Below are 104,401 nucleotides of genomic sequence, written 5' to 3'. Positions count from 1 at the left end.
TTTAAAAAAAAAAAAAAAAAAAAAAAACAATGCTTATTGTGGGGAGTTTAAAAAGATAAAACCAAAACATTCCACTATGATCGTATGAAAAAATGGGCAAAAAGTCTTTGGAGTTAAAATAATCATGGACCCTAATATTTGGGGGGAAAGGGTAAAGACATCGAATAATTTCAGATTTTATGTTTGTTAGAATTTTTTTTTTTTTTTTTAAAGATGACCGGTAAGGGGATCTTAACCCTTGACTTGGTGTTGTCAGCACCATGCTCACCCAGTGAACTAACCGGCCATCCCTATATGGGATCCGAACCCGTGGCCTTGGTGTTATCAGCACCACACTCTCCCGAGTGAGCCACGGGCCGGCCCTTGACTTGGTGTAATAACAAGAAGTGTCTTGACCTTGCTGTCTCTAACCAACTAAGCTAACCTGCCAGCCCCATTCAATGGAATATTATTCAGCCATAAAAGGAATGAAGGCCTGATAAATGCTAAAACATGGATGAACCTTGGAAACATTATGCTAAATGAAAGAAGCCAGACACAAAAGGCCACATATTATATGACTTCGTTTATATAAAATGTCTACAACAGGCAAATCCATAGAGACAGAAAGGAGACTCATGGTTGTCAGGGGTTGATGGGGGAGGCGAGGGGGAGGAGGCTGGTAAATGGGAATGACTGTTAGTATGGAGTTTCTTTTTGGGTGATGAAAATATTACGGAATTAAGTGTGTGGTAGTAGTTTTGTGAACATATTAAAAATCATGGAATTGTACATTTTAAAAGGTGAATTTTGGGCCAACCCCGTGGCGCACTCGGGAGAGTGCGGCGCTGGGAGCGCAGCGACACTCGCTGCTGGTTCTGATCCTGTATAGGAATGGCCCGTGCGCTCACTGGCTGAGCGCCATGCCGGCAACACTGCACCAAGGGTTGCGATCCCCTTACCGGTCACGAAAAAAGACAAAATAAATAAATAAATAAATAAAAAGGTGAATTTTATGGTATGTGAACTATATCTCAATTTAAAAAATACAGCTGGAACAATGAAGGTATCTTTTACTAAGATGGAGAAGATTAGGGAAGGGGCACGTGTAGGAGAGAAAGGAGGAATTGTTTTGGACATGGTAAGTTTGAAATACCTATTAGACATCTAAGTGGATTTGTTAGGTAAGCAGTTGGAGATATTAGTCTGGCCTGAACTAGAGGAGAGGTATCGGTTGGGAATATAAAGTTGGGAAAAAATGAATTCATATATGTAAAACACTTAGTGCTTGGAACATAGTAAGATCTACAAATGTTAGCTATTATATGTATAGAGCAATAGCCAATTGTTCCAGAACAATTTGTAGAAACCCTTCCCCTCTTATTTTTAATGCCACCTCTGTTATATACAAAATTTCCTTATATATTTAAGGTCCCCTTTTTTTTCATCAAAAAAGAAAAAAAAAGATTATATATTTAAGGTCTGTTTCTATCACTGCATTCTTTTAAGTAGGAATTAAGGGGAGAGTAGATTGGAAGCCAAGACTCCTCTCAGCTTTTCTCAATTCTTTTCACAAGAACCTAAGTGATTTTATGCCTCTGTTTCACCTTTGCTATCTACTGAGAAATCACCTGGATTCTTCCTGCCTTTCAGAAGGTGCTGTGAGGATAGATGAGATGCTAGGAAGGAAGTGCAGAAAGCCAAGTAACAGAGCTGTAAAAGGAAAGAACAGAGATTCCATAGGTAATATAAACTTCTCCACACAACTTAACTTTATAAAAGTTTTTAATTGTGGTAAAAAAAAAAAATGACATAACATTCACCATCTTAACCATATGATAAATTTTTGAATACAGCTATTGCATTTGATGTTTCCCCCCAAATCTTCCCAAGGCTTTCTCATAATTTAACTCCTGGTTTAAATGTTACTTCCTCAAAGAGGCCTCTCACCACTAGGAGTAAAGTTTCTTCCCCACTCCTACTCACTTTGTCTCATTACCCTGAAGCACTCTTCACTATTTGAAACATTTGTGATTATTGGCTTATTAACTGTCTCCCCTCCCCACTAAAATATATATTCTAGCAGAGCAGGGACCTGGTCTGTCTGTTCTCCCCATGATTAGAACGTGCTTTGCACATAGTATGTTCTGTTAAGTTTTGTTAAAACACTTGCTGAATAATAAATATAGTGCTTTTTTTAAAAAAGTTTCATGAGCCGTTTAGCTCAGCTGGTTAGAGCGTAGTGTTGTACACCAAGGTCAAGGGTTCAGATCCCCACACCGGCCAGCCGCCAAAAAAAAAAAAAAATCAGTTTCATAACGTGATCATAACATCATAACAACTTTTTGAGTAAAATGGGATTGGTAGCTACATTGTACAGAGCTTCAGAGAAGCTTCTCACCCAAGACCATAAAGCTGGTAAAATGGCAGCATTAGGATTGCTGTGCCGGTGGATTGCTTTTTCCCAACACATTTATTCCAGTTCTAGGGCTAAGGGTATTTGTAATTACTTTGCCATTAAGGAAGCGATGACTCTGGAGGATAGCAAAAACAACCTGCACATTTTTTAAGTAGCCATTTCCTTACCATACTCCCCCCCATCCCCCAGTCACACTCACACACACACACATTTTGGCCACAGTGATAGTATTGTAAGTGTAAAGAAAGTATAACTATTCACATGTCTGGAATCCTGAACTCCCTTGTGTTAACCCCTCTTTTTTTAAACAGCTTTATTGAAATATAATCTCTCACTTTTAAAGTGTGCTCCTTTGAGATAATCTTGTTCCCTAGAATATTTGCTCTACCTTTTTTTGGCAGCTGGCCGGTATGGGGATCTGAACCCATGACTTTGGTGATATAATGCTACCCTCTAACCAACTGAGCTACCCAATCAGCCTAGCGCTTCACCTTCTGGACATCCACCACTACAGGCACCAGTAAATATTCCCTTTCCTCCTTTTCCCCTGCTTTATCCACCCCCACCCTGCCACCCCCCGACTCTGCAGCCGAACACGTGTGAGTTGTGTGTACAGTACTCGCTCACCGTCCGTCCCCAGGCCTGCCCACAGTAAACCAGGCCCCTTCTTTTCCTGGAGCCCCGCCCCTCGGCCCCTTTCCAACTCAGCCCCCACAAATCTCGCCCTTCCCCCCCTACTTCTCGCGAGAAATGAACGTGCCTGCCTGGACGGCAGGAAAGTATCTGCTCCGCTAAGGGGGGTGAGAAGGACTTGGAGACAGATTGTGGGAAGGAGCACGGGCGGGCGGGAGGCGACGGAGCTACCAGCGGGTGAGTCCTGTTAACATTAGTTAGTCCTCGATCTGACGGGAGTTTCTCCTTCAACTCTGGCCAGTACCAGCGTCCCGGGCCGGGGTCTCCCCTCCCAGTCTGTGTTAGACGGGGGCGCTGAGGCGGTGGCCGGGCCCTGTCTGAGGAAGTGGGTGGGGTATAGGTTAAAACTGGCCAATAAGAGAGAGGGAGGCTACGATTGGCGGCGATGAACGCTAATGGGAAATCGTCTTTACCTTGCGGAGTGCCGCCCCTCTCCCTCCTCCCGCCTCCTTCCTTTGGGGGGAAGGCGGGGCCACAGGCCTGAAGTGTGGGGAGAACTTGGGGTAAGTAGCCCCGGGGGGCACAGGGCGTGGCAAAGAGAGGGGAATTGGATACTGAGGGACTGGTGGTCTAGAGGCGCCTAATGGAAGGATCATGGAATGCGGTGGAATGGGAGAAAGAGCAAGGGTACTAAACTAGGTTGAAGATCCAGGGCTTCCCAAAGAGTGGGGTTAGGGTCTTAGCATTAAAAAAGGCAGGGATAATAGGAAGGAGGTAGGAAATGAGTGGGTGAGAACAAGAATCTTGATCAGGTAAAAACGTGCATTGGGTTTAGCTAGAAAGATAGCTAGGGGTAGATCACTGGAAATGAGGGTCGTGGCATTTCGATTGAATTAATAAAATGAGTATCAGGGACGTGATATCAGAGAGAAAGTAAGGGTTTAGAGAAAATTGAGTGAATGAGTTTAGGAAGACAATATGCGTGGGCTGAGTCGCCAGAAGGCGTGGCTTTGGGAACGGTATGGGAGTCGATAGGAGTAAGGGAGGTATTTGGAAAGGAGACGGCTGATATACAGGTCTTAGCCTACATATCAGAAGGAGGCTGAGATATTGATTTAGAGCTTCTGGTGGATATGGCACCCAGACTGGTGACCAGCCTACAAGAATGCTGGCATGGAGGTAGAGAGGAGAAAAATAGAACACTTTCATCATTTCTCTGATTTTCTTTCTCTCTCTCTCTTCCCCTTCCCAAATTTCATCTCTTCCAAAACACTGGGGGATGTGGGCTTGGGACTTAACCGGTCCAAGTTAGAGCCCCATAGGGACTTATATGTTGCTCTGAATTGCTTGTTATGTTCTCTGACCGGGGTGTTTACTGCTCAGGGCACCTCCTACCCAGATTCCCGCGTTGCAGCTTTCCTAACTTTAAGAGTTTGTTTTCTACTTAACAGAGGATGTTTTAGTATCTCTGAGGATCGTGTCATAGTAAGTGTAGGTTTGTAGGGGTGTGCAGAGTTTTCTCAGCAAACTCACTTGATTCTTATGTTTAAAAATTTTGCGGTAGTGTAAGTGATTCTTGTAGAGACTTCAGTCTTTATAGGCATTCTAAGCACATATATACTAAAACGAAGTTTGTTTTGTTTAAATGTGCCTTTTCTACTCATTCTTGAAGAGTTGTTAAATGGATGGTTGCAGTTAGTTTTAGTTAGCTTATATATTTTTTTAAATGGTGTAAATAAAATAGACACATATTTCAGGAAAGTGAAAAATGTTCAGTTTCTTTCTTTGCAACCATTCTCAGAAACCAAAGAAATGTCATCATATCTTAGGACAGGGGTTGGGGAAAGCAAACACAATTTGTACTTAAACGTGGAGGATGTAAGGTAAGTGGAGAGTATTGCGAAATGTAACATGTCTGTAAGAAAAGAAGCTGAAGAAAAGTTTGGCAGCTGTACTAAGTAGTCTTACCAGTTCTTAATTCTGTGCAGAAAAGGACAGGCCTTTGGCTTTTGTTTAGTAATGAATTAGACTAATACAGCCAATTAATTATTATTATTTTTGCTATTGCATAGAATTTTCTTTTACATTACTTCTTTCACTTTTGAAAAGCGAAGTAATATCTGAAATACTAGTAAAGCTATTATATGAAGAGAAATCAGAGTATGTAGTTTTGCATTAACTATAAAACTGGTTTTCAGCAACCAGTTGTAGCTTTTCTCCTCTGCCAGGAAGTTACTTCTATAGCACATTGAGACCAGTTAATGACTGACTCTTTAGCGTTAACTACTGATCTGGGTTCCAGTATTTCACATGAAGAGCATTGCCACTGGAAATTCAGAACATTTTCACAGTTTGCCTGGCAGCAGCACAAAAAAATATCCAATGAGAGAGCAAAGTTCCTTGTTTTGGTCTTTCATCCTAGAATTTGTGATGGCTTTGACTCAAACACTATTAAATGCAAGATTATTTTTTTCTCTCTAGTGTTACCACCCAGGAGAAAGCTGAAGCATGATAACATTGCTATTCTTTCAACTTGTGGATCAAAGTTTATACTTTTTACATTGAAACAGTAGTTTCAGTGTCGTGATTTTTAAACACCTTTGTTTACCATGGCTTTAAAAAGTAATAGCTACTGTTACTGTATTTGTTCTCTTTCTTCTCCTCATTTGAACCCCAAATGAAAATTGTTTTTTCAACCAACTCTTAAGCTACTACTTTGCCTTGAGTAAAGCCCCTGGCTCTGCCTGAACACAGCTGCTCTGAAGTTCTCAGAAGTTGTTGTTTTATGCATGTCAAGACTGAGTTTTTCCTAGGCTGCAGTGGGAGGGAGTCAGTGTTACTGCAGCCTCCTATCCACGTCTTATAAGGAGGAGCCTTCTCCTTGCAAGGAAGTTTTAGGTGGAGCAAATAGCGCTGCCATGTAAATGTCTAATAAAGACAGCTCTCTTCTTGAGACTAGTTGGCAGGCTGGCATATAATTGTCCCTTATCCCTTGATAAAGGTACTAAAGTTAAAGTACAGATGTTTCTTTGAGAAAAACAAATGCAGCATTCATTAAAAAAAAAAAAAAAGTTAATTTCTTTTGTTGTTGGTTTCTCTGAAAATGGTTCTGTGATTTTGGTGTTCATGAAAAAGGCTTCTTTCTCTTTAAAAACGTCGAAGAAGGGCTGGTCCTGTGGCTCACTCAGGAGAGTGCGGCGCTGGGAGCACCCAGGCCACAGGTTTGGATCCTATATGGGGATGGCCAGTACGCTGAGCGTGGTGCAGATCACACCATGCCGACAGTTGCGATCCCCTTACCGGTCAAAAAATAAAATAAAAACGTCGAAAAAAAGAATTTTTAAGCTTCTTTGACATATGCTCATTTTTAATTGTTGCCTTCCCCTAAGAGATTTCTTTTGGGATCGAGTATACTCATGATATTGTGAAAACACATCATATTTGGAATCTCTAATGGGTCGTCTTTTAACTTCTGAACACTGTAAGGAAGAGGTTCCCACTTCACAGATATCCTGTTCTATTATCGGAGCTCTACTTTTAGAACATTCTTTACATTGTGTTGAAGGTCTTTAGCTCTGTCATCTGAAGCCACAATAAATAAACTTAATTCCCTGTCAACATGGAAGGCTTCAAATATTTGACACTTACATCCCATTAAGGTATCTCTTTCTGCGGTAAATATCCCAATTTCTTTCAGCTGTTCCTCAAATAACTTTTTTAAATAAAGCTCAGGCTCGTCATTAACTTAGTTGCCTGAGTTTTTAGGGTTCCTTATCTACATCTGAATATAACGTCTCAAATAAAATCTGATCAATATAGATCAGTACAGGGGGAGCATGGCTTCTTTCTTGCTGTACTCTATACCTCTATTCTTAAAGATCACATTAATTTGTGTAGTTGATCTTTTTTTTTTTTTTTTAAGATGACCGGTAAGGGGATCTTAACCCTTGACTTGGTGTTGTCAGCACCACGCTCTCCCAAGTGAGCCAACCGGCCATCCCTATATAGGATCCAAACCCACGGCCTTGGTGTTATCAGCACCACACTCTCCCAAGTGAGCCACAGGCCAGCCCTATGTAGTTGACTTTTTTAACATAATTGAGAACTTTACATTTATCTCTGTAGTTGTCATCTTGTTAATTTTGGTTTATTATTTTAGCTTGATAATGTTATTTAGCCTCATGACCATTCCTCTTATCTTTGTGTTATTGATAAATATGATGCCTGTGTTTTTGTTTTAGTTCACTGATAAAAATATGTATAAGGGTGGAGCAATGCTGTACAACATTAGCAGACTGTCATTATGTTAACATTAATCCATTAATCAAACTTTTGGGTAAAATTAAGTTATGAATCCCACCTGCTGTTTTATATTATCTAACTTTTATTTTTTCTATGAAATATCTAGAGGTGTCCTGTTGAGATCGAAATATATTCAGTCTCTTAACATCACTGAGTTCGTAGACTAGTGACCTTGTCAGAAAGTGAAGTTAGATATTAGTTGCTATCTAGCTATCTTATGCCAGTGTTTATAGGTCACTGCATAACTTGCCAGTTGTTTAAATTGTCTATTTAATAATTCATTTTAGCATCTTTCTGGGAAACAATATCTATTTCACTACTCTACAGTTTTCTGTTTTTTGTTTTTTGGTGGCTGGCCTGTGTGAGGTTCTGCACCTTGGTGTTACAAGGCTATGCTCTAACCAACTGAGCTAACCAGCCAGCCCCACTCTACAGTTTCTGTACTCTACCTTCCCTGCCCCATATTTTTTCAAATTATAACTTTTTCCCCCATTTTCAAGACTTCTGGTCCTGCTTTCTTTTCTTTCTTCTTTCTTTCTTTTTTAATAATTATAGAATGTTTAACGTGTCCAGTGTTTCTTCTTAGTTGCATGTTTTTGTCATTAGATGAAATTCTGTTTTGGAAACTCTTTTAGGAAGAAAGTTTATTCCCTGAATATTTTAAGTTAGAAATTAAAGAATTAAACTCCATTATAGAACAGTTGTATTGTAGCTTCCTCATGATAATAAAACTCCAGTTTAGTCCTAACTTTTCATTTTCTGTTTGGAATAAGAAACCTACACCGACTGTAAATACACACACACATAATTGCCATTTATAATTATAGTTTATTGGTGTGGTGGTATAAGTTTGCCAGGCTATGTGCAGTAAGTGAAATGGTGCTACAGAAGACATCTCTAGGGACTAAAGACTTTATGTTGGCAGCCAACAACTTTCCTGTGTGTTAATTTTAGACCTGACAGTTGAATTTACGTTTGAGCAATTTTAGCTGATAAATGCATTTTTAAAGCACCTTCCTCTTTTGGGGTTTTAATTTTTACTTTCATTTTTTAAAAATTGCAAATTGTGAATGGAAATGTTTGTGCAGATTGAAGTTGCATGCTACCAGGCATGACAGGATTCATTTTTTTTCTTATACCATCTCATATTAGTTATGAGTTCTCCTGGAAAGCAGAAGGATGGACTTGATGACCCCTCAAGGTCCTTTCTATTCTAAACATTCATAAATAGAAACTCAGATCTAGGAATTTACAATTGAAGAATCAGGAAGAAAAATAGACTGTAAAGAAAATGAAATTGAAATGGTTCTGTTGACCTACTGGGAATGGATAAACAAAAAGTAAGAAACAAATGAGGAGATACAATAACTCTTTTGAGTTAAAAACAAAACAAAAATCAACAACAGATATTTTGCATTGGTGTCATTTCATGTCTTAAAAATATTTTCTCATAACATTTTCTCCTCAGCATTTCCCCGGTGGACACTTTGTGTTGAAAGAATGTTGGGGTTTTTTTTCCTGTTAAATCATAGTATTTTGTTTCCCTTCTTTTGTTTGTCCTTTTGTTTAGGAACTTGTGTGTGTGTGTGTGTGTGTGTACTATCATAGTATTTTGTTTCCCTTCTTTTGTTTGTCCTTTTGTTTAGGAACTTGTGTGTGTGTGTGTGTGTGTGTACTATCATAGTATTTTGTTTCCCTTCTTTTGTTTGTCCTTTTGTTTAGGAACTTGTGTGTGTGTGTGTGTGTGTGTACTCGTGTGTGTGTGTGTGTGTGTGTTTTCTGAATAATGTACTGACTGACTATATACAATGAAGCAAAATTCAGTTCAGTTTTGAAAGTAAACATTTGATGAATAGCCACCACGGAGAGGAAGGATGAGTGTTACGATTCAGGAAAGGTTGTATTGAAAAGATAAATTTACTTGCTTTTAAAACTTTGTAGGCAGAAATTTAGGAAAGTTTCCCAATTAAACTACAGGTGAGTTAGTATAGTAGTCTTATGAAGGATATAAGAATACTTAAGCATTTAGAGCAAAACTCATTACAAACTCATGACTTCACTTTGTTAGACTTTTCTCATCTTTTGATGAATTTGAATTTGAATTCTAAATGTTCTCATACATTTGAAACCAGACTGTATAAAAACTTTCTCTTTTCTGTTCAATACTGCATTTCTCCTTAATAAATATCAGTTTAGGACAGTCTAATGGGAGCCAAGATTTAGCCTAAAAAGTCACTTTGTTAACTTGTGGCTTAGGCTTCTGTGGTAGTAGTGTTGTTCTGCCATAGCCCCACCTTCTCACAAAACCCAACATTTTCTTTAAGTGGAATTACATACTGTTATCTCCTTATCTGGTAGCCTGCTGCTTTTTTTTTTTTTTTTTTTTTTTTTAAAGATGACCGGTAAGGGGATCTTAACCCTGGACTTGGTGTTGTTAGCACCACGCTGAGCCAGTGAGCGGACCGGCCATCCCTATATGGGATCCGAACCGGGGCCTTGGTGTTATCAGCACCACACTCTCCCGAGTGAGCCATGGGCCGGCCCGTGCTGCTTTCTGATATAGCAGACAGGGAAGGTTTATAAGCTAAGCTGGTCAAAATTCATTTGGGGCTTAAAATTTACCATGCAGTAGAAAAAAATTACATTTTTTCAGATTAAAAAACAAGGTACAACCATGTTTTTGAAATAGGAATATGCCTGATGGTTTATAAAATCTGGATGACATTGAATATAATATGATCACTGTAAGTGATTTGTGTTGGCACCAAGTTTCTTGCCAGTAATATTCATTTAAGCTCTATCAGACTTGTGTAGCACCATGTTGGTTTTATTTAACATGGTATTTCTGGTAACAGCATGACTCCTGTAGCACTATTTTATTTAACTTATTTTTTTTTAAGTTTTGATCAAGCAGTAGATTGCTAATATTTTACACATCTATATTTGGGACTGGTGAGAGTTGATTAGTGAGCATTGGAATACCCTCAAATAGATCACTGTGTTGCAAATATGTGGACAGATTTAGAAAATAGATCTTTTTTCTCAAGAACTTTTAAGCATCTCCATGATTGTCATTGCGCAGTATTGCAGCGGTTTCCTACCCAGAACCAAACTCATACTGGGGTTTTAATATTAAAGTCTGTCAGGTTTGCTGTTATTGTTTGCAGTCCATGAAGATTTAAAATGGATCATTAAAGATGAGTATTTTGGGTTTGATTGCTATTGGTTTATTGTTTTAGGGATCATACTTTATCTGAAAATGAGCAGAAAAAAATCAAAAGACAATTTTTTGTTTGACATCGAACCAGTTTCCAGAATTTTTTCCAATTCTGAAATGGACATTGAGGCCAAACATAGATAGGTATAATGTTCTTTAGTTATTTCTAACTTTGCTTCTTGCTGCCACGTTAGCAAGTTGTTGCTTCTTTGTTTTTGCTTTATTAACCTTTCTGGGGCTAGCTCAGAATAGTTCCTTGAATCCTCTGAAAACCTAGACAGCCTTTAAAAAAACTTCTAGTCAAGTAGTTGCCTATATAAAGCTGCTTCCAGACAGGTTATAAGCTTTGGCCATGTGTTGCCTAACTTATGATTCAGCCTAATTTTCACTCCCATCTGTTTTCAGTCATTTGCTTCAAAACTATTTGGTCTATTTAAGCTGGCTCCTTTCTTTGAAACCTGTCTCTGTATGTCTGAGCCTGAAATTCAGAAATTAATTTCAACCTTCTGTTTGATTGATCAACCTGGTTTTTCCTACTGTTTAAGAAATAAAACAGTGGTCTCAGTACCAACCCCTTTACACTTGTAAAATTATTGAGTACTTTGTTTATGTAGGTTATAGTTGTCAACATTTAGCATATTAGAAATTGAAAGAGAAATTTAAGAAATATTTATTAATTTATTTATAAAATAATAAACCCATTACATGTTAACATAAATCACTATACATAGTTTCAAAAAAATTAGAGGGAAGAGCTTCAGATCTCTTTAATTTCTGGCTTAACAGAAAACAGCTGGATTCTTGTATCTCCTCCTGCATTCAATCTAAGATATGTTGTTTTGGTTTAAGTATATGAAGAAAACAGAGGTCATATAGATATGTAATAGGAAAAGGAAAGATTATTTTCAAATAATTATAGATAGTCTTCTGTGATATTACAACAAAATCTGAAAAGTGATAGTTTCTTTAAAATTAACTGTAGTGTAGAATCTGAAATCATGTCTGTGAACTTTTAATACTATAACATTAAAATGTGTTCACCTATCTTGCTTTTTAAATAGATCTTTTACTCATGAATGATTTTAACCCCGATGAATCCTCTGAAAAGGTCTTGGAGGTCTGTAGGGATTCCTGAAGCCCACTTTGAGAAAAATATGACTGTTTTCCATATGGAAGGAATTAGGCTCTTCAGTGTTCACCTATCTTGCTTTTTAAATAGATCTTTTACTCATGAATGATTTTAACCCCGATGAACCCTCTGAAAAGGTCTTGGAGGTCTGTAGGGATTCCTGAAGCCCACTTTGAGAAAAATATGACTGTTTTCCATATGGAAGGAATTAGGCTCTTCAATCTTCTTTGTGCTTCTCAAAGAGTGAGCCACAGACAATTTGCATCAGAATTACCCAGGGTGTTTTTTTGTTTGTTTGTTTTGTTTAAAAATTTTTTGTTGTTTTTGGCAGCTGGCTGGTATGGGGATCTAAATCTTTTGACCTTGGTGTTATAACACTGCAATTAGTACTTGGATAGTCACATTATGAAAGAACTTGTTAAGGATTAACATATAAATTCTGACATTTATCATAATTGGAATATCTTTTTTTTTCTGCCCCGGAACATCTTAATTAACTATTTTTTCATTTTTTTAGTAGCTGGCTGGTGAGGGGATCCAAACCCTTGACCTTGGTGTTATCAACACTTCACTCCAACCAACTGAGCTAACCAGCCAGCCCAAACCATGTATTTTGTTTAATGATAGTTAACATATATACCAGGAGTTGGGAAACTAAGGCTAGATAGTAAATATGTTAATCTGTGCAGCCATGAGGTGTCTGTTGTATCTATTCCTCTCTGCCATTCTAGCATAAAAGCAGTCATAGACAATATGTAAATGATAAATATGGCTGTGATCTAATAAAACTTTATTTGTGGGCCAGCTGGTTAGCTTACTTGGTTAGAGTGCAGTGTCAAGGGTTCAAATAGCTGTTTAGGGACACTAAAATTTGAATTTCATATAATTTTCACTTGTCATGAAATATTTTTTCTACCTTTTATTTTTTTTTTCCTACTGTATACAAGTGTAAAAATGATTCTTAGCTTGTGGGCCATATAGAAATAGGTTGTGGGCTGGGTTTGGCATATGAGCTGAAGTTTGCCAACTCTTGATATATGCTATAACTGGGTTATGAATTTTAAAATAATTATGATAAAATATGCTTAACGTTAAAACTATGAACAATACCTAATTTTCTTAGGCAAAATGATACTCCAAGAACTTGTAGTCCTTCAAATTCATGTTTCTGGACATTCATTTATATAGTCATATAAGAAACACCTGTTGTGTGCTAAATTATTGGAAATACATTATTCAGTTATAAGTAGTTATATAATATGCAAGTTGTCATACCAATTTTAGGAGTTATAAAAAGATATGGTATCCATTCTTGTGTCTTGTTTGGAGTGAATGAGAACAGGTAAGTAGAATTTAGACCAACCTCAATCTCTTGACTCCTTTTTTGTCTATTTTTTTGTAACTGTCTACCTTCGTTTTCCAGTCAGTTAGCAAAGTACTTTATAAAACCCTGATATAAAATAAGCTAATTAGTTTAAGATTATAGTAATATATACTTGCTACATAATCCTTTTGGTGAAATTTATTTACCTACTAATGGGATAACATATGCTAAATTATTGTTATGCTAAATAATACATACAGTGGTAAATTAATCCAGAACTTATGAAATTTCAATTCCTAAATAATCTACTGCCCAATAAAACTTGAGCCTATTTTGTTTTCTGTGTTTCACGTAACCTGCATTATAGTCTCACAGTTTATGTGTTTACTAGAGTCTTTTCAGTTTTCTAGATATAATGCAAATGAGAGCAGCACTGAGTATCCTATGGAGAATAAAATGTTGAGACTGCTATGGTGAAGATCTTCAGTGTTTATACTCTTTGCTTAGCACCAGTCAAATTATCTTAGAGTCTGAAATTTGGTATCTAAAGTGGTGTTTTTAGAAGGTGGCTGGCCAGTATGGGGATCTGAACCCTTGACCTTGGTGTTGTAACTCCACACTCCAACCAGCTGAGCTAACCTGCCAGCCTGATTTTTTTCTTTTTGATATCATAAAGGAATTGAGCCCATAGAGCTCTTTTTGGGTGCCTATCTAAATTTTTTAGCTTGTTTATAACTGAGCCAGAAGGCATTCAGTACCTGCTAAGCTTGGTGTCAGCCCTCTATTCCCTTTGTGATCCATGGTTGGGGCGATTTCTGATTGTTTAATATAAGTAATACTTGTTAGGGAGTATTCATGAGATTCTGAAAATAGGTATTTGCAGATAACAAAGGAGGAACTATCTTGAACTGCTTGGTTTACCCTGTGTATCAATATAAGTTTAACTTTCCACCATTTCTATTTTCTATATGAAACTTAGTTTATAATCTTAGAAAATTTTTTGTGATAGTCCTTTTTGAACTTAATTTGTCAATTGATTCTGTTGCTTTGTAGTAGAGAATGAGCAACTTTGTAAGATTTTTAAATATACTGTTTAGTGCTCTAGAATAGTCTGGCAGAAATGGGCCTTTTTTTTTTTTTAACTCAAAGATGTTTTTTTCAGTCATGCAGATCAGCTTTCTTTTTTATTATTAGACTACATTATAATTTTTTTTGCTTTATTAAAAGCAATCTATGATCATTGTAGAGACTTTGAAAAATACTAAAGGTACAAAGAAAATGAAATCACCTAGGATTCCGTTATCCAGAGATGATAATCCATTATTAATATTTTGATATTAATTCTGTTACTTACTTATTTCTTTTCTTTTCTTTCTTTTTTTTTTTGCTGGCTAGTGCAGGGATTGAACCCCAGACTTTGGTGGTAGCAGCACCACACTTTAACCAAGGGAGCTAACTGGCCAACTCCCTCATCTTTATCTATGCTTATTATTTTGTTTGTTTTTTTATAGATTTGGAATTATGTTGCAGATGCAATTTTATATCCTGCTTTTTTTCATTTAATAAATAGTATTTTCTCATATCATTGAATAGTTTTCAAAATGCAATTTTTAACAACTTAAATATAGTCTATTATAAGGCAGTACCTTAATGTATGTTTATCTATTCTTCTTAAATATTTAATTTATGTTCTTTTTTTTATCATAAATATGACTATGATGAACATTTTAATATATAAATCATCTTTGTTTCTGGTTTTATCCTTAGAATAGAGTCTTGAAACAAGAATGATTTGTTCAAAGAATACAAAATATTTTAAGACATTTAATATAAATATTGGCAATTGCTTTCCAGAAATTTTGTCTAAATAGGTACTCCTGAAAGTATTACATAAAGGTATCCTTTCTGCTACATACTTGACTGGCATTCTCTTGTACTTGTACATATATCTTAAAAGCTCTGGCCAAGGATTTGTTTTCAAGGTTCAATTAAGGGATAACTTGAGAAATACTTCCCTCCTCCCTATTTTTAGCACTCTAACCAAAAAGTAGCTCCTTTTATGTTATTGGGTGCTAAGAACTGCATAGAATTGGTTGGGTGTAGGCATATAAAGTGCCTTAGGCACAAAGTAGTTGTAAATATGTATTTAAATTGTCTTAAATATGCATAGTCTTATATATATAAATACCTGCACTGCAAATGTTTTGCCGACCCATCAACTTTCTGTAAAAACTTCAAGTTAAGTGTAAACTTGTAAATTGACTTTAAATATTTATTAAATGTTAAATCAGTAAATATTTATTAAACATCTACTATGTTATGAGAGGAAAAGCTTCCTGAAGTTTTAACCTAGATCTCTATATTCTACCCCATTTCCTTTTTAGTCACATATAATGCAATCATGAAACTAAAGTAGCCCTGTTCCAGTCACTAACATATCACCGTTTCATTTCTTTAATAGCAATTATCTGCTGTTAATCTAAAATTATTTTGTTTGTTTACTTGCTCATTATTTGTCTCTTCCCTTTAGAATGTAAGTAAGTTCTGTGAGGGCAGAAACCTTGTGTGTCTCATTTACTGTTGAATTCCTGGGGCCTAGAGCATACGGTAGGCACTGAATAAAATATTTGGTGAATTAATGAATTTTAAAACTGACTAAATGTGTATAACTGAAAAAGTAAGTTGTGGTTATTAATTTTAAACTTCTTAAAAATCATTATTTCTTTTCTTTTCTGTTTTTTTTTTTTTTGACTGCTGGCCAGTACCAGGATCCAAACCCTTGCTGGTGTTATCAGCACTACACTCTGACCAAGTGAGCTAACAGACCAGCCTTTTGTTAAGTCTTTTACCAAGAATGTTAAGCTCTCTTTTTTGTGCTCTTGTCTATACTCTGGAGTTGCTAGCAAAGGAACTTGAAAATAGCCATAGATGGTAGGAGGAATATCAAGGGATCTAAATAATATGTGTACTGATCAACCCCTGATAACTGAACTTATAAATTAAGTCATCCTTCTTATCACTTACCTGGCTTCCTTCATGCCAGAGGACTGAAAGATTCTTTCTTCTAAAGGCCTATTGTCCTTTTCTTCTTATGTCTACTTTGCCTGACACATAATAATTCCTTAGCAGTGTTTTTCAAATGAATGAGAGCTAATCTAAACCCCTTCCAGATTTTTGTGAATCTTTGATATTTATGGTGCATGTGCCTTTCCCATTTTTATTCCTAGCGGTGTCTGCATTTTGTCATTGGGAACCTAACAACAGGCCCCTGGGTGTGTTTGTACATGGCTTCCATTCCTTACTTAGAGTTGGGCCATCTTTATTAACATCAGTTAATTAATAGAGAAATGATCACATCACAACCAGGTTCAGAGAATTGACTTTGTAGCCCCCAATGATACATTCCATCCTCATTCTTTTTTTTTTTTTTTCCTTTTTGTCTTTTTTCGTGACCGGCCACGGATTGCAACCCTCGGTGTTGCTCCCGCACCTCGCTCAGCCAGTGAGCGGCCGGTCTGTATGCGGGATCCGAACCCTCGGCGGGAGCGCTGCCGCGCACAGTGCACCACTGGGCTGGCCCAATTCCATCCTCATTCTATTAAAAAAAGATGGATAGGGGCCGGCCCGTGGCTCACTCGGTAGAGTGCGGTGCTGATAACACCAAGGCCATGGGTTCGGATCCCATATAGGGATGGACGGTTCGCTCACTGGGTGAACGTGGTACTGACAACACCAAGTCAAGGGTTAAGATCCCCTTACCAGTCATCTTTAAAAAAAAAAAAGATGGATAGATAAATCTGCATTTACGTAGAAAATCTATTTCCTTTGTTCTTTTTTTTGGCTAGCTGGTATGGGGATCCAAACCTGTGATCTTGGCGTTACAATGCTGCGCTCTAACCAATTGAGCTAACCTAGCCCCTAGAATCTATTTTCTTATCTTGTACATTGACCATTTTAAGATCTACCTTTCATTCTGATAAAACTATTTAACATAGATTTTTTGAAATTATCTCAGTTATTAAAAATTATATTCTAAATCTTGGGTTTTCTTCACTTCCCTCCCAGCATTCAGATTACTTTCTCTTTTGAGTAAATATTACTTTTTATCATTTATGCATTCTGCTGACTCTGAGTATATGAGCCTTTTCCTCTGCAGCCTCTAGGACCCCCTTTTTATGCATCTTTGTTTTCTGTTCTACAGTACTTGCTGAAAGCATCTCATTTTCGCTTAGCAGTACCTCTTAATGTGTGTATCCCTCTCCTGTCATTTATTGCTTAGTTCTATAAAATGCTTACATTTCATCTTGAAGAATAGATCAAGGAGACAGACACACTTTGAGTGCCATGCCCCGACACATGGTCTACTTGTCAAGCAGTACAGTTACAAATGAGCTGGGAGTTAAATTCTAGTGAGTGGCAGCATCAGTATTCAAGATTTCACTTTTTGTCACACTGTTTATACTCAGAAATGTGTTGCTTTTTGGTTTTGAGATGGCATCAGTTTGACCTCGTTGGTAATCTAGAAGTTTGTTTTAATTGTCAGGTAGAAAACTAACAATTGATTCAGCAGACTAGAAATGAGGGAGAAATTTAAAAGAAACAAAAACATTAGCTGGATTTTTTTTTTTTAATGGGATATCGGGTCATTCTCATTGTTGTTAAATATTTAAATGTTTTTAAAAAGACAAGTCACTTTAAAGTGAAAAAATTTTAAGGCAGGAGTGATGGAAATTGCAAGGAGCAACAGAGTAAGGGAATGATTTAAGAATAACTGTGGACATTTAAGAAAGAGAGCCTTCTTCCTCCCATTGTGATGTCCCTTTGGTGAAATGGTAAAACAAAGCCCAGCAAATTGGGAAGGAAGCAGGAAATCAGTTAGTGACTGTCAGTTGAATATTTAAGAGCAGTGAGAATTCTTACTTCTCTATAGATTTTAATGATGTTTCTGCCCAAGGTTTTTTTGTTGTTTTTGTTGCTTTAAGGAAAGCCATGATTTTTCATCTCTATCTCATAGTAAGGATGCCGTTAAATAAAAATTTGAAGCCATATATTGTGATGAGATTTTGCAAAGCCAACTTAAGTTTTGAATTTTATGGTTTGAGGGAAACCATTCAGAATTTATTTAATCACTTCCTATGCCGGTGCAGCCACACTTCTCAGCCAGGATCCTTTCCATCCTCCAAACAGAAAATGAGAATATTTAGCCCCAAATAACAGAACCAAGATAAAAGTATGGAATCTTACCTGGTCCCTGTGTTATGTTTACTCTAGCACTTGTAGTTTACTTCCTGGTTGAAATAAAACTCATTTCATGATTATATTAGGAAAGCAGGTTATGGAACTAGGAAGTGAAATTATCTTTAGGACAACAGTTATGAATTTTTCCAGAAGGAATTGCTTTCCAGACATGCTCTGAATTTTCAGTCATAATGGCCTTGGTCTTTGCATTTATTTACTTTTATTTATTTTTTGCAGTATTGTAGTTCCAGAAAGTGCTAAAAAAAAATCATCATGTATTTAAAACAAACAAACCAGAAAACCCCCTTGTCCTGGGGCTGTATGAAGAAGAATGAAGCTCTCATTTCCCAGTACCCAGTCATCAGCTCAAGCTGGCCTCTCCTAGGAACAGAATTTATTGAAGCAATTTATCCTGGCTAAATGTGATATAAATCTGTGTACACGTATGTACATACAGGCTGTCTTCTATTACAACAGTGCTGCAGCATCAGTTTCCTTCATAGTTTAGAGCATGTTCCTATCACACTGAAAGATGACCAAGAAGCCCCTTCTATTTTATGAGGCACCCCACAATTTTAAACACCGATTAGTTGTGGAATTACTGATTAGACAAGCAGAAATACTGGTTTCTAACCCCAGAGTGAGTCCTAAGGGAGTAGGAGAGATGTTACTTAGTGCCTTCTGAGTTTTAAGCATGGTTTTCTGATTACCAGATTCAGTCTAGCATGTTCACATTTTATTTTATTTTATTTTTTTCTACTGACTGAGCTAGCCAGAACATTTTATTTTAATGCAGGCCTGAATGAGATTGATCTGACATTTTGGTTTATCTCCAAGATAAAAATATGAAATTTGGTTATATTTCTGAAGTCATTTCCAGGCATGTTCAAATCGAAGTTCCTCTCTCATCTTCCCTTGTTCATATTCTTTTGTAAAGATGTTTGAAAATGTCCTTTAGGAGTTTATTCTGTAAGACTCTTTTTATCTCTCCACCCCATCCCCATTTTTCTCTTTCATCCTTCCAAAATACGGTTTATCTTTTAGGAATATTTTTACTATGATTTGCATTTCTAATTCTTATCCATCTCCACCTCTGTTTTTATTTCTAGTTGAAACATGAGAAATTTCCCCAACACATTTACATTGGAATTATTGTTCTTGACAAAGAATTTTGATCAACTTTCATCCTTCCAAAATACGGTTTATCTTTTAGGAATATTTTTACTATGATTTGCATTTCTAATTCTTATCCATCTCCACCTCTGTTTTTATTTCTAGTTGAAACATGAGAAATTTCCCCAACACATTTACATTGGAATTATTGTTCTTGACAAAGAATTTTGATCAACATTTCAAGAGTTTAGCTTCAATAATTAAAAAAAAAAAAAAAAACCAGCATAAACCCTTCAGAGAAATAGAGGGGATGAATGGTGGTGCCTTTTAGTGCCATTTCTTTTATCCCCTGCAGCAGCACACATCTGTTGGCTGCAATAGAGCAGCCCAAGAACTCTGGCCGAAAGCAGCACAAACAGCCGGAACATATTCACCCAGTAAACCCCCAAAGAGTCGACATTTGTTTTATTGCTGCTTTTAAAAACCTAGCCATAAATAGAACCAGAGGGGGGAAGGGCATCAATATTTCTCCATTTGCCACAGACGATTGGTGGGGGGAGAAGGAGCCTCCCAGTGGGGAGAGAAGGTTTTTATTTTTATTTTTTTATTAATGAAAATCATTTCCCGTGTAGCCCAATAGGATGGGTGCTTTGTTTTCTTTGGCAATAATCTGGGATAAACGGCCCTTGCCAACAGTCTCAGAGTTTATACACCAGGGAGCCAGATTATGGCCCTGTAAAATGGAGCACCCCTCCTATAATCCCTTAATTAATTAAATGACAAATTTTGGTCTTCTCTAGTTCAGAAATATGGCTTCCGCATCAAGTGTTCAGTGAATTTATTGACATAGGGAACTGCACTGGTTGTAATTTAGCAGACTGGAGTGTGCTATATACTGTAGCAGAAAGGGAAAATCTAGAAAAGGATTGAGATTCCTTGACTACTTTGGTCTAAATTTTTCTAATTAAAAGTTTCATTTGAGGCACAGTAGATCATATTCCACCTGTCTAATAGGTCTCCCCAAAGTAGCCTGGGTTTACAGCTTTGATAGATGGCATTCTTGGAACACCTGTTTCTAGGCTTGATATTTTTGAAGCCCCTCCCCCCCTTTTTTTTGCTCCAGCGTATTTAACATAACTTTTTTTCTCAACTTCCCCCTCCTCAGCTCTGCTCTGCTATATGAAATATGGGAGACGACAGACCGTTTGTGTGCAATGCCCCGGGCTGTGGACAGGTACGTTTACAATATACTTTATTGTGAATGTCTCGTTGTGAATCAAAGTGGCTGTTTTATCACTAAGGCAAAGAGTTTAAAGCTGGTATTTTACGTGATCACTGGAGGTAATCAGATCAGAGGATTTGCAGTGTGTAAATCCAAGTTATGAGGAAGTGTAGGCACTCCACCATAATGAAATCTGCCTTGCTCTCTTCCATATTGTTATTCTACTGGTGTTTGTTTTCCAGCACACAGTGTTGAAGAATATGTGTTGCTCTCTCCTTCTTTCTAAAGCTATTCATCTAAATACAAAGCAAGTTCAGAAATATCTTCTCCTCAACCTCCATGGATATAAAAGTCTGCCTAACATCTTTAGAGAGGCAGATGAGAATGTACCCATTCATTGTGAACTCCAGTTTGCCAGAGTCTATTAGGATTTTTTAAATAAGAAAAAAAAATGTTTCTTTTGACCATTCATCCAGAAAATTATTGTTAGTAGCTAAGGCACGTATTTATCTGGGATAGACAAATACAACAGAACTTGAAGGGCTAGCTGGTTAGTTTAGTTGGTTAGAGTACAGCCTTATAATACCAAGGTCATGGGTTTTGATCCCCACACTGGCCAGCCACAAAAGAAAAAAACATAAAAAACATAGACCTTGAGACCTCACAACATTATGTAAACATTTTCCCTGTCTGATGCTATGAAATGCATTGTTTTGTGTGTCAGCTGCCACATAATTATTTGTATATGTGTACATTATGTGTCAAATATTTTCTCCGCATGCTTTTTAAAATAAATTTTGTTGAAATTGCCTTTTTTTTTGTTTCCCATTTTGCACCTTCTTTATTCTTCCTAGACCCTCACCTATTGCCATGTTTCACAAGGGTGAAGAAAGGAATACAAAGAAAGTTTTACCTGCCTTCATTAATTCATTTTATAGAACCTGAAGGGTTGAGTTTCTATTTAGTTAAGAATATGTCATGTGACTGTCCAGTGACACTTACTGGTGGTATATGAGATTGCAAGCTAGTTCTATTAAACATTGTAAATACTTAGACAAAAAGAAGAGCTAAATTCCAGAGATTCCTAAGAATTGGAATTTGAGAGGTAGATGAGATGGGGGAGGTAACAAGAAATGAACAGAAGAAAGATTCCAAATTCCAGTAAATGTTGAAAATTTCCAACAAAACCATTCCATTCTGCAATATTCAGCATCCTGGAGTGTATTTCCTTCCTTATCAAAGTCTTCAGCTGTGTTGTTGGACTGTGTGTTTCCCCATGTGTTTTATATATATATATATATATATATATATACACACACACACATATTTTTTTTTAAACAATAAAAGCCAGTTGTGAAAATAGGGTAAATTTGTTTCACGTTTCAGACAGCTTTATTAAAATATATATCTAAAAATGATCCTTCCAAATTTTTGTGTATAAATTTAATAGCACTATGTACTATGACTCCCACAACTGATACCTGGTACCCTTCTCACCTTTTCAGTTCTGTCCTTTACTCAAAAAATCTGCATTTTTGGTGAAAAGGTTTATTTTTCTCATACCATTATTTTTTTTCACTTATTGTCTGAGCTCCTGTACCCCTCTTATAAGTTGTATGCTTAAAACCACCCAGACACATACTTCTTAAAGAAATAAAAATGGATGATGAAAAATAAAGAATACATAAGAAAAGCATCTCTTAAGCTCTCTGAGGAAGAAAAATATAAATAACATCTTTTCAGGCTCTTTCATGAGAAAAGAATAGTCACTGAAATTTGTGAGATTTTTCAAATTTGTGAAATTAATGTTTGATTTTTTTGTTTGTTTTGCTTTTTTTTTTTGATTGGAGGTAGGGAAATAGTAGAGACTTTTTACTTTGGTTCCTTCCTGTATTGTTGGGTTCTGTTTACCATAACCCATTTTCTTCCCCTACTTCTCCCTCTTATTTCTGAATAGTGTGTTGGTATTCTGGCTTAGGTTCTGAAAGCTTTTTTCCCTCAGTGGGAAGGTGAATGTGAAATTCAGGGAAATTGCTACTTTCTTCTTTGGGATTCAAGGTATTTGTTTCATAGAAAAAGGATAGAAAGCTACAACCTAAGACTTTGAAGGTAGCATGATTCATCCCTTTACCTCCTTTGCATGTCAAAACTTTATAGTCAAGTGAGATTATAGTTCTTGTTATAATTAGTTTCCTTCCAATTTTCTCCCAATATCTGATAACAAATAACTCTAGAGTAGGATTTCTACAAGATTTACTATGATTGCTTTATGTTATATGAAATAGTGAAAATCTGGCAGAGAAGATAAGTTTGCTAAACTACCCTTGGCCTGTCATCCAACTTCCTTATATCCTTATATCCCTTGAGAATGGTTTCATTCTGGATCCACCTTGAGGCCTTCAAGCTATTTACAGTCCACTTGTCCTTTATTCCAGAAATGGCAGAATAGTAAATAGGCTACATAAGCCCCAAGAGGGGTAATAAGGACCATGATAATTTTTGCAAGGCATGGTGTGGAACCTACTAACATAGACATTTCTTTTTTTTTTTTTTTCTTTTTTGTGACCGGTAAGGGGATCACAACCCTTGGCTTGGTGTCGCCCAGCACCGCGCTCAGCCAGTGAGCGCAGCGGCCATTCCTATATAGGATCCGAACCCGCAGTGCGAGCGCTGCCGCGCTGCACTCTCCCGAGTGAGCCATGGGGCCGGCCCAAGCATAGACATTTCAAAAAGCAGTGGCTTCTACCAGATAGAGGAAGAAGGAATGAAAGCAAATTGTCATTCAGGAGACTGATTCTTAAAAAAACAACCAACAAACAAAAAACTGTAGGAATCTTGCCTTTTTTCAATATCTGTTCCCTGCCCAGACTTTATCCTTTGTACCCCTAAACTCAAAAATCATCCTATGCCTTAATATTGAGGGAAGGCGAAGGAAAATTCAACTAAAATAGACTAAGGGAATATACTCTCCACTATATAATCAAAACCACCAGGCTTTCAATGGATACATAAACATGTTTTGGTTGCTAGGTCTTTAATGGCTGTTATTTTTGGATTCTGTGCATGATCCACTTCCCAACAGTAAGTTGATGTGACACAGCTGAGTTCTAAATATGCCACAAGTACTTTAAGAAAAAAATGGCTGCTGAAGGTTGTGCTGTCTGCATTCTTATCTAAAAAGACAGGTGATAGGGGTTTTTTACCCCTCTTATTCCGATTCTCCTGCTGAGACTCTTTGTTTCTCTCGAGGCCTCAGTGCCCTCCTGAAGAGGAACTCAGGGAAAGCAATATTCCTGCTAATACCTCTCTGTGGAATGTGATTGCAGTAGTAGTTAGTAGAGCTGTCTCCTGAGAATGGGGTTAGTGTTGTTAAGGCAACAGTGCCCCAAATAACCTGTTGGCAGAGGACTGGTTAAATATGTGTTATATGGGTTTTTGAAATGTTTATAAAATAGCATCTATTTAAAAATATTGTAACTATAAAATGGCTCTGCTCTGTGTTACTGTAAAATAATAGAAATATAGTTTGGCGCTGAATCTAGGAAGTCATGTTGGGTGGACACTTTTATTTAAAAGTGGATTCTAAAGTTTTTTGTATGTGGAAGTAGGAATAAATGTTATGTCTCTGTCAGTACACTTGAATTTGAGATGTTATTTCATGTGGATGCAGTTAGATAACTTTTGGATGCTTTTTGCCCAGTTTTACCACCAGGAGTCAACAAATTCCATGTTCCTATACTTACATGTAAGGCCATGACACTGGTTTGCAGTACAAATGAGGTAGATTTAAGTAGTCCTTCTGGTTACCATTATCAAGTCTTTGAGCAGAAGCTGGTCATATCAGTTTATTAGTTAGATTGCCTATTTCCTTAAGAACAGGAACACATTTCCTCTGAGACGATACTACTCATGAACAGTTAGTGTCATCCCATTATTAGGCATTCAGAAAGGTTTCTGTCACAACCACTCTATCAACTCTGTCCTTTTAAGGAAAAATCCTTTGATTATTTCTCTGTCCATTATGACCCTGGGGGGCTGTTATTCTTTTTTTCCCTGAAGACTATCAGATCTTCTCTTCTGCCAGAGGACAGTTAGGTACAGGTTGAGATTCTCTTGATATCTTTCTAACTGAGACATGAAATAAATAACTAACTCAGACCCCTGAGGCCTACTTTTCCTTTCTAAAGCCAAGAATAGCGATGGAGCCCTAGTTGTGGTGGGACTGAGAGCAGCTTCTTATACCTCCTTATCTTGTCATATAATAGGAATAATGTTTATGGTGCTGTAGTCCTGGCTTCACTTGGCATTTAACCAACCTCCAAAGCCATTTATTGCTTCGTATCCTCTGTCTCCATGAACATTATCCCTTAAATCTCTATTGCACTGTAATATATGAGGCAACAAATAGCTCCTATGATTGGTTAAATGCTGGCATGCTGCAAAGGTGTATGTTTTATTGCCTATATAACACAAATCTATAGAGATTATTTCTGTTATCCCAGCCCTACCATTAAATGGGCCATACTGGTACTATGGGACTCTGGATCTTTAATCCTATCCCTTTGGCAAGCTTCCCTATTACCTGGCATGAGCACAAAAGAAAAGCAAGGAAGAATAAGTTGATGCTATTACTAATTCTTTATGTTACTAATTCTTCATCTTGAGTTGAAGAATAACAAGAGAAGAAATGGCTCTGATAGGTAAATGCCATTCGTGGTAGTAGTTGCTATGTTTACAGCTTCGACAGGTGAGGGCAATTTCAAGCAAACAAATAAGATTTTTTTCCTCACCCCCTGCCAAGAGTTTAAAAAAATTCAAATTTTTATTTAATAATTCATATTTCATTCAATAATTCATCCAGTTCCCATCTGGTAAAAGTGCCTGCATGCTGTCAGGCAGCTGAAAATACACTGCATTATACACAATTAGGCCAAACGTTAATGTTATTTTTTGTAATATGTTGATTTTGCAATAACTTTCAGTCTAATCTGGGTATTGCTGCAGTTTTATGTAACCCTATGATGGAAGTAGACCACTGTTATGCATCATATAGACAAAATAGGAACTGGGATTTTAAAAATGCAGAGATATTAAGAGCAAGGAATTAAACCGAAGTTTCTTTTTGGGTGGGGCAGGGGTCGGCTGGCTGGTACAGGGATCAAACGCTGGACCTTGCCATTATCAGTACCACACTCTAACCAACAGAGCTAACCAGCCAGCCCTCAACCAAAGTCTCTTAATGTCAGATCTGTCACTCTTGACACTTGCCCTTAGAAACATGTGGTTAGTTATTTTAGTTTTTTATTTTATATTTATTATGATGTTACTAAGAGCATAGTTTAAATGCATCCTTGCTCCGGTCTGCACACCTCCCCCAAAGCTATATGAACCTAATTGGAGCTATAACCAGGAAATTAAGGTGAAATTTTTTGGTTTTTCAATCTTGTTTCCCTTGGATTCAACTTAATATCTGGAATGGGAGCCCAGAAACCATTCTCAGAGCATTCCTGGTGGGAAAAAAATAAAACCCTGTATCTTTGTATCTCAGTTCTTCCTAAATCAGGAGAGAGGCTCTTTCTTAGTCTCTTCTTTTACAAACTGCTGAGTTTATAAAGTCTCTTCTTGATCTGAGAGCCTGTCCTTCATTTATCTCTCTTTTGCCACCCTTGCAAAACCACATATAGCTAGGTTGTTGACTTAGAACATACTGTCATTATATAGAATTCTTCATTCTTTTATCAAATAATCTCCAAGGTAATGCAGCAGATTAAAATGTACTCCCTCTCTCTGTTTAGTGTATTTCCTTAATGCAGATCGACTTGCTCAGCAGTCGCATTCTGTCTGAAGCCCTTGTTAGGGCTTCTCTGTATGTGGATTCATAACACATCTGTGTGTACATCTACAGTGCTGTATAAATAATAATAAGTAATCACCAGATGGCCTATAACTGCTCCTCTGGACCCGCTGGGTCTCTTGAAGCTGTTAGTAAAGTATTCTGGCATTTTGCTGGGGAAAACTTGTCATAGATTTATTTCTAAAAAAATACAAACTCACAACTGGGTGTTTAGGACTAGATATTGCTGTCTGTGTTGTAAATATTTAACAGGCTTTGTACAATGACAAGTAAAAATGCCATTACTAACCACACGCAGTGGCTGTGAAGCTCTTCCCTCCCGGCCATTTAGAAAGGAAAAGAAATGCCGATGAATAGTGCTTTATGAACAAGGTGCAAGAGCTGCTCTCTGGAAGATCTTTCTTTCTTTTTCTTTTTTTTTTTTTGGAAGATCTTTCTGAAGAGAAGAAAGAGAACTTTGATATTCTGCTCAAAGGATTGTAACTGGGCAAACTTAAGCTTTTTAACCATATGCCAGTGACTTAAATAAAACACAATGCTTCTTTAAAATTGGACTTTCTAATACTTTAAGAAAAAAAAAATACTTTAAGAAAAGTCCCTGCAGCAGAGTTTGGTCAGATCCAGGTTTTGATCTTAATTAAGTCTTTATAACCAAATGATAAACTCCTTTGAAAGGGTTACAGTTGCAAGTGTTAGACATTCGGCTAAATTTCAGGTCTTTGGTTATGTCTAAAAATTTAAGATGTATATTGTTTGCCAGTATTATTTATAAAGTAAAACATCTTTATTTTTGTCCTTTTTTCATTAATTTTTGTGAAAAAGTTTGTGTATTTTGTTTGAGGAAAAAATCTTATTCTGGTTTTCTGCTTATAATTTTCTGTGCTGTTTTGCTTGTACTAATCCCTTTGCCTCGGCACCTGTTCCAGGGTACTTGCTCAATATAACAATGCATATTTTAAAAAATAAATAGAGAGCTCATTACCCCTAAATTTTAGTGGCTTTTTTCCCCTTTCTTTGTTTATCATAAGATAACCAAAAATGTTTTAAACAGAAATTGGGTATTTTGACTCTCAATCCTAGTTTTCTTTTTTCTGTTGAGGGTTGAATCTATTTAACCACAGAGGTACTATCCTTTAAATAACAGAACATGGCTGTTACTTTTTAGTTAGGATGTGTAGAAAGCTTTTCACTTTCAAAATCTTATCTTGAAGAAATGACAGTTGCAAGGGAGAAAGCCTATGAATTGTTTATTGTAAGGAAATTTGCTTTTTAAATTTATTTCTCACAAAATTATCTTGTTAAGGATAGAATTTCAAGAAGGACAATATCATGGAGAAAAAAAGAAGCTTTGGAGTTTATGTCTTTATAACAGTGCCTTTGTGTTTTCACTTTGAAATTTCTTTGTGCGGTGAAATATGCTATCTAAGATTGTGCTTTGGTAAGAATCTGGACTATTTGCAATTGTCATGTGAATGTACAGAGAGAATGGGAATGAATTTTGTGAAATTAGCTCATTCCCAGTCTGGCATACCATGTGCCGTTTGTGGCTGCTGATTCTGCCGGCAGATTGAAGTGCTGAACCAACTTCTGCTCTAATGACTAAAATTGCCAACAATCATTCCAGCTTTTAAATCTTGTTGTTCACATCGATGATGTCAGATTTTGTGCAAACATAGCTATGTTTTTAGATTCCAGGTGGAATTTGCAATTCCCTGGGTTAGAAGGAAAGAGTTCTTCCTTTTTGCCTTTGAAAAACTTGAGTGGCTCTGCAGGGAAAGTCAGCAGAATAAATCTGTAGCCTTGCTGTGTCCTTTGAGTCATTGTAGAAAGCTGAGTGCTTTGTTCGGCATTCAGCAGATTGGCTGTCAGAGCTGCAGCTCTGCTTATCAAAAACATGGTCTCTCGAAAAGCCATTTATGTTATTCCAGAGAGAATCATCCTATGGCAAAAGGAACGCCTCCTTTCTCCTCCCAAGAGTCAGATCTTCTTTTGATACTGGGCAATTATCTCTTGATTTTCCTGAAAAATAGCTCAGTCCACCATAAAGATTGGCACCAGCACAGGTTGCAGACTTGGTTACAATGACAAGCTCTGATTCCTTAGCCACAGAGAGAAGCATCAGGGTGATACTTGTAAGTATGCCAGAGGCTTAATGGTGTGATTTTTCTGCTGAGAATCTCAGTGTCCCTTATAAGCATCTTGGCTTCTCTTCTCTTTTTCAGAGAGAAATTTTGTTTTAGTTGTTTGCATACCAGTCACTATAAAATGCCACTGAGAGAGTTGTCTTTCTCACCTTCCTTCACTTCCTCATACTTCTTTCCTTGTCTTTAGTTACTATCCTCTCCAGGTTGAGATCAAGCCCTACAGTTTAATTTTGTACTTTTTGCCTTTCTCTTTTACAGCTTATCTTGGCTTTTATTAGCGCTTGTACCTGGTAGGGATTATTAACCAGTGTTTCCTCTATTTTTTAAAAATTAATATTCTTCAGAGCATCTATCTGTACATTTACAGAAAAATTGAGTAAAGTACAGAATTTTCCCATGTAGCCCTCACTCCCTACCCCCCTAGTTTCCCCTGTTAACATCTGTGCTACATTTGTTACAATTGGTGAGCCAATGTTGGTACTTTAATTAAAGTCCGTTGTTTTCATTAGGGTTTACTCTTTTTGTGAACATTCTATGGGTTTTGACAAATGTATAGTGACATGTTTCTACCATTGCAATATCATACAGAGTAGTTTGACTGCCATAAAAATCCCTTGTGCTCCACCTATTTATCTGTCCTTCCCTCCCTCCCTCCTCCTGAACCTCTAGTAACCACTGATTTTTTTACTGTCTCCGTGGTTTTGCCTTTTCTAGAATGTCATGTAGTTGGAATCATATAGTCCTATACTTTTTTTTAATTTGTGAGCAGATAACCATGTGACCGGAAATAGTTGGAAAACGGTAGAGAAAATTAGCTTTGGGAGGTTCCACAGCTCCAAGCTCCTTCTAAAACTCCAATAATTTATCCAGGAAGATTTAGGTGGCCAGCCTTTGTTCTGCTCTGCTTGAAGTCTCTCTGATGTTATGAGAATTAGCTTGCCTCGAGACATTTTTACTGGTTGTAGGTGTTAGGATCGAGGACAGGATGAACACTGAATGGGCTGTATGTGGGGAATCAAGGTATTAGGGCTGGGCAAAGCATGTGATCTCTCTTCCTTTGATGGGGTTGGGGACAATAAAATCTCCTTCTCTCCCTCCTTCCCATGGGCCTTATATATGATTTTTAAAAAGTGCAATTGAAAGGTCAACAAGAAATGTTCCCCATTTAGAAATAAACTCCTGTTCTTCTACATTAATTAAAGATTCGTGTAAATTTAATAAGTTCTTGGAAAACTACGGAAACTTGGAAAAGTCTGTGGAGGCTATCATTCCCACTTTAGTATGAATTAGTTTAGTGATAGCTGTGATATTGGCTCCATAAAGAAACAGAAATTTTTATTTGTGGTTAGGGGATAGTAGATGAAGATTGACTTAGGTGGAATGGTCCCCGAACAAAGGAGATATTGCAACTTACGAGGGTGTCAAAGAAACAGATCTACTTCTTTGTTTTGTTTTTTTGCAGGTGACTGGTATAGGGATCCGAACCCTTAACCTTGGTGCTATCAACACCATCTCTAACCAACTGAGCTAACTGGCCAGCCCTACTTCTTGGTTTTGTTTTAGGCTTTCTCAGTTTCCTCTACTAGAAGCTAGTTGAAAAGTGTAAATCTTAACAAGGGCCCCAGGAAACACTGGTACCAACTTAATTCTCTGTGGAAAGAAAGCCAGTTTCTCCTTTTCCTACTGTGGAAAATTTAGACTGGTAAAATATGGGGAAGGTGAAATATTGATTTCTTTAGTTCAAGCTTCCTCTCTACTTAGAATCCTAGCTCGTTGGTATTGGGTAAGATCTCTTTTCATAGAGATACTGTCTTTTTACCCTCTAGATTTGACTGCATATGAGAATCTTCCAGTCTTGGCCTCAGTACTAATTTCCTCACCTGTTGAACTGAACTGAATCTATGGTAAAAATGAACAGTAGCCTAGGGAAGGCTCTAAGCATGATGTGCAGGATAACATCAATTAGTGCACACTCACAGGTCATGTGTGCATATATACATATACAGTTTGGAGGAAATGTTATGTTTATATAATATACAGGAAAATTATTTTCGTACCCAGAAAGCGTATGGGGAGAATGGGAGAGAACAGCAGCAATAGCAGTAACCATAGCTAACTGAGCTCTTATTGTGTACTGTGCAAAAGTGCTTTACCAGTATTATTTTATTTAATTTGAGCAACGCTATGAAGGAGATTTTAGTATTACCCCCATCTTACAGATGAGAAAACTGAGGCTTAAAGAGGTTAAGTAAGTTGTACAAAGTCATAATATTTTGTGATGGAGCTACAACACAAACCCAGATAGTCAGGATTCAGACCAGCACTCTTAACTACTAGGCTAAATTACTTCCTTTTATTCTCCATACACATGTTAATATGCCATCTAGCCTAGGAAAAAGTAAATATGTACTGGGTTTTTGTTGTTGTTGTTAAACAGTCCAAATGCAATCAGTCAAGTAAGTCCACCATATAGTTTGTTAATGATTCAGGAATCTGATTGCCATACCAGAGAGAGTTGAATCTACAGCTGAGCTCTGCCTGTGCAAAAAAAAAAAGATACAGATTTCGTACTAAAATAAAGAGACTTCTCTGCAACTGCCTCAGTCTTAAATCTACAGTGTTTTTTTTTTTTTTTTTTTTTTTTTTTTTTTTTTAATCTGCCTGGGAGTGCTGCTGAGGTGTAGCTAACTCTCTCTAACGTAAACCACCACTATTTTGCAGGAAGTTCATGATTAAGAGGGGGAAGAAAACTAATTCTTGACCAACCAGAAATGTAGATGGAACTAGAAAACTGTGACCTAAAAATATGGCTTCACCATCCTGTACAAATAGGCCCAAAGAAGCCTTGTGGTGTCATCTTTATGAATTGTAGATTGGGTTTCTTCCTGATTCATATTCCCTTCTTTCTCATTTTAGTATTATGCCTGTAAGCTCCCAAATGCAAAGGATGATGTCGGCATTTCTTGCTTTTGTAGTGCCATGTAGTCGTGGGGCTTTTATTCTAGTGGCTTCCATAGTGATTAGTAAAAGGAAATAAGACTGAGGTGGAATTAGAGTATGATTAGAAGTATGTTAACAGTATAGTGAAATGTATGATCTGCCCAGTAATTGCTGACTTACTTATTCTGACATTTTCAGCATGGGAACCTGACCTGTTGAATAATAAAATTTTTCTCTACGCAGGTCTCACATCCTCTTCTTCTTTGACTTCACTACACCTCTGTTTACCTGTTTTTTCCTTTCCCCTTACAAACTGTTGGTGTAGGGCCGAGCCCGTGGTGCACTCGGGAGAGTGCGGCCGTGGGTTCGGATCCTATATAGGGATGGCCAGTGCGCTCACTGGCTGAGCATGTTGCGGCCGGTCTCAAAAAAAAAAGGACAAAAAAAAAAAAAAAAACTGTGGTGTATTAATGCAATGGATATTTCCTTTATTATTTATTATTGGAAGTGAAGAAATATGGCTAAGGAGATACATGGAAATATTTATGTGAAATAATTTAAACGATAAAAATATGTAGATGTATACATAATGGATCAAAAGAGATCAGAGAGTCTCATTATTTGTAGTAAAGAGATCCTTTGTGTGTTTTGTCTGAATGTCTTTCTCTCCCACTGGAAAGTTGCTTAAAATATATATTTTCCTTCTTGATTCTGATAGTGATTCATAGTATAATTGTGAACTATGTGAAATTAACTCTGCATTCAACTGCGGGAAATATCTGACTGGAGTCTTGTCTTTTCCACCTCTGGCCATGAAGTCAAGTTCTTGACTTCAGAACTGAGAATTCCTCTTTGGACAAGGTCGCAACCTACCAAAATGATTACTCTAGGTATCCAAAGATCTCGTTTGTTTACTTTGCTGGGTGCCTCTGATAGACCAGTTAGTTATGTGTATGTGTGCACTTCTGTGTGTGTGTGTGTGTGATGCTAGGAGTTCCTATAAAACTAAATGCAAAGAAAAGGTGATTAAGGACAGCAACCTGTAGAACAAAGCTAAAAGCTTGGCTCCTGAGAGGTTATCAGACAATGACAGTTTAATAGGATGGATGAAAACTACATTTTAATGCTAAGCCTCAATTACCTCCTTTTTGTGTTTCTGTTCTCTAGCTTACTGGGGAAAATAAATGAGCATCATTTTTTTACACAGTTGCATACTGTGCACATTAATTTTTTCGCTGTATTATGTTCATTACTTTAAACATTTGTCATTTTACTTCAGCTTCAGGTATTTCTTTTTTTATTTTTTTCTTTTTTGTCTTTTTTCGTGTCCGGCAACGGACCGCAACCCTCAGTGTCGCGCCTGTACCGGACCGGGACCGGCAACGGGATCGCAACCCTCGGTGCTGCGCCCGCCCCTCGCTCAGCCAGTGAGCGGGAACCGGTCTGTATGTGGGATCCGAACCCTCGGCGGGAGCACCGCTGCACTCCCAAGCGGCGCACTGTAGCAGTGCGCCACCGGGCCAGCCCAGCTTCAGGTATTTCTTGGGACTAAGGGAGAGACTGTATTCCCATTAGGCTGTATTGGGAGGGGACAGTAAAAGTAGTTGCTCTTAAAAATGTCAGGGGTCTAGGTGTTTAAAGATGTTTTATAAAACACCTTATTAGATTCAACACTTTAACTATTCCATCTTCAGTCTTTCCTTTTCTTCTCTTTTAGGTTTTACCTAGAAAATCACAACAGTGGAAAGGAGAGACTTTATTTCAGCATTCTTTCACTCCATATGCATTTGAAACTACAGTTAGACAGGGCCTAACAGAGGTTTCTACTTTCAGTTATGTACATTTGACTGCCAGAAGGGAGAGAGAGTTGTGTACACATACATACCAGTTCTTGGCAGAGCAGCAGTTAAAGGTTTGAACATATTGTACCTTGTTGGCTATTCCCTTAGTCCTAAGGGAGGCATTTTGCTCCTCCATAGACAGGAATCAGCTTGTCAGTGTGGAATGGCTTTTTGTTTTTTCTTATCTAGTAAAATGCAGAGGGCTAAGCCTTTCTGGGAAGCAATTTCTTCCTCCGCTGCATGAACAGAAGATTGTGGATGCTGTCTCTGAAACAAAGGGGAGGTTGTGATAGAAAAATCAGTGGCCAGGGCATAATTGGATTGGAGCTCTGTCGAGGAGACAACAGTTCTTGCTAGGAAGCTGGACTTTTCTGCTATGCTGTGCTTTTCTGTCTTAACATTAGAATAATAAGCATTGGGTACTCTACCTCAGGCTTAATTTTTCAGGCTCTTTTCTGAGTATTTTATGAGAACAGTATGCAATAAGTATTTGCTTTTACTCAGTGGTTTTCAATTTTTTTTTTGTTCATTTCTGCTCTTCCTTTGCTTTTCTTTTCTTAATTAGTAAACTTTGTTTTAGAGCAGTTTTATATTCACAGCAAAATTGAGTGGAAAGTACAGAGAGTTCTCATATACCCCTTGTCCCCACACATGCACAACCTCCTCCATCACCAACATCTCAAACCATAGTGGTACATTTGTTACACTCAAAGAACCTGCATTAATGCATTATCACCCAAAATCCATTTTACTTTGGGGTTCATTCTTGGTGTTTTACATTCTATAGGTTTTAACAAATATATGGTGACATGTATCCACCATTTCTATCATTGTATATCATAAAGAATAGTTTCACTGCCCTAAAAATCCTCTGTGCTCTGCCTATTCATCCATCCCTTCCCTACTGACCCCTGGAAACCATTGATCTTTTTACTGTCTCCTTTTTTAGAATATCATATAGTTGGAATCATACAATATGTAGCCTTTTCAGATTACCTTTCATCTAGTAGTATGCATTTGTTTCCTCCATGTCTTTTCTCATGTCTTTTCATGGCCTGATAGCTTTTTTTTTAATTGCTGAATAATATTCTAATATCTGGATGTACCACAGTTTATTTATCCATCCACCTACTGAAGGACATCTTGCTTACTTCCTAGTTTTGGCAATTATGTGTAGAGCTGCTACATAAGCATCCATGTGCAGGCATTTGGGTAAATATCAAAGAGCATGATTGCTGGATCACTTGGTAAGGGTATGTTTAGTTTTGTAAGAAACTGTCAATCTGGGGCCGGCCCGGTGGCGCACTGGAGAGTGCGCCGCTTGGGAGCGCAGTGGCACTCCCACCGAGGGTTCGGATCCCATGTGGAGACCGGTTCCCTCTCACTGGCTGAGCGCGGTGCGGGCGCAACACCGAGGGTTGCGATCCCGTTACCAGTCAGTAAAAAAGACAAAAAGGAAAAAAAAAAAAAAAGAAACTGTCAATCTGTCTTCCAAAGTGGCTGTACCATTTTGCATTTCCACCAGCAATGCATGAGAGCTCCTGTTGCTTGACATCCTTGTCAGCATTTGGTAATGTCAGTGTTTTGGATTTTGGCCATTCTACTAGGTGTGTAGTGGTACCTTATTGTGGTTTCAATTTGAGTTTCTCCGATAACATATGATGTTGAGCATCTTTTCATGTGCTTGTTTGCCATCTGTGTATTTTCTTTGGTGAAGTGTCTGATCAGGTCATTTGCCAATTTTTTAGTTGGGTTGTTTGTTTTCTCATTGTTGAGTTTTAAGAGTTCTTTGTATATTTTGCATAACAATCCTTTATCAGATGTGTCTTTTGCAAATATTTTCTCCCAGTCTGTGGCTGGTCTTCACATTCTCTTGACATTGTCTTTTTCACAGCAGAAGTTTTTTTTATTTTAATGAAGTTCAGCTTATCAATTATTTTTTCATGGATCATGCCCTTAGTGTTGTATCTAAAAAGTCATCACTATACCCAAGGTCATCTAACTTTTTTTCCTATGTTATTACCAATGTTAGTTTTATAGTTTTGCATTTTATATTTAGGTCTATGATCCATTTTGAGTTAATTTTGTTTGCTTTTTCTGTGTGTGGGGGGGGGTTTCTTTCTCTTTCTTTTATTATTTTTGTCATTGTTGTTGAGTTAATTTTTGTGAAGTGTGTAAGGTCTGGGTCTAGATTCACTTTTTTGCATGTGGATATTCAGTTGTTCCAGCACCATTTGTTGAAAAGACTGTCTTTGCCCCATTGTATTGCCTTTACTTTTTGTCAAAGATCAGTTGACTGTATTTATGTGGATCTATTTCTGGGCTCTCTATTCTGTTCCATTGATCTATTTGTCTGTTCCTTCACCAGTACCACTCTGACTTGATTACTGGAGATTTACAATAAGTCTTAAAGTCAGGTAGTGTCAATCCTCTAACTTTGTTCTTCTCCTTTAATATCCAGTTGGCTATTCTGGGTCTTTTACCTCTCTGTGTAAACTTTAGAATCAGTTTGTCGATATCCACTAGATAACTTGCTTGGATTTTGCTTGGTATTGTGTTGAATCTATAGACCAAGTTGTGAAGAACTCACATCTTAACAATATTGTCTTCCTATCCATGAACATAGAATATCTATCCATTTATTTAGTTATTTGATATCTTTAATCAGAGTTTTGTAGTTCTCCTCATACAGATCTTGTGTATGTTTTGTTAGATTTATACCTAAGCATTTCATTTTAGGGGATGCTAATAAATGATAATATGTTTTAATTTCAAGTTCCATTTGTTCATTGCTGGTATTTAGGAAAGCGATTGACTTTTGTATAATAACCTTGTTCTATATTACCGATTAGTTCTAGGAATTCTTTGTTGTTGATTCTTTTGGGCTTTCTACATAGACAATTATGTCATTTGCAAGCAAAGACAGTTTTATTTCTTCTTTCCTGATATGTTATACCTTTTATTTCCTTCTCATTGTATTACAAGAATTTCCAATAATGATGTTGAAAAGCAGTGTGAGAGGGGACATCTTGCCTTGTTTGTGATTTTAGCAAGAAAGTATCGGGTTTCTCAACATTTAAGTATAAGGTTAGCTTTGGATTGTTGATATTCTTTATCAAGTTAAGGAAGTTCCTTTCTGTTCCTTGTCTACTAAGAATTTTTATCATGCATGGGTATTGGATTTTTGTCACATGATTTTTTTGCATTTATTCATATGATTATGTGAATTTACTTCTTTAGCCTGTTCATGTGATGGATTACACTAATTTATTGGTTTTTTTTTTTTTTTTTTTTTTTGTGACCGGTAAGGGGATCACAACCCCTAGCATGGTGTCGCCCACACCGCGCTCAGCCAGTGAGCGCACCGGCCAGTCCTATATAAGATCCGTACCCGTGGCGGGAGCGCCACTGCGCTCCCAGCGCTGCACCCTCCCGAGTGCGCCACGGGGCCACTAATTTATTTTCAAATATTGAATCAGCCTTGCATACCTGGGATAAATCCCACTTGGTCATGGAGTGTAATTCTTTTTATACAGTGTTGGATTAGATTTGTTAATGTTTTGTTGAGCATTTTTGCTTCTATGTTCATAAGAGATATTAATCTGTAATTTTCTTTTCTTGTAATGTCTTCATCTGTTTTTGGTATTAAGATAATTTTGGCCTCATGGAATAAGTTAGGAAGTATTCCCTCTGCTTTTGTCTTCTGGAAGAGAATGTAGAGAATTGGTCTAATTTCTTAAATATTTGGTGGAATTCACCAGTGAACACTCTGGGCCTGGTGCTTTCTGTTTTTGAAGGTTATTAATTATTTATTCAATTTCACATTGCCTATTTCTTCTTGTATGGGTTTTGACAGATTGTGTCTTTCAAAGAATTGGTCCATTTCATGTAGGTTATCAAATTTGTGAGCATAGAATTGTTCATAATATTCCTTTATTATCCTTTTAACGTCCATGGATCTGTAATGATGTCCCCTCTTTCATTTTCGATGTTAGTAATTTGTGTCTTCTTTCTTTTTTTCTTAGCCTAGCTGGAGGCCTATTGATTTTACTAATCTTTTCAAAGAATCACTTTTTGATTTTGTTGGTTTTCTATTAATTTCCCATTTTCAATTTTATTGATTTCTGCTCTAATTTTTATTATTTATTTTCTTCTGCTTACTTTGGATTTAATTTGCCCTTATCCCCTTAGTTTTCTAAGGTGGAAGCTTGGATTATTGATTTTGGACCTTTCTTTTCTAAGAGGGTACTTCAAAAAGTTCATGGAAAAATAGAATCAAAAGATAATATGAATTTTTTTCAACTTTTTAAAGTATCCTCCCATATGTGTCCAATGCTATAAATTTCCCTCTAGTCATTGCTTTTGCTACATCCCACAAATTTTGATAAGTTGTGTTTTCACTTATTTAAAAATATTTTTTAATTTCTCTGGAGATTTCTTCTTTGACCCATACGTTATATAGAAGCGGGTTTAGTCTCTGTGTATTTCAGATTTCCCAGCTATCTTTCTATTACTGATTTCTAGTTCAATTCCATTGAGGCCTGAGAGCAGACATTGTATGATTTAAATTTCTTAAAATTTGTTAAGGTATGTTATATGGCCCAGAATGTGATCTTATCTGGTTCAATGTGAGTTTGAGAAGAATGTATAATCTGCTATTGTTGGATGAAGTAGCCTATAGATGTTAATTATATCTAGTGGATTAATGGCACTGTTGAGTTCAACTGTGTCCTTACTGATTTTCTACCACTGGATATGTCCATTTCTTTTTTTCTTTTTTTTTTTTTTTTTAAAAAAGATGACCGGTAAGGGGATCTTAACCCTTGACTTGGTGTTGTCAGCACCATGCTTACCCAGTGAGCTAACCGGCCATCCCTATATGGGATCTGAACCCGTGGCCTTGGTGTTATCAGCACCACACTCTCCCGAGTGAGCCACGGGCCGGCCCTGGATATGTCCATTTCTGATAAAGGGATGGTAAAGTCTCCAACTATAATAGTTGATTCATCTGTTTCTCCTTGCAATTCTCTCAGTCTTTGCCTCACATATTTTGATGCTCTATTGTTAAGGGAAGTACACATTAAGGATTATTATGTCTTCTTGGAGTATTAACCATTTTGTCGTTATGTAATGCCCCTCTTTATCCCTGATATTTTTTCTTGCTCTGAAGTCTGCTGTGTCTGAAATTAATATAGCTACTCTTGCTTTTTTTCTTTTTTTTCCTTTTTGTGTTTTTTCGTGACCGGCAACGGATCGCAACCCTCAGTGTCACGCCTGTACTGGATCGGGACCGGCTACGGGATCGCAACCCTCGGCGTCGCTCCCGCACCTCGCTCAGCCAGTGAGCAGCCGGTCCGTATGTGGGATCCGAACCCTCGGCCGGAGTGCTGCCGCGCTTCCCAAGCGGCGCACTGTAGCAGTGCGCCACCGGGCCGGCCCTACTCTTGCTTTTTAAAAATTAATTTTCCTCATGCCATCTAGCTGCAAAATAAAAAATGAATAAAATTAGTTTTAGTATAGTGTATCTTTCTTCATCTCTTTACTTTTTTTTTTTTTGGCTGCTGGCCAGTATAGGGATTCATCCCTTTACTTTTAATCTATATGTGTTTTTATATTTAAAGTGGGTAGTTCTTGTATGTAACATAAAGTTGGGTCTTATTTTTTTATCTGCTCTGACCGTCTGTCTTTTAATTGGGGAATTTAAACCAGAGATGTTTTGAGTGATTGTTGATATATTTAGAATAGCATCTACCATGTTTGTTACTGTGGTGTTTTTCTTGCCCCTGTTCTTTGTTCCTTGTTTTGTCTTCCACACCTTTTCTGACTTTTTTAGCTTTAATTGAGCATTTAGTATGATTGCCTTTTTTCTCCTTTCTTAGCATATCAATTATATTTCTTTTTTTTTTTTACTTTTTTTAATGGTTTTCATAGAGTTCGCAATATACATTTACAAGTAATCCAAGTCCCCTTTCAAATAACATTATGCCAGTTCACGTGTAGTGCAAGTACCCTATAATAACAATATATTCCTAATTCCTCTCTCCCATCCCTTGTATTGTTGCTATCATTCATTTCACTTATACATAAGCATATATATATTCATAAGCATACATAATCAAACACATTGTTGCTTTTATTATTTTGAACAAACTTATCTGTCAGATCAATTATGAATGATTACCTTCACTTATTCCTTCTCTGATGCTCTTCTTCTTTATGTAGATGCATATTTCTGACCTGTATCATTTTCCCTCTCTCAGAAGAACTTCTTTTAACATTTTTGGCAAGGCAAATCTACAGATGCAATAAATTCCCTGAATTTTTATTTGTGTGAGAAAGTCTTTATTTTTCCTTTACTTTTGTAGGATAATTTCACAGGATACAGAATTCTAGGTTGGTGGGATTTTAAATATTTCACTACACTCTCCTCTTGCTTGCATAGTTTCTAAGGAGAAGTCAGATGTAATTCTTGTTTTTGCTCCACTGTAGATAAAGAGTTTTTCCCTCTGGCTTCTTTTGAGATTTTTTTTTTTTTCTTTATCTTTGACTTTACAAAGTTTGAGTGGATATGCTGAAGTGTTGTTTTGGGGAGCATTTATCCATTTTGGCATTCTCTGAGCTTTCTGAATCTGTGGTTTGGAGCTTTCTGGATCTGTGGTTCGGTGTCTAACATTAATTTGGGAGCAATTCTTAGTCATTGCTTGAAATATTGCTTCTGTTCCTTTTTCATTCTTCTCCTTCTGGTATTCCCATTATATGTATATTATGTCTTTGTAATTGTCTCACACTTCTTGGATATTCTGTTATGGGTTTTTGTTCTTTGGTTTTTGGGTTTTTTGTCTTTTTTCTCTTTGCTGTTCTGTTTTAGAAGTTTCTGTTGTCATATCCTCAAGCTCAGTGATTCTTTATTCAGCCATGTCCAATCTACTATTGAGTCCATCGCAGGCATTTTCAATTCTGTTACAGTATTTTTGATCTCTAGCATTTTTTTTCATTCCTTCTTAGAATTTCTCTTCTTACAGTATCCATCTGTTTTTGCATGTTCCTACTTTTTCCATTAAAGCCCTTAGCATGTTAATAACAGTTTTTAAAAATTTCAGGTCTGATAATTCCAACTTTCCTTTCATATCTGACTCTGGTTCTGATGCTTGTTTAGTCTCTTCAAAATGTGTTCTTTTGCCTCTAAGTATGCCTTGTAATTTTTTGTTGAAAGGTAGACATGATGCACAGTGGGTAAAAGGAACCACAGTAAATAAGCTTTTAGTAATGTAGTGGTGAGGTAGGGAAGTGTTCTTTTGTTCTATGATTAGGTCTCAGTCTTTTGGTGAACTTGTAACCCTGGACTATGAACTTCACCAGTGCTTCTCAGTTTTGTTTTCTTTTCCCCCCTTAGATGGGACAGGATGGCTAGAGCAGGCTGGAGTTGGGTATTACCATTCTCCCAGTTCAGTTAGTCTCTGATAAAACCCCAACAGTCAGACTCAGGTAAAGTAGTTTTTCCTGAGGGCAGGTCTTGTTAAGAAGAACATAATGTTCTGTTGTACTTCACAATGATTACAGTAGTCCCCATTTATTCCCCAGGGATACATTTCAGGACCCCCAGTGGATGCCTGAAACTGCAGATACTACTGAACCCTTTTTATACTGTGTTTTTTACCATACTACATATCTATGATACAGTTTAATTTACAAATTAGGAACAGTAAGAAGTTAATAATAACTAATAATAAAATAGAACAATTATAATAATATACCATAATAAAAGTTATGTGAATATGGGCTCTTTCTCTCTCTCTCAAAATCTCTTATTTTACAGTGTTCACCTATTTTCAAACCACAGTTGACTGCAGGTAATTGAAACCCTGGAAAGTGAAATCACAGATAAGGGGGGACTGCTGTACTTTTACCCTCCCCCCACCAGAAGCATTAGGGAATTTTTCTTTGATATTTACTATATGAACTTAGTAAAGCTCCTGGAGGTAAAACTCAGAGAAGTGTGGGGGCTCCCCTATAACTGGGTCCTCCTGGAGTTTTTAACTCTCAGACTTGTCTGCACTAAGCTTCTGAGTTCATCAATTACAGTCAGGTCTTCCTATCCTGCCAACTATATGAACTTAGTAAAGCTCCTGGAGGTAAAACTCAGAGAAGTGTGGGGGCTCCCCTATGACTGGGTCCTCCTGGAGTTTTTAACTCTCAGACTTGTCTGCACTAAGCTTCTGAGTTCATCAATTACAGTCAGGTCTTCCTATCCTGCCACTGGTTCTCACCGTGGTTTTAGCTTGTGGGTTTCTGTACCTGTAAGTTGTGATTCTCTGTATCTGGCAGTTTTGGGGGCAGCAGTTTGTCCTGTGACCTCACTTCTCTGATAGAACTAAGAAGAGTTGTTGATTTTTCAGTTGTTTGTTCAGCTTTTTATTTGTTGTTAGGATGGGGTGATGGCTTACAAGCACCGTATATGTGGGACCAGAAATCAGAATCTCAATCCTTTTTTGGTTTGTGAACCAAAGCAGGAAATACCTTTTACATTGCAACTTAAAACACATGTTTGTATAATACAAATTAGAGAGCCATATAATAGTATTTATCCTTACCTAATATGATGTGCTCTGGTTTTGTTGTTGTTGTTGTTCTGGTATTTCAGTCCGGGTTATTTTTCTCTTTTTTTCAATGCTGTTTACAAACCACTAAATTGATTTTATTACCCACTAATAGATCATGTCCCAGTTTGAAAAACACTGTCTTAACCTGTATCAGAGCATCATTAAGAAGAGTAGAATTATCCAGTGTAGGCTTTCCTGGTTCCCTTCTTCTTCATCTTAGAAAAGAAGCTCCTTTTCAGCTTTTCTGATATTGATGTTACATTGTACATGAATGAGTTGGAGTCTCTATGTTCTTACTCTCATCAAATTGTGAGGAGAGCTCCTGATGGAAAAACTGATGGTTCCTAAATTGGTTACTGTATTGTTCTTTATACAAGGTACATTTTGTTTCAGTCATTTCCACTGACTCCCCAAAAGCTTTAAAGCAGAAGGAAGCAAGTTTGTTTGCTAGCTGTCATATAAAGTTCATTGAACTTACCGTAGGAAATTGATATCCTATCTTAATCCATTTTGGGGTATGATACCTGTGGGTGTAGAATTTGTTAAGGTTCTGATTAAGGCTTTATTTTCCTTCAAAGCAAGTCCCAGTGGGACAGAAAAAAAAATCTTATTGTTCACTTAACAGGTATTTTTGAGTGTTGCTTGTATACTAGGCATTGTATTATCCTCTAGGAATACAACATTAAGTAAAATGGACATGGTCCCTGTCTTCAGGGAACTTATCACTTCCTACAATTAACTTCAACCTTTTTGTAACCAGTAGAAGCTCTCTGATCCTGCAAATAGTGAAAAAGATTAGTATGATTTATGATTCTCTTATAAATCATAAGTCTTACCTTTAACAGTTCTCTAATCCTATAAATAGTGAAAAGATGAATGGGATTTACATTTTTGTTTTTTCTTTTTTCTCTAGTCTTCTTGCTTCAATGGTCCTCTTCCTCAGTCTACTGAGCCTAAATGCAGAATGTCTTGTTTCTTTTCCTACAAAACTGTGACTCTCCCACAGTCACAAAACCTCCCACTAATTACTAATCATGGACCCTATAATTATTACCCTATTTTTCTAGGTCCTACTGTGCTAAAACATTTGAGATGTTTTACTTGAAAATCAAATATGTAGTAGTGGTAGGGAGTCAGGAGAAAAGAGTAGACTAAAGGCCTAAGAAGTGCATCTGAGTTGTGAACTGAGCTGCCTGTTTGATCACTCAAACAATTCTAATAGAGCACTCACAGTTATAATTAGTCTCCTCAGTTCCTCCTGTGCTCACTCACACCCAGTATTGTAACTTAGTTTACCTATTTCACCGAAGTAGTATTTCAGGGATGAATAAAGAGAAGGGGCATCAAATTCCTTTAAGTGAAATTTCATACAATTAGAAAAGTCAGGTAATTAAGGACTGCATATATGGATACAAGATAAGAATCACACAGGCCATTCAACAACACATCTGACCCCATGGAGTTCAAAATCCTACTAAGGGTTCCTTAAAATAGAACCAATTTGGAGATAGATATAACCTATATGACCCTCTGTTATTTCAGAATATCTGGTTTGTGGTAGGGAAAAGGAAGTTGGTGGGTGGTGGGAAGATTCCTCTCATGAACTCCTGTAGGTGAGATCATTGATAAATGATGTCAGATGCAATGCTGATTACCTGGTTCCTATTAAATGATGTTTGTTCTCAGGAGCAGACAGGTGAGGATTTTATTGTTGTAGGTATAATTGCTTGGAATTGAAGTGTCATCTGTTGTCTTTTATCTGCCTATTCCTCTGCTGCCCTTAGAATGGAGATAGTTATGTTTAGATTATGAAAAGATTATATGTATATTAGTTTCCTGTAGAAGGGCTAAAAGATTACCACAAACTAGTGGCTTAAAACAACAGAAATTTGTTCTCTCACAGTTTGGGAGGCTAGAAGTCTGAAATCAAGGTGTGGACCAGGGCCTTATCCTCCTGAAGAGGCTCTCCTGGAGAATCCTTTCCTTGCCTCTTCCTGCTTCTGATGGCTGCCAGCATTTCTTGGTTTGTAGCCACAACACTCCTATCTTTACTCCTGTCTTCATATTGCTTTTTCCTCTGTATATGTGTCTGATCTCCCTTTGCCACTCTCTTATAAGGACACTTAGAAGTGATGGCATTGAGGGCCCACATGGACAATTCAGGATAAGCCCCTCATCTCAAGATCCTTAACTTAATCAACATATAAGGTAACATTCACAGGTTCTAGAAATTAGAACATGGACATATCTTTGGGAGCTGTTATGGATTGAATTGTGTCTCTAAAAATTTTATATGGTGAAATCCTAACCCCAAATACCTTAGAATGTAACTCGATTTAGAAATAGGGTCATTGTTGGTATAATTAGTTAATATGAGGTGATACTGTAGTAGGGTGGGCCCCTAATCCTTATAAAAAGAGGAAATTGGACACAGACATGCATACGGGGAGAACACCGTGTAAAGATTGGATTTATGCTGCCACAAGCCAAGGAATGCCAAAGATTGCCAGCAGACCACCAAAAGCTAGGAGAGAGACATGAAATGGATTCTCCCTTATATCTGTCAGAAGGAACCAACCCTGCTAACACCTTGATTTCAGACTTCTGGCCTCCAGAATTGTGAGATAATAAAATTCTGTTGTGTAAGCCACCTGGTACTTTGTCAGGGCAGCTCTAGCAAAGTAATACAGGAGCCATTGTCAGCCTACCACACTGTGGTTGAAATCCGCAATTTGCTATAGCAAGGAGTAGGAGTTCCAGAGTCTTAGTTCCTCCCTGACACCCATCAGTATATTTAATGGTCTTCGTATTTATCCTTTCTCTCCTTTCTTCCCCAACAGATTAGGCTGTTGTAATGTGATGTGAAGGTTAATAGGATCCCATTAGCACCTCCTGGTTTGTCTACATTCTGACATAATAGGGTGGGAGGTTCTACATAATTGGAACAATTTGTTATTGTAGACCACAGTCAAAAATTGAATATGGGTTTTCACAAATGTCTCTGGTGAGAGACTTAGTGCATTCAAAGCAACCATTGTAAGAATAAAATCAAGGCATTGATTTTATGCTTTCTGTACTCTGCCAGGTGTATCCAACCTTGAGGAAGCCTGGGGACAGGTTTCCAGAAACTAACCCATGAATAATTTTCTCAATTTAGTCAGACCTTCATTAGCCTTTGTGGGTTCAGTTCAGTAAGAAATATTTGAACATCTGTAATGTGCTAAATACCGTGCTGGGTACTAGTGACAGAAAGATGTTTAAAACATCAAAGTATGCACTGTCTTGTAGGGGAGTCAGACATATAACAATGTAATTACATTGTAATATGATAAATGTAATAAGTATTTGCTAGTACTAAGAGGTGTGGTAGACATCAGGGAAGACTTCATGGAGGAAATGATGCTTTAACAGGTTTTGAAAGATAAATAGAAGTTTGCCAGACAGAAGGTAGAGAAGATCATTCTGCACGTAAGAGAACAGCAGATGCAAAAGATTGAAACAGCGTGACATGTACAGAAGTGCAGGCAGCTTCATATTGACAAAGCGCAAACTGTGATGGAGAGCAGCAGATGAGACTAGAGCAGGACAGTCTCCCCAGCTGCTGATGCCCTGTTGTGTTGGATCACTGTGACTGTCCAGAAATATGTGGATAAGTATTACTGTTAGGCAGCATAGATTCCATTCTTTTTCCCTGCCTGTCTGTCTTCTTTGAATGTAGACCTTAGTCAGTGGCCAGCATTCTAAAAGTATCTCTTATGGGCCGGCCCAGTGTCGCACTGCTACAGTGCGCCGCTTGAGAGCGCGGCGGCGCTCCTGCCGAGGGTTCGGATCCCACATACAGACCGGTTCCCGCTCACTGGCTGAGCGAGGTGCGGGTGCAACACTGAGGGTTGCGATCCCATTGCCGGGCCCGGTACGGGCGCAACACTGAGGGTTGCGATCCGTTGCCGGACACGAAAAAAGACAAAAAAGGGAAAAATAATAATAATAATAAAATAAAAATAAAAGTATCTCTTATAACCAAAATTGAAGGGGTTTCTCATTTGCCTGGTTTTATAAAATAAAGATAGTTCATCAAAACTTTCCAGGCTAGACACAAAGATAATCAAATAGCTGAATATGTCAGCAAATCAGAGTGAGAATTTTTTTCCTGCATTAAATTAAGGTGGCAAGGCAGAATCAGAGGACACAACCAGCTTCTGTTTCATTCGAGACCTGCCAAACTGTTTGTGCCTTTCTTTTTTTACCTGCCTGTAACCTCTTCTGTGGTTACTGAGTCTCTGAGCACTTAAGCTTTGATAGCTTATTTAAAACAAAAGCTTATTGCTGCATTTTGGAATTATTTTAATGTGCGTGTTTGTGTGTGTAATCTCCCTGTGAACTTGCGCCAACCATCTAAGCATTGTTTTAGAAACTGAAATCTCTCTCTCTCTCTCTCTCTCTCTCTGTCACACACACTTGCACACTCTCACACTCCCTCTCATCCAGCTTTATATTTTCTTTTGGCTTGACTTACAGTACTAAATTGTATAAGCCCTTAAAGCTTAAGACAGAGTTTTGGTTATTGTAGGCTCTGTACTGATTCTTTTTTTTTGTCTTTTTTTCGTGACTGGCAACGGATCGCAACCCTCAGTGTCGCGCCCGTACCGGACCGGGACCGGCAACGGGATCGCAACCCTCGGTGTTGCGCCCGCACCTCGCTCAGCCAGTGAGCGGCCGGTCTGTATGTGGGATCCGAACCCTCGGCGGGAGTGCCGCCATGCTCCCAAGCGGTGCACTGTAGCAGTGCGCCACCGGGCTGGCCTGTACTGATTCTTATATACTCCACTTAGCTCATTGTAAGCAAGAAAAAATTCCTGTATTGGGGTTGGCCAGTTAGCTCACTTGGGAGAGCATGGTGCTGATAACACCAAAGTCAAGGGCTCAGATCCCAGAACCTGGCCAGCTGCCAACACAAAACAAACGAACAGAATAACTCCTGTATCATCAAGAAGTATTTGCAGTATTGTTTTTCCATGAAGAAATTTTCAGCAGCTTAGGCCAAAACACAGTGTAATAGATTTTCCTAACCTTAATGGTTAAGGTCTACACTTTTCATCATTTGTGAGATCCAGGGATTGCAACACTTACTGTGTAGCAAATTAGAAGATAAAAGTATTTTATATGTTTTTCAAGGACACTGCACCTCATAATATCCTAATAAGAATTTGGGAAGAGAGATGAGATTGAATAATATAAATGTGTAATGTCAACAAGAAGTTAATAGGACTGTGTGATAATTATTTTGATTAAAGAAGCAACTTTCTGTGCTTTGTTAAGAACTAAAGTTATCCCTTTGGGTTTTTTTTTTTTTTTTTTTTTTTTTTTTTGACCGGTAATGGGATCATAACCTCTGGCTCGGTGTTATCTGTACCACGCTCAGCCAGTGAGCGCACCGGCCATCCCTATATAGGATCCAAACCCGCGGCCTCGGCGCTATCAGCGCCACACTCTCCCGAGTGAGCCATGGGGCCAGCCCCCCTTTGGATATTTTAATAGTACCCCAACTAAGTGGCTTTATCTGGGAAGTAGAATACTGAAAGGTCTATCAGTAGGGAAAAGCTATGGAGAAAGCAATTAGCCATGTAACTGACACAGGCCCAGGCTCTGCTGAATTGCTGCTGGGAATTTTTTGCTCCTGGGCACTGGTCCATTAAAGTTTGTTGAGCATTTAATCCATCCAAGTAAGTAGCTGCCATCTAAGAAAAGATAATGGATCTGCCCTTGTTAATTCTTAAATATCATTCCCAAGAGCACTCTGGAGTTTAATAAAGAGCCAGACATTAGGTATTGAGGAAAAGGGGCAGCTAGGCCTAAGAAAAGATGTGACTCCAACCTAAAACTCCATTCTTTAGTGAAGAGTGATCTTCAACTGCCTCATTTTCAAGGGCAGCATCATAAGTTGCCTCTCTGTAACCTTTTGTTCTTCCCAAATGCCCAGTGTATAGCTATTATTTCTAAGGAAACTTGGGGCAATAGGTGGTGGAGATAGAGTAATTTATTTGGTATACTATATGAAAGTGAAAATGGAATTCTGCATTAGGGTACAACTGATAAATGTTCATAAAGATATAGAATAAGATACTTTCTTGTGTATTCCATTTCCCCGTTCTTTATATAGAAAATGAAGAATAGAAAATCATCATGTATTGATTAGGAATGGTTTCAGCTGCAAGTACCCAACAGTAGTTTAAAATTGTATAAACACTTGTAACACAAGAAGTACATAATTAGGACTGTTTCAGCAGCTAAGCAAGTTTGTCAAAGACCTAGATTCTTTCTACCTCTCCACTGCACTATTTTTAGCTTTTACCTTTTAATTCTCATGCCTGTTGCCTCACTATCAGAGGATGAGAAAGAAAGAAAGGGTAGCACCAGGAACTCTCCTCTTCTAGCTTTCCCTTAAGGAGGCAAGAGTTTTCCAAGAAGGACTATCCTCTACAGCACCCCCAGTGGATTTCTGTGTCTCATTGGCCTAAACTGTGTGACAGGTTTAATCCTAGCAGCATGGGAGGTGGGGAAGATGAGTGGGAGGTAAGCAAGGGAGAAAGGCTGAAAATGGGGGTTATGTTAAGAAACCAGTAGTGTCTTCCTCAAACCTATTGCCTCTTCCCTTCCTTTGTCTCACTACCCCTCCTCCCCCCACAGCAATCCAATTATGCAAGGCATTATCTGATAACCATCAATTTTCAGGACCAGAGGTCTGATAACCCATACAGATTTCCAGTTTTAAAGTCATTGGACACAGAATTTAGTTTATGGCCTTACTGAAAAAAAGTCATAAGGGAATACTATTAAGAAGAAAGAGAGGGGCGGGTCTGGTGGCGCACTGCTATAGTGCGCCGCTTGGGAAGCGCGGCGGCGCTCCCGCCGAGGGTTCGGATCCCACATACAGACCGGTTCCCGCTCACTGGCTGAGCGAGGCGCGGGAGCAACACCGAGGGCTGCGATCCCATTGCCGGTCCCGGTCCGGTACGGGGGCGACACTGAGGGTTGCGATCCGTTGCCGGACACGGAAAAAGACAAAAAAAAAAAAGAAGAAAGAGATTCCAATCAAGGCACCAGCAGAAAAGAGAGAGAAGAGAAAAGAATTATGCTTACTGTTTTACTGTGGTACTTGGGAATTACGTAGCAGAAGTTGAGGTGACCAGGACTGTGGCTCAGTACATTTAAACCTCTGTAAGATTATATTTCTCAATCCCATCAAATAATAAGCATCATTTAAAAACAAAAAATCTAAGCTTTTCCAACCTAAACTGACAAGAAGTTATATTTACCATCCTCTTTCCTACACTGTCCAATCCCTGTTGGAGTTGACCTATATGACCTTTGAAGCTCAGTTTCCTTTCTGCTGTGATTTATTGGGCCCTTGCAGCTTACTTGGCACAAGACACCATCCATAAGGTTCATGACTTTTCACATTTGTTATAAACAAGAGGAGGAATCAAGAACCAAAATAGAAATGAGTAGTGAGGTATGGCTGAGTGCTTAGAACTTATACTACTTAGAGGAATAGTTATACCATTGGTCTGTATGGTATAGAATAATTGCATTCATATTAATCTCAGATCATAATGATGACCCAACAACTCAGTGTTGACTATGGCTTTAATATTCTTTTTCTGGTCTCTCACTGACTTGTTGACCTGGTTGTAACATACCTTTCCTGTTGTCAGATACCCCAGGATATCCTTTATTAAAGGAGGAATCCAGTTCTTGACACTGCTTGGATCTGTGGGATGCTAATATTCCACCTATAAAATTTGAGTAATGGAATCCTTTAAAAAAAAAATGCTGAAAAGAATGTGGTTAAAATTACCACTAGTGGTTTGGGCAGTGAAGAAGGAACTTAAAAGAGTGCTATTAATAAATTGACATTTTTTGCACAAGGCATTTTAGTTGGTAATAAAATAAAATTCAGTAATGAAGTCAGATATTCTAAGAAAGTGAATTGACCCACAAAGACATGGCACCAGTGTCCTTTCATACAACAGCAGAATAACTCTAGCATACTGAAATTGTCTTAATGCCTTTCTGTAATAGAGGGAATCTGGTGCCAAACAAAGTAGCGGAGAGGATACACTAATTCTCACTTATTTGTATAATGGAATTTATTTGGAAACAGATGGAAAGCCGTCATATTTTTCAGAAAGTGTGCCCTGTGAAGATCTTAGAATCCAGGAGTGATAAAGTTTTTCAAGTTATTCTCATACCACTATGTAAAACGTTATTACCAATCACTGAAGTGAGATGGGGCAAGTAGGGAGGATAAAGAATAAATGTAAGATACATTTTTACCCTCTGGTGGTTTACAGTCTACTTTAAAAAGATAAAACTTTGAGACCATATAGACTAAGATTCTAAAGTACATGGTGCAAACTATTTGAGTACTGTTCAAGCTTAGGAAATATAGACCACTAGAGATTGGAGTAAAAGCTTTCAAAAAACCTATTGGATTTCAGCTAGGACTTGAAAAATGGTAGGATTTGGATTAACAAGGGAGAGAGGAAGGCATGTCAAGGAATAGGGGGACATGTGTGGAGGCACAAAATTGAAAACAAGTAGACATTACAAGTCAGAGAAAGGATAGAAAGTGTTAGTGGAAGAACAGGAGAAAATAAAGTCAAAAATACAAGAGGACCAGAAAGGTAATTCATTTTACATTTCTTTAAAATCTTCTTGACAAATTTTAAAAAAGAAAAAACTCCTTTGGCGATGATTTAAAACCCTACACCACCCCCAGAGTCAAGAAATTCTTCCTAATGATTTATATCCCCCTTGCTGCTATTTTGTCCTTTTCCTGATGTCTTAATTTTTGAAATTCTGTTTGTGTCTTATTCTAATCTCCTCACATTAGGGTATTCTTGGTCCTTCCTGGGCCTGGTCTCTGGTTGCATAGGGAAGAACTGGTATTTAAGAGATTAATTATCCTTTTGGATATGGATGATGAAAATTCTCCCACCATTGTACACATGGGCAAGAGTTTTGTAGGTTGGCAATGCTTTGTAGCACTTCAGTGAGATGTGCTAGTTGTCATTTATTCAACAATATTTTTTAAGTATCTCCTATGTACAGATATTGTTCTAGGTGCTTGTGATATGTCCACAAACAAATGAAGAGATCTTTTCTCTTTGGGAGCTTACATTTTAGCAATAGCATGAAGGCTAGACCAACTATCAGATAATGTCTCTGTTCTCACAATTCCTTTTTCTATATAATGGACTAATTTGGTTAGCTGTCAGAATCTTCTCTTTAAAATATTCAGTCTTTCCAAAACAGGAAATTCTTCAACCCATACACAAATGAATTTACCCTAGGTACAATTTGGTGGTTTTCCCCCTCTCTTTAGTTTGTCCTCCTTCGTTCTCCTGACATTTTTTCTTAGAGTATTTTGGGAAGAAGTTTCCTGTTCTTATTTTTTCTCTATAAATTACCTTGCTCACACATGCAGCATATGACCTACTGCTGCTGCTGTGGTTGTATTTATTTGTTGAACAGTCCAGTACTTTGAAATGATTCATTCAAGAACCATGAAGCATTCAAAGTAGGATGTGTGACTCATTTAGTAAACAGCAACATCTTGAAGTAGAGAGCAGGAGCCTAGGATTGACTAAGGTAGAAATGAAAGTTATGTTGGCTTTGAGATATGTATATGTGTATATTTAATCCCTTCCTTTCTTTTCCCTTTCCCAATTTTCCCAAACTTAAGTGATGTCTTCCATTGGGAACAGAAGTACTGCAGTGAGGGTGAGAAGCCTTGTCAAGACTGTTGCAAATTTCTCAGTTTCTTCTTTCAGAATATGTGATCAATTGAAATGATTAAATAGTGTTCAAAAACAGATCAGTTATTGTCTCTACTACCTGCTCAATACCGATATCACTATATTCTGGAGCTTGTCCACCAAAGTTTCTCAGTTTTTCTGTGGCTTTTTCATACTATTTTCTTTCATCAAAATATGCCCAAGTAGGGCCGGCCCGTGGCTCACTCGGGAGAGTGCGGTGCTGATAACACCAAGGCCCCGGGTTCGGATCCCATATAGGGATGGCCGGTTAGCTCACTGGGTGAGCGTGGTGCTGACAACACCAAGTCAAGGGTTAAGATCCCCTTACCGGTCATCTTTAAAAAAAAAAAATATATATGCCCAAGTATAGATACTGTAATAAAAGAAAGCTGTTCTGTCCGTGAAGTGCTGCCAAACCCAGAAACTTTGGAGAAAGTGATAGTTAGGTTTCAGCATAAATGACTTTGCAGACTATCACAAATGTAAACTCAATTCCTTGTATTGTTCCTTGATAGTTGAGACATTCAGGGCTCATTTCCTAATAAGTAAAGAGTTCTGATTGTTTTCTTCTCCCAGTCTACTCTTCTAAAACAAGGAAAGGGATGTGAATTTGTCATAGGTCAGAATATGAGCATTTTAAAATGTGAGGTGAATCCCCACAGAAACAAGCTGTTGTGGCCAAAGACAACATTTCAGGAATGAATCTGGCTAGGACTTGAGTGCATATTGCACAGAAATTTCATTGGTCACAACACTTTACCAAGGATTTAGCTTGAAACTGATACATTCCTAATGCCCATATGCTTGTGCTTGGCTCAGAGTCAAAAGCCAAAAATTTAGATTCAGTTTGGTCTGAGCTCTCATTCGCACTGAGCCTTCTTTTCAGTTCTGTTCAGTGCTGCTATTTCAAAATACTTCTGAGAGACTAGGCTAAATGAGATTAAGAAAAATTTATCTCTAAACATTGACTTGTTTAGAATTATTCTGCAAAGAAAAGTTACTTTTTTAGTACAATACCTATCTACTTTGAGATTTAAAAAAGGGAGCGAGGAGGGAACTAGCTGAATACATGCTGCATGCCAAGTACTATACTGTTTATATAATTATTTCATTCAAAGGCTTAAGAAAAGAAGGGTATAAGGGAGCCTTTTGGGTGTCTGAAATGTTTCATATCTTAATGAGTGGTGATTACACAGGTATATACTTATATAAAAATTCACTGAGATGTACACTTTGAGATGCATTTTCTGTGTTATACCTCAATTTTAAAAAGTTAAAAATCTTAAGACTTCATTCATTGAGATTTATTCCTGATGTACAATTCCCGCCATCTTTGTTCTTCAGGCCATTCCAAAATCTTTACTTAGCTATGTTCATTTAGTCAATTTCCTAGGTGGTAGGAGTCCAGATTACAGAAGGATGGGTAAGAGTGAAACTTCCTAGTAACACCAAGGTCAAGGGTTCAGATCCCTGAACCGGCCAGCACCTCCCTCCCCACCACTCTAAAAAAGAGTGAAACTTCCTAGAAATAGAAAGGGTTTTTACCAACCATATCCCATGGAAGATGAGTTGTTGACAAGAAAACTGTTTTTTCCCTGTCCATTCTGCAACTAATACCAGTTTTCAGATTGACTTCCTCATAGTCAGATTGACTTTCCATTTTATGCTTCTTAACTTTTCTTAAAGTGAGAATATCTTTCTTCTTGCTATTTGTTTTTTCTTCGCAAGAGAGTGAAAATCAGAAGTAGCCAAAATTGTTTTGATTAGCTTCTTCTGTATTATGGCTTTGTTACTAACAAGGCAATGCATGAGAATCCCATTTAATCTGTTCTTCTCCCAATTACAGTGCCCTCTGTTCCATCTTCCTAATTTCCCAATCCTAAGTATTTGCAGATCTGTAGTACATCAGCCATTTTATAAAATGAAGTTGGAAGTTTTCTGCCTGTCCTTTTTTCCTTCCAAGTTTCAGGTCCAAAAACATGTGTTGGCAGTTTGGCAAGGAAAACTAAAAAACAGCCTTTTTTTCTTATTTCTTTCTCTGTGTTCTCTTTACTCTGAAGCAGGGTTTCTCAACAGAGACACAACTGATATTTGGAGTTGGATAATTCTTTCTCCGGGAGGCTGTTTTGTGTATTATATATTTATCAGTATCCCATGTTTCTATTCGCTAGAGGCCAGTAGCATCCCCCAAGTTGTCACAAGCAAAAATTTCTCCAAACATTGCCAAATGTCCCCTGGGGGGCAAATTTGCTGCAGGTTTAAAACCAATGTCATATAGTGTAAACTTTATCTAGAGAAAGTGGATTTGGGGGGAAGATTCAATATTGGCACATAATTAAAATTCCCATGGGATCTTTGAGCATATTATCTTGATTACAGCTGTCCAAAAGAAATATAATGCAAACCACAAATGTGAGCCATATATAAATTAAAAATTTTCTAGTAGCCACATTAAAAAGTAAAAGTAAACAAGTGAAATTCATTTTAATAATGTTTTATTTAACCCAGTATATCCAGATTAGTATCATTTCAACAGGTATTCAACGTAAAAATTATTGAGATTTTTTACTCTTTTTTTTGTACTGTCTTTGAAATTCAGCATGTGTTTTGAATTACAGTACATTTAAATTCAGATGAGCCACATTGCAAATGCTCAGTAGCTATGTGTGGCTAGTGGCTTCCCTATTGGATAGAGCAGCTCTAGATGATCTTGGTCTCTATGTAATGTACCAGTTAGCATGTAGTGCTTTCTCTCTCCCCATTTATGCCAAGAAAGTGTCCTGATTCATTTACTTAAACAAATAAGACTTTAAACTTTCTGTGTTACCATATAAATACTCTCCCAAGACATGCAAATTGTCTTCCTAATCCAATATGACTCAAATTCTTCCCATTTTGAATGATATCAGCTCTCTGCTGTCTTGGAGATGATTAGTATCTGCACATTTATTGAAAATTATCATTATTTACCCTAGAACCAGGGTAAGTGTTTCAAGTGAGTGGCCGTTTGCCAAAACCTTAGTCATAGGTAAAACCAAAAAACAAAAGAAGACTCATTAAGGTATTAACAAATGGGGAAGCTAGACTTATAAATGAGCAGTAATTTTGAAAGGAAATCCTTTTGGGAGCCCCTCCCACACACACATTTTAATTCAGAAGGACAATCTATATTTTTACTAAGGTTAAAATTTTTATCACTTAATAGTTTAATTGAGAAATTGCTTTCAGAGGGATGGTTTTCTAAACAAGAAATTCAAGAGTGATCTAGAGAATTCCTTAAGTATTAACTCTTAATAAATGAGAGAAAATATAAAGAATATTCAAAATAATAACCAGATTGCATTCATTTTGACAAAAAGCGTCAGTAAATTTTATTCTCACTCTCCTACCCTAGACGTGCAAAAATTGTATTAGAAATGTGGGGTGGGGGGAGATATAACAACTACAATTTTTTGAAGTTGTTACAACAAGCAAATGGAAAGGACATTCTTGAGTGGGAGGGGGGAGAGGGAGGAGGGAGGGAGGTTTCGGTGATGGGCCATAATAATCAACTACATTGTATATTGACAAAATAAAAATTGAAAAAAAAAAAAAGAAATGTAGGGAGAGTTGACTGGAGCCAAGATCAGGACAGTGCCCCACTTCTTAAAATTCTGCCCTTTTGACTCCTTTTCCTCTGAAGTGCACTATGTTATTTAGTCAGGGAGCAATAATTATTTTTGGTGTCATGGACCCCCTTTGGTAGTGTGGTGAGGCCTACAAACCTTTTCAAAAGAGTAATATTTTTTAATTCATAAAATAAAATATATGGGATTATGAAGGGGACTAATTATAATAGTAGTCAAAAATCTATGAAAAAATATTTGATAATATATGTGCTTCTTTATTAATGCATTAAATAAGTTCTAGTGATAGGTCTGATAACTAACTACCATAATTTCAAAGTAGTGATATAAAGACTACTTTGAGATATCTTGTAATAACTGTAATGTGATATGAAAATATATGTGATTTCTATTGTGAATTAGAATGCTAAATTTCGGGCTGGCCCGGTGGCGCACTGGAGAGTGTGCCGCTTGGGAGTGCGGCGGCGCTCCCGCCGAGGGTTTGGATCCCACGTGGAGACCGGTTCCTGCTCACTGGCTGAGCGTGGTGCGGGCGCAACACCGAGGGTTGCGATCCCGTTGCCGGTCCCCGGTACGGGCGCGACACCGTGGGTTGCGATCCCATTACCGGTCAGTAAAAAAGACAAAAAGGAAAAAAAAAAAAGAATGCTAAATTTCAGTTAGAGTTTAGTGAAAGTAAAGATGTAATTTTTTCCATATGTGTGCTTGCATTTATCAAACCCTCTAAGATGTTAGTGGGTGGGATCCTTCAGCCATCTTCAGTTCTTTTCAGGCCCCAGCTTTTGACTTGGGGAAAAATAAACAGCTCAAATGTAATGTGGAGGAGGATGGAGGTGGGGGGTAGGCAGCAAAGAGGAACAAGAATTAGAGGACAAATAAGACAAATCATGACTATGTAGCAAAGTTGTAGCAGAGTGGGGAGTTGCCTTTTTAAATACTGAAAATCTTAACCAGAGCAAAACCTGATGGAGATTTAAAATCTTTCTGCCAGCTCATTTTTGAGCAAACTAGCTTTCTGATAGTAGAAGAGGACTTCTTGCTGAAAAGTCATTCTTCTAGCTTCTAGAACATTGTACAAAAATTTTCAAGCTTTCTATATGAAATTTCCTTGAAGTACCTATAAATATATTTATGAAAAAGATTATTATAACATTACCAATACATTTACAACCCTGCTTGATCTACTACTACTCTTCATGTCTCCTTAAAATGATGTTTTTTCTCCATTGTAGACTAGGTTCTGCTTATTTCCTTTTACCAAATACTTGGCAATCCTAGACTTTCTACAGTGACTTGTTTAATCTACAAATATCATAACCCTGGTTAACAAGACTATTCTCTACTTTTCCTCCCACTCCCACCCTTTTTTTTCCTTAGGGAAAAATTTGTAATTGAAAAATTTAGTGCCTGGGTGTATTAATCTGTTTTGTGTTGCTGTAACAAAGTACACTGAACTGGGTGATTTTAAAGAAAATGAAATTTATTGCTTACAGTTTCTGAGGCTGGGAAGTCCAAAGTCCATCTGGTGGTGGCAACAGTGATCCAGGGGTCTCACATTGCAAAATGGTGGAAGCAGGAAGAGCAGTGAAAGCAAAAGGCAGACTCTTCTCTTCTTTTTTTTGTTTTTGTTTTTGTTTTTCTGACCGGTAAGGGGATCGCAACCCTCGGCACAGTGTTGTCTGCACCACGCTCAGCCAGTGAGCACACTGGCCATCCCTACGTAGGATCCGAACCCACGGCCTGGATACTACCAGCGCTGCACTCTCCCAAGTGAGCCACAGGGTCGGCCCTCTTCTCTTCTTTTAAAGCCCTCAGAATCATGACCCGGACCACCATTTTTAATCCATTCACTATTTCACGATCCTACAATCTGATCACCTCTTCAAAGGCCACCTTTCAATTACCGTCATAGGATCTCCCACCCTCTTAACAGTCACAGTGGGGGCTAAGTTTCTAATACATAAAACTTGGGGGACGCAATTCAAGCTTCAGGGAGTTTTGGGGGGACATAATTCAATCCACTGCACTGGGGTTTACCAACAATAGAGAAAATTACAGTTCGTGGCTAAATTTTCTCACACTTTATTCAGTTTTGCACTAGATCTATCAGAAACCACTGAGTCAGTCTTCTTTTGACTCTCTTACTTCTTGGTTCTTCATACTTTTAATTGAAAATTCCCTTTACCTTCAGACCTGAGTGCCTTGCCTGGAAGGATTTTAGATCTTAAGCTGACTTTAGTAGTGATTTTGGGGAAAAGCTACTTTTAGGTAAAATAAAGGAGCCAAAACAGTTTGGTGTTGCTTTCCTGACTGGGAAAGAGCTAGGATCGGGCCATCTCCTGTGTATTTGACTTGCAGTTAAGAAGAGCTGGGGGGGTAAAGGCTAGAGGTATAGTGTTTAAAGTAGAGTGTTTGATGGGGAGTGTGTATTTAATGAAGAAAGTAAGAAGGGGGGACTAACCAATCATCATTTTAGAAACAAAAAGACAAATAGAACTACGTTTCAGAGACTCGATGCAAAGGAACTATAGAAAAGTGCACCATCCAAGCTGTCATGTGTTGCAGTCATGTTTTAATAAAGGAACATGGCCAGCAGCCTCAAAGGAACTTTTGAGGGTATTATTCTTGTGAATTACTGTTGTTCGTCTGTTCCTTTCACCTCCCCCTTTTAAAGAAGGGGCAGAAGCATAAATTATTGTCCAGTAACACTGTCTTACTTAGTCATAAACTGGGGTAGACTTAGCCCGGTTTTCTTCATTGTCTTTTCACCCAGATCCCTAAAGAAATAAAATTTCTAATACCATCTCCTTTTCTGTTCCCTCATCCTGCCTTCAGGTTCCTCCCTACCCTTAAACAAAACTTTTTTTGCTTGCATTTTTATTGTACCATTATACAGCCAGCAGCATTGTACTGGCCCCTTTATGACTGTTGGAGCCGAGGCGGGCTGCCCGATGAGGGGAGACAGCATTTGGCCAATGGGGCTGGTATGTGTTATTATTGCTGGCCATTGGGCCTCGGTCCTCTACAGTTCCGTCCTGGCTCATTAAAACTCTGAGCCAAATAGCCGCGCAGGCGCCTGCTGCAGCACTGTGGGGGCCAGGAAGTTAAATGGTTCTCCTAATCCTGCATAATTTATCTCCCTTGTTAGCCCCTTCATAAAATAGTCCAATTCAGCCTCACCATGGAGAGATTCGTTCTAAATTTCCTATTTTTGTGATGACTAATGAGTGCCCAGCCTTTCCCTTCTTCTCTCTTTATTATTAAAAATTGTTTTCTCTTTGTTCACTACGAGTTTGCCTTAATGTTTTTTTTATTTGGAGCCTCCTGCCTGGACCCCACTTCTCCAACAATCTGTCCACTTCTCTTGTTTGGACATGGTATTACAGAGCAGTTGGTGCCAGGGTCTTCCCCCTCTCCTCTCCTTCCTGCCTTCTAGCTCCTTTTTTCATCCATCTCTTCTCCTTTTCCATCACTTCCAATTTTTTCTCCTTTCTATTTCCTCTACAGTCCCTCTTTCCAGGGACCAACCTATTGCAGGATGTTTGGTAGGACATTTAAAAAGGGCACTGAATTGGGTTTTGTTTGTTTGTTTGTTTTCACATCTCCATTTCTGTTTTGTTTCAGAGATTTACAAATGAGGACCACCTGGCAGTTCATAAACACAAGCATGAGATGACATTGAAATTTGGCCCAGCCAGAACTGACTCAGTCATCATTGCAGGTATTTGCTGCCCTAAAAGCCACGTGCCTTGATATCACCAGACAGTTAAGATTAATACCAGGGACCAGATGTACTGGGAGCAGTACTCCTCATCTCCCATTAAGAGCCCTTATGTGATCTGCATTTAATCAGGAAAAACGAACACTAAAAGGTCCCAAGTTTCTATTGTGCCCTCTACTCTGTTTTTTATAACAAGATTGTGTTCTGTGGTTTTTGATGGTTGGTGTATTGAGGTTTTGTCTTTGCTTTTTTCAGTCTATTCCCTCCTTGCCTTGTATTTATTAAGACTTTGGAAGATTTACAGACAAAAGACTTTGACATTTTTCCCTACCCACAGTGAAGGAGTGAACAAAAGAAGGCAAAAAAACCGGCTTAGTCTGGCTGCTTCTCTTCCACTGGGTATCAGTTTTCCTCCAGCAGGCAGATCGTCAGTTCATAAATTCTGCTTTCCTTGTGAACCCAGACACCATTGAGGGCACATTTCCAAAGCTTAAACAAGACAGTCAGTTGGACTTTTCTAAGCCAATTTAGGTGACCTGGAACCTCTCACCCGTCGTTTTAGATATTGTCTTGCTTACATGTGCCATTCTCAGGAAAACACTCTTAGCAACTGCTCTCAAACCACGCAGCAGTTCTATTGTGCCACTTTCAGCTAGACAGACATACAAACCAAATTGGGCTTTTTCTTTTAATACCACGACAGGTTCTAATTTAGCCCAAGCTCAGTATTTAATCAGTAGGGTATTTAGTTGATAGTTATTATGTTAGTTAATAACTCAAGTAAGATACAATTTCTCTAAGTATTACTGGCCAAAATGCTACCCTAGGGAGAAACAGAACCTCCTTTCCATATTTCTATGTGTGATGACAGGGATTTGCCCTTACAGATCTCCTATTCCTTATTAATTCAGCAAATATTTATTGAATATCTCCTGTGTGCACCAGGCACTTTGCTAGGAGGTCGTAGATTTGTAATCTCTGGGAAAAGGACATGAGTAGGGATATTGTCATCAGTGATCCTTAGGAAAACCTGGGGAGGTCTTAGGGAAGAGCAGGTAGGGTATGAGTATATGACTTTATGTAGGTAAAACATACTTAATTAAGTCAGGGTATATGTATATGAAAAAAATTTTTCAAATTTGCGGGCAAGTACAAGTGAATAATACAAACAATATGAATATTAAGAGAATAAATATATATATATATATATAAATATATATATATATATATATATTTTTTTTTTTTTTGGCTTTTTCGTGACCGGTAAGGGGATCGCAACCCTTGGTGCGGTGTCACCCGCACTGCGCTCAGCCAGTGAGCGCACTGGCCAGTCCTATATAGGATCCGAACCCGCAGCAGGAGCGCCACTGCGCTCCCAGTGCCGCACTCTCCCGAGTGTGCCACGGGGCCGGCCCTAAGAGAGTTAATATTAAGTAGAATTAATCAGAAAGTTTATGAAAGGTAAATTTGAGGCAAGGTTGGAGAAGTTATTCCAAGTGGTATCATTCAATCTTCATGTCAGTGACCAAACTAACCTGCTTATCCACTAAACCAGACAGTCAGTGGGACTGTCCAGTGATACCAGGGTTCTCAAAATCTTGAGTTGTTTTATTCTTTCTTCAAATTGTGTCTGTTCTATTCCTTCCTGTTCTTCCTGCCACCACCCTTATTATGCTTGGATTCCTCCAGTCTTCTAACTGGCTTCCTTGACTAATCTCTTATTCTAATCCATCTTGCCTACTATTGAAAAGGCAGTCTTCCTTAAATTCTACTTCTCTGGTCAAAATCTGTCATTATCTTCCTATTTTCTCTTAACGTAAGGCTATTTATACCTGGATTTTCAGGCTGTCCATAACCTAGTCCCATGGTACTCACCCAACTTGATATAAGACTTATATACCTACCTAATATGATTATCTTTTGACCTAGCTATACCTTTTTCTTCTTATCCACACAAGGTGCCCATACCCTGCTCCTCACTCTGTGCCTTTACCTGCTTTACTCCTCTTAGCCTCCAAATGTTCTCTTCTCTACCATCTAAAGCTATTCTCTAAGGCTCAACTGAAGTCCCACTTCTTGAAATCTTTCCTAACTACTCTGTCATTAATGTGTCTTTAATTTCTACAACAATTTTATTCTCCACTGCACATGGCACTTATTTTTGTACCCTATGATGCTGTTTGTGTATATTTTATTTTCTCAACTAGAAAATGTTCTCTTAATTCTCTAGGGCAAGAGCCATGTCTTATATTTGGACAATACTCTTATCCTTTCTCTCTCCTAAATATACACACAAGTGTATGCATGTAGCACCAAAATACATAGTAAGTATTCAGTAAACACTTGTTGATTTCTCAGGAATCATCATAGCAGGCTCAGGGTTTTCTTACATATTTTCAGGCTGTTTGTTCAGGAACTAGAACCACTTGAAGAGGCCACCTGGAAGATGAGGAATTAGGTTTAACACAGGAGAGCCTTTAAAATAAAAACCAGAAATGAGCATGAATAAGCAGTGTGCGGGACAAATTTGAGCCTCAGCTCAGAAGTCTAAAAGTCCCTCTTCTGCCATAGCCATGCCCTTAGCTGCTCCCTCCTGTTCCACTTGAGTTGTGATTTTGTGTGTGCCCTTACTGAAGTACACTCTAAGCATAAAGGATGATGTTACCTCTACTCACCCAAGGATGGAGGGAAAGTGGCTTTATCGTTAGCCAACCAAAGCTGCCAGAGAACCTTTTAAAACTATTTTGGGAGGTAGTGGTAACTTTCCCAAACACTCTGATTCAGAAGAGGTTTTGTTTAAATTTTTTTTAAAAATTATGTTGTTTCCATGGAAAATCCCTCTGGACTGTTTCCAATTGATCATGCTAGAGGAGCAGTTTTAACCCCAGGTCTCACTCCTTAAAATACCATTTAAACATTGTTCTATTTATTTCATTCAGTCTAGTAGTTTGGGGTATGAGATGAATCCCTGAGGCCATTAGAATATGAAGGAAAACCATCATAATAGAGTTAGGATCAGGTAACAAGATTCAACTCTAGAAAATGCAGGATGGGGAGAAAAAAGCTCAAATCTAAAGTTCAAGTTGCTTGGGCCAGCCCGTGGCTCACTCGGGAGAGTGTGGTGCTGACAACACCAAGGCCACGGGTTCGGATCCCATATAGGGATGGCCGGTTAGCTCAATGGGTGAGCATGGTGCTGACAACACCAAGTCAAGGGTTAAGATCCCCTTACCGGTCATCTTTTTTTAAAAAAAATAAAATAAAGTTCAAGTTGCTTGAAAAGTTCCCATGGGTTACCAAGAGCCTTCCTCTTTCCAAGGCAGAATTACTGTGTTTAAGAGATTCGTGCAGCCCCTGCGGGAATATTTTGGCTGGCAAATCTAAATCCAAATATCCTGGTTTCCGGAATTTGCTCTAGGCCCAGGTCTGTGAAATGAGCTCTATTGTTTGCAGTTTCCTTTTTTAATTCATAATCTTGCTGTCTTGTTCTCCAGCCCCTAGAATTGCCTGTAATCCTTTCAGAAGGTAACAGACCCTTACCTCATTGACCACTCAAAGACAAGGCCTCTTTTCTTATTTGGTAGCGTCAGTAAGCAAATTCAACTATCTGATCTTCAGTTTCTTCTCATCAGATTTTAACATCCGTCTGCTTATTATACCTGCTCACTTCAGAACTAACAGGAAGTAAGTTTAAAAAGAAAACATTGCTTAACTGTACTTTATTTTCAAATCAGGAGGTTTCACAAAGCTTCACCTGTGTAGGTAGTTTTGTTTTGTTTGGTTTGGGGGTGAAGGAATTAAGACCAGAACTACGAGAAAGGTGAGTACGGGGATAGTCACACAACAAGACATTGTTCTGTCTTCCCCCTGCTGGCTTGGAGGCAACACAGCACAGACACCCTCTGGTGGCCTAGCACCAAACCTTCACCTACTAGGGCTCCATAAAAGCAAATTTACACTAACACAGAGACTCTCTATCTCCAAATAGAAGAATAAAAATGCATTCTCTGTATACTATCAAGTTTTAATTTCAAGTCAAAACTAAAACAGAGTTTTCTTTTCTTTTCATGTTTACAGATCAAACTCCTACTCCGACTAGATTCTTGAAGAACTGTGAGGAGGTGGGGCTCTTCAATGAACTAGCTAGCTCCTTTGAACATGAATTCAAGAAAGCTGCAGATGAGGAAGAGAAAAAGGCAAGAAGTGGGACTTTTGCCAAAAAACTGGTGGTTTTCATACCTAGACTATTTTCATTGCACCTTGAGATAATTTGCTTAATTGGTTAAAACACAAAATCAGATAGTACTCACTAATCATAGTCAACCATCCAGGTCTTTAGGGAGTCCAGATGATGGATCAGCACAAATTTGTCTTCACCAGAATTCAGTCCTCCTGTCCTTCCAGTGGAACATTAGTTCAATAATATATTTTTTAAATTATTTCTTATGAATATGTTGAAGATGTTAAAAGATTATAAATTACTCAGATTTTGTTGCCAAATCCCACTCTTTTCTGAGCTGATCAGGCTTTTCACCTGGACTATTTTTATTCAATCAGCCAGTCAACAAACATTTATTGAATTTCCACTCTTCTTTGTTTCAGTATATATGATTCTTGCCTTCAAGTAGCTTTCTAGTACTATTCAAGTAACTATTAAAGTTAAAGAAGAATGTTCATTTTATTGCCTTTCAAAGGAGATCAACCAGGGTGGTAAAAGAACTAGAAATTAAGTCACTTCAGGAACCATTAAAGAAATTGAAGAAGTTTTGCTTGGAAAAGAGATTTAGTGTGAACAAAAACTGTAGTCTTCAAATACTTGAAGAGCTGTTGTGGATTAAATTATTATATCAGAGGGATTAAATTATTCTGTGTGGCCCAAAGGTAGAAAGAAGTAGGATCACTGAGTGGAAGCTCTCACAAAATGTGTTTTAATTATATGTAGGCCACTTAGTTGGGATATTGTAGAGAGGGTTAAAATGTTGGAATCCTTTCTAATCCTGAGGTGCTGTGGTTCTGATTTTAGCCTTTATATATTTCATATCCCTAGAAAATCCCTTAATTTGGAAGACTAGAGGAAATAGTTGAAGAAGCAGAGTCAAAGGAAGATTGTTCCTAATGGAATAAGGGGTTTGGGGGAAAAAGAAAAGTGGAAAGATCAAAGTTTACTTTAGAATTAGAATTCTAGGTTATTAGTCACTATTTAAAATCAGATCTGTGTTCCATAATAATTCATAAAAGATTCCAGTATCTCTATCCCAAAACATATGTATGTTAACACATGTACCTCACAATTGCATGGTATAGTGAGGCATGGAATCCCATCGGAATATAGAAAAGCCAGGACATAAGAAAAGGATTCTATGGGAGATCTTTCCTTCAAAGAGGGAGATAGCAGCTAAACCAAGATAGGTATGAGCTCAGTTGGTTAGAGCGCAGTGTTAATAATGCACCAAGGTCAAGGATTCAGATCCCTGTAGCCACGAGCAGCCAAGAAAGAAAAAAAAAAGGATAGTTATGCATGATATTTTCATCCAGCTTAAATTTAAAAATGTGAGATAAAGTGTCTTTATCGCTGGAGTTCTTTCCAAATTCCTTTGCTTTCTGTCAGCTTTTATTCATGCTATTTCCCTCAAACTAAAAGAAAGCAGGGAAACTCAGTTGCATATATTTGTAGTTTTACTTTCAAATAACAGAATTAGCCACAGTCTTCTTATCATTCTTTTTTCATTAGAGACCCATGTCTCTCATTTCTCAGTTGCCTCAACCTATACGGTATAATTTTATTTTACAGCTTACCTATGTCACCTCCCCTGTCATTCTCCCCTCCCCTAAAACAAAGAAAGTAGTCAATTTATTTCCACCAGGATGTGAGGGATTTTATGCCAAACTCATTATAGGCAAATTCAAGAAAATTAGCCTCCCTTAAAAAGCTTCAAGTCTTTTCCACTGTCATTTTAGCTCAGTTGACACGTAGAGGCCAGTTCACAGTTGTTTAGGCCTCTATTAGTCCGTTTCTGTTGCTTATAACAAAATACCTGGAACTTGGTAATTTACAAAGAAAATGAAATTTATTGCTTACAGTTTCAGAGGCTAGGAAGTCCAAAGGCCTGGGAACACCTCTGGTGAAGGCTTTCTTTGGTGGTAACTTCAGTGACCACGAGATATCATGCTGCAGAATGGCAGAGGAGAGAGAGCAGAGACTAACCTCCTCATTCACTCTCTTTAAAGCCCTCAGATCCACGCCCATGACCACCATTTTTAATCCATTCACTATGGCATGGTCCTACAATCTAACCACCTCTTCAAGGCCCCACCTTTCAATTACCATAATAGGATTTCCCATCCTCTTAACAGTCCCAGTGGGGGCCAAGTTTCTTATACATAAAACTTGGGGGACACAATTCAAACTTCAATGAGTTTGGCAGGGGCGGGGGGGGAACATTCAACCCCTAAGTTCCAGGGGGAACTTTCCACTCCTGCTCAAAAAACTCATTCCTTTCACATGCATATACATTCATTTCATCCCCAAAGTCTTGTTTTCACTCAAAAGTCCAAAGTTCAACATCCCATCTGTGAAATCAAAAACAAGTTACCTACTTCCAAGATACAATGGTGGGACAAACATAGGGTACATATTCCCATTCAAAAAGGGAGAAATAGGTCAGAAGAAAGGGGTAACAGGCCCCAAACAAGTCTGAAATCCAGCAAGGCAAGCATTAAATCTCAAAGCTGGCAAATCATGTACCTATGTTTGACATCCTCTGCATGCTGGTGCAGGGGTTGGGTCCCCAAGTCCTTGGGCAGCTCTGCTTCTATGACTTTCCTGGTCTCAGGTGATGCTTTAGCTTTTGCAGGCTGGCATTGCACACTGGTAGCTGTACAAGTTTGGGATCTTCATAGCAGTCCTGCTCCCATGGCTCCACTAGGCATGGTACTGATGGGGTTTCTCTGCTGCAACTCTGACCCCACATTTCCATTCAGCATTGCTCTACAGAAAGCTCTATGCAGTGAATCCACCCCTGCAACAGATCTCTTCCTGGGCCCCCAGGCTTTTCTATCCATCATTTGAAATCAGGATGAAGGCTTCTAATCCTACACAGCTCTGGCATTATGCAAGCCTGCAAACTTACCATGTGAACATCACCCAGGCTTCCAGCTTATATTTTCCAAAGCTGCAGGTCCACCCACACCTGGGGCCAATTTAGCCATGGCTAGAGCAGCCAAAGCAGCTGGGGTGCTGCTGCTGAAAGCAGCTTCCCAAGGTGGCCCTGGGCAGCGAGCCTGTGGAGGGCACCTCAGGCCTGTTCCGCAAGACCGTTTTGTCTCCCTAGGCCTTTGGGCCTGAGATGGAAGGGTTGGCACCAGAGGCTTCTGCAATGTCTCCAGAGGCTTTCCCCCCTTCTCTTGATGATTCCTTTCTTTTGTACTAATCTTCTTAGACCATTGCATTTTTCTGCTGAAAATGCTCTCTGCTGCTCTACCACAGAGCCAGACTACAAATTTTCCAAATCTTTACTCTCTGCTTTCCTTTTAAATTCTGACTTTATGTCATACCTTTGCCACCATAACAGCATAGGCTGTTGCAAATAGCCATGCAGCTTCCTGAATGCTTTGCTGCTTAGAAATTTCTTCCACCAAATACTCTGATTCACAACTCTTAAGTTCCAACTTCCACAAAGTCCTAAAGCATGGATCCAATGCAGCCAAGTTCTTTGCCAGTTCATAGCAAAGGTGATCTTTGCCCCAGTTTCCAATAAGTCCCTTCTCATTTACATCTGAGATCTTCTCAGAATTGCCTTTACTGGGGCCGGCCCATGGCTCACTCGGGAGAGTGTGGTGCTGATAACACCAAGACCACGGGTTCGGATCCCATATAGGAATGGCTGGTTAGCTTACTGGATGAGCGTGGTGCTAAAAACACCAAGTCAAGGGTTAAGATCCCCTTACCGGTCATCTTTAAAAAAAATAATAATTGCCCTTACTGTCCACATTTCTACCAGCATTCTGGTCATTGTCACGTAACCAGTCTCTAAGATATTCCAAACTTTCCCTGGTATTCTTGTCTTCTAAACTCCCACCAGCAGGTAGGCTTTTTCTACTCTGTTCCTTCAGATTCTTTTAGCCTGTCCTCAATACCCAGTTCCAAAGCCACTTCCACATTTTCAAGTGTTTGTTATAAGCAACACCCCACTTGTACCAATTTTCTATATTAGTCTGTTTCTGTTGCTTATAACACAATACGTGGAACTGGGTAATTTTTTTTTTTTTTAAAAGATGACCAGTAAGGGGATCTCAACCCTTGGCTTGGTGTTGTCAGCACCACGCTCAGCCAGTGAGCGAACCGGCCATCCCTATATAGGATCCGAACCCGCGGCCTTGGTGTTATCAGCACCGCACTCTACCGAGTGAGCCATGGGCCGGCCCTGGAACTGGGTGATTTAGAAAGAAAATGAAATTTATTGCTTATACTTTCAGAGGCTAGGAAGTCCAAAGGCCTGAGGATGCATCTAGTGAAGGCTTTCTCTGGTGGTGACTTCAGTGACCACAGGATATCACATTGCAAAGTGGCGGAACAGAGAGGGCAGAGACTAACCTCCTCATTCACTCTCTTTAAAGCCCTCAGATCCACGCCCATGACCACTATTTTTGGTACTACAATCTAATCATCTCTTCAAGGCCCCACTTTTCAATTACCGTAATAGGATTTCCTACCCTCTTAACAGTCCCAGTGGGGGCCAAGTTTCTAATATACATAAACTTGGGAAACACAATTCAGGCAAGGCCTTTCCTTATTGGGCATTTCTTGGTGTTTCTTCCTACCTGTACAGGAGTGGTCTTTACCTTCCCTTGATGAGAAGCACAGAGTCAATGCAATATTATCTCCAAGAGTGTTTAATGAGCCTGAAACTTTCCTGAACCACAGCTTTTCTAGGAAATGCCTCTAGGGGATTTTAAACCCATGGTTTTATTTACTTAGAGGCCTCTCCTTCCCACCAGTCTCTGACTTCAGAGATCTCAGGATTAGATAAATTGGACATGATGTTTTAGCAGTGTAGAAAAAATGAGGCAGAAATTAAACCATCTTTGCTGTTGCTCACCCTCATCAGATTGGGGAGAGAGAACTATTACCACCTTCTCTAATGCAGCAGACACCAGGTTATCTTTACTCAACTAGCTACCAAGAAGGTTTCTAGGGATGGAGGCAGCAAGGGAAGAGTTAGAAACAAGCTCCTTTCACCAAGGTACCTAGGATATGGAAAGAATAGAACAAAGGATCCACTTTGTCATGAAAGTGAACTGCAATGCCAACCCTCCTGTCATGGTGCAGTGTCAGGGACGTTATCTCAGATGATTTATTGTTCCCTGCAAGGCCATTTACAACTCCACAGTTCTGTGAGGCGATTGCACCACTGCCAGGAAAGTACTCTGGTTTTGTCCAGTCTTGCTCTTGAGACCAAGTTCTAATTTCACTGATCAGATGATAGCCTTTCCTTTCTTTGTTTCCCCAAAATCCTATCTGCCTGAAACTTACAGCCTCCAGCACCAAATTTTGGGGTGAGATCGCCATCAAGGATGGTGAGTTCTCCAGAAAAGACATTTCCTATCTTGTTTGCAGTATGTTAATAGCCAATTTGTCTTTGTTTGCTTTTGATAATTGGGTGTTCTAGTCATTCTGGTTGTCAGGGAAAGAGTTCACAGCTCTCCAGTGGCCAGCAGAGCTGGTTGGGAAAAGGCAGGTATTTGATTCGGGAATCATTTTATTTTTCTGAAAAAAAGATTATAATCATAATATTTGCATAGATTTAAATGACATTCTGGGCCGGCCCGGTGGCACACTCGGTAGAGTGTGGTACTTGGGAGCGCGGCGGCTCTCCTGCCTAGGGTTCGGATCCCATATAGAGACCGGTCCGCTCACTGGTTGAGCGCAGTGCGGGCGCGACACCGAGGGTTGCGATCCCATTACCGGTCACAAAAAAAGACAAAAAGGAAAAAAATAAATAAATAAATGACATTCTTTTTTTTTTTTCCAGGTCTTTATAAGTATTTGCTTAATAGTGGTGAAGCAGGTGTTAACTTCATTTTATAGTTAGGGAAACAGAAGCCCAAAACATAGGACCTGCATTGCTTTAACTTGCAGTTCAGTGCTTTGACCAAGGGCTGAACTTCTTAGAAGCATGTTATTTCATCTTGTAACTGTAAAGGTATAGATTCAAACCTAAAGGGAATCATGAGGTTGAAATCTGTTCATTTTTCTTTCATAACAGGCTGCTGCTGGGCCCCTTGACATGTCTTTGCCTTCCACACCAGACATCAAAATCAAAGAAGAAGAGCCAGTGGAGGTAGACTCCTCTCCAACTGATAGCCCTGCCTCTAGCCCCCGTTCCCCACCACTGAAGGAAAAGGTAAAATTCTCTACCAAGGGTCATCCCAAATGTTAATTGATAGATTTGACTAATTAGTTTGATTCATTAGTTATATAAATACTGTGTGATATAGGAGGATTGATTGTATTTAAAGGAATGCTAATTTAGAAGATTTATGTAAAATACACCTATTCTCTCATCAGCAATTCTACTTCTCAGACTACAGGGAAGAGAAATTAGTGCATATGTCTACCAAAAGAAGTATGTAGGAATGTTCATGGCAGTTGTAATCATTATAGCCAAAAAAAAAAAAAATATAGGGATGGCCGGTTTGCTCACTGGCTGAGCGTGATGCTGACAACACCAAGTCAAGGGTTAAGATCCCCTTACCGGTCATCTTTAAAAAAAAAAAAAAAAAAACTGGAAACATTCCAAATGTCCATCAAGAAAAGAATGAATAATGGGCCGGCCCGGTGGCGCACTGCTACAGTGCGCCGCTTGGGAGTGCGGTGGCGCTCCCGCCGAGGGTTCGGATCCCACATACAGACCAGCCGCTCACTGGCTGAGCGAGGTGTGGGGGCAACACCGAGGGTTGAGATACCGTTGCCGGTCCCGGTCCGGTACAGGTGCAACACTGCGGGTTGCGATCCGTTGCCGGACACGAAAAAAGACAAAAAGGAAAAAAAAAAAAGAAGAAAAGAATGAATAAATTGTTATATATTTCTGAAACAGAATGTTACATGGCATTAAAGAAGAACCAGGGGTGGCCGGGTAGCTCAGTTGGTTAGAGCACAGCCTTATAATACCAAAGTCAAGGCTTTGTATCCCACACTGGCCAGCTAAAAATAAGTAAATTAACTTAATTTAAAATAAACAATAATGAACTAACAATTACACAGTGATGTGGGTGAATCTCACAAACATTATATTGAATAACAACAAAAAAAGTTAGACACAAAAGTACATGCTATATGATTTCACTTACTAGAGGCAAAACTATTTTGATGATGCTAGAACTCAGAATAGTGTTTACCTCTTGTGACGGAAGGGTATGGATTGGGAAGGGACACGGGAGAACCTTCTGTGCTAGAAATAGTCTCTATCTTGATTTTACGTATGTAAAAAGTCATTTCATTGTAATGACTAATTTTTTATTTTTTATTTTTTTAGGAAAGCATGGATAATTTAATGACTGATTAATGCACTTTATGTATGTTATACTTCAAATAATAAATGAAAAAGAAAAATTTACATACATCATAAATTGGACATTAAACATAGAAAAACGTCTTCTAAAAAGAAGAAAAAGGAAAAAGTCTTCTAAGGGGGCAGTGACTCAAAGGGAATATCTACTAGGATTTTTCTTATTATTATTATTAAAGGAAACTTTTTATGAAGTATTATTTTTTATAAATGTATTGAGTATAGTGCACTTACAGAAAAGTACATAAGTTGTAATATACAGCTCACTGAATGTCCGCAAAGTTAATAGCCTATGTAACCAGCACCCAGATCAAAAACAGATATTATCTGGGGGCTGGCCACTTAGCTCAGTTGGTTAGAGTATGATGCTCATAACTTCAAGGTTCAATCCCTGTACCAGCCAGCCACCAAAAGAAAAAAAAACAAAAAAAACCCAGATATTATCAGAACCTCAGAAGCCCTCTTATGCCTCCTTCCATCCAGTCTCTACTGCTCTACCAGTGGTTATTAATTTTAACCACTTGAAATCTTTGGAGAAGCATTATAGTACCATATAAATTCTAGGGATTGCTATAATTTTTCACAGTCCAGATGCTGTATGGATAAGGCATCTGTACTGTATCTTACTTCCCTCCAAATTTAGCTGGATAACCTCTCAAAACTACCATCTCCAAAAACATTACAACTATCCCCCACCACTGCCCCTTTCATCAACAACCAAGTCATAGAGACTGTCTGAAGATGCTTTCAAGGCCAGTATGGCCCTGGCAGTGTAAGATCCTAAAAACTTAATAGTTAGAAGAAGTTTTTAAAAATTACAATATGATCATTATTCAAACTTCCATAGACCTTTTTTTAAGGGGTCTATAGGAGATGTTAGGTTGCCTTATCACCAGTATACCTGCTTTTTCCCACTGGAGGTCAGAGGACACCTGGGTATCAAGTTTAGAATGAGAGTATCTGGATTGTGAAAAGTTAAAACAATCTCTAGAATTTATATGTTAATACAGTGCCTCTCCAAAGATTTCAAGTGATTTTTTTCCATCTGTCATCTTATTTATATGGTCATCATCTCTGAAAGGGAGATTGCCAAGAGATCTTAACTCAGCATTCCTACTGACTGAATGGGTGAGTGAGGTATGGTCCATGATCGTGATGGAATCAGGTCATGATTTATATAAGTGGCCCTAATGCTCTTTCCAATAAATTTGTGCTAGATTTTACCATCTATGTATTTCCCTAAAAGCAGCTTTTAAAGCATTTTGTGATCTGTTTGTCTCTTTTCCCCAGGAGGTTGCCCCAAAGCCTGTTGTGATCTCTACCCCTACACCCACCATTGTACGTCCTGGCTCCCTGCCTCTCCACTTGGGCTATGATCCACTTCATCCAACCCTTCCCTCCCCAACCTCCGTCATCACACAGGCTCCACCATCCAATAGGCAAATGGGGTAAGTAAGAGCAGGAAAAAACAGTGAAGGCTGAATCTCATTCCACTTTGTGAAGTTATTTGATAAAACAGGAACTGTTTTTGAATACCCAAGGAAAACGAGTCACTGAGATTATCTCTCAAAGTAAATATTTCCCCCATAAACAGAATCTCCTTTACCTTTTTAGTAGACAAGCAAATATTTATTTGGGGATAATACTTCCTTAATTTGCAGGGTTAATACTTCTTCAGTTTAAAAAGAAGGATCCTTAAGTCTTTAAGAAGTTTATCACAGTGGTGGAGGCCACACAGTAGAAGTATATTTAGTTCTTGGCCTCACTCCTATAGGGGCTGAAAACCATTGAGTCATTTTCTTTGAGTCTCATGTTCCCCTTAGTCCCAGTTAGGGTTCTTGGTCTTTGCTGTCCCTAATTTTGTTTGTTTATTTGTCTTCACTCCTGACATGGCCCATACAGATTTCCTGATGGGATGACCTGAGATCCTGTCCCCAGGTACCCCTGGGTTAAGAGATTGTTGTAAGGATTCAGCTTCTTAGAGATTATTGTTCTCTGGATCCAGTAGGAAAAATAAAAAGAGACAGCTTCTTTTTTGGGTAGGGTAGAGCAAAACGTGAAAAGGAACAAAAGAGTTATTCAGATTTGGTCATCATATGACATAATTCATCTTTGCAAAATGACAACTTTGACCCAACTCCCCCTTGCCTAAGGCAGGATGGAATTTATACATGTCCATGCTAGGGCTGTTTATTTAATTGTTCTAAACCCTTAAAAGGATTAGCTTCCTACTGTTTCAGTTTGTTTAATTTTGCCATTTCTCTCCATTTGTAAGGTAAGTAGCTTTCCCTGCTTTTCCCACCTTCATGAGGGTATCAGGACTTTACAGTGCTGCCCTATACCTTCTCTAACAGGGAAGACTGGAAAATCTACTATAATTATATAGGAGGAAGATCCATAGGCAAAAAGTCTGTATTGTGAGCATTTCATTTCATGTTTCCTCTAGGTCTCCCACTGGTTCCCTCCCTCTTGTCATGCATCTTGCTAATGGACAGACCATGCCTGTGCTGCCAGGGCCTCCAGTACAGATGCCTTCTGTTATATCGGTGAGCTCTGTAGTTGGGGCAGACAGCCCAACTAACATGATAATCCCTCCCTCCCACCCGAATGGTCATAAACACACATGAGCTCCAGGGAAATATGGGCTCTGATCTGTATTAGTTGAAAATGGCAGCCTGCCCAAACTCTTCACTAACCTCTGCCAATCCAGCACTATGGAACAGTAGACAAAGACTCATCTGGACAATTGGCTCCCGGTCTAGGAATTGATCTTGCCAGCCCGCTGATTAGTTGATTTCACTTGGCACATAGCAGCTCCTAAATTGCCCACCACTTTCCTCAAGATACAGCCCTAGCTGTTCCCACAGAAATTATCCCAGCCCTGAAAGATTAGATTCCCTAACCTGTCCTGCTCCACAGGTGAAGGTATTTCCCAGGCTGTCCCTGCATGCCCTATGGGCAGGTTGCACAGAAACGGGCCCTGACATGCCAGTCTCAAAAGCATTTCATTGGGAAAACTGATGCCCCACCAATAGTATTATGTGCCCTTCTGGTTTTTCTTCTTTCTCTTGATCCAGCTGGCCAGACCTGTGTCCATGGTGCCCAACATTCCTGGTATTCCTGGCCCACCAGTTAACAGTAGTGGCTCCATTTCTCCCTCTGGCCACCCTATGCCATCAGAAGCCAAGATGGTGAGTACATCCTAGCCTAGGGCAATGTTGGCCCTTCTGAAAGAAGTGATATCAGCCTAGGTTTTCCAAGTGAGCCAAGCAAAGGAACCTTCTGGGACTTGCAAAGCTAAGGACACACTGCTTTGGGGTCTGGAAAAGAAAAGACCTCGATTCATTACTCCCATCTCTTCTCCACACCTTTAGAGCCTGGTACATGGACCATGGCAGTGAAAAGAGGCAGCACAGATTGTTTGGAATGGAACACTTGCCATTTTAGTTCCAGGGTGACAGATGGAGGGTGCATGAGTGGGCAGGGGAGCTGGCCAAGAGGTGAATAGCTGCGTAACAAGCGTCTGGCCAGAATCCAAGAGAGAGCTTTCATCAGGACTCTATTGCTTCAACAATCTCCTCCCCCCAACTGTGCCCAGGATGATAGCCAGGGAACAGAGTAGGCATTTTAGGGATCCAGGTGCACATTTTCTCTCCCTGTCATTTTCTTTTTGATTCATCCGTTAAGAGAAAATTGGAGTGGAAATTTTAGCTGTCTGTAAGGTCAATAATAAAATATAAGCCCACTCTTCTCATCCTTGATAGAATCTCACCCTTAACAAGCTATTGTTATCTTTCCCCACAGAGACTAAAAGCCACCCTAACCCACCAAGTCTCCTCAATCAATGGTGGTTGTGGAATGGTGGTGGGTACTGCTAGCACTATGGTGACAGCCCGTCCAGAGCAGAGCCAGATCCTCATCCAGCATCCTGATGCCCCATCCCCTGCCCAGCCACAGGTCAGTTGGGCCCTTAGATGGGGAACCATCTATGTTGCCCTTACTTTCTATGTCATATCTATTTTTCAAGGAGCAGAAAGTTAGAGAAGAATGGATTTCAGCTTTCTGTGTATCTTCCTGCTACTTTGGGTCTTGTTGACAGTTTGACTACAGCAGAACACATCATTCTTTATCCGCTATCCACCCTTGTTAGACTTACAGGCAAACATAATGAATAATGCAGAACTGTTGCAAAGGAGGTCTCAGTTTCTAGGTTTTTTCATACGTGAATGATAGTTTAGTATATCTGCAGGATCCTCTAAAATGTGACAATCTCACTTCAAGCCGCATTATGCACTAAACAAAGGAGGCTCTCCTAGTCTCTTTTGTATCTGTTAAGTCTTACCAACAAACAAATAACTTACCTGATTAGATTTTACAACAAAAATCAGATAATAACAATATATTAATAAAATGTGATATTACAGTATTGACAGCTTAGTTAAAAAGACACAAAACAAACTCTTCTCATTACCAATTCATTCCATTTTTATCACAAAGAAATTAAAATCCTCGGGCTGAGCCCGTGGCGCACTCGGGAGAGTGCGGCGCTGGGAGTGCAGCAGCGCTCCCACCGTGGGTTCGGATCCTATATAGGGATGACTGGTGCGCTCACAGCACTCACTGGCTGAGCGCGGTGCGGCCGGTCTCAAAAAGGACAAAAAAAAAAAAAAAATCCTAAAAAAACCAAAGGGGTCACACTTATTTGCCCAATTCTGAAAGAGATCTCAGTTTTAACAAGATTCTTTGGAAATTGCATAGTCCTTGGTTTTCATATTGTCTGTACTGGATAGGTGATAACAACTTGAGATTGGTTTCTAGAATTTTATTCTTTGTCCAGCCCCTTTTTTCCTGATGTCACCACCTGCTGCATCAGTTACCACCACATGTCCAAACATTTTGTAGCCATATGCTGCCTTAAAGCTTGGCCAACAACAAAAGCTTTCATTTGAGTTTTCTTGTTGGAAGTTAAGCCAGCCCCCCTTCCTGTAACCCCCACTGAAGCCAGTCCTGAAGATGGTAAAGCAGCAGGCTCCCTGCTTGAGATGTGCTGCATTCTTCTTGGAGAAATAACATGGTTTCCATTTTAGTCACCACTGGTTCCATTCTTTCTCATTCTTCCCTTCTTTGTCTTGGCCTGTTCTTTCACCTCCATTCCCTGCATAAGTTACTGCATTGCCTGTGAGAGCAAAGGAACCTGTTCTTTCCTTTCCCCCATCCTCCTCTTAAAGCACTAATCTTTACATGTGCTGCAATGAGCTCAAGACAAAGAGGAAGTTGAAATTCTCAGGAGAATTATTGTAAATTTCTTGAAGAAAGCATTTTCCCTTAGTACAGTGAGAAACAATGACCCAAGCCCTCTAGTTCATTAAGTTGGGTTTGAAGTTTCCTCTCCATTTTTTTCTTTTGGGGAAGATAATATCAGTCTGAATAAATAAAATCATCTCTTGGCTGGCCAGTTAGCTCAGTTGGCTAGAGCATGGTATAATATCACCAAGGATAAAGGTTTGGATCCCTGTACCAGCCAGTCACCGCCACCCCCCCAAAAAAAATTATCTCTTGATTATCTATATTAATGGAGAACATAATTCAGTAGGGCCTGAGGTGGGTACAAGATTCTTTTTTTTTTATAAACTCATGCTTACTTTCATGAAATTGATGTGAGCGCTGGCATTTGAGAAATACTAACATAGATATTCCTTAATAGTGATAGATCTGAGAAAAATTTACTTTTGCATTGTTTTACATTATATAGTTTCTTCTCTACAGATGGTTGACCTTTTTACATTATTTGAAATGTTGGCCACTATTATATAATTGGTCTGCCTTCTCTGAACACATACCAGCTAACGGAAAGGGAAGGTGATCCAAAAGTTTTTGGTGGAAAAAAAAAGTATTTTGGTGACAAAGGAGTTCAGCCTGAAGTTTATAAACAAAAGACAGTTGTATATCACCAATTTGTAAAGGGATTAAACTTTTTTCTCTGTTTTTTTTTTTTTTAAAGATGACCGGTAAGGGGATCTTAACCCTTGACTTGGTGTTGTCAGCACCACGCTCACCCAGTGAGCAAACCGGCCATCCCTATATGGGATCCAGACCTGTGGCCTTGGTGTTATCAGCACCACACTCTCCCAAGTGAGCCACTGGCTGGCCCCTTTTTTTCTCTGTTTACAAACAAAGAAAAAGCAGAGAGTTTACTGAGGATGATTAATATCTGATTATAAATAAAAAAGAATATATTAATCCATATTTCCAAATAATAGCTCATATCTCCCCATAGTAGTTCATATCTCACTGGTAGTGAAATAAATAAAAACATTTTTTCTCCTTTTCTGAAACCTGATACAGCATGCAATTGTTTGTACATATTGTTTGTCCAAATCAGTGATTCTCAAACTTTTTTATTTCACAGTCTCCCTAAAAGGTCCCCTGACACCCTTCCTTGATTCCGATATCCCTGCCTACGAGATTCCCTCTAGAGGAATAAAAAGTGATCTTAGATTTATTTTGTCTGTCTGTCTCAGAAATAATCAGAGTTTCCAACTGAACTGTGGTTTGTCTAAAAATGGGATGTAGGGGGCTGGCCAGGTGGCGCACTGCTACAGTGCACCGCTTGGGAGCGCAGCGGCACTCCCACCGAGGGTTCAGATCCCACATACAGACCGGCCACTCACTGGGGGGCGGTTGCAATCCCGTTGCCGGTCCCGGTCCAGTACGGGCGCGACACTGAGGGTTGCGATCCGTTGCCGGTCCCGGTCCAGTACGGGCGCGACACTGAGGGTTGCGATCCGTTGCCGGTCCCGGTCCAGTACGGGCGCGACAGTGAGGGTTGCGATCCGTTGCCGGTCACGAAAAAAGACAAAAAGGAAAAATAAAAAAAAAATGGGATGTAGAATGAGGAGCTCCTACAAAAGAGCAGCTAAAGGGACATAGTGGTGAGAACGTGCTGTGGTTACCAGAGACTGGTACATCTCTTTACCAGATCTCGCTAATCTACGCAATGTCAGGATTGATTTGGAAAGGACTGATGTTCCAATCAAGTAACTCCTCTTCCTTCCTGGGCAACAGGTCTCACCAGCCCAGCCCACCCCTAGTACTGGGGGGCGTCGGCGGCGCACAGTGGATGAAGATCCAGATGAGCGGCGTCAGCGCTTTCTGGAGCGCAACCGGGCTGCAGCCTCCCGCTGTCGCCAAAAGCGGAAACTCTGGGTGTCCTCCCTAGAGAAGAAGGCAGAGGAACTCACTTCTCAGAACATTCAGCTGAGTGTGAGTGGGTCCTGGATGATTACTGGTATTGTTGAATCTGGAAAGTAAATTGAATCAGAAAAAAGTGGAACAGATGGTAATTCTTTAATTAGGACAGATCCAGAAATTGTGCCAGGAAAAATGCAGAAAGAATTTCTTAACAGAGTTGAAATCTCTTCCCTAGGGATTGGGAAAGACACTCACCACCTACCCCCAAATCTGTTACTAGAATGACTCATCCATAGACCTATTTGGATGAAGAAAATTAGATTAAGGATCCCAGGGTGCTGTTTTAAATCATTAGTAGAATCTGACTGGGGTCATAGAAAACCCAAAGGGAAATGTTTTTGCCTCAGATAATGCAGCTTAATAAAACAAAGAAAGAGAAAACCACCCTGAGCACAAATAGAACAGTTATAATTCAGACATTCTCTTGAATATTATTTTCCCTTCATCTGATTATATATTTAAATATGGAATTAAAAAGGTAATATATGAACACATTTCTATTATAAAATATAAACACACACAGATGTATAGAATAAAAACAGTCTCTCTTTAATCTTCCTTTCCCAGTCCCATTCTCTTCCCTGTAGATAAATTTGGTAAGTACCTTCCAGACATATTCATATTTCTAAATATTTTTTCATTTATAGTTTTTGTGTTGGAGTTGGAGGGATTGTGAGTTTAACATTAATGGGTTAATAGTATCTTCTGTAGATCTAGCCAAGATTTGGTGGATCTACCTCATTTAAGTAGCTGTGTAGGGCTGGCCAGTTAGCTCAGTTGGTTAGAGCGCACTGTTAAAACACCAAAGTCAAGGATTCAGATCCCCGTACAGGCCAGCCATGCAAATAAATACATAAATAAATAAGTAAATAACTGTATAGTAGTATATTCCGTAATGCGGTTACATTATAAGGTATGAATGTTACATTATAAGGTAATTTTTTGCTAGAACGGCAATGCTGCAGTGAACATTTAACAGTTAAATAGATTCCTAGAAATAGGCTTTCTTATTAGTCAAAGAGCATATGTATTATTAATTTTGGTATAATCATATTTATCCTAAATAGGAGTAATTTTTCTATTATAAATTCCTACTTTTCACTGTAAGCAGCTCCTGTCATTGAATTCATGACTATACTGTCCCGGGCTTTCTGAATCCTTGTTGGATCAGGAGTCTTGTCCCAATTTGGTGGAGAAAATCCAGGCAGCATTGTTTCTCATTTTGGGAATAGCCACTGGGGGTTTAAGAGTGGAGGATGAATATTTTTGATGCTCTTTTCTTCCCTCCTTCCTCAGAATGAAGTCACATTACTACGCAATGAAGTGGCTCAGTTGAAACAGCTACTGTTAGCTCATAAAGACTGCCCAGTCACTGCACTACAGAAAAAGACTCAAGGCTATTTAGGTGAGTGGTTCACGACCTAAGCACAGTCAGTAAACTGCACATACTGAGAGTCTTATTAACTCTTTATGATTTTATAACCTATCCTGAATGTTCTGGAGACTCCAACTCCAGATAAGTGAGTAACCCTTGTGGAGCAAACAGTCCTAAAAAAAAAAAAAAAACTTTTGACAACAATATAAAGTTATCCTTTCTATCACAGTTGGGGATGAAGGGTAGCAATATTTATTAGGTGCCTATTATGCGTTAGGCACTCTACCATCTTCCCAATTCTCTCATGAAATAGATATTACCTCCATTTATTTATTTATTTATTTATTTATTTTTGTCCTTTTTGAAACCGGCCGCATCATGCTCAGCCAGTGAGCGCTGTGAGCGCACCGGTCACCCCTATATAGGATCTGAACCTGCGGTGGGTGCGCTGCTGCGCTCCCAGCGCCGCACTCTCCCGAGTGCGCCACGGGCTTGGCCCTACCTCCATTTATATGTGAGAAAACTGCACTTAGGTCACTTACCTAAAGTTACACAGCTGGTAAAATGGTAGAACCAAGATTTACATCCAGGTGTTTCTCAATCTAATGACACTGTCTTGGCCTAAAGAAAATAAAAACAGCAGGTTATATATTGGGATTTGTTAAACATTGGGATTTGGGGGTATATTTTACCTTTCTAATCATAGGCTGATATTGTTTTTAGTTTGGAATCAATGAGCATACATAAAATATTGCTAGAAAGAGATGGCCACAGAGTTGTGCTCACAACAAGCATAATTCTGAAGTTAAAATTACTGTGAATAATTTGCTTATAGACAGTAAAAGCTAATAAATGGTAGTTTTTCTTTACAAATAAAATAAATTTATAGAAATGTTGGCTATCAAATTTTGATGTTATTTTTCCATTAACTGTGTGTATCATTTCAGAGATGTGTTCCCATAGAAAAGATTAACCACATCACCAATTGTATTTATTCATTTTTTAAATGAGTTTTAAACTTTTTTTTTTTTAGCAGTTGCCCAGTACAGGGAACCAAACCCTTGACCTTGGTGTTACAAGGCTGTGCTCTAGCCAACTGAGCTAACCAGCCAGCCCCACGTCACCAGTTTTAAACACTTCTATTTAAATTTTAATTTTTATTAAAATTAGGTTACATTAGTAAAAATTAGGTTACATTTAGTAAAATCAGGTTACATTAATTCATTAAGCAGGTATTGATTGAGTGCCTATTCTGTGTCAGGCACTGTTTTACATTCTGGGGATATAATATGAAACCAAATAGATTAGATTAAATCCCTGCCCTTGAGGAGCTTATATTTCAGTAGGTGAGACAGACAATAAACAAGATAAATAGGTAACATATATGGTGTTTTAGATAATAGGAAATGCTAGAAGAAAAAATAAGACAAGCAGGGTAGTATGAAATATTGGCAGCAGGATTACAATTGTAGATGAGGTGCTTTTGAATAAAGGCCTGAAGGAAGTGAGGGAGCTAGCCACGCATTTATATGGAAGAAAAGTACTACAGGCATGAGGAACCACAAACGCAGCTAAGACCCAAGGTGGGAGTATGCCTGGTACATCCTGGGAACATCAAGGAGGCTAGTGTGGCTGGAGTGGAGAGAATCAAGGGCAGAGAGTAATTAAGATGAGGTAGGGGAGGTAATGGGAGCACTATATGTAGGCTGTCCTCAGTCATAGTGAAGATCTCAGCTTTTACTCTACATACTCTACGTTGGAGGCCATTAGAGGGTTTTCAGCAGAGCAGTGACATGACTGATCTGACTTATTATGAACAGTATCACTCTGCTAGAGACATCAGGGGTGTACAGACAGAAGCAGGCAGTCCATTTAGGAGGCTATTGCAATAATGCAAGAGATGATGGAGGCTTGGACCAGGATAGTGGTAGTGAAAGTGGTGAGAAGGGGTTGAATTCAGGATATATTTTATTTTATTTTTTTATTTTATTTTATTTTTTTTTAAAGATGACCGGTAAGGGGATCTTAACCCTTGACATGGTGTTGTCAGCACCACGCTCACCCAGTGAGCTAACCGGCCATCCCTATATGGGATCCGAACCTGTGGCCTTGGTATTATCAGCACCGCACTCTCCCGAGTGAGCCACGGGCCGGCCCTAGGATATATTTTAAAGATAAAGCAACAGGGCTTAGGGCCGGCCCTTGGCTCACTTGGGAGAGTGCGGTGCTGATAACACCAAGGCCATGGGTTCGGATCCCTATATAGAAATGGCCAGTTAGCTCACTTGGGAGAGTGCGGTGCTGATAACACCAAGGCCATGGGTTCGGATCCCTATATAGAAATGGCCAGTTAGCTCACTTGGGAGAGCATGGTGCTGACAACACCAAGTCAGGGTTAAGACCCCTTACCAATCATCTTTAAAAAAAAAAAAAAAGCAACAGGGCTTGATAATGGGCCAAGTAGGGTGGTATATACAAGAATAAGAAGAACCAATCATTGCAACAGAGGGCTAGTTGTTTAGGTGTGGTGTTGATAATACCAAGTTCCAGGGTTTGATCCCCGTACTGTCCAGCCACCAAAAAAAGAAAGAATTGCATCAAAGTTTTTGGCCTAAGCATCTGTTAAGAATGGAGTTGTAATTAATCAAGACAAGGGATAATGTAGGAGGAAATGGTTTGGGAGGTATATCAGGAATTCAGTTTCAGACAAGCTGAATTTAAGAAGCCTGTTAGGGGCTGGCCGGTTAGCTTAGTTGGTTAGAGTGCAACCTTATAATACCAAGGTCACGAGTTCGGATTCCGGTGCCAGCCAGCCACCAAAAAATAAAGAAAGAAACCTATTAAGATGTCAAGCTGGGGGGCCAGCCCGGTGGCGCACTCGGTAGAGTGCAGCGCTTGAGAGCGCGGTGGCGCTCCTGCCGAGGGTTCGGATCCCATATAGAGACCGGTCTGCTCACTGGTTGAGTGCGGTGCGGGCACGACACCGAGGGTTGCGATCCCGTTGCCAGTCACAAAAAAAGGCAAAAGGAAACAAAAAAAAAATGTCAAGCTGGGGCCTGCCCATGGCTCACTTGGGAGAGTGTGGTGCTGATAACACCAAGGCCGTGGGTTCGGATCCCTATATAGGGATTGCTGGTTAGCTGTCATGGGAGAGTGTGGTGCTGACAACACCAAGTCAATGGTTAAGATCCCCTTACTGGTCATCTTTAAAAATATATATATATATATATCAAGTGGGCAGTTGATTATATGGGTCTGCAATGGGTCCACAGTTAAAAGGAAAGGTATCCTAAAAATACAAATTTGGGGGCCGGCCCAGTGGCACACTGGAGAGTGCGCCGCTTGGGAGCGCGGCGGCACTCCCGCCGAGAGTTCGGATCCCATGTGGAGACCAGTTCCCGCTCGCTGGCTGAGCGCGGTGCAGGCGCAACACCGAGGGTTGCGATCCCGTTGCCGGTCCCCGGTGCAGGCGCGACACCGAGGGTTGCGAACCCGTTACCGGTCAGTAAAAAAAAAAGACAAAAAAAAAAAAGATACAAATTTGGGAGTCAGCAGTTAGTTTTTTAAGCTGATGATGTTCCCAAGGGAGAGAGCATAGATAGAAAAAGAGAAATCATCCCAGGACTGAGCCCTGGGGTACTCCAACATTTAGAGATCAAAGATGAGAAGTAACCCACAAGAACCTGAGAAGCAGCAGCCAGGAAGGTAGGGGGAAAACCACCTGAGTAGCTGGATATGGTGGTCTGTAAATCAAGGTAAGAAAGCATTTCAAAAAAATGTTTTTTTTTTTGTCTTTTTCCGTGTCCGGCAACGGATCGCAACCCTCAGTGTCGCCCCTGTACCGGACCGGGACCCGCAACGGGATCGCAACCCTTGGTGTTGCCCCCGCGCCTCGCTCAGCCAGTGAGCGGGAACCGGTCTGTATGTGGGATCCGAACCCTCGTCGGGAGCGCCTCCGCGCTTCCCAAGCGGCGCACTAGCGCAGTGAGCCACCGGGCCGGCCCCCAAAAAATGTTTTTAAATAAACATAAAAAAAATTTTAATGAAGAAAAAAGGTTAAAAAAAAATAAGTTTAGTGATCAACTATTTCAAATCCTATTGATGGGTAAAAGAGGCTGAGGACTGAGTATCAGTATGTAGTCTTTATCCAGTAAGTTTCCTACTCAGTCCCTGCAAGAACTATGACAAGTAATCCATCAAATTACTTACTTGTTACAGCAAATATGTATTTAGTTCCTGCTGTGTGGTATAGACATTATGGTAGGTACTTGACCCAAGATAAATAAGACACTGCTCCTACCACCATAGTGTCCTGTAAATCCGTAAATGAGGTAAGAACATATCCTAGTCAAGGAGCCCCTGGACAAGGAACTTCCTGAGGACTGGATTCCCATTTTATTTTCTGTATACTCCATGGATGATGCTCAGTAAATGTTTGATGAATAAATAAATGTATGCTCCAAAAGCACATAGGGTGAAAAAGTTAATTTCCTGAGGGTGACAGAGAAGCTTCACAAAGTCAGTATTTGAATCCTGAAAGACTTAGGCATTCATTGGGAGGTCAGAAATACAACCAGCTATTAGAAGTTTGCCCTTATTCCACATAACTGTTTAAGCAGCCATAGGGGCTATCTGAGGTTTAATAAAACTCCTTAACTGATGAGAGCAATATGGAGTTACCTTTGTTTGCAGCTCAGGTACTTGTGTTTGGTAGTAAAACATTATTGTTACCTTAGGTGGAGTGGCACAGCTCATAATAAATGTTTTAAATTATTAATGCCTAGCTAATTGATAGTCAAGAGGGTCTAACGGACTTCTTTGTAGTTTTATATGTTAACTGAACCTTGGCCAAGGACTGACTATTCATAACATCATTTGATAGTAGCTTGATTTTATATATATATATGTATGTATATCAGGCTTACCTGTAGTGCAACTATATGCCAAAGGAACATAAAAAATAATGGAATGATTCAATTTCTGTGAGCATTAGTCAGAGAGGATAACTAAAAAGAAATCTATTTTAAATCACCTTCAAAGACATGAATGAGAGGAAGAGTGTTCCAAACAGGGGGTAATGAACCATGCAAAGACCTAGAAGCCAGAAGGTATGATTAGCATGTTGGGGATTCGCTTTATTAGGATAGGTTAATTTGGGCCTAGTTCTTGCTTCCCTTCTCACAACTTCCCATCGCCTAGCCCATTCATGACTTAGAAGCCAGGATTCTGGGGAGTTCCCCTCAAAAAGATGGGTTTCCTTTTCCTTTGGGCTCCTTTAGAATTATGGCAAAAAGTAGTCCTGCCTCTTTCCCCATTCTGTTTTCTAACCACTTGCTCTCTGCTCTTTGCCCTCCTTCCTGGCAGAAAGCCCCAAGGAAAGCTCAGAGCCAACGGGTTCTCCAGCCCCTGTGATTCAGCACAGCTCAGCAACAGCCCCTAGCAATGGCCTCAGTGTTCGCTCTGCAGCTGAAGCTGTAGCCACCTCGGTCCTCACTCAGATGGCCAGCCAAAGGACAGAACTGAGCATGCCGATACAGTCGCATGTGATCATGACCCCTCAGTCCCAGTCTGCGGGCAGATGATGCCTCCCCTGGTGGAGAGGTACCCAGCCAGAGCTCGCCCGCCCAAGAGCTAAGAGAGAAGATGTCATCTTTTCCCCTTCCATCTGCCTTGGACGTGGCAATATGGGGGGAAAATTGTGTGTTGTGAGTAATGGACAGATTTGGGGCTTTTCTCTTCAGCCACATGGTCATGTATGTTTGACATCTGAACTGGAGGCCTCCCAGCTCCAGAGCCACATAGAGCATCCCCCAAGGGTGGAGTTTCTGATGTACCCACAGCCAAAGACCTTTCCAGATGGTCCGAACAATCACCCCTGCCCCATGCACATGTACCTGTCTCTTTTAACACTAACCCTTGTACTTCTAGGTTTGGGATTTCTCAATTCCCTTTCTTCCCACTAAGCTATGGCTGTTACCTTCTTGTTCCTTATCAGCATGCCACTTCCTGCTAGATAGAGGGAGGCTAGATTTAATGGCATAGCACTTGCTGACCCATCCCCGGCCACCCCATGGACTCAGGACTTTGTCTCCCAATAGCTGTTTATTTATCCCTTTTTCCCTTTCCTAAACTGTAGTTAAAACATTCACTTATGGAGAATGTAAGGTTACCTTTAAGGTATGAAGTAGCAGTATTTTCCAATTCTTCCATAAGCTTTACACCTTCTCCCTACCTGCCACCAAAAAAAAAAAAGAGGAGAGAAACAAACAAAACCCCAAGAGGTCCAGTCCTTTTTCATCTGTTTCTAGAGCTATTTGGGTACCTCATTTTGTCTCTTGACTTGACTTAGTCTCATGGTGTGGTCTTCTCCACCCACCCCCACCCCCCCACTCAGCCGTGGCAACCTCATCTTGTGGCCTTAATATTGGTGGTACAAAGGGAAAGAGCCCGGGATCATCTGACTGCCTGATGCCCTCTCCCCACTCTCCTTTCCTTCAGTTCTCTCTTTTTTTTGACCGGTAAGGGGATCGCAACCCTGGGCACGGTGTGGTCCACACCACGCTCAGCCAGTGAGCACACAGGCCATCCCTATATAGGATCTGAACCCGCGGCCTCGGCGCTACCAGCGCCACACTCTCCCAAGTGAGCCACGGGGCCGGCCCTTTCCTTTAGTTCTGATCATCAGACCAGGCAGGAACAATGTAGTTTAAAGCTCATTCCCCTGGGTTTCTGGATTAGTTAATTCTTTTATGTTTTTATGAGTTTACTGGTCAAACTGTACATATTGTCATCTTTGGTCCTCTTCCTGCTCCTGCCTCTCCCTCTTCATTCCCTTAATGAAGACATTACTACTTCCATCTCTCTTCTAGAAATAGTTCAGTTGCACCCCCCCTGGAGTCTGTCGTGTAGGGGATCCCTGCATTCTCTTGCTCTTCCCCCAATCTCAGCCTCACAACCTTCTTAAGTAGGGTCTTGTATTTGCAAGTGCCCATCACCCTCTTGACTACCTTCTCTCTCTTTCATCAGGTTCCTAGCCTAGCCACTAGGTATCCCTGTCCTGCAGAGTTTCTTCAACTCGTTTCTGCTCTGTTTCCTAAATGTAATGCTTCTCCATAGTACAAGCTCTAGGACTGTGAAGCATCATAGCCAAGTCCTGAGTAGGTTTTCTTGAGTATAAGATTGGATGGAAAGAGGAGGGGAGAGGGAAGGGACAGTACTAATCTCAGCAGAGGTGCCCAGGATCTGGCCTGCATGGGAAATTGGTGATTGTCGCTCTCGGCCATTCTCACTTTGAAAAGGTATGTTGCAGGGGGAGAAATTCATCCCTCTTCTTCCTCTTTCTTCCCCACTAGAACTTCTTGCCCTCCCTTTGCTCTGAACTATGCAATTTCTACCAGGACTGTAGGGAGCAATCCAAAGCCAGAGTCCTATGAATGGATAGGTCAGCTTTAATAGCCCTTCAGTATGAAACCCTTCCAGTTGTCCCAGAGCCACCTTCTGCCATCTGCCCAAGCTAAGAATGTCCTTTTCTCCATCTCTCCTACCTCCATCTTAAACATACATACAAAATAACTGCCAGATTCATTTCTCATTTCATCTTCCAAAATGCCTGTTATAGGGGAATGAGAAAATGTTCTAAGCTACAAGATTTCCTTCTCCTCAGAGTGATATACTGGTGAATCAGTCGGGTTGGATGTTCTGCTGCATTTGTTTTAAGTTTCCCCTCCTGCTTTTCAGAGCTGGTGCTGAACAAGCCACACCTGGTGAAGATAAAGGAGAGAAAACAAGGTTTTCTCATCTTCTACCACCAGGGATCCAACAGGAACAGCCCCTGAGGTACTCAGACTAGCAAATGTCATGGCAGATGGTCCGGATGCAGGTTACCACCTCCAGAGACTTCACATGCCTTTAAAAATTCACAGCCATAACTTGTGCTCAGGATTTCTCCTTTAGACGGCTGCTCCCTGGGATCTTCTCTTGCTTTAAGAGTTTTCTTTCATTTTTTTTGTCTTGAGTTCCCACTAGCAGCCGTGCACTGAAGCTTGACTGAACTTATGGCTCCTAAGGAGCTTTTCATAAGACCCTTGACTGTTTTTCTTCCCCCTACAGTCAAATGTTTTTAAAGTTAAGAATCAGTTTGTCACTGTGTACATGTGCTGGCAGTCTGTCCCTGTGTACTGTGTTGGATGGCTAATTTATGTAGAGGGTCTTTTTTAGTTTCTTAGCTCCCATGTCTAATTCTCTTGAGTCCCTATTTCATTTTCAGTGGGAAGTTAGTATTGGGGACCTAAATGAGGGGCATTGCCAGAACCATAGTAGTGAAGTGGCACTGAAATGAGGAAGGGGCAGGACAGAACCCCCAGACAGATCTTTAATTGGTCCTCGGTCTCAGTAAGAAGGCAGAGCAATTGCTTACCCTGAAGCTTCTCTTACAGTCAAGGGGAACATCACTTACCTTATTATTCCTGCCAGCCATGTGGTCACGTTCCCCTAATCTTTGCCTTCCAGACTCATCTGGACCAGAACCAAACATCATGGAGGTAGCTCTTCTTAAGGACCATGGCCTTTCTAGGAACTTAAGGGAGGACACTTTCAGACAGGAGCTGAGAGCGTGGATGTTTTGGACTCTTCTGAGTGAATACAGGCTTCAGGTCTCCCACCTCACTCCAAAGACACAGCTACTGCTAGATACCCAGGACCACCGAGAAAGGGGTCAGAAACAGGTCTTCAGGTCTGCACACTTTTCTGCCCCTTTCCCTTAAAAGAAGGCTTACTTAGAGTTGGAAAGTCTGAGAGTCTCCCACACTACTAGGAAGGACTAGAAAGAGTAGTACCTCCTTTACTTACTTCTTTCCGTGTTGGATGTGCACCCCAAATCTGGGTTCCTTCAACCTCCACTCCTCTCCTCGGCCCTAAGCACTAGACCTTATATTGTAGGTGGTGGTTAAAGAGGAGTTGGGCTAACTGCATCTCACCTTGCTGCCTTCCTTTCCTGTCCCTGTTCTATTGATCTCAGCTCCTTTCTTGATTCACGGCCCTCCAGCACCTCCCATCCTGGTAGATAGAGTGCTAAACCATAACCATGCACGATCTGCAACCTGAACCACCAGGCAGACACAGAAACATTCTTCCTCTGATTTCTGAGGCTACCCTGCCCCACATTGAGAGGCTCCTTAAAGGTGCTAGTCCCTGAGACAGCTCTCCCCACCAAAATTTCCCCCTTTCATAACTTTCTTCCCATCCCCAAATCATTATTTTCCATTAATATTGTACATTGTATACACAGGAAGGAAATGTTATTTCTTTTTTCTAAGTTCATAACCAGTCTGTTTAGATTCCAGTCCTCCTAGCTATATCACATATGCCTTTGTTGATATGCTCTTTCTGCTTTCTTTAGACTTATGTTTGATGGGGGTGGGGCAGTTTCAGAGGAACAGGACAGGTGGGGATCCTAAGGCAGATTAGAGGAACCCACACCCCACTACAGCCTCCTATAATCCTAATCATCCTTCTTATAGAACTGATTTCTCTATATTTGTTTGCATACATGCATGTGCATACAGACATAAAGCTCCACCCTCCCACCCCAGGATGGCAACCTAGCAGAAATGAACCTATGTGGCTGCTGGCCAGCAATCCCACCCTCTGCACTAATTGAATTCTCTCTCTTTGGGGTAAAGGCAGCTTATGTCCTTTGTAGATGCAGGTTTGTATTGTAGCTACTAGAGTTTATTCTATTTTTTTAATGGGGGGCTAGTAGCACAGATATCTCTCACCATTAGTTACTGGTGAGTGATGCTTTAGCTGTGAGAAGTGGCTATGAGCACTAGTTTCACTGACTTTACCTTGGGGCAGTGGTTCTCAAAATATGGTGCAGGACCAGCAGCATCAGCATCACCATCATCTGGGAACTTGTTAGAAATGCACATTCTTAGGCCCCATCCCAGACCTATTGAATCAGACACTCTAGGGGTGGGTTTTAACAAGCACTCCAAGTGATTCTAATGTATACTAAAGCTTGAGAACAATTGCCTCGGAGGCAAGATGGGAAATTCTTATGGGGTGTCAAGGATATTTTATGTACTATCCTCTGCCTTAGCACTAACATATTTTTCTATTTGTTCCAGTCCCTCCCTCCATTCCCATTAAAACAACCAGCACCACATCACTCATCTCAAAATCTAGATTTGTCTTCCTTCTAGTCTTTTTCCTAAAACCTATCCCTGCATTGGTCTGGACAGGAGTTGTCCTGTATTCCCTTGCAGACTGGTCACTCCACATTCTTTGTTACATTAAGGACCAGCTGGAGCTTTAGCTGTCCCGTTCCTCCCACACACACACACCTTTCAGGCAGGGAGGAGATGAGTCTCCAGCCCCAACAGTGGAGGCAGCCCCGCATCCTGACACAGCATCTATTGAAAAGAAAGCAGTGTGTATCTATGATTATATCTCTGTTCATCTATATATTTTTGACATGTAGCGACACCTCTCCATCTCAAGGAATTTGAGTCTGGGTCTGGGTCTCCCCAGTTCCCAGTGGTGGACTTTGACAGGAGGGAGGATGCAGTGCTACAGGCTACTTTGTTACAAAACTCTCTTCCCTTCCACCCAATTCAGCATGATCCCTGTGAGCAGGTTCTCACAATCTCCTGGGACAGAGCTGAGGCAGGGGCTTCGCTCTATTCTCCCTAACCATCCATTCTTCCTTCCCCCTTGCCACTTAGCAGTTATCCAGCCCGCCATGCCTTCTCCCTCCTTCCCTTGCCCTGGCATATATTGTGCCTTATTTATGCTGCAAATATAACATTAAACTATCAAGAGAACCACTGTTATGTCTGATGCTTCACTACTCTGATCTACAAATCCCATTGTCCACTCTTTTGGGAACTGACTGGGCTTTCATGTCTGTGATCTTCCTCACTCTCCCATTTGTTAGGACGGAAGGAGCAGGGATTCTTTTCCCTACTTTTTCTATAGGGAAGACAGCCTAGAGAAGGCAGATGATCTATATAAATTACATAGTATGACAGAAGGCATGAGGATCAGAGCTTAGGCCTGTGGACTGCCTTGGAGGGAAGGGCCCTTGACATCATGGGAGCAGTCACCAGAGAACTGAGTGTGTGCTTTATGTGGATATGGGTTGGAAGAGTGGCTGAAGGCAGGTGGCCTCCTATCTTTCAGTGTTTTGTCTCCATCCCCTCCCAACAATTTAAAAGAAAAAAGCCCCACCCTAAAGAAGTTTCCAGCACAACTGGGGAGTGCACACATAGACATAGAAAGTGAAGCTTTCTGTGATGAGGAGGTTAGTCTAGAAATGAGGGGTGGAGTTTGTTCAGAAGCAGGTAAGAGTTCACAAGAGAAACAGGTAATGCTCAGAGATTATGAGGAATAAGGAGAATGTGTAGGGAAATAACTGATAATTTCTTCCATCTGTGTATTCCTTTATAATTATCCTTATAAGGGAGAACAGTGAGCCCAGGCTGAAGAATCTGACAAATGAGATAGGAGGCTTCCCAATAGGAGAGAAATGATTTCAGAAGCTGCTTGTGGCTGGTGACTAATAGACAATTGACACAAATAGGGAACCTGAGTCTACAAAGGAGAGTGGGAAAGGCAATGGTGGTCTTCACTGTGTTGTGGTCAGGAGCACACGGGGGGATCCAGAAAAGGGGAAAAAGGAAGTTGTTGAAAGCCAACTACCAAAGCCAAGATTGAGAGGTTTTCGAGGTGGGAATGCAACTGTAGAGACACAGCAATTTACCAAGTTAGAAGTATTAACTCATTCTAACTTTTAAGCAAAGGAGAGACTGACCACCTCCTTCCAGGAAGCCAGCTAGACCACCCCCTTTCTGAATGCAACCTCAGCTCAGATCTACTTGTAACTGGTGGTCAGAGAAGTGTGAGGAGGAGCAGCACAGGTGGTAAGCACTGACTGCCTGCTCTGTGCTAGATAGTAGAGTGCTTTGCATTCAAGTCATGTACTGGTCACAACAGGAATACCTGCTTCCTTTCACTGATGATGAACTGAGGTTTAGATAAGTCACACAGTTAAGTGCAAGAACTAGGATTAAAACTGAGTTCTGTCTGGCACAGAACCACTCCTTGCAATGCCCTACACACCCTCACAACCCTGCTCCTCTAGACTTCTCTGTCAGGTGGAACAGACAAGGACCACAACGTGATGTAGGAGCGACTTCCCACAGAAGCACCACCTACACATGGACTTGATACTCCCCTTTAAGAAGCAGTAAACTACAAGATGTAATGATGATGAATGGAAGATTCTATGCATGAACCAACCATAAGACAAAACTTACAAAAAGGCTCACCCTATGTTAGGCTGTATTAATAGAAATATATGAGGGTATTTCAAAAAGTTCATGGAAAGGGCCGGCTGAGTGCGGAGCTTGGGAGCGCGGCAGCACTCCTGCTGAGGGTTCGGATCCCATATAGAGACCGGTCCGCTCACTGGTTGAGCGCGGTGCGGGCGCGACACCAAGGGTTGCGATCCCGTTACCGGTCACAAAAAAAGGAAAAAAAAAAAAAGTTCATGGAAAGATTTGTGTTATCTTTTAATTCAATTTTTCCATGAACTTTTTGAAGTACCCTCAAATCTAGAACATCCAAATCAAAATTTGCTTTAAGCTACATATATATAAGGTGTAAGTTGGTTCCTAGATTCTTTGCTTTGAAGAGTTTGGCACTTTCCCTTGCAAAAAGACTATAGCATGGAAGAATAAAATCTGTCTTCAAATGATGAAGGGCTTTTACACATGAAAGAGATGAGAGATGTTCTGTGAGACTTGATGGAGGAGACTAAGACCTCTGGTGGAAGCCACAGCGAGCCTGGAGTCAACTCAGCACAAGGATAAATATCTAAAGACTGTCTCAGGAGATGGTGAGTTCTCTAGGACTGGGGTGTGCAAGGTAATCACTGATAATGTTTTGAGGATTCTTGCTCTATACCATATCCTGTGCTGAATGAATTAGAAAAGGGATCTCAAATAATGTTCACCCTAGAAAATTTCTCTTAATGTCCTCATGTTTTATGTGAAGAAACTCGAGACAGCTTGCCCAAGGCTAAGTCAAAGTCCCACTACCTCTTCAGCATAGGCTAGAGAACCACACTGGTGGTGATACTCAGGAAGGTATTCTAGAATTAGAAGGAAACTACACTAGATGACTTGGAAGCACCCCTCCCTGAGAAGTAGTGATTCTGGTTTTTCCTAAGGAAGGATCCTGTCTATCCGTGTGTGAGAGCCAGAGCCGGGCGGAGGCTGTGGTGACTGGGCAGATTGGACAGAATGATAGTCCAGCCCCACAGTATCTTGCTACTGCCCTCCTGGGACTCCTTGGAGTCAGGGCCTTAGGATTCCCACTCTGCCTCCCCTTCCTAGGTTCCTCCTTCTAAGAGCTCTGTTCTAGAAAAAGGAAATGGCTAGACATAGCAGTGAGGAGCCATGACCACAGGGTGGCAGCAGAGCTTCAGCCATGGAGGACTGCTCCGTAGAAAGAGCCGTGAGGCAGGTCCCAAGCAGTGCTGTCTGTCTGGTGAGGATGGGCTCTACCAAGATTTGAAGCCACCCCCACTCTGTGTGAACCCTTCTGTCATCTTCCATATCTCACTTTTCTATCCACAGGCAAATCTCAAGAGTAGTGATTCCATTTTTAACTATCCAAGAAGCGTGTAAAGAGGAGTTTAAATAGGCTGTGTGATCCTGACTGCTCGCCCATCAGGGGAAGGACCAGGCTGGGTCATCCTGGCCACCTCTAACCCTGTCTCTTCCCTCTCTCCCTCCATTCCAGGATGTGGTAACTAGCTCCGACAGGAGTTTTTCTATACTTTAGTCTACAAGTTAGGAAAGAGGGAAGGTGATCAATTGAAGCTCTCCAAACTGTTGAAGGATTGGGGGTTCTTGTAAGGCCCCTGGGGCCTGGCTCTGACAGAGCATCTGCAATTAATGATGCTTCTTGAGCTCTGGAGACAGGATTTATGCATCTAATAAAGTCTGTAACTCCAGGCTTAGGGGCTGGGGGCCGGAGGCTGAGAGCAGGAAGTCCCAGGGGGGCCATGGGAGGGAATCCCAGGCGGCTCTTAATGGAGCCGTGTATTTCCATTGCCTTCTCTAGATTCCCCCTCAGGCTGCTGTTGGAAGTGGGGGACAAAAGGGACAGGAGGTATAAGAGGCTGGGGTGGCTGCAGGAAGGCGGATGGCAGCATGGATTCTAGGCAAGCAGCTGCGCTGCTGGTGTTGTTGTTGCTAATAGACTGGGGCCACGGTGAAGGACCAGGGGGCCAGGGTGAAGATCAGATCTTCCTGGTAAGTGAGCACCCCATCCCCATACCACCATTTTCCTCTACTTCAGATAAGACTTGTGCTCTAGGTTCAGATATGCTCTCTGGCTGCCAGAGTCTTCATTAAGCCCTCACATTGGAGGAAATGGCTCTTTAGCCTCCTACAACTTGTCCCTGGAAGCCACTCCCTTCCCCATGTGACTTAAGAATCCAGGGCATTTGTTCATCTTCCTTCCCTGATACCCCTTTGCCATAGGAAGAAGACAATGGACCCCGCCCACCACAGGATGCCCAGACCCCTGGGTCACTCCTGCACTCCCTGCTCCAGGCCATGCAGAGAACTGGACGGAGCCCAGTCTTCCTGTTTCAGCCTCAGAGGTGAGTCTGAAAGGGACACAGCATGGCTGGGATGAAATGGGCAGGGGACAGAGGAAGAGGAGAGGGAAGAGGTCCCACTGAAGGGACCTCATACATCTGAGGATGAATCTCTTCTAAGGTTTGGCAGAAATACGCAGGGAGTCTGGAGCAATGAACAGCTGAGTCCCCGGGCTGGAGATGGGCTGAACTCCCAGTTCTGGAGCCTGGCTGCCCCTCAGCGCTTTGGAAAGAAGTGACATGTCATCCCTTCACGTGTTTGCATGCAAGGCACACACTCAAAAGTGCCATGTTTTCACCCAAATAAAGCTGTCTGCTTCTGAATCCATGTGTGCCTGTATGACACTTTAAAGGGCTGGGAGGAAGCCCCAGGGGCAAGAACCAATGCCCCCTCCATCTCCACCAAACCAAACTCCAGAAATGCAGCTGACATGTTCCTGAAGGTCACTGAACCTGGCCTCCTGCTACCTGAGAGGAAAACAAGGATGTGCGTGGAATGGGGGTGAGGGGGTAGGGAACACCAGAGAAGCTAATGGAAGGCACAGGAGAGGAAGAAGTAATGTAGAGCTGACCTCCTCTGCCATCCGCACAACTCAGGGAAACAAAGAGCAGGGTTTAGGAATCCAAGGAGCAGTGCGTTTATTCTGAGCTCTAATGCAGAGCCCCCCGATTTAATTCCCACTCGTCATCACCAATAAAATGAGGACGGATCCTGGGCTGGCTGAGGCCTTGTGGTCCCTGACTCCTTGCTCTGTGCCTTCCTCAGCCTCAAGGCAGGCAGTCTGTGTCAGAGGTAGAGATAGCACCTCCAGAGGGTACCAGAGCTGAGCAGATGCACGGGCCCAGAGGCAGGAGGAGCAGGGAGCAAAGGTGCACATCCATGAGTCCAGCTGGGACTTTACTTGCTGCCTGCCATGATCTTGAGATACTGCAGGGCACGGCGAGCAGCCTCGCCACGGGCTGCCTCCCTGGTGGCTGCAGAGCCATGACACACGGTGGCCGGCTGGGTGGACAGTTCTACCAGGCACTGGCAGAGCCCACTCAGGCTCAGCTCCTCTGGAGGCCAAGAGAGAGGAGGGAGGCAGTGTTGGGTGGGGAGGCAGCACCAGGGAGGGGCACAGCCACATCATACCCATCTCCTCCTGACCCCCTTATACTTGCCCTGGTCTAGCCCCCACCATCCCCCAGCTCCCCAACTAGCCATACCAATATCCAGGTAGCTGACATGGAAGGCCTGCTCCTCAGAGAGCTCACTGAGGACCCTGCAGCAGGCAGGGCCCAGTGCACCTAGGGAGCCCAGGGAGCAACTGCGGAGGGACAGGATCTTCTCTCCCACCGAATTGCGCAGAGAATCCCAGGTGCAGCCTGGGACCCGATTCCGAAGTCCGTCCAAGCGGGAGCCGACACCCTGACAAGATGGGGACAGTGAGAAAGATACAGCCATGGGCTGTGGGACCCAGGCATTTAGACATTCAACATCCAAGGCAAGTAAAGCCCAAAGAATGCTTCCTCCAGCTTGCATTCCCCGCAGTCAGTCCCTGCATGGGCCCCTCTAACTCCTGGTCCCTGGACCAGATGACCAAGCAGCCTTCCTCATTCCAGTAACAGAAGCCTACAGGGCCCTTGCCCTGGGCCAGCTCCCCCTAGTCACCATGTGGGCCTAGTCATGGCTGGAAGGGGACATAAGGAACCCTGGGTCTTGTAGGAAAACTTGGGCAGAAGCAAGCCTGGGACCCAGGGAGGCTCACCCAACTCACAGACCCAAGTCCCTGGTGCCCTGCCCTGGCATGGAGCATGGCCCATGGTGCCTGGCCCACACAAGCCACTCACAATGGAGAAATGGTCATCATCAGGCTCTGCCTCATTGCCATCCCGGGCATCCAGAGGTACTGTGTGCACTCGCAGCAGCATTTTAGCTGCTGCATTACGCTTCGCCAATTTTTTGGAAGTACCACTGCCTGCATATGGGGAGAGGGTTGCTGCATTGATTCCTGACAGACCCAGTGCTTTCCACCCAGACCATACTTGGATTGAAGGTCCCCCCAGGGGATGTCAATTGGAAAGGGGAGCTCAGGACCTGCCAATGCACCTGAGAACCTGGTCAGCCAGAAAAGAGGGGAAAGACGGGTGCAGGAAGAAGCTAGGAGGAAGGTGCTGGGAAGCCAGGATAGCCAGGGTGAGGTAGAGTGAGGCTCGGAGCTGCTTTGTGGCCAGGGTTGGAGTGCCGCAGGGATAGGAGCTATGAGAACCCCCTTCTGCCCAGTTACCAATCTCAATGAAACGCTCCACTCGGCAGGTCATGGTGAACTCCTTACGGTGGGCTGGCCCAGACTCCTGGGTCACCGTGTACTCTGGCAACCGCCAGCCTTTCTGTACCACCAGCTCCTTAGAAGGGAGACACAGCATACAAGGCTGGGTGAGAAAATACTCCTCATACCCACACTGGTACCCACCCCCTCTCCATCCCACCCCAGGAGCCTCAGACTCTAGGTGACAGGAAGGATAGAGGAGGGTGGAAAAGGCCTCAGTACAGGGTAACCATCCCACCCCACCCACAAACACACATAACCTTCCCTCGTGGCCCCTGGTTCAAGGGAAAACAAGCAGGCACAGGAAATGAGGATGGGCACGCACCTGCAGAGCACCAACAGGGTTGCACTCAGACTGCTGAGGGGAGACAGGGGGCTGCATCTCCATGGGGGGGCTCCTGAAGGAGAAAGGGCCCAAGGCCAAAGCTGAGGGGAAAGATTCCTTCTGTGGCTGCCAATGAGCCCAAGTCCCAACCACTACTTCGGTTTTCCCCACTACCATTTCTCTATTCCCCATCAGGCAGGCAGCTGTCTGTCTGAACATTTAGCCTGCTCCCTTCTCTGTCCCATTCAAGGGAGGCCTCCTCTAGGTCCCGGGCTCATTTTAATTCTGAAACACTTGAGTGTCATCTCGCCAGGACAGTATATCCAGTCCCCAGAAGCACATAATGGACTTTAGACATGGGACCATCATGTGGCCATCCCAGAAGAAAATGGAGCCTGCAAAATCTTAAACATGTTTGAACATCATCCATATGCCTATTTGAAAATCAAATTACCTCCTGTCCCAAGAGCTTACCAGCTGGTGCAAATTCCTCAAGCTCTGGTCCCCAAGTACTGCATTCTCTGTTTACTCTCAGACTTTCTCATGCCTGACCAGATTGGGTCAAGTGCTGGGGGCCAGGAGCCAGGACCCCTTTCTCCCCCAACTCTGGCACTCAGGAGACCCAAGATACCTGGTTAGGACAGCAGATGGAACAGGAGTAGCAGCTGCCGTAGCAGTAAAAACCGGAATGTCCTCAGGCAGTGAAGAGTCTAGGGGAGAAAAAGAACTTCCCGAGGGGAAGGGGGCCTTTGATTCAAACCCATATGTAGGGGGAACAGAGGGGTGGGGGACCCAGGTCCTCCTGACCTGCCCATCCCCTAAGAGAACTCCTTCCCAATGGAGCCAAACAAAGACTCAGGGAGGGCCAACCAACAGCTCTTCCTCCTGGGATCCTTGCTGCCAGACATTGGGTCAAAAAGACTGAGAAAAGGGGGTCTCAGAAAAGAGAGTCTCTTCCTACCCAAGAACCATGGGAGCAGCATGGGAGCAACAGACTCCAACCTGAGTGTGGAAGAGGGAAGGACATCTCGCTGGAAAGACAAGGCATGTTGGCAACCAACTCCCTTTAGCCTCAGCCTCCACTCCTCTCCCTCCCTAACCCGGGCCCCAAACTACAGCCACAACCCCTCAATGGGGCTGGCCATTCCCCCCAGAATTCTTCACAGGAGTAGAAGCCCTGAAAGCACCCTGTTTGGGTCCAGAGGAAACTCTCCAGGTCAGAGTGCCTAAGTGTCACTACACCAGGCCCACGGGGCAGAGGGGGTGGTGCAGGAGCCTGGGTTCCTGGCAGGGCTGTTAAGATGCCTTAGCTGTTCCTCCCTCACCTGCTGTCCTCCAGGGCCGGCTCCAGCATGCTCCCCCCTTTGAGGTGTTTGAGGGCCACCTCAGCTGCCTTGTGCTTGGCTGCCTTCTTGCTGGGGCCCTGACCTGAGAGAGGGGGCGTGAGCAATACTGGAGGTCACTGGAAGGATGGAAAAGAAAGCAGCATCCCACAGCCTCTCTCCTCACGGCCAGGGGAGTCAACCAAGCCCCCTCTGACCAACCTCCCCCTGCCCAAGACTGGAAGTGTTTCATTAACTGCTGGAAGGAAGGACCCTTATCTGTGCATTAGCTCACAGAATCAAGTCATGACAGGTACAATTTCTAAGTTCAAACACCTTAAGTAGAGATTCTTTCTCTGACTTACTTTCCTCTGCAAAGCACTTTCTTTTCCCTCAATAAATAGAGATAGCTAGAAAAATAGAGGGTAGGCTCTGGAATCAAAGCCCCACTCTGTCACTTACTAGGCATGTGACCTTGCACCGTCACTGAATCTCCCTGATACTCAGTTTCCTCATATTCAGCATGGGGATTCTACCACCTATATCACTGGGTTAGATAGGTTTAAGATTAAATGACAATTTGGTTAAGCACCTCCTGGAACAGAGCCCAGGACAGCAGGCACTCACTCCCCCAAACACACCACTGAGATTTAGGTTTATCATCTCCTTATCTCTTCTTTTTTTTTTTTTTTCCTTTTTGTCTTTTTTCGTGACCGGTAACGGGATCGCAACCCTCGGTGCTGCTCCCGCACCGCGCTCAACCAGTGAGCGGACTGGTCTCTATATAGGATCCGAACCCTCGGCGGGAGCGCCACCGCGCTCCCAAGCACCGCACTCTACCGAGTGCGCCACCGGGCCGGCCCCTCCTTATCTCTTCTAAGGTGATGAGGATCTGCCAGAACACTGTGGCCGTCCTGCTCGTTCCTCTAACTCTCCCGAGTCCTACCCACCTTCTCACAGCCCTGTTTGCCCAATCCACCCAGTCGCTTTTCCCCTGAAATCTCTCCTTCTCTCACTGGCCTTGGAGAAGAGGACTGTCAAGAGACTCTAAGAAACAAAGCCATGGGGCCCTGTGAATGCACACCCCATCCAGGCTGCCCAAGCCTTCCTCACCAGTGCAGCTGGTGTTGCCAACGGTGACCCGGAAGGTGAAATTAGGCTGGTGGGCTTGGCCCTCAGCTTTGAGAAGGTCGTACACAGGCGTCTTCCCTATTCTGGTCCCATACTCCTGCAGAAGGCTGATCGGGGTCTTGCCCGGGTTGGTGGCCAGCATTTGCTCTATACTGGGGGGAGGGGCAGAGACCCACATCACACCTCCCCTCTCTGCACCCACCTGGCCAAATATTGCTATACCAGACCTAGGCACATAATGGGGGACATAGGGTCCAGGGACCCCAGGCGGTATAGCATCAATTGGCTGGGTTCAAAGTGGAGGTGCAGGCTGGCAAAAGCAAGGTCCACTACCACAAGGCAAGTGGGGAATGCACTGTTCCTATCTCAGTTAAGGTGGGGTATCCTGTGTCCCAGTGCAGGTTGCAAGCGCATGCCCCTGACAACATGCAGGCCAGGAACCCAGTACCCACCGAATGCACTGAATGTGGGGCAAAAAGCCCAGTGCTCCAGTGCAGTCTGGGAACCGGGCCAACCCAAAACTATTCAGAGCTGGAGGCAGTGGCCACTGTCCCGGTGCATGCTGGGAACCACTGCCCACTACCCCAGTGCTTGCCGGGAACAACCCTCAGGCCAGGTGCATGCTGGGGCCGGGCCGCTACCCTCTCCGCACCGCCCCATGCTTTTCACCCTGCCGGGAACGGTAGGAGGTGGCTCACCTGGGCAGCCCGCAGCCCGTGATAGTGCCGGAGCCCTGCTCCTCTTCACTCATTCCCTCCTCCGTCCCCGCGGGCGCCTCCGTGACTGCAGCCTCCACGCGCCCCAATACACCGCCGACGAGCTAGGACCGGGGCCAAGCCCGGAGCCGCGGCCGGCAGGGCCTGCCGCGGGGCATGCTGGGATATGGAGTCCCCCGCCCACCCTAGTTGACGAGTCTCCATCAGGAGGAGAGCTACCGCCCCACAACCCTCCGCGTGGTTCACCCTGGCAGGCTGCACCGCCTTCTGGGTAGAGCCGACCTCTCCGCTGTCGCTTCCCGACCTGAAGCCGGTTTGGGAGTTTTTTATTTTGCTTTGTTTTTTTGGTGTTTCTTGCGACTGGCCGGTACGCGGATGGAAATTTTGTTTTTTAGTATTGTCCCGCCTCCTGCCTTCTGCGCCTCCTCCGTCTCCCCCGGTCTGTGAGGCCCCTGGTCCGTGAGGCTGTGGGCAGGCGTACAGCAGAGTGGGAGCGGCTGGGGGCGGGACGAGCTTGGGGGGGAGGGGGGCCTTTTGAATCCCGAGAAAACTACAGAACCCAGGAGCTCGCGCGTCATCTCTGTCGCAGCCGGAGGGGCAGAGTCAAACACGTATTTGAAGCTCCGCGGCGTAATTGGCTATTCCGATTGCGGGGGCTTCCTCTAGGCGCATGGAGATTGGTTGCTTTGTCTAGAGGCCTTGGCCCCGCCTCTTACTTGAGGAAAGGTTGTGATTGGCTGGGGGGCGGGGGGCTGGCTCTTTGCGGCCTGGGAGGGTGGGCCTTACCTGGCGCTGGAGGGAGTTGTTCTCTGCCCCCGCAAGGCATTAGGGCTGTTGTAGGTCCAAGCCCATCTCAAAACAGTTCCCCTTCAACCCCCTGACCCTCGGGTTTCCGTGTCACAGAACCTGCTTCCTTTTCCTAGGTTGTCCTTCACGCAGCCTGTCAGGTTCTGCTTCTCTTCTAAAGCCTTGTTAGAACGTCCCTAGTGAGCCTCTCTTTAACTGGCCAGGAAACCTCCTCTGGGGCCTGAGAATCAGTCTATAGTGGGACGACAAGATTAGATGGACTAAGGCATCTGGAGATCTCATTTCTCTGTAGTGGGTCTCTCAGTTGAAGAGAGCAAGAGAGGATTCTGGCCTCCTAGAACTAATCGACTGACTAAGCTGGGCATAGAGCAGAACGCATGTTTAGGGGTCCAAGAGCCCCGTTCCCTCCTCCCCAACGTCTCGCAACCACTAGGCTGAAAGATATAGGGGAAATCGTGTGACATCGGAGAGAGAGAGAGATTGCAAAGAAATGTCTGATTCTAATGAGTATTTTGAGAATGGATCGAGGAAGAGATGTCTTGCTCTGACCCGGGAATAATAATGAGTTATCAAGGAACACTGGAGGAGGATGGGGCGTAGAGCTGAGTGGATTCTAGCTGGGTGAAATTGGAGTAGTGACAAATTAGGGGAAGGAGAGCTGGCAAGATCGGTATGACAGGGCAGCAATGCCAGAGTGCTGGGGATCCTCAGAGTGTAGGAAGGTGTCTATAAGGAGGGTTATAACGGGTTCCTACGGAATCAGCATAAGGCCCAAAGTGGGACAGCCATAGGACACCGCCAGCAGGGAGGCGCTGGGCCCAGGTGGGCCAGGGACGAGCCTGGAGCACGCCGGATAGCAGCAGCGGGCTCCTTTAAGAGGCCGGCGGCTCCAGCGCAGCATCCCCCGCTCAGGGCGTGTCCGTCCCGGGGGGCCAGGGGCGGGGGCCCTGGAAGGAGCAGGAGTTCAAGCCAAGTGGGGACGGGGCTAGGGATCATGGGGGTGGGGACAGAAAGCTGGGGCTGACACCCGTACACCCGGACACCGAACGAGCATCGCCTGTGACAGCGCCCGGGGTCCGGTGGAGGGCAGTGAGGGGAGGGGGAAGGAGGAGGAGAAGGAGGAGGAGGCGGGAGCAGCATCCGGAGCCGAGCTGCAGCAGCGCCGCCTTTTGTGCTGCGGCCGCGGAGCCCCCGAGGTGAGAGCCCAGCCGAGTTGTGGGGGGCAGGGGACAGGGATGGGTCCGGGTCTTGGATCCGAGCATGGAGGAAGGGTCGGGATACAGATGTGGCCTCGTGGGGGAAAGTGGCGCGGGGATGCTGAGGCTGTGGGGATGAGGGAACTGGGGACAGGACCCGACGCCTGTGGGGACGGGAAGGAGGGGAACGGAGCGGAGGGATGCCGCGGCCCAGCTTGTAGACGAAGGGCCTCCAGATCTGGAAAGGACTGTATGGGGGCGGGGGGCAGACTTAAAGGACAGAGGCCAAAGAACATCCTCTTCTCCTCCCACTCATCCTGGAGAAGAGAGAGAGGGAAGGGGGACGGAGGGTTTTGGCCCCCTCCCGGGAAGGAAAGGAAGGGTAAGGCCTGATGGACCCACCATCTACCCCCCTCCCCATCCCCTACACATACTTAGCAGGCTGGACCTGAAGATTATAGGCAGAGAGCACCTGTTCCTGGATGCCCAGGCACTGGTCCCCCTCCCCTTCCAGCTGTGATGCTCCTAATCCCCTCCAGCTGTGGCATTCACCTCCATCCAGCTGTTGAATCGTCCCCTTCCCCATTCATGTGTGGCTTTCTTTCTCCTCTTTCTCTCCATCTCCTCTGGCTTCCCTGACCCACTTTCCCAGGTCAGGCCCTTCAACAACCTCCCTTTCCCACACACACACTTCAAACTCCTTGACTTAAAAATAAGCAAGAATCCTTTCCACAGAGTTGATACTTCCTGATAAACACCACCATGGCTGAACAGAGAAGAGTTAAGGTTCCATAGACAGTGGGAGGAAATAGTAAGATGACTCTTAGAATTACAGAAGGAGTCCCATCTTTTAGTTCCCTTATCTGCTACCTCTTTGGAAGGAGAGTAGGTGAGTGGCCTTCAACCAGGAGGGAGTGGACACAAGGTCTCTTCACCCCACCCAGGGACCTCTCAAGCCACTGTCAATGCCTGCCTCTGGATACCATTTCCCTTGCAACTCTCAAGGAAGACTCCATTGTTTTGGGGGCTCTGGTTTGCAGCCAGAAGGTCATACCAAGCTAAGACAAACAGAAGGGATTCAGAAGGGGAAAGGCCCAAATGCCTGCTGAGCCTTGCTGTCCAGACAATGAAGTTTCTCTGAGCTTTAGGGCCTTGCACCCTCCTATCTTACACTTAAGGGTGAAAAGGTATCTGCCCTCTCAAGCCTACCACTCATACATTCACTCACATTTTGACTGAGGTGATGCTGGGAAGACCCCAAATCTCAGCACACTTGAAAATACAACTAAAAGTCCCTCCCTCAAATAAACCCACTGTTGGGCAGAAGAGGCAAGAAGTTTAAGTAAGGAATTGGCTCAGGATTTCCTAGGCTTCCTTACAGTTGAGGATGGCAGAACCCTTCTAAAAGCCAATTGCTGTTCCCCAGTCCTTCCCTGGGTGGTGATAATGTGGTAGAGTAGATTCTGCCTTTGCCAGGAAGAGGACCCTAGGGTCTAGGACCCACAGCCCTGGACTCTCATCATGTGCAGTCCTACCTCTCTCCTGCCTGGGTCTCGGGAGAAAGAAGGGATTAGGGAATCAACCCCTTAGGGGTCTCTACTGGGGCAGGTGGAAGATAGTGTTGAGATGATGCCAACAGGGGACATAGGGACTTCATGAGGGGTTGACCACAGAGACTGGTCTGTCTGGTTCATTTGTTCCCAGAGGGACTAGGGCCATCTGTGTATTGGGGAAGGGGGTGTGGAGACAGTGACAGTGACCAGAGGAAAATAAGGATCATCCATGAAACAGAGCCCTTGCCCTTTGCTTTTTTCTTTCTTTGCTGTCCTTTTTTCCCTTGTTTCTCTACCTCCCTTTCCACCCGTACCCTCCTACCACTTGCTGCTTTGAAAAGGAGGAAAAGGGAAAGAAAGGAACGGAATCACATTTATAAAAAACCTACTTCTGGGCTGGCCCGTGGCTCGCTCGGGAGAGTGCGGTGCTGATAACACCAAGGCCCCAGGTTCGGATCCCATATGGGGATGGCCGGTTCGCTCACTGGCTCAGCGCGGTGCTGACAACACCTAGTCAAGGGTTAAGATCCCCTTACCGGTCATCTTTAAAAAAAAAAAAAAAAAAAAAACCTACTTCTCCATGTTGGGCACTTTCCACATGGCTAATGTTTATAGAGAGCTTCCTGTGTGCCAGATTCTGGACCAAGAACTTTATTTTGGCCAAGAACTTTAAGATAACATTATCTTAATAATGCTCATAACAAAACTAAATTGGATAGTGTTATCATCTGTTTTAGGGATGAAGAAATTAAAACTTAAGTAATTTGTTCAAAGTCAAAAAGTTAGTATGTGGCAAGAGTTAGGATTTGAACCCAGGTCTGTCTGCATTACTGCTGTGTGACATATAGCTACCACTGTCCCCATTTAGAGATGAAGAAACTGAGGTTTAAGAACTGTCATACTCCAGGTCAGCCAGCTGGTCGGGAGCAGAGATAAGATCTCAACAAGACTCCCTGACTCTGAGGCCTGTGCTCTCTCCTCCACACCATTCATCCTCCCTCTGTAGCACAGCTGTCTTAAGCTAGGTGACAAGAATAGATGGGCACTGCATAAAT

General features: G+C 41.2%; 4 protein-coding genes across 13 annotated transcripts in view; 3 read left to right on the top strand and 1 right to left on the bottom strand.

Annotated features, from left to right (window-relative positions):
- The first annotated feature begins 2,881 nt into the window (after positions 1 to 2,881).
- Positions 2,882 to 92,078, top strand: ATF7 (activating transcription factor 7). 5 transcript variants are annotated; one of them, XM_008575960.1, is made up of 12 exons: positions 2,882 to 2,918; positions 20,520 to 20,588; positions 59,027 to 59,123; positions 63,201 to 63,319; positions 69,389 to 69,526; positions 71,981 to 72,138; positions 73,137 to 73,236; positions 73,768 to 73,881; positions 74,495 to 74,647; positions 77,756 to 77,953; positions 79,238 to 79,346; positions 84,681 to 85,864. In XM_008575960.1, exons 2-12 carry the CDS (start codon positions 20,541 to 20,543, stop codon positions 84,896 to 84,898), a joined length of 1,452 nt encoding a protein of 483 aa, XP_008574182.1. In that variant the 5' UTR covers positions 2,882 to 2,918; positions 20,520 to 20,540; the 3' UTR covers positions 84,899 to 85,864. The 5 variants fall into 5 exon arrangements, with proteins under 5 accessions (XP_008574182.1, XP_008574179.1, XP_008574196.1 ...); XM_008575957.1 differs by lacking the exon at positions 2,882 to 2,918 and adding an exon at positions 3,182 to 3,268; XM_008575974.1 differs by lacking the exons at positions 2,882 to 2,918; positions 84,681 to 85,864 and adding exons at positions 3,191 to 3,268; positions 92,037 to 92,078.
- A 1,437-nt stretch (positions 92,079 to 93,515) lies between these two features.
- NPFF (neuropeptide FF-amide peptide precursor) lies at positions 93,516 to 94,311 on the top strand. The gene is made up of 3 exons (XM_008575944.1): positions 93,516 to 93,637; positions 93,869 to 93,990; positions 94,109 to 94,311. The coding sequence occupies exons 1-3, from the start codon at positions 93,536 to 93,538 to the stop codon at positions 94,224 to 94,226; spliced, it is 342 nt and encodes a 113-aa protein (XP_008574166.1). The 5' UTR covers positions 93,516 to 93,535; the 3' UTR covers positions 94,227 to 94,311.
- A 290-nt stretch (positions 94,312 to 94,601) lies between these two features.
- Positions 94,602 to 100,143, bottom strand: TARBP2 (TAR (HIV-1) RNA binding protein 2). Of its 2 annotated transcripts, none has more exons than XM_008575927.1 (9): positions 99,773 to 100,143; positions 99,057 to 99,226; positions 97,947 to 98,049; positions 97,253 to 97,348; positions 96,622 to 96,694; positions 96,255 to 96,372; positions 95,818 to 95,945; positions 95,194 to 95,395; positions 94,602 to 95,043 (listed from the first exon to the last, which is right to left on the bottom strand). In XM_008575927.1, exons 1-9 carry the CDS (start codon positions 99,823 to 99,825, stop codon positions 94,886 to 94,888), a joined length of 1,101 nt encoding a protein of 366 aa, XP_008574149.1. In that variant the 5' UTR covers positions 99,826 to 100,143; the 3' UTR covers positions 94,602 to 94,885. The 2 variants fall into 2 exon arrangements, with proteins under 2 accessions (XP_008574149.1, XP_008574156.1); XM_008575934.1 differs by lacking the exon at positions 99,773 to 100,143 and adding an exon at positions 99,527 to 99,635.
- A 1,582-nt stretch (positions 100,144 to 101,725) lies between these two features.
- The window catches only part of MAP3K12 (mitogen-activated protein kinase kinase kinase 12), a 17,460-nt gene continuing 14,784 nt past the window's right edge, over positions 101,726 to 104,401 (top strand). For 4 of the 5 annotated variants that reach the window (XM_008575902.1, XM_008575913.1, XM_008575884.1 and 1 more), the window contains exon 1: positions 101,726 to 101,793. The gene's annotated coding sequence lies outside the window, so the exon portion shown is untranslated. The remainder of the gene's footprint in view (positions 101,794 to 104,401) is intronic. The other variant, XM_008575909.1, reaches the window with a different exon arrangement.

Source organism: Galeopterus variegatus, unplaced genomic scaffold, assembly GCF_000696425.1.
Source record: "Galeopterus variegatus unplaced genomic scaffold, G_variegatus-3.0.2 Scaffold60, whole genome shotgun sequence".
Taxonomy (NCBI): Eukaryota; Metazoa; Chordata; class Mammalia; order Dermoptera; family Cynocephalidae; genus Galeopterus; species Galeopterus variegatus.
This window is presented reverse-complemented; position numbering and strand designations above follow the sequence as displayed.

Bases quoted from the DNA above. Each gene is read 5' to 3' on its own strand.
- NPFF (XM_008575944.1), top strand. From the start codon at position 93,536: ATGGATTCTAGGCAAGCAGCTGCGCTGCTGGTGTTGTTGTTGCTAATA. The intron at 93,638-93,868 runs GTAAGTGAGCAC...CCTTTGCCATAG, and splicing joins GTGAAGATCAGATCTTCCTG to GAAGAAGACAATGGACCCCG. The intron at 93,991-94,108 runs GTGAGTCTGAAA...ATCTCTTCTAAG, and splicing joins TTCCTGTTTCAGCCTCAGAG to GTTTGGCAGAAATACGCAGG.
- TARBP2 (XM_008575927.1), bottom strand. From the start codon at position 99,825: ATGAGTGAAGAGGAGCAGGGCTCCGGCACTATCACGGGCTGCGGGCTG. The intron at 99,227-99,772 runs GTGAGCCACCTC...CCCTCCCCCCAG, and splicing joins ACGGGCTGCGGGCTGCCCAG to TATAGAGCAAATGCTGGCCA. The intron at 95,946-96,254 runs GTAACTGGGCAG...CCCCATATGCAG, and splicing joins GGAGCGTTTCATTGAGATTG to GCAGTGGTACTTCCAAAAAA.
- ATF7 (XM_008575960.1), top strand. From the start codon at position 20,541: ATGGGAGACGACAGACCGTTTGTGTGCAATGCCCCGGGCTGTGGACAG. The intron at 59,124-63,200 runs GTATTTGCTGCC...TCATGTTTACAG, and splicing joins TGACTCAGTCATCATTGCAG to ATCAAACTCCTACTCCGACT. The intron at 73,237-73,767 runs GTGAGCTCTGTA...CTCTTGATCCAG, and splicing joins AGATGCCTTCTGTTATATCG to CTGGCCAGACCTGTGTCCAT.